This window comes from Rhinoderma darwinii, chromosome 2 (assembly GCF_050947455.1).
Source record: "Rhinoderma darwinii isolate aRhiDar2 chromosome 2, aRhiDar2.hap1, whole genome shotgun sequence".
Classification (NCBI taxonomy): domain Eukaryota; kingdom Metazoa; phylum Chordata; class Amphibia; order Anura; family Rhinodermatidae; genus Rhinoderma; species Rhinoderma darwinii.
The window spans coordinates 263,441,943-263,586,121 of record NC_134688.1 but is presented as its reverse complement, the minus strand read 5'-3'; the positions used below and the strand labels follow the sequence as shown (position 1 = coordinate 263,586,121).

Sequence of the window (144,179 nt, the reverse complement as noted above, 5' to 3'; positions counted from 1 at the left end):
CCTGCAATACCGGCTGAGGGTACTCAGGGAAAACCATGACTCCGCTCTATCTGGTCATCCTGGCATCTTGGGCACCAAACACCTCATTACCAGAAACTATTGGTGGCCTGGGTTGCCTAAAGACGTTAGGGCTTACGTCGCCGCTTGTGAGGTTTGCGCTAGGTCCAAAACCCCTAGGTCCCGACCTGCGGGCCTACTACGTTCCTTGCCCATTCCCCAGAGACCTTGGACCCATATCTCCATGGATTTTATCACCGATTTGCCTCCATCTCAGGGCAAGTCGGTGGTGTGGGTGGTAGTCGACCGCTTCAGCAAGATGTGCCACTTTGTGCCCCTTAAGAAGCTACCTAACGCCAAGACGTTAGCTTCTTTGTTTGTGAAACACATCCTGCGTCTCCATGGGGCCCCAGTCAATATCGTTTCTGACAGAGGGGTACAATTTGTTTCCTTATTTTGGAGAGCTTTTTGTAAAAAGTTGGAGATTGATCTGTCCTTCTCCTCCGCCTTCCATCCCGAAACTAATGGCCAAACGGAAAAGACCAACCAATCCCTGGAACAATATTTAAGATGTTTCATCTCTGACTGTCAATTCGATTGGGTCTCATTCCTTCCCCTTGCTGAATTTTCCTTGAATAACCGGGTCAGTAACTCGTCAGGGGTCTCCCCGTTTTTCTGTAATTTCGGGTTTAACCCAAGATTCTCCTCCGTCTCCCCTGGTTGTTCCAATAATCCTGAGGTAGAGGATGTTCATCGGGAACTGTGCACTGTCTGGGCCCAGGTTCAGAAGAACCTAGAGGCGTCCCAGAGCGCACAAAAGATTCAGGCGGATAGTAGACGTTCTGCTAACCCCCGGTTTGTCGTCGGGGATTTGGTCTGGTTGTCGTCCAGGAACTTGCGCCTTAAGGTCCCGTCCAGGAAGTTTGCTCCCCGATTTATTGGACCTTATAAGATCATTGAAGTCCTCAACCCTGTATCCTTCCGTCTGGAGCTCCCCCCATCATTTCGCATACATGACGTCTTCCATGCCTCCCTCCTTAAACGCTGCTCCCCGTCCTGGTCCCCCTCGAGGATACCTCCTGTTCCCGTTCTCACCCCTGAGGGGGTGGAATTCGAGGTGGCCAAGATTATGGACAGTAGGATGGTCCAGGGCTCCCTCCAGTACCTGGTCCATTGGAGAGGATACGGGCCGGAGGAGAGGACTTGGGTACCTGACCGTGATGTTCACGCTGGGGTATTGATCAGGAGGTTCCACCTTCTCTTCCCCACTAAACCGGGTCCCCTTAGTAAGGGTCCGGTGGCCCCTCATAAAAGGGGGAGTACTGTTAGGGATCTGCCAGGTACTTCATCTAGGTATACTCCTGGGATTAATCAATCCACACCTGAGGCCAGACCTGTTCGACTGACACCATCTCCCACCAACCAGGGTGGCAGGCTCAGGAGTGGGAGAGCCTATCGCGGCCTGGTCTGTCGGAGTTAGCTCCGCCCCCTGTCCTTTATTACCTGCCCTGTTCTCTCCCTCAGTGCTTGTAATTCTTTTGGATTCCTCGCCCACTGCTGCTTGCTCCAGCCTGCTTCTGCCGTGCTTCTGCCTTGCTGCAGTTCTGCTTGACCTGCCTTGCTTTGCCCCTGGCTTGCTTCTGTCTCCTTGCCCGCTTGGGTGTACTCACTTCGTCCTGGTCCTGACTGTCCGTTCGCCGCTCCGTTTCCTCGTGGCGTTCCGTGGCTACTGCCCCTTCCCTTGCATGTTCCCTGTTTGTTTTCCTGTGCACTTAGACAGCGTAGGGACCGCCGCCCAGTTGTACCTCGTCGCCTAGGGCGGGTCGTTGCAAGTAGGCAGGGACAGGGCGGTGGGTAGATTAGGGCTCACTTTCCCTTCACCTCCTTCCGGCCATTACACAAATACTATTAAGCCATAAATAGCCAACTGCATAGAAAATTACAAATTTTATTGGACAATACAAAATACATGGTAAAATACAAACTACAAATCGAATCACTGCATATCTCCAAAAAAATATAGGAGAAAAAATGGAACCACAGTAGTTATATATGTATACACAGGAATGGGAAAGTTCCCAAAGAAGATTGTGACTATTTGCTCTAAAATAGATACATTATAAAAGTACGGCAAGAACTAACAGTGTATAACTATTCATGTCCAAAAGTGTGTTATATCCCCAGTGTAATGTGTCTTTGTAGAAAATAGTGGAGGATTTGGACAGTTTCTGCTTGAATATCTTTGCAGGATGTCAGAATAGCCTCCCAGAGCTTCTGTTTTGATGTGAACTGCCTCCCACCCTCATAGATATTTTGCATGAGGATGCTCCAAAGGTTCTCAATAGGGTTGAGGTCAGGGGAACATGGGGGCCACATCATGAGTTTCTCTCCTTTTATGCCCATAGCAGCTAATGACACAGAGGTATTCTTTGCAGCATGAGATGGTGCATTGTCATGCATGAAGGTAATTTTGCTACGGAAGGCACGGTTCTTCTTTTTGTACAACAGAAGAAAGTGGTCAGTCATAAACTCTACGTACTTTGCAGAGGTCATTTTCACACCGTCAGGGACCCTAAAGGGTCCTACCAGCTCTCTCCCCATGATTCCAGCCCAAAACATGACGCGTTTCGACGTTGGACTAACGTCTTCTGTTCTTTTTGAAGACGTTGGTCCAACATCGAAACGCGTTGCCTGATTATTAATAAACCTATTTATCTCAATACTACCTTTTATTCCTCTCTGACAACCCAGCAGCGCTTTACTATAGGTCCTTAATATATATGTATATGTCACCTCATCCATATATCTATATATAAGGTGGAAGAAAAAAGGCAGCTCTTCGTGACTGTATAGGTTGGTGCTATGCGAACCGGACCTTAATCCAAAGCGGTCCTATAGACATGTGAAGAAATGATCGCAGCACTCCAATAGGTTGATGTCAAACAAAAATGTGGTTTATTGTTCCAAAGGATAAGCTACTTTTCTCTGTAACTCAAAAATGGGTATGTATGAGGCAAGAACGTATAAAGTAACCATATGAATATTCGAAATATAATTTATTTAAATTTGATACACTACACAAAAGTTAAAAACATTTAACATTTGCATAAAACATGCCATATACGAATCACTGGGAGGGGGGGGGGACCACCATGATAAGTGGCAAACAAATTGAAACCCCCACTCACTCACCTAAACCCCTAGAACAGACATTCAATGCATGAAGTATTTAGAGAAAAAATTTAAATGTTGCATCAAATAAGCATCAGATCAGCATGTCCTGTTCTTGAACCATAAGGGGAGAAGGGGATTGAAAGCCCCACGCTTATCGCCACAAAGTGGCTTCCTCAGGGGTGCGTTTGCATATGAACGTATAGTGCTATTATATAGAGCAGTAAATACATGATAATCATGAGTGCAATAGCATGCACCCTAGGGCGCACTTACCTCACTTCCTACTCCGAATGGACAGGTGTGATGAGTGAATGGCCACCCGCTCGTACGCAGTGCGCATGCGCCGAAGCCGACACCATGTGCACCTGATGGCGGCCCCGGCGCATGCGCAGTGCGCCGGCAGGATGGCGAACGCCGTGGAAAACCACAGGCGTATTGTCATTAATTCTGCGCACGCGTCGGGACCGCAACCATGACAACATCATGCGGTAATCCGCGCGTGCGCAGAACCAGTTCAGTAGGAGGGAAGGAGAGGCAAAAGAACCATGGAGGAAGGGAGGTATGGAACTTGGTTTTTGTTTCAGCTGAGCAGGTAAATCACTATAGGAACATTTTCTATTGTGACAGTGGATTAGAATAGTCAATACATTAGTTTACCTATATTTACAATACATAGAAATGTCACTTGGACATATTCCTAAGTGTATTATTTATAGATAAATACTATGGGACTGTCTCGTAAAAGAGACAATGGAACATCGTTCTGACTACAATGTGTATGCCTATATCCAGGCATTTATACCTGCAGTATGTCAAATTTTGGTTTGATGTTAAAAAGGGAAATATCATAAGATGACTATAACAGACTATATACATATGGATGAGTAAAGGTGATCATCCAATTATTATGCTTTATATATTCCTTTTTCTTTATCCAAGAGTTCTCACATTATGTTCAGGACCTCAAATCAATCAGAGTATGTTAATATAGCCTAGGAGGAAGAACACTCTTAATTATTGATCTCAATACCAAGATTTCCAAATTTCAAAATTGTTCGCTATGCGTATTGTAGAACGATACCAGATATGTGATGTGCTATGTGAGAATTACAAAATAATAAGTGAATCATAAAAATATGAAAAAATAGTGCACTAGGAAAAAGAAAAGAAAATGTATGAAAAAATTGTTATAATAAGAGACCTAGATGAATCATATTGAGCATGTAGGTCATGGGTGAAAAAATACAAAAATATAAACGAACAATTATGTGATCAGTGCAGACTTGTGAAAAAATGTTTAGAATAAGGGTAAAATGATAACTAAATTGGATGTGCATAGTCAATGTTATTTTATGTTTTATAAAATCCGGTATATAACAATTCTTCGGTCATGCCCCCAGGAGAAATACATTTAACGTTATAAATCCACCTAGCTTCATGTTGCAGAAGTCTGGGAACTGTATTGCCCCCTCTAATATTTGTCTGTATATGTTCCAACCCAATCATTTTAAGACTAGAGGTCTTACCTTTATGTGCCTGCAAAAAATGTGAGGCCACCGAAGTCAAGATCTTGTTTTGTTTTGCATCTCTGTTTGCCAATCTGATGGTTGATAAGTGGTTTTGTATTCTTTTACGCAATTCTTGGCTTGTTTGACCTATGTAAACCTTGGAACAAGAGCAAGCAGTTGCATAAATAACATTCTTGGTTCGACAGTTAATGTACGACTTGAGTGGATATTGCTTTTTGTCAATTGGATCTGTGAATGTGTCACTAGAATTAACAAATAGGCATATATTGCAATCTCCACATGCGTATGAGCCTATAAGCTTAGCTCCTCTACCTAGGTGTGTCGTTGGTCTTGAAAAGGGACTTCGTGTTACTCGATCCCTCAGATTACGGGCTCTTCTCACTGTTAAGAGGGGTCTCTCGGTGATATGTGGAATGAGCTTAGGTTCACATAACAAAATATTCACATTTTTGTTCAATATCTTGGTGATGTCCTTCCATTGACTATTATAAGCCGTAATGATCCTTAGTTTATCTTTGGCCCGATGTTTGGGTATAAATGTCTGGGTTCTATCACTCTTTGCTGCTTTTAGGAATGCCTTAGAGATGACTTTTTGTGGGTATTCTCTCGATTTAAATCTCTCACTTAGATCTTTCGCATAGAGCTTGAAATCCTGTTCCTCACTACAGTTTCTCCTAATTCTTAGGAATTGTCCTGTTGGGATACCATATTTTAGGTGTGGTGGATGAAAGCTTTGGTAGTGTAGTAAATTGTTGGTGGATGTCTCTTTGCGATACAGTGTGGTCCGTACTTGTGGTCCACTTATTATAATTTTTAAGTCAAGGAACTCAACCATCTCTTTTGAGATTTTTGCAGTTAGATGTATGTTCCACGGATTCTTATTGAGTTCTTCAATATATATCCTACATTCTTCTTCTGTTCCTCTCCAAAATATGAGAATGTCCTCTATATATCTTTGCCATTTGATGACATGCTGTTGAAACTTTGTAGATGGATAAACGTGTCTCTCCTCCCACCAACCTAAAAAAAGGTTTGCGTAGAAGGGAGCACAACGTGTCCCCATGGCTGTGCCGGAAACCTGGCGATAATTTTTTTTGTCAAACACAAAATAATTGTGTCCAAGGACAAATTCGAGTAAGTCCAACAAGAAGGAATCATGCTGTCTATAAGATGCCGTCTGCTGGTTTAGGTGATACATGAATGCTCGTAACCCCCAATGGGGTTTAATGTTTGTATATAGGGATTCCACATCCAAGGATACAACTAAGGTACCTTTAGGAACTTCCAAACTATTCAATTGTTCTATTAGGTGCATAGAATCCCTAGTGTAGGATTTAAGTTGTAATACCATGGGCTGTAGAAAATAATCTATGTATGTGCAAGCCTTTTCACAAAGACTGCCTATGCCAGCTACAATAGGCCTGCCTGGAGGGTTTGTCAGAGATTTATGCACCTTAGGTACTAAATAAAAGGTAGGTATAATAGGTTTCTCTGTTTTCAGATCCTTACATTCGTTGTTGTTGACAATTCCATAACGCAATGCTGCATCAATAAGTAGATCCAATTTTTTTGTGAAGATGTCAGTAGGGTCAGATGGTAAGACCTGGTAGAAAGATGTGTTAGTCAGTTGTTTTATTGCTTCTTGAGTATATTGTTAGATGCCCCATAGTACAATATTACCTCCTTTGTCTGCTTCTTTGATAATGAATGTGTCATTTTCACTCAAGGAAGAGAGAGCTAGTGTCTCAGATTTTGTGAGGTTGTCCTGTTGATATTTAAATATCTCAAATTCTGGAATGTCTCTGGACACTAGTTCAAAGAAAATTTGTATGGGTGGACATAACTTAAATGACGGGGTCTTCTGTGAAGGAATTTTGTGGGGAAATTTTTTCTTACCCGATATCTCACCACTCTCATTCTCTCAATAGATCCAAAAGATCTCGGAATGCTTGTCGATCCTCCTCTGGTAAGTTGTCAATCATGGAGGGTTGGTGATATAGTGTCTAGAACATGAGTTGTCTACAAAATAAATAAACGTCTTTAGTGAGTTCAAATTTGTCTAACCTTCTTGTGGGCGAGAAAGTGAGTCCTTTTTTCCAAGACTGACCTTTCCAGTGACGTTAGTGCATATGAGGTAAGGTTGATAATTTGTAGTTGTTGTGTTGCGGTATTGTTCAGGTGTGATGTTGTTTTGAGAAATTCTGTTTTCTGCGTTTGGGAGACCATTCCCTGTGTCTCGGTCCTCTTTTTTTCACGTTTACCTCGCCTGGTCCTCTCTCGGTATCGCTTGTGTCCGTGGATAAAAAAATCAATGGAAGACTGTTCAGCAGTAAATGATGCAACATTTTGTTTTGTATTGGAATTCATATATCCTTGTCTTCTATTGCCTGCATGTTTCCATTTGTATGCTTTCTGCTTTTCAAAATCTGTTCTATCTCTATGAAACGTTTGTTTTTTACCTTGGATTATTTCCTTTTCTATAATATCCCTAAGTTGATATTTGAAATGGTTTAACCATGTTGATCTGGTCAAATCCTGTTAATTTGCCTTCTAAATTCGAGCGGGTGGCCATTCAGTCATCACACCTGTCCATTCGGAGTAGGAAGTGAGGTGAGTGCGCCCTAGGGTGCATGCTATTGCACTCATGATTATCATGTATTTACTGCTCTATATAATAGCACTATACGTTCTTATTCAAACGCACCCCTGAGGAAGCCACTTTGTGGCGATACGCGTGGGGCTTTCAATCCCCTTCTCCCCTTATGGTTCAAGAACAGGACATGCTGATCTGATGCTTATTTGATGCAACATTTAAATTTTTTCTCTAAATACTTCATGCATAGAATGTCTGTTCTAGGGGTTTAGGTGAGTGAGTGGGGGTTTCAATTTGTTTGCCACTTATCATGGTGCCCCCCCCCTCCCAGTGATTCGTATATGGCATGTTTTATGCTAATTTTAAATGTTTTTAACTTTTGTGTAGTGTATCAAATTTAAATAAATATATTTCGAATATTCATATGGTTACTTTATGATAGATACGTTCTTGCCTCATACATACCCATTTTTGTGTTTTTGAGTTACAGTGGTTCATAGGGTATGTGGCAGAATATATGCAGTGCCTGCCAGTGACATACATAATCTACGTTTCAGTCCTCTCTCAGCTTGAAAATCGTCCTGTGAGAGGACTGAAACGTAGCTTATCCTTTGAAACATGGAACAATAAACCAATTTTTTTGTTTGACATCAACCTATTGGAGTGCTGCGATCCTTTCTTCACACTAATATATATATATATATATATATATATATATATATACATACACACACACACACACACACACACACACACACACACACACACAGGGTATGTGCACACGCTAGCTACCTTTTACGTCTGAAAAGACAGACTGTTTTCAGGAGAAAACAGCTGCATCGTTTCAAACGTAAAAGCTCCTCCTCGCATTATGCGACGCTCGTAAATCTTGAGCTGCTCTTCATTGACTTCAATGAAGAACGGCTCAAATTACGTTGCAAAGAAGTGTCCTGCACTTCTTTGCCGTGGCAGTCATTTTACGCGTCGTCGTTTGACAGCTGTCAAACGACGACGCGTAAATGACAGGTTGTCTGCACAGTACGTCGGCAAACCCATTCAAATGAATGGGCAGATGTTTCCCGGCGTATTGTAGCCCTATTTTCAGACGTAAAACGAAGCATAATACGCCTCGTTTACGTCTGAAAATAGGTCGTGTGAACCCAGCCACACACACACACACACACGCACACACACACACACAATTTTTTATCCTCTAACAATCCCATGCATTGGCGGTAACCGTTGCGGTTTCACTGGACTGGACCTGGCTGCAGCTGAAAATTCTTTCAACCAGTGTTGTGCCTGTAGTTTGCACAAGCCTTCAAGGTGAGCAATTGCTTTGCCCCATTGTTAACTGCACTCTCTACCAGCATTTACTGTGCACTATGTGGCGCCGTGCTTTTCCCTTTTTTTCTTCTTCAGTCGTATCTGTGGATGTAGGCTACCTCAAATCTTTCTGTAATCTCAGACAGACTTCATGATGTTGAGATCAGGGCTCTGTGGGTGCCATATCATCAATTCCAGGGCTCCCTTACGCTGACGATAGTTCTTAATGACATTGGCTGTATGCTTGGAGTCATTGTCCTGCTGCAGAATGAATTTGGCGCCAATCAGACGTCTCCCTGATGGTATTGCATGATGGATAAGTATCTTCCTGTATTTCTCAGCATTGCGGACACCATTAACCCTGACCTAATCCCCAACTCAATTTGCTGAAATGCAGCCCCAAACTTGCAAGGAACCTCCACCATGCTTCACTATTGAATGCAGACACTCATTATTGTACCACTCTCCATCCCTTGGGCGATTAATCTGCCTTCTTTTACAGCCAAATATTTAAAATTTTGACTCCTCAGTCCAGAGCACCTGCTGCCATTTTTTCTGCACCCCAGTTTCTATGTTTTCATGCGTAGCTGAGTCACTTGGCCTTGTTTCCATGTCAAAGTTATGGCTTTTTGCCCGCAATTCTTCCATGAAGATTACTTCTGGCCAGACTTCTCCAAACAGCAGATGGGTGTACCTGGGTCCCACTGGTTTCTCACAGTTCTGAGCTGATGGCACTGCTGGAATTCTTCCGGTTTCAAAGTTAAGTAAGCATGATGTGTCTTTGATCTGCTGCACGAAGGTTCCTTGGCCGACCACTGCATCTATAGTCCTCAACATTGCCCATTTCTATGTGCTTCTTCAAAAGAGCTTGGAAATCGCATTTTGAAACCCCAGTCTGCTTTGAAATCTTTGCCTTAGAGAGGCCTTGCTGATGCAGTATAACTACCTTATGTCTTGTTGCTGTGCTCGGTCCTTCCATGGTGGACCTGTAACATGAAACGGGTTTCTACAACTTTACCTTTGTAACAGAGTTTGGCTGTTCCTCACCCATTTTTAGGCCTCCTACACAGCGGTTTCTGTTACAGTTAAAGGACAGATGTCGCGAAAAAAAAAATTTTTAATATCAATTTGCTTTTAGTGTGTGTTAAATTAAAATAAATGTTATTTATTTGTGTGTTTGTGTTTTACTTTTTTATTTTTTCTAACTTTAACTTCAATTTTGGGGCTGCCATTTTTTTTTCATCTCTGTATGTGTCGATTAACGACACATACAGAGATGGAATACGGCACATACATCCCCATAGAGAATGCGAACGGGAGCCGTTCCATTCACTATGGTGTACGCCGTCCAAAAAGGAAGGTCTTCGGCCGAGCGACATCCGGCGCCACTTTCTTGTGGACCGGAAGCCTGCGTCCGGACAGTAAGATGACTACTTCCGGTCGCGGCTTCCGGACATGTGTTCAGAAGCAAGGACTAGGAGCGGACGTAGCGGCGGCGGCAGGAGCAGGTAAGTTATGTTTGTGTTTTACTGTGTGATTACCACTGTATGTAAGCCTACTACACTGTGCATTCGCTCAAAAAATGGTGGCACACAGTGTAGGAGGTTTGAACATTCAACCCCCTCCTCCTTTCTCCTGGCACTAGCCAGGATAAGGGAGGGGGGATTAATTGAGCACACTAGAGCGAGTGTGTCTTCTCCAATTTTGCAGCATAAAGCAATGAGGTTGCTTTACCACATGCCAATGCTGCAATTTTGGGAATTGCTCCCTCTAGTGACCAGCACAGGGAAATGTTATAAATTAGAATCTAATTTATAATATTTCCTGACTTGTGAAAAAATAAAAAAAATTAGAACAATGTCTAATCATGTATATACTAACTGTTTAAACGAAAAAAATAAAATTTAATTCTAGCGACACATTCCCTTTAATGACTGTGTTTCAACCTACATATGAAAATGATGATCATTATCACCTGTTTGGCAAAATTTGGTTAATTATACACTGGACTATAATCCTACAAAATCCATTACTTTGAGCCAGTGAACCTAGAATATTGCTGCTGTTTTGAAGGCAAAGAGTGGTCACCCCAAATATTGATTTGATTTAGATTTCTCTTCTGTTCATTCACTTTGTATTTTGTTAATTGATACAAAAAAACCCTTAACATTTCTATCTTTGAGAGCACTCTTACTTTGGAGCATTTTCCCACAACTGCTTAAAATTTTTGTACAGTACTGTATGTCATTACTAGACCTTGAGTTTACTAAAAACTACTTTAGATTCGGTATTGAGTATTACCTGAAGCTGCAGGAGATTTCGATGGGTTCCTCTGCAGCTCCAGGTTATGCCAATATCTTTATGGCTTCCTTTGAATCTATACATTTAAATAGTGATTAATTCAAGAACAATATCCAGGTGTGGCCATGATATGTGTACGATGTATTCCATTTATGGAATGGTAGTGAAGAAAAACTGGAGAAGTTTATCCATTACTTAACCCCTTAATGACCGGGCATGTTTGTACCTTAATGACCAAGCCATATTTGTCAAATCTGGTATGTCTGACTTTATCAGAGAATAACTCTGTGAAAGTTTTGAATATCCAAGTAATTCTGACATTGTTTTTTCGTCACATGTTGTACTTTATTTTAGTGGTAAAAGTAGACTGATACAATTTGCGGAAATTAATTAAAAAATAGAAGAAATTTTGTAAAAATTACCATTTCCCCTATTTTTAACTGCAATATGTCACATATGTACACACATGCTGTACAATTTTTTTAATTAAATATATATTTCTATCTCTTTACTCTATTTTGGCAGCACTTTTGAAAAAATAAAATACATTTTCAGCAATTTAGAGGACTTACAAATTGAATAATAATTTTATAAATTTTGAAGTACATTTTGTTTTCCTGCACCAAGCCCGGTTTTCAGAGGCTCATAGGTCTCAGAGTGATGGAAACCCCCACAAATGACCCCATTTAGAAAACTAGACCCCTTAAGGTATTTACCTAGGGGTATAGTAAGTATTTTGACCCCACAGTTTTCAGCAAAATGTAATACATAGCAGGTGAAAAAAAAAAAATGTTCACTTTTATGAAAAAAAGTGATCAGTTTGAATACCAATTTCTTTGTAAAGCGACCATGAGAATGAAGAAACACACCACAAAATCTATCACCCTCTTTCTCCTGTTTTCAAAAATACCCACATTGTGGCCCTAATGCGCTGCCTGGACACACGGCAGGACCCAAAAGGAAGGGAACACCCGGAGGATTTCAGGACTCATATTTTGCTTGAAAATGTTTTAGGCCCCACTGTACATTTGGAAAAGCTTTGAGCTGCCAGAACGATAGAAACTCCCCATAAACTACCCCATTTCGAAAACTAGACCCCTTAAGGTATTTATCTAGGGGTATAGTTAGCATTTTGACCACACAGGTTTTTCGCTAAATATATTGGAATTAGTCTGTAAAAATTAAAATTTACTTTTTTTCTGAAACAACATAGAAATTTTTATTATTTACAAGGAATAACGAAGAAAATGCACCCCAACATTTGTAAAGCAATGTCTCCCGATTACGACAATACCCCATATGTGGTAATAAACTGCTGTTTGGACCCACAGCAGGGCTCAGAAGGGAAGGGGCGCCATTTGGATTTATGATTTTGCTGGAATGGTTTTCGGTGCCATGTCGCATTTGCAATGCACTGGAGGGACCAAAACAGTGGAAACCCACCAAAAGTGACCCTATTTTGGAAAAACCTTCAAGGAATTTTTCTAAGGTTATAGTGAGCATTTACACCCCACTGGTCTTTTGCAGAGTTCATTAGAATTAGGGCGCGAAAATTAATATCAAAATTTTTTCCACTAAAATGTTGCATTTTCTCATTTTCACAAGGGATAAAGGAGGAAAAAAACAACTATTTTTTATAAAGCAATTTCTCCCGAGTACGGAAATACCCCACATGTGGTCAAAAGTTTTTTCCATTAGAAATGAATTAACCCTTTCAGGACTGATCCATTTTTTGCTTTCATATTTTAGATTTTCATTCCCCGCTTTCCAAGAGCCATAACTTTTTTATTTTTCCATCAATAGAGCGGTGTGAGGGCTTATTTCTTGCAGGAGGAGCTGTAGTTTTTATTGGTACCATTTTTTGGTACATAAAAAGTGATTCAAAAATTGTATTACATTTTTTTTTTAGAGCGAAGGTGACAAAAAAAAAAAACAGCGATTTTGGCGGGTTCAATTAGTACATTATTTTAAGGTGTGCACTGTGCAAATTAAATAATGGTATATTGTAATAGTTCAGACTTTTACGGACGTAGCGATACCAATTTTGTTCATTTTTTTACATTACTTTAGAAGAAAAATGCGAAAAGGTGTTTTGTTTTTTTAACTTTAAAAAAAAAAAATTCTCACTACTAATAACTATAATTCTTCTACACATTTTATTAATCAATCCCCTTAGGGGACTTGATCCAGCGATCATTGGATCACTGGTATAATATACTGCAATACTAATGTATTGCAGTATATTGTTATACTTACAGGCTTCTGTAACAGAGCGATCGCTTTACCTGTCCGTTCGTACCGAGGGGGCCTGCTGTAATACACAGCCGTCACCCGCAGCTTATGGAGCGGGCTCCATACATCAACCACCGCATCATGACGGACAATTAAGTCATAGTGCGCAAAGGGGTTAATGCGCAGCGGATGGTTCAAAGTGAAAGTTGCAATTTTCCACTGATACGCCATTTTAGTGCATAATATGTTGTGCCCAGTTTGTGCCACAGAAGACAAATACCTCATAAAACGTTAAGCGGGTTCTCTCGGGTATGGCGACGCCATATGTGTGGGCGCAAACTGCTGCTTGGGCACGCTGCAGACCTCAGAAGGGAGGGAGCGCCATTTTGCTTTTGGAGCGCAGATTTTGCTTGGTAGGTTTCTGTTTTGGGTTTCGCTGGTATTTCAGTTTATAATGTGGGGGGCATGTGCGGAGAACATCAGGGCATAATAAGAGGGTATGATAATGGGGTAAATAAATAATATTTCATAGATATGTGGCCGGTGTCGCACTGATAAATGGCGCCCGATCTTTTCCACTTTTGGACACTCTGCACATTTTGCATCGCCATATTCTGAAAGGCAGAACTTTTTTATTTTTTCACCACCGGAGCCGTGTGAGGGCTTATTTGTTGCGGGACAATCTGTAGTTTTCATTGGTACCATTTTGGGGTACATGCGATTTTTTTTGATCACTTTTTATTCAATTTTTTTGCAATCCTGAGCAAAAAACAGGAATTCTGACACCGTTTTTTAGGTTTTCTTTTTGCGGCGCTCACCGTACGCTATAAATGACATTTTTACTTTATTCTGCGAGTTGGTATGGTTACGGCGATACCATATGTATATAGGTTTGTTCCTTTTTTTTTAGCGTTTGCACAATAAAATGACTTATTTATAAAAAAAAAAATTTCTGTCACCATATTCTGAGAGACATAATTTTTTTATTTTTTTGTCAAAAAAGCTGTGTAAGGGCTTGTTTTTTGCGGGACGGATAGAAGTTTTTATTGGTACTATTTTTGGGTACATGTGACTTTTTGATCACTTTTTATTCTTTATTTAGGGAGCGGTGGTGACCAAAAAAATTGTGATTCTGTCGTAGTTTTTTATTGCTTTTTTCTGGGGTGTTCATCGTGCGGGAAAAATAACATTATAGTTTTATAGTTGGGGTCGTTACGAACGCGGTGATACCAAATATGTGTACTTTTTTAACGTGTTCATTTTTTTTCTATAATAAAAGTCTTATAATAGGGAAAAAAAAGCATTTTGTGTTTATAGAACTTATAACTTTTATTTTTACACTTTTTTTTAAAACATTTTTATTACTTTTTTTTACTTGTCCCACTAGGGAACACTTAGACTTGCAGCTTTGATCGCTGCTAGAGTACATTACACTACACACGTAGTGTAATAGAACCTATACATAGGGTATGTACGTACATCATTTAGACATAAACACGTCCTCCCCACATAACACGACTGTACTCCTAATAAATATTCAGACGAAGGCGGAAGCCGAAACGCGCGTCGGGGCAGGTCGTCATTTCCAGAGATACAGCATCATGGGTCAGTAGTTCACCTCTGTTCAGTTCACCCTTTGTTTGCACTTTGCACTTTATGATCAATAGAATAGTGGTTAAGGGGGGTCTCCAATTGCCCTGTGATCAACAACAGTACATCTTTTCATACTCTCAGAACCAGTTACATCTATGGTTCAAGTAGTCATGCTGCACTATGCACTCTATTTATGACACTTTGTACCAATGAATATATTGACATGTTATGGTTATATGAAACTGTATGGGTAACTATCTCATGTTTTTGGCGCTCTTTTTGTCTGTCATCTGTGGTGTTTCATTTTTAAACAGTTCATGTGTTTATATATTTTTGTCTATTAAAGTACATGTTTTATATTTTGACTTAAAGACTCCATGCATTTCTCTTTTTGGTACAACACGTAGTGTAATGTACTCTAACTGTCATTGTGACGTGACTGTCACACTGACAGGAAGCAGAGGAGGAACGGCCGGAGGCTGTTCCTCCGAGGCTTCCGTACATGGCAACCTGGAGGTCATTATCTGACCTCCGATTGCCGTGACAAGCATCGGTAGCCCCAACGATCACTTCGTGGGGCCTGCCGATGTGCTTCAAACCACTTAAATGCGGCGACGGCAATCCGTCGCCGCACTTAAGGGGTTAACTGGCGAAAGCAGCGGCGATGGTCCGCTGTCCGGCGAGACTGATGTCTCAGCTGTCTAGGACAGCTGTCAGCGCGCGTCTGTCACTCGGTGTTTACACAGAGTGACAGTTTGAAATGCGGACGAAAATGAACGTCATGGTGCGGGAACTAGCAGCCGACCATGACGTTCATTTTCGTCCTTGGTCGTGAAAGGGTTAAAGGGAACCTGTCACCAGCATTGCACCTATTGAACTTTACTTACCCCTCACTGGCCGCTGCTATCAAAAGTTCATTACCGTTATCCCCTCTCCTAAACTCCTCCTCCGAATTTAAATAATGGTCTGCAAACATTTTGCGCCTTTTATCGTAATAATCCGGTGTCCCGTTGTACGCCCATACCAGAATAGGATATCAATGCGTAAGCTCAGGATTTTGTGTGGCGAGGAGCTGTCAATCAAAAGTAAGGAGGCGGGGTAAACTCGGAAAGACTTGAGGAATGAAGATTTGACTCTTTTCAAACAAAGATTTTACTCTTTTCTGCTCATTAGCATACGGTGTGGGAACACTAAAAAACTGAATACTAAAGTTACAGGTCCGACTAAGAAGACAATTATAGGTTATATAGAAATGATTTTTCAGCCACTACCACCAGGTATTTCTGGTTTAATAGGTGAAATGCTGGTGACAGGTTCCCTTTAAAGGAATAGTGTCGCCCAAAAAAATTTTTTTATATCCGTTTGATGTTAGTGTTTTATAAAAAAACTTTTGTATTTATTTGTGTGTTTGTGTGTTACTTTTTTTTTCTTTTTACTTTTTCTTCCCTATGGGGGCTGCCATTTATTTTTCCATTTCTGTATGTGTAGATTAACGACACATACAGACATGGAATACGGCAGCTACAGTCCCATAGTGAATGCGAACGGGGCCCGTTCCATCCACTATGGAGTACGCCGTCTGTGTGGGAACGGCGCATGCGCCGCTCCCACACAGTCCAAGTTGAACTGAGCGCCGTCCGGCGCCATTTTCCTGTAGACCGGAAGTCGCGGCCGGACAGTAAGATTACTACTTCCAGTCGCGGCTTCCAGACTTGTGAACTTGGAGCAGCGGCAGCAGACGGAGCGGACGGACCGGAGGGAGCGGCGGCGGCAGGAGCAGGTAAGTGATTTCTATGTATGTTAGTGTTTCAGTGTGTGTTTACTACTGTATGTAAACCTTCTACACTGTGTGTTAGCTCAAAAAATGGCGACACACAGTGTAGGAGGTTTGACCGTTCAATCCCCTCGTTTCTCCCGGCACTAGCCAAGATAAAGGAGGGGGGGATTCTGAGAGCTCACTAGAGCGAGGGATTTTTTCCCAATTTTGCAGCATAAAGCAATGTGGTTGCTTTACCACATGCAATGCTGCAATTTTGGGAATTGCTCCATCTAGTGACCAGTGCTGGGAAATATTATAAATTAGAATCTAATATTTCCTGACTCGTGAAAAAAATAAAAAAAATTAGAACAATGTTTAATCACCTACACACTAATTGTTTAACTAAAAAAAAAGAATACATTTTTTGCTAACAACACATTCCCTTTAAAACAATGCCACTGAGTTCTCACTGGATTGTGATAAAAAAATAATGACCATATTTTTCAGACTATAAGACGCAGTTTTTAGCAAGAATAAATCTTGCTAAAAAGTCCCTGCGTCGTATAGTCGGCAGTCAAGGGACCCGGCAGCGCCGGGCCTCCTGACCGCTCCTTACTTAACCCCTTCCCGACCCGTGATGTGCCGGTATATCAGGGGATAATGTATGGAGCGGGCTCACACGCTGAGCCCGCTCCATACACTGCAGGTGTCAGATTTTGACACGCTGCTCTAACGGCCGGGAACAGCGATCACACTGCTCCTGGCCGTTTAAGTAGTTAAATGCCGCGGACAATAGCGACCGCGGCATTTATACTGGTATTTTCATGAAGGACATTTATGACATATTCACAGGATATCAAGAGAAAAAGGATTTTTGAAGCAGCACTAATCACGAGTATGGTACGGTGTACGGTGCACGCTGTCAAGCCAGGCAAACCCACTCCGGCATGATGTGAATTTCAAATAAGTAGTAGGACAACAGCACACGTCTTCAAATCATCAAAGTGGTTTTATTGTCAAGACAACCAGAAACGACAGGCCTGTCGTTTGTGGATGTCTTGACAATAAAACCACTTTGATGATTTGAAGACGTGTGCTGTTGTCCTACTACTTATTTGATATTCACAGTATATGTCATAAATGTCAGATAGATGCAGGTCCCAGCTCTGGGACCCGCATCTATCTCTAGAACGGGGTCCCGTTCTATCTTACCGGCTCCGCAGTCTTCCGGCCACTTCCTGGTTACATGGTCGAGCTGAGCTACGCTGCTTCTGTAACTGCCATTCCCTACTATGGGAGTTACGGATACAGCGTAGCTCAGCGAGTTACGCTGTTACCATAACTCATCCATGCATTGTACCAGCGATCTAATGATCGCTGGTTCAAGTCCACTAGGGAAACTAATAAAATGTGTTAAAAAAATGTTTTTAAAAGTAAAAAAATAAATCACAAATCACAATGTAAAAATAAAAAAAATTGGTACCGCTGCGTCCGTAAAAGTCTGAAACTATTACAATATAGCATTATTTGACTCACACAGTGAACGACGTGAAAAAAAATAAAATTTAAAACCCGAGAATCTTTGTCTTTTGGCCACCATAGCGCTAAAAAGAATGAAATAAAAAGTGATTAAAAAAAATCGTATGTACCAAAAAAATTGTGCTTATAAAAACTACAGCTCGTCCCGCAAAAAATAAGCCCTCACACCCCTCAAACGATGGAAAAACAAGTTATGACTCTTAGAATGTGGTGAAACTGAACAAAATTTTTTTTTAAACCAATAGTTTTTTCTTTGTAAAGTAAAATATGACATTTTTTCCTATTTTCCATTGTCTAAAACCTGGGTGCGTCTTATAGTCGGGTGCGTCTTGTAGTCCGAAAAATACGGTACTTGGATGTTAAAATAAATAAAGCTATCCGCAACATTATATTCAAAACCAACCGATGGGAACAATCTTTTAAAGAGGCTCTCTCACCACATTATAAGTGGCCTATCTCCTACATAAGGAGATGGGCGCTATAATGTAGGTGACAGCAGTGCTTTTTATTTAAAAAAACGATCTATCTTCACCACTTTATTAGGGAATTTTGCTTTATGCTAATGAGTTTCTCAATGGACAACTGGGCGTGTTTTACTATTGACCAAGTGGGCGTTGTACAGAGGAGTGTATGACACTGACCAATCAGCGTCATACACTCCTCTCCATTCATTTAGTCAGCGCATAGGGATCCTTTTAGATTAGTATAGTAACACATTAACGATACTGAAGTGTATAGACAGTGAATAGACATTCCACGGGATGTCTATTCACAATCCCTGCACTTCGTTAATGTTTCTGTGGTAGTTACAGCAGAGATTACACTGTAAATGACAGGTGTGAGGGTTTAGCATCAGGAGAGGTTGGTACAGCGGTTTCTTTGTAGCCAGAGACAGGGACACCGTGCATTAAAGTTCATAACAGGGCTTTGCCTGTGTTTTATTCTTGTCAAAGAAACAGCCTCTTGTACAACAAGGCAAAATACAAAATAAATCCTGCTCGTCTGAGCACTAACTAAACAAGATATTATCAAACTATACCAAGTGCCTTCCTACCAGGCACTGGACACAAAGTAACACAGGTCTTTACTCACATAGAATGCAGGCTACTCCAGACTTAGTAGTCTCCAGTCTGAGTCAGGGGTGAGACTGACACACACTGTGTCTGCACCTTTTTATATACAGGCTGCAGGTGCAGCTAATTGAGCAGCAGCCTTGTCCTACAAACAGAGATGGACTAGGGATTGGGGAACCCGCCCTGCTCTTCCCCAATCCAACTCCAGGCCCTTTTTCCGGCTTTTCCTTAAGCCGAGATTGGAAAGCTAGAGCTTTCTATTGCAAAAACTACTCATTCCCTGGAGCCTAGGATACATATAACAGGATTCTAGGGGAAATGTACCTTCCCTCAATGACTTTATCTGTCACTGTCTCACATACCTTCTTCCTCTGTTCGAGCCCGTGGGATCGGACACATTTAGCTACAAGGCAGTGTGTCCTAGGCAAAGCGTCAGCATTGCCCTGCAGTTTTCCTGCTCTGTGTTCCACAGTATATTTGAAGTTCTGCAAAGTAAAAAAACCACCGTGTAACTCTTGCATTTCTCTCTTTAGCTTGACACATCCACGTAAGAGGAGAGTGGTCTGTAACCAACTTAAACCGACGACCCAATAAATAATATCTCAGGGACTCAAGTGCCCACTTAATTGCCAAGCACTCCCGTTCAACTATGCTATAGTTTTTCTCAGCCGGGGTAATCTTTCTGCTCAAATAGGTCACAGGATGTTCCTCACCACCCACCTCCTGTGACAGAACTGCTCCGAGCCCCACATCAGAAGCATCAGTTTGGACAACAAACTCCTTTTGAAGTCAGGAGTGACTAAGACTGGTTGGTTACACAGGGCCAGTTTCAACTCTTGAAAGGCGCTTTCAGCCTTCGTGTCCCACTTGACCACGACAGACTTACTTCCCTTGGTAAGATCTGTCAGGGGTGCTGCTGTGCTGGCAAAGTTTGGAATGAACCTGCGGTAATAACCTACAATTCCTAGAAAAGCTCTGACCTGCTTTTTGGTTGAGGGCTGGGGCCAGTTTTGGATACCCTCAACTTTGTTGACCTGTGGCTTTATCACCCCTCTCCCAATTATGTACCCCAGATACCGTGCTTCCTCCAAGCCTAAGGAACATTTCTTTGGGTTTGCTGTTAACCCCGCGGCTCTGAGGGAGTTTAGTACTGCTTGTACTTTTGGTAAGTGGCTTTCCCAGTCATCACTAAAGATTATAATGTCGTCCAGATATGCCGAAGCATACCGACGATGGGGTTTGAGGACTATGTCCATTAACCTTTGAAAGGTCGCTGGAGCCCCATGTAGCCCAAATGGTAAACAAGTATATTGAAACAGACCATCCGGGGTGATGAACGCAGTTTTCTCTTTGGCGCCCTCCGTGAGGGGTACTTGCCAATAGCCTTTGGTTAAATCAAAAATAATGGCCCAGTCTCTCTATTAACTCGTCAACTCTTGGCATTGGGTATGCGTCAAACTTTGACATCTCATTTAACTTGCGGAAGTCATTACAGAAACGTAATGACCCATCTGGTTTCGGAATCAATACAATGGGACTTGACCACTCACTTTTTGACTCTTCAATAATCCCAAGGTCTAGCATTTTCTTGACCTCCTCAGATATGGCTTGTCTACGAGCTTCAGGGACTCTGTAGGGTTTCAAGTGGACCCGAACCTGAGGCTCGGTCACAATGTTATGTTTTATTATACTAGTCTGTCCTGGCAGTTCTGAAAACACGTCTGTGTTTCTTTGCACAAACTCTTTTGTCTCCTGTTTCTGTGGCTTTGCGAGAGATTCTGACACATACACATCTGGGTTAAGACTATAGGGGGTACTTACTGCCACGAGGGTCTCTCTTTCTTTCCATGGCTTAATTAAGTTTACATGGAATGACTGCACTGTCTTCCTTTTACCTGGTTGGTAAACTTTATAATTTACATCCCCCACCTTTTCAATTATCTCATACGGCCCTTGCCATCTAGCAAGAAATTTGCTTTCTACGGTTGGCACTAAGACCAACACTCGATCACCAGAGTTTAAATTTCTAACTTTAGCAGTTCGGTTATACACCCTGCTCTGAGCATCCTGAGCTTGCTCCAAGTGTTCCTTATCTATCGGCATGACCGCAGCGATTCGGTCTTGCATCAACGTGACATGCTCAATTACACTCCTATAAGGTGTGGACTCTTGCTCCCAGGTTTCCTTGGCTATGTCCAGGAGACCACGGGGTTGTCTGCCGTATACAAGTTCAAAAGGAGAAAACCCTGTGGATGATTGAGGAACTTCACGTACAACGAACATCAAATAGGGCAGAGGACAGTCCCAATCCTTCCCATCCTTACTAACCACCTTCCTCAACATGCCTTTTAATGTCTTATTGAATCTTTCGACAAGACCATCAGTTTGAGGGTGATATATAGGAGGTACGCAGGTGTTTCATTTTCAGCAGTTTACATAATTCCTTGGTGATTTTGGACATAAAGGGAGTTCCCTGATCGGTAAGGATTTCCTTAGGTAAACCAGTACGGCAAAACATGTAAAACAACTCTCTTGCAATGGCTTTTGAAGAGGAATTTCGCAAAGGGACTGCCTCAGGGTAGCGTGTGGCATAGTCCAACACCACTAGGATATATTGATGTCCTCTAGAGGATTTGACTAAAGGGCCGACCAGATCCATGGCAATTCTTTCAAAAGGGATCCCAATGATAGGCAAAGGCACCAGCGGACTCCTAAAATGTTGCATAGGAGCCGTTATCTGACACTCCGGGCAGGACTCGCAATACCTCTGAACTTCCGTATATACCCCCGGCCAGAAGAATCGTTGTAAGATACGCTCTCTGGTCTTTTCGCAACCTAGATGTCCACCCAGCACGTGTTTATGAGCCAGGTCCAACACCGTTCTACGATACGGTTGGGGTATCACCAGCTGTTCAATAACCTCCCCACGTACGTTATCTGTCCGATACAGCAAATCCTGGTTAACCGCCATGTGTGGAAACACCTTATCAGCCCCTGGATGGTGAGGCACTCCATTTAATACCTTAGTATTTTCCCTGGCTTTTACCAATGTGGGATCGCTAAGTTGAGCAGTCCCAAAATTGTTACGTGATACATTTAACTCTGGTATATCAGAAATTTCCTCCTGCTCATCTATTTCACCAGCAAAAACAGCCAGAGGAAATTTATCAGGCTCAGTGGTCACCCCTACTGCTGGCACCTCAGCATCCTCGTTAAAGGGTTCTGGGCTAATCACAGCGCACACATTAATACCATCATTAACATTTACAGTGGAGGTTACATCTTTCTTCCTCCACAAGTCCCAGAACACTGGGAAGTCTCTCCACAGGATCACACTGTGCATCAGGGACTTGACCACACCCACTTCATGGCAAGCGGTTCCACAGGAAGTCTCTAGAGTGACCAAAGCGGTGGGGTATTCTTTAGTGTCCCCATGAATGCACAGGACCCCTAATCTATGTCCTCTGAATGTTCCAGGGTCTATCAGGCTGGCATGCACCAGGGTAACCGGACTCCCAGAATCCAGCAAGGCACTCACAGTACACCCTTCCACTTTTACGACACACATTTGTTGTTCAGTCTCATAAACCGTCTCAGCAGAACAAACAGGACGTGCAAACAAGGATATTCGCCTTGCTGCATCACACTCCATTGGCTCAGTAGTCAGGGGACAATTGGCAGCAATATGCCCAGGTCCATAACACCGCCAGCACTGTATGCGGCCCCGGTCCCCAACTTGAGACCCTGGTCTGGCCTTCAGTGTCTCTCTGGGATTTCTTCCCTCCGTCTGCTCCCCTTCTGAGCCACCTCCCTTAAAGACATTTCTCACCCCTCTAGTAAATGGAACAGTCTTACCAGGTGCTCCGCACGATTTGCTGTTCCTGGGGTTAGAACATCCAGGCGGTACTTCTTGAAGTAGATCCTGAGTAGCTCTGTACCTTTCAATCAGGTTCACCAGCTGTTCCGCATCTGTAGGATCTCCTTGACCGACCCAACGCTGAACCTTCGGTGGTAAGGAGCGGATGTATTTGTCAAGCACCACTCTCTCCACGATCTGCGCAGGGGTTGATTCCTCTGGCTGTAGCCATTTCCTTGCAAGATGGACAAGATCATACATTTGTGATCGGGCAGGTAGGTGTTCCACAAAAGTCCAGTTGTGCACCCGTCGAGCACGCACATTCATATTAACACCCAGATGGGCAAGGGTCTCACCCTTCAGCTTGGAGTAATCCTTGGCATCCTGCTCATTGAGATCAAAGTACGCCTTTTGCGGCTCTCCGGTTAGGAAAGGTGCCACCACTGCTGCCCACTGATCTGAAGATAACTTCTCTCGTTCTGCCACTCGCTCAAACACCATGAGATAGGCCTCAACATTGTCGGTGGGTGTCATCTTCTGCAGAGATGTCTGTACCACTGCACGAGTGGTTTGGCGCAAACCATGAGGCCCCGCTGACCTCTCCACTGAGGCCTGAATTTTGTCTTGCAAATGGCGATTAATTTGCTGCTGTTCTTTTAAGGCCAGTCTGTGGGCTTCACCCAGCAGAATATTGGTTTCAGCCTGTGCAGGCATGGCTTCCTCATGCACCATTCGCTGAGTCGCGCTGGCTTCTTGCAAAGCTGTGCTTATCTTCCCCTGGTTGATATTAGCCTGAATCAGCTGTTTAAGTATTTCGTCCATTTTAACAGTCTCTTTTTCTAGCCCTGTTGCCGTCTTCACCCAAGACATACACTTCCAAGCACTCTTGGGGAGAAAAACAATTGTGTTGTTGCCCCTAGCAACGATTTTCCGCTTGGAGCAGCAAAAGTCCTTTTAAATAGGTGTGTGTCTCTTTAAGACCTGCCCGCATCGGCCACCATATGTGAGGGTTTAGCATCAGGAGAGGTTGGTACAGCGGTTTCTTTGTAGCCAGAGACAGGGACACCGTGCATTAAAGGACACAAAGTAACACAGGTCTTTACTCACATAGAATACAGGCTACTCCAGACTTGGTAGTCTCCAGTCTGAGTCAGGGGTGAGACTGACACACACTGTGTCTGCACCTTTTTATATACAGGCTGCAGGTGCAGCTAATTGAGCAGCAGCCTTGTCCTACAAACAGAGATGGACTAGGGATTGGGGAACCCGCCCTGCTCTTCCCCAATCCAACTCCAGGCCCTTTTTCCGGCTTTTCCTTAAGCCGAGATTGGAAAGCTAGAGCTTTCTATTGCAAAAACTACTCATTCCCTGGAGCCTAGGATACATATGACAGGATTCTAGGGGAAATGTACCTTCCCTCAATGACTTTATCTGTCACTGTCTCACACAGGTTACAACGAGATTACGCTCCTCTGCTGTAACTACCGCAGAAACATTAACGAAGTGCAGGGATTGTGAATAGACATCCCGTGGAATGTCTTCACTGTCTAAACAATTCAGTATCGTTAATGTGTTCATATAAGACAGCACATAGTGATCTAAAAGGATCCCTATGCACTGACAATGAATGGAGAGAAGTGTATGACGCTGATTGGCCAGCGTCATACACTCCTATGTACAACGCCCACTTGGTCAATAGTAAAACACGCCCAGTTGTCCATTGAGAAACTCATTAGCATAAAGCTAAAATCGCTAATAACATAGTAAAAATAGATCGTTTTTTTAAATAAAAAGCACTGCTGTCACCTACATTATAGCGCCAATCTCATTATGTAGGAGATAGGGCACTTATAATGTGGTGACAGAGCCTCTTTAAGACGTGACAGTGCACATGCATGTCAAACCTTCAGAGATTCCCAAAAGTTAGCTTATTCGTGTACAACGCATATGTAGCGATGACAACGATTATAACAAACATAAATAAATTAAAGAGAAATATTTGATGCAAATTTAAATGGAATAAGGGAATCTTGTATGATGTTGTCATGAAAGATATTAAGATACTAAAGTGTTATGTAATTAACAATGGAATTATATGTATCTCTAGTACAAATGATTCATCCGAATTGTATTTTATAACATGTATGTTAAAAAATTTGGTAAAAAAACAATAAACAAAGTTTGACAAAAAAAAAATTAATACGGAAGATCTTCGGAAACGAAATAAAAATTAACACCAAGACCAAAAATCCATCTTTATTTCCACCTACAATAGCCATTCCAAAATACAGATTTACAGATTACAATTGATAATACATAAAAAGAAACAGGAAACATTTATGAAGATTATGAACAAGTCATTGACATGGAAAGTTACAACCAAATTCGATTGAAAAATGTGAAGTTTCAATATTGAAAAGTAAGTTAAATAAAATTTAAAAGAGACACACTGGACTATCAGTACAATAAAGTATATACTTGGGCTGAGGATAAAAGACATTTTGGGAAAAAACACATCATCTACAAATCTAACACCAGCATAAAAAAACTCATCAAGTGATAACAAAAGAAAAAGTGAAATCTGGAAACAAGGAGTACAAATGACCCGACGTTCATCAAAGAAACCAAATGTTCCTTTTATAGAGAAATCTAAGCCACGAGGAATGCAAGAGGAAACAGATTCCTCCAACAAAAAGAAAAACAGAACAAAGACATATGAAACCAGAAAAACAAAATCAACAAACAGAAGGTAGAGTAAATTAACTATTTGTAACCTTATGGACTTCTTGGCACTTTGGGTGAAGTCAAGATTAACTATTTATATCTTACTGATGTTGATTGGTTCTTTTTTGATATAATTAGAAAAAGTGTTACGTGATTTTTTTCTACTGCATCATTGACTGGAGAATCTGAAGGTTTCTCATTTAGCAAGTTAAACCCAAACAGCCACAATTAATATAGGGTCAAATCATTTACCGTTGCTAATGTAATGTCAGTGGCAACAAGACTGAATGTCACGGCTGTGGGGTAAAGGGACCCACTCTCTGCCGTAGCGGAGAAGCAGCTGGCCAAACAATAGCTAATAACAGTCTCACGGATAAGAGTACCTGGGAGGATGTACAGGTGGGTGCTTGGGATAGCAGACACGTTGCACGGGTGATACTTGGCGTGGCAGATGGCACCAGACGTGGCAGATGATGCCAGACATGGCAGATGAGGCACACACTACTCCAACAATAGACTTAGGCGTGGTTCACACGACCTATTTTCAGGCGTAAACGAGGCGTATTATGCCTCGATTTACGCCTGAAAATACGGCTCCAATACGTCGGCAAACATCTGCCCATTCATTTGAATGGGTTTGCCGACGTACTGTGCCAACGACCTGTAATTTACGCATCGTCGTTTGACAGCTGTCAAACGACGACACGTAAAATGACTGCCTCGTCAAAGAAGTGCAGGACACTTCTTTGGACGTTTTTGGAGCCGTTTTCTGATAGACTCCAATGAAAACAGCTCCAAAAACGGAAGTAGAAAACGCGAGTTGCTCAAAAAACGTCTGAAAATCAGGGGCCGTTTTCCCTTGAAAACAGCTCCGTATTTTCAGACGTTTTTGGTCACTACGTGTGTGCACATACCCTTAGGCTCAGGAACGAAACACAGCAACAGGATACGGGGAGCAGGATACAACCAAGGGACTATTTGCATAGACGAACACAGGAAGACTCTCAATGCTCAGGCAAGGAGAGGAAGGGCAGAGCCCTTTTTAAAGTCCACGGTGTTACTGGGTTAAATGGGAAACTTTAGACAGGTGCGCGCACTGACCCTTTAATGCCGGGAGTGGGCGCGTGCACACCCTACAGGACACAGGAGAGCACTGCAGCCATGTGTGTTGACGTCTCTGAGGGAGGCAACAACATGAAGATACAGTCCAGCGGCTGCGGGTAAGTGGGACGTACCGGCAGTCACCGACCGTGGGCATAACAGTACCCCCCCCTTATGCCCTCTCTTCCTAGGTGCAGAGTGTAAGAGGAACTTTTGGAGCTGGGGCATTAATGTTCTCCTCAGACTCCCTGGACCTCTCCTCAGGACCAAACCCTTTCCAATCCACCAGATAGAATTTCTTTCCTGCTACCCTCTTGTAGTCCAGAATCTCTTTCACCTCAAAGGTGTGAGAAGAACCGCTGGGAGCAACTGCAGAACGAGGAGACTTACTGTAGCGGTTCAGAACCACGGGTTTCAGGAGGGATATATAAAATGAGCTGGGGATTCTGAGGGTAGGAGGCAGCCGAAGTTTATAGGACACAGGGTTTATTCGTTGCAAGACTTCAAATGGTCCGAGAAACCTGGGAGCAAATTTGTAAGAGGGAATCTTTAAGCAGATGTTTTTAGAAGATAACTAGACTTTGGTTCCAGGGGGAAACTGAGGTTCTTCTCTTCCTATCAGCATTCCTCTTCATGCGGTCGACCACCTGTAGGATAGATGACCTGGCCTGCTGCCATATTTGAAGAAGGTCCCCAAACACAGAGTTAGCTATGGGTACCTGAGATGTAGCAGGAACTGGAAGAGGGACCAGTGGATGTTGGCTGTAAATAATGAAGAATGAAGTAGAAGCAGTAGATTCACTTGTGTGGTAGTTGTAGGAGAACTTGGCCCAAGGAAGACGCTGCACCCAGTTGTCAAGCTGAACAGAAATAAAGTGACGAAGGTAATTCTCCAATATTTTGTTAATTCTCTAAACTTGGCCGTTAGACTGAGGATGATGGCAAAGAAAAAGTCTAATTTTACATCAAGGAGTTTACAGAGGGCTCTCCAGTATTTTGAAGTGAATTGAACCCCCCGATCAGACACGATATGGAGAGGCAAGCCATTCAGATGAAAGATATGTTATATGAAGAGGTTAGCCAGACGAGGAGCAGAGGGAAGATGGGTTAATGGGATGAAATGTGCCATCTTAGAAAAATGGTTCGTCACCACCCAGTGGTGCATCCAGCCGAAGGAGGAAGGTCCGTAACAAATTTCATTGCAACATATTGCCAGGGAGCATCAAGCACTGGTAGGGGCTGGAGCAGACCAGCAGGTGTGGAATGAGCAGCTTTATTAGCGGCACAGGAGGAAACAAAGTCCATAATATCTTTAGGCAGCGTGGGCCACCAGTATTGGTGTGCAATTAGGTCCCGAGTTTTACGGATGCCAGAGTGCCTGGCCAGATTGGAACCGTGTCCCCAGCGGATAATCTTTCTCCTATCTGCGAGACGAACGAAGGTCTTCCCAGGTGGAATGTCTCTAATTTGCAGAGGATTGATGGAAATAACACTATAATATATTGAGTCTGTTCAGAGTCCTCTGTCTCAAACGACCGGGACAGAGCATCGTTCCTCACATTCCTGTTAGGACGGAAGTGAAGCACAAACTGGAATCGGGCGAAGAACCGCGGCCACCTGGCTTGACTAGGATTTCATCGTTGAGTAGACTGGAGATAGGTAAGTGTCACGTAGCGGGTTAGTGGACCCACTAGGCCGCACCGCCGTAGCAGGGAGGCAGCTGGCCAACCAACAGGAACTCCAGAATACAAAGTCCCGCACAAGGGTACCTGGATAGTTCAGACAGTGGCCGCAGCTCTGGCACAGATGGAGATGGTTGCAGCAGGTATCGCCAAACGTGGTGGATGTCACATGTGCCGCAGGTTGCGCCAGACGTGGTGAATTCCTCTGGACGTGGCAGAAGACACAGGACGTGGCGGATGATACAGATGCCGCAGGTTGCGCCAGACGTGGCGAATTTCTCTGGACGTGGCAGATGACAGGACATGACACGACTCGGACACTAATAGGCACAGGAACAAGAACAGCACGGGATACAGGTAACAGGGCACGGGTAACAACTGGAACGGGAAACACTAAGGGACCATTTGCAAGACAGACTGGGAAAGCTAACAACGCTCAGGCAAGGATCAGAAGGGCTGGGGCCTTCTTATAGACCAGGAAATCATGGGCCGTTGATGATGATGATTTCCTGATGTGTCCTACGGGACACAGCAGAACGGAGCGGAAGTGAGCGCTGGCGTCTCCTAGGAAGGAGATGGGGACCAGCGCTCACGGATCCACGTTACAGTAAGATTCTTGTGGTCGATAAAGATAATAGGACGTACGGTGCCCTCCAGCAAATGTCTCCATTCCCGCAAGGCCAATTTGATGGCCAGTAACTGCTGGTCCACAATGGAGTAACTGCGCTCTGCGGGGGAAAAAAAGTCTCGAGTAGTAGCCACACACCATTTCCTTACTCTTGGCGTTTCTCTGGAACAGAAGTGCACCTGCACCAACAGAGGAAGCGTCAACCTCCAAAGAGAACTGTCGGGATATGTCCAGATGATGGAGAATTGAGGCTGAAGTCAAGGCACTCTTGAGGCTGTTAAATGCGGTCTCTGCCTCTGGAGTACACACTTTAGCATTCACACCCCTTTTAGTAAGGGCAGCGATAGGAACAGTCAATGACGAGAAGTTTGGGATAAACTGAAGGTAGAAGTTTGCGAATCCCAGAAATTGCTATATAGCTCGAAGGCCCTGAGGACGTGGCCACACTAAGACGGACTTCAGCTTCTCTGGATCCATTTTGAGGCCTCGATCGGAGACCATGTAGCCCTGGAAAGGCAGAGAATTTTTCTCAAATATGCATTTCTCCAGTTTAGCATACAAACGATTTTTCCTTTAGCCGGAACAGGACTTCTGATGCATTGTCAAATCTGGTGAGTAGATCAGAATGTCATCCAAATACACCACCACGCAGACATAGAGGAGTTCCCGGAAGAGGTCATTCACAAATTCCTGGAATACTGCTGGAGCATTACACAGACCAAAGGGCATCACAAGATACTCGTAGTGTCCATTTAGAGTGTTGAATGCAGCCTTCCACTTGTCACCCTAACGGATCCGGATCAGGTTATAAGCCCCACGTAAGTCCAGCTTAGAAAAAATCTGGTTAAGACCACGGTAATCGATACAGGGTCGAAGAGATCCGTCTTTTTTCTTTACGAAATAGAACCCGGCTCCGGCCAGAGAAATAGACTTCCGAATGAACCCCCTATCAACATTCTCCTTGACATAAGCCGACATGGCCTGCGTCTATGGCAGGGAGAGAGGATATACCCGTCTACGAGGAGGTGATGCATCTGCAATCAGTTCTATTTGGCAATCGTAGGATCGGTGAATTGGAAGAACCTCAGCTTCCTTTTTGCTGCAAGATGTCTGCGAAGCCAGCTTGATGTGAAGGTAGTCCAGAGGGTGACTGAGGCAGAGAAGGCTGGATAGGACGAACCTGTGGCAGGCAACGGTGGAGTTACTTAGAGCCCCATTGGATGACCTCAGTCGAAAACCGGAGAATGTAACTGAAGCGAAGGCAGGATCAGCAAAATAGGATTGACAGCTTTTGGCAGGACAAAGAAGACAATTTGTTCTGCATTGAGGATTCCAACTTGAAGTCTCAGTGGTTTAGTCCTGAGCAATATAGGTTCTGGCAGAGGTTGCCCATTCACCAAGGCAAGAGCCAGGGGTCTCTCTAGGAGAACCGTGGGCAATTGGAGAAGATCTACTAGATTCTGTTGAATGAAGTTTGCTGTGGATCCGTAATCCAGGTAGGCAGAGACATGATGCTTTTTTTCCACAAGAAACAGTAGTCACAGAATGGACAGTTTGGGAGAGGATTTGGCAGTCGGCGTTGTTCCACCTAGGGTTGTCTCTCCAACCAACCCTAGGTGCTGTAGTTTCCCGGCTTTTAGCTGCGGAAGATGACCGATCAGTTTCCTGAGAAAACAGTGCGCTAAGTCTGTAAAAACAATTGCAAGTTGGAGATTTCAGGGCCCTCACTTTCCCACATAGGATTAGCCCATGCCAGGGCCTTGCCAGTAAGGAGGGAGATGATGAAATCGATATTGGTCTCATCGGAGGGAAACAATCTTACGTGCAGCCTGAAGTGGATCTGGCATTGATTAATAAATCCTCTGCAGGTCTTCGCATCGCCATAGTAGCAAGGAGGTAGCAGCGAGGAGATTCTGGGATCAGAACTGACAGGAGGAACAGCAGGAGGAGGTACCGTGGCGATTGCAGCAGGAGCATTCAATCGATGTGCGATGGAGTTTACTGCCTGTAGGAGCTGATCCTGCCGTGACCGAAGGTCTCGCATGTCCGCTTGCATCTCTTGGAATGCCGTCGTGGTCTTAGGCTGAACAGCGTGGTCCATGGCCTGAGCGTACTGTCCCAGCTGTGGGGTATGTGGACCCACTAGACCACTCCACTGTAGCGGAGAAGCAGCTGGCCAAACAGTAGTCAAAAACAGTCTCTCGGACAAGAGTACATGGGAGGATGTACAGGCAGATACTCGGTGTAGCAGACACGTGGCACGGGTAATGCTTGGTGTGGCAGATGGCACCGGATGTGGCAGATGACACTGGACGTGGCAGATGAGGCACACACGACTCCAACAATAGGCTTAGGCTAAGGAATGAAATACAGGATACGGGAAGCAGGAAACGGGAACACTGGGAGCAGGATACAACTAAGGGACCATTTGCACAGGAAGACGAACAACGCTCAGGCAAGGAGAGGAAGGGCAGAGCCCTTTTTAAAGTCCATTATGTTACTGGGTTGATTGGTAAATTTTAGACAGGTGCGTGCTGGCCCTTTAAGGCCGGGAGTGAGCGCGAATGCACCCTACAGGACACAGAAGAGCACTGCAGCCGTGTGTGTCGACGTCTCTGAGGAGGGAGACGCCAACATGAAGATACAGTTCTGCGGTGTCGGCTGCCGGTAAGTGGAACGTGCCGGCAGTCAGCTACTGTGGGCATAACATTGAATACTGCCTTATTATATAAACCTACATAAAACCTCAACAAACCAAAGAAGAAAGGGTTCCCCACAATACAAGTAGACCGCATATAAGCAAAAAGCACAGGGAACATAGCACCCAAAGAAATATAAATAACTCCCAAGTATTTTAAAAAATAAAAAATTTTATTACATGATAAATATCAACAATACATGGTATCAAAAGATGAAAATATAGAAAAGACTGATAAAAAAAAGGTCATATACGGAGAACAATATCAGTTAGGTAAGATGGTAATATACCTCAGGGTTAACAGTTTCGCCTAAAACCGGCTTCGTCAGTGCCATGTAGTCTACAGCGCTGATTCCCATTGAAAGCAATAGGAGGCAAAAATCAAGGCGTTTTCACTGCTTATACCGACGCTGAATCAGCATGGAAAATATCGATCTCATCCCACTGCTCAACACAAAAGTCGCTCTCATAAATCACTGAACCATCTGCTGTCTCCTTCCATTCTCCTGCTACTAGCTGCAGGGGACATCTCTCCCAACCCTGGTCCTCCCTTTTCTTCTGCCAAGCTCAACCACTTACCTGCCACACATAGAAACCCTGCAAATCTCCTCAACATTTCTTGTATGTCTTCTGTCTCTTTTAACTGTGCGCTCTGGAATTCTCAGTCCATGGGCAACAAACTCACCTTTATTCATGACTTATTCCTTTCACACTCTCAACCTTCTGGCTCTTACAGAAACATGGCTACACCTGTCTGACACTGCTTCTTCTGATGCTCTATCTCATGGTGGTCTCCACTTCTCTCATACCCCCAGACCTGAGAACAGGCAGGGTGGAGGAGTAGGTATACTTCTTTCACCACACTGCACTTTCCAGGTCATTCCCCCCGTACCCTCACTCACATTCCCCTCCTTTTGAAGTCCACACCCTCAGACTCTTTCACCCTTTTTCCCTCAGAGTGGCAGTTGTCTACCGCCCCGCGGCTCACCACGCTAATTCCTGGATCATTTTCCTGCATGGCTTCCACAATTTCTATCCTCTGAAACACCCACTCTCATCATTGGTGACTTCAACATCCCCATTCATAAGCCAATCTCCCCATCTGCCTCCCAGTTTCTAGCTTTAACCTCCTCCCTAGGTTTGTCACAACTTACTAACTCTCGTACACATGAAAACGGGCATTCGCTTGACCTGGTCTTCTTCTGTCTCTGCTCAGTTTCTGAATTTATTAACTCTCCTCTCCCGCTCTCTGACCACAACCTTCTCTGCTTTACTATCAAATATTCTCTGCCTTCTCAGGTCATCCCTACGTATCAGACATACAGAAATCTACATGCCATTAACACTCATAGACAGTCTACTGTCTTCATTGTCCCCTATCTCTTCCCTCTCCTGTCCCAATCTTGCCGCCAAACATTACAATAACACTCAAAAATGCATTGGATGAAGCAGCCCTCCCTACACTCCAAACCACCCGACAAAGACGATGACAACCCTGGCACACGCCTCAATCCCGCTTTCTTCAGTGGTACTTGTGATGTGCCGAACGTCTGTGGAGAAAATTGCATTTGGTTGCAGATTTCCTCCATTACAAATTTATGCTTAAAACGTACAACTCTGCCCTTCACAGAGCCAAACAAGTCTATTTCACCTCTCATCTCCATACTATCTAATAATCCAAAACGCCACTTTGCACTTTAGGACTAAGGAGGGAGTGAAAAGTAGACACCGATCACAGATCTCAGTGCTGAAGAACTGGTCACTTATTTTAAAGTTAAAATTGACAACATCCAGGATGATATCTCGCAGTCCCCTAGTATCATCGATCCCATTCCCTCCCGCACTCCCTCTTCTTCACTTTCAGCATTTGACCAATAACAGAAGAAGTCACTAAGCTCCTCTCTTCTTCTCGTCCCACTACCTGTCCTGGTGATCCTATCCCCTCACACCTCCTCCAGTCCCTCTCCCCAGCTGTCACTAGTCACCTGACTAAAATGTTTAACCTCTCTCTTTCTTCTGGTATCTTTCCCTCCTCTTTTAAACATGCCATTATAAACCCCTTACTGAAAAAAAACAGCTCAACCCATCCAGCACTGCTAACTACCGACCAGTCTCTAATCTGCCCTTCATAAATAATTGTTCTATTCTCCTTATTCCATATTTCTTCAAAATCTCCTCCAAGTGTCTGTTACCCCAAAGTGGTGTGCAACTAATAGAGCCATGTTACAAGTCTTTTTAACCCAATCCCAACATCATTTACTAACTGTGGACTGATTTAAAGAGGCTCTGTCACCACATTATAAGTGCCCTATCTCCTACATAATGTGATCGACGCTCTAATGTAGATTACAGCAATGTTTTTTATTTAGAAAAACAATAAATTTTTGACCGATTTTAAATTTATGCTAATGACTTTCTTAATGACCAACTGACCAAGTGGGCGTTGTAAAGAGACGTGTATGACGCTGACCAATCAGCGTCATACACTTCTCTTCATTCATGTACTCAGCACATAGTTATCTTACGAGATCACGATGTGCTGTCACTTACTCACACATTAACTTTACTGAAGTGTCTTGAGAATGAATAGACATCGCTTCCAGCCAGGAAGCGATGTATATTCACAATCCCGACACTTCGGTAACGTTTGTGTGTGACTTACTCACACAGCACATCGAGATCACGCTGTGCAACCACATTGCTTTATGCTGCAAATTTGGTGTAAACACTCGCTCTAGTGTCCTCACACAATCCCCCCTCCCTTATCCTGGCTAGTGCCAGGAGAAAGGAGGGGATTGAATGTTCAAGCCTCCTACACTGTGTGCCGCCCTTTTTTGAGCGAATACACAGTGTAGTAGGCTTACATACAGTGGTTATAACACAAAACATACATAAACATTACTTACCTGCTCCTGCCGCCGCCTCTCCCTCCTTTCCGTCTGCTCCCTCCGCTTGCTTCTGAAGACATGCCCGGAAGCCGCAACCGGAAGTAGTCATCTTACTGTCCGGCCGCGGCTTCCGGATGTCGCTCGGCCGAAGACCTTCCATTTGGACTGTGTGGGACACACAGACGGCGTACAGCATAGTGAATGGAACGGCTCCCGTTCACATTCTCTATGGGGCTGTATGTGCCGTATTCCATGTCTGTATGTGTCATTAATCGACACATACAGAGGTGAAAAAAAAAATGGCAGCCCCATAGAGAAGAAAAAGTTTGAAAAAAAAAAAAGTAAAACACAAACACACAAATAAATAAACTTTTTTTTTTAATAAAACACTAAAAGCAAATGTATCTAAAAAAATTTTTTTCGCGACACCCTTCCTTTAAGATCGCCAAGGTATTCTACAGCATTGAACAGAGTTTCTATCACTCATATTAGCCCCAGTTCACATGAAGCCAAATTACATACTGTAAAACCAAATAAATCCTTACATCAATGTGAATGGCAATCTAGCTTCACACATCCCTTGGATACTGCTAAAACAAAGGGACAGAAGCGTTTTCAAGGGGAAACCAGATAAAGCATGCTGTAGACATTTGAACTCTATATGCAATTTCTATGCCCAAAATGTGACACTAAGTCTCAGACTTCTCCTATCTGTGAACTTTGCACAGGCATCCAGTGGAAAACTTTGCCATACGGCCCACTCCCTAAAGCAATACCCTAGACACGGAAGCTTAGGTCAGTGCTGTGTTGGTGGGGGAGGTGCCTGGGTTCCCCTGGCAGCAGCAGAAGTAGGAGGCAAGGGTAGAAGTGGCTTACGAGATCTGTGGGCTCTAGTCCTGGGTGCGCAACGGTGATGCTGCACGGTTTGGCTGTTCTTTGGATTAGTACGATCTGGCTCTTACTGTGCCTATTCCTTACCCCAGCGATTCACTGGAAAGCCCCCTGCTGCCCATAGATGTGATTTGTAAACAATGGACAGCTGCAGTTTCTGCATCCAAAGGATAGAAAATGGCGGTGGTCTTGTGATTTACCCACGTGACCGCTTCCCTGGGCTACCTCCACTTCTGCACAGGGACTGAACAGTTCCTGGACGCATCCAATGCATGAGCAGATACAGGAGATGTTGCTGCCTGTATCTGTGCATGTGCTGGACACTGCTCAACGCCTGTGCAGAAAGGGACGCAGCAAGGTAAAGTCGGGGAAGTGGTTACGTGGGTAAATCAAATGCACACCACCATTGCCTATCCGGTCCATTGTTTACAAGTCACATCCATGGGAGGCAGGGGCCTTCCAATGAAATGCTGGGATAAGGAATAGGCGCATTAACACTTAACCCGTTAGTGACCGGCCCATAGTCTTTTTACATCGGTCACTAACGGGCTTTATTCCGATGCCATTGACTTTCTACGTCGCGGCATTGGAATAAAGTAGCGCAGCCGGGGGGAGGTTTAGCTCCCTGCTCTCAGCTTCCGGAGGTAGCTGAGGGCTTGGAGCAGTGACTGGGGACCGCTGTTTGCGGTCCCCATACCGGCGATCGCCGGTATTCAACGAATACCTGCGACCGCCGTTACAATGAATGTGCCGATGTAAATGAGGTTTTTATCTCCTCTCACCATGTATGTTTGGTGAGAGGAGATAAAAAAACTACTTGTTAGGCCCCCTGCTGCCACCGATCGTGTCTTCCCCGTGCCCCCCCACCCCTAACTGCCTGGAAAAAAAGAAAAATGGCGCACGCATGCGCTGTCAGTGTAAGGCAGCTATTCTGCCTGTACATAGAAACTGATCAGGGACCCTGATAATTGGTCCCTGATCAGATGGTCACTGTGATATATCTATCACAGTGACCACAGTCCCATATTTACACAATACAGCACAGGATTTGTGCTCTTTCCCTCTCTCCTCTCACTGTAGTTGATCTTTGAGAGGAGAGAGAGAAATACTATACAAATCTTGTGCTGTATTAGGGTATGTTCACACGTACACGTCCGTAACGGCCGTAATGGTGTCAATGGAAAACGAATCCATTTACGTCTGAAGAAGTAATAGGCACTTCTTTGACGCGGGCGTCTTTTTTTACGCGCCGCCTTTTGACAGCGGCGTGTAAAAAAAATGACTGTTGGCACAGAACATCGTAAGACCCATTCAAATGAATGGGCAGATGTTTGCCGACGCTTTTGAGCCGCATTTTCGGACTTAATTCGGGGCTAAAACGCCCAAATTACGTCCGTAAATAGTGTGTGTGAACCCAGCCTTTTACTGTGAAATACACCACATATTTGCCAGTGTTCCTATATTACGCGTAATCACCCCAGATTACCCGTAATCACCCCAGATTACCCGTAATTACTTGTTATCTCCGTAATTCTTTTTTTTTCCGCTGAATTAGTTTTAGTTGGTTATTAACTGCGGTCTACCGTATTTTTTTTATTTTTTTCTGTTAGTGTTGTGTCTATATTATATATATATATAAAAAAATACAACATTTTTTTAAAATACAATAAAAAAAATGTTCTTGTTAGTTTAGGGTTACAAAATAATGAACCGCAGAATGTTCTCTGCAGAGCAGGCATACGCCATGCTATGCTCTAGCAGTTCCGGCAGCGATACGGACACTGCGTCAGAAGCAGAACTTGGCTCAGAAAGCAACAAGTTCTGCTTCTGCCACTGGACCCCCCAGCCCTATGGTGGTGGACGCAGCTGTCACCGGTGAAGCGTCAGGAGCAGGGCCTAGTACTGCAGTCCCTCCCGCAATGTGGGATCCTGCAGTTTCTTTCTCCCCCCAAATTCCGCCATTTACAGCGACTCCAGGCATCAACTCTGATGTCACAAATTTTACCCCCTATAATTTTTTTAATTTGTTTATAGGCGATCAGGTCCTGGAACTAATTGTCCAGCAGACGAATTTATACGCAAGGCAATTTGTCACGAAAAATCCCAGGTCTTACTATGCCAGAGGATGGATCCCCACAACCGTCTGTGAGATACATTTTTTGGGGGGAATTACACTAAATATGGGGATAGTAAAAAAACCTTCTATCTGCTCCTACTGGGCTACCAGCGCTATCCATAGCACCCCTGTATTTGCTGCTGTCATGACCCGAACGCGCTATGAGACTCTAATGCGCTTCATGCACTTCTCGGACAACTCCCAAATCCCCCCAAGAAGTGACCCAGGCCATGATCGCCTCAACAAGTTAAGACCCCTCATCTCCCTCCTATCTGAGTCATTTCTAAATTTGTACACCCCAGGCCAAAAAATAGCGGTAGACGAGTCCCTTATGTCCTTCAAGGGCCGTCTATCGTTTCACCAATACATCCCCTCCAAAAGAGCCAGATACGGAGTGAAACTCTATAAGGTGTGCGAGAGCACAACGGGCTACACCTGTTCCTTTTTTATATATGAGGGCAGGGACCGCCACCTTAATCCCCCAGGATGCCCAGAGGATATTGGCATTAGTGGGAAAATTGTCTGGGAACTCATGGTGCCATTCCTACAGAAAGGGTACCATGTGTACACCGACAACTATTACACCAGTGTCCCACTGTATAAGTCCCTCCATGCTGCTAATACAGGGGCCTGTGGGACGGTACGCAAAAATAGTCGGCTTCCCTCAACAACTGGTGTCCAGGAGAATAGAAAGGTGTGCGACACTCTCCTTTGCAAGCAACCAGTTGCTCGTTGTCAAATGGAGTGACAAAAAGGACGTGTACATGCTGACCACCGTGTAGGGGCACTACCTCTGATAAGAGGAAACCGGTCTGCGTGGTGGACTACAATAAGTTCATGGGGGAGCCGATCTATCTGACCAGGTCCTACAACCGTACCTGGTCAAGCGCAAAACTAGGGCCTGGTATAAAAAGGTAGCGATCTACCTCATCCAAATGGCCACTTACAACAGCTATGTGCTCTACAAGACCCAGGGAACGCTCAGTTTCCTCCAATATCAGGAGAAAATTATAGAGCACCTCCTGTTTGACTCCCCCGCACCTGGAGAATCCTTTGAGTCAGAGGAAGTCAAAAGGCTCACTGAGCGCCACTTCCTTCACCCCGTCCCTGCCACTCCTCTATTTTATCTGGAAACGTAATAAGAATTTGAAGAAAACATGATATACCCATAGTGTCTGAAATAATACCCATTATTTCCTTTTTAAAATGGGGTCATGTCTGCGTGTTTGTTTTTTTTTGTTAAGGCAGCTCAATGCCTCTAAATGCATGATATGGGCCCTAGAATTTATTCAATTGTGCCCTGAAAGCCAAAGGGTGCTCCCTCTCTTTTTGGCCCAGCCACACGTCTAATAAGCATGGGAGTATTTTTGAAAACAGGAGAAACCGGGTGATAGATTTTGGGGTGTGTTTCTTCATTTTCATGTTCGCTTTACAAAGAAATCGGTCTTCAAACTGACACTTTTATGAAAAAAGTGAAATTTAATTTTTTTTCACCTGCTATGTATTCAATTTAGCAAAAAACTGTGGGGTCAAAATACTTACAACACCCCTTAATAAATACCTTAAAGGGTCTAGTTTTCGAAATGGGGTCGTTTATGGGGAGTTTCTATCGTTCTGGTAGTTCAAAACCTCTCCAAATATACAGTGGGGCCTAAAACATTTTCAAGCAAAATATGAGTCCTGAAAGCCTCCAGGTGGTCCCTTCCTTTCGGGCCCTGCTGTGTGTCCAGGCAACGCATTAGGGTCACAATGAGGGCATTTTTGAAAACAGTAGAAACAGGGTGATAGATTTTGGGGTTTGTTTCTTCATTCTTTTGGTCGCTTTACAAAGATATCGGTCTTCAATGTGATACTTTTATGAAAAAAGTGAGATTTTTTTACGCCTGCTTTGCATGAATTCTTACAAAAAAACTGTGCAGTCAAAATACTTACTATACCCCTTAATAAATACCTTAAGTGGTGTAGTTTGCAAAATGGGGTCACTTGTGGGGGTTTTCACCATTCTGACACCTATGAGCCTCTGAAAACCTGGCTTGGAGCAGGAAAACCAAATGTACTTCAAAATTTATAAAATTATTACTAAATTTGTAAGTCTTCTAAATTGCTCAAACAAAAAATTTTTTTTTCAAAAGTGCTGAGTAAAGAGATGGAAAATGTCTTCAATTTTTCTATTTTTTAATTAATTTCCGCAAATAGTATCGGTCTACTTTTACCACTAAAATAAAGTACAACATGTGACGAAAAAACAATGTCAGAATTACTTGGATATTCAAAACTTTCGCAGAGTTGTTCTCTGATAAAGTCAGACATACCAGATTTAACAAATCTGGCTTGGTCATTAAGGTCCAAACAGGCCCGGTCATTAAGGGGTTAATGTGACACATCAGAACACTTTTATACATGTTAGTTTTACTATAAAGTGGCCGACCCTTTTAATGACCTGCTTACGTCAGCGTCATTGTTCTGTTGATGGGTTCCGTCAGACCTTTCCGTCAGAGGAACCCATCAACGGAAAGGCAAACGGAAACCATAGCTTCCATTTTCATTACCATGGCAATGCTTCCATTGCAAATGGTTTTAGTGTGTCTCCGTTCCGTAAGGTTTCCTTTTTTTTGGGGCGGAATCAATAGCGCAGTCTAAATCAATTGTGTTGAAATCAATGGTAATGCAAACGGAAGCTATGGTTTCAGTTTGCCTTTCCGTTGATGGGTTCCTCCGACGGAACCCATCATCCTTTAAATTGTTTTTTCCCAAGAATAAACACTTAAAGGGAACCGGTCACCAGCATTTCAACTTTAGTGATCCCTCACTGGCCGCTGCTATAAAAAGTTAATTGCCGTTATCCCCTCTCCTAAACTCCTCCTCCGAATGTAAATAACGGTCTGCAAGCATTTCGCACATTTTAGCGTTATAATTAGGTGTCCCTTTGTGTGCACACCCCAGAAGAGGACATCAATGCACAAGCGCGGGATTTTGTGTGCTGAGGGATGGCGAAGAGCTGTCAATTAAAAGTAAGGAGGCCGGGTAAACTCGGAAAGACTTGAGGAATGAAGATATGACTCTTTTATGCTTATTAGCATACGGTGCGGGAACACTAAAAAACGGAATACTAAAGCTACAGACCTGACTAAGAAGACAATTGTAGGTTATATAGAAATTATTTTTCACCTACTACCACCAGGTAGTGCTGGTTTAATAGGTGAAATGCTGGTGACAGGTTCCCTTTAATGTCTAATCATGACCTGTTGGGTTCTGAACTATCAGAATACCCCTTTAAGATACATACAGTTTGGTAGAAGAGTGGTCCCATGTCACCAATTGTGCATTACAGTGTGATCTGCAGCAGTCAAAGTAAAGAATATATATATATTTTTCTTATGATGGGTGTGCCAAAAGAAATCTTTGCACATTACGCCATCCAACCTAAGTACAGCCCTGCCTGCACATATAGGAGAATATACTGACCACACACACATGACTAAGTGGGACACTAAGGTACAGTTAAGTGTACAACACTTTCCGGGGATACATTAAGCCGCTTGGGCTGAGTTTCGGAGTGGTGCAAGGCTGTGGGATAGAGTCAGAGCACTAGTGTGCAGGGCTCCATAGGTCTGTGTGCAGAAGACCATCCCCAATAGAGGTACAAGTCGGGAAAAGCCACCAAAGTATATGTCCAATGGAGGCCATAACAATTGCATCAGTCACCCATCATGTTAATTAACAAAACGTATACTAAGTGTTTGTTTTTTTTACAAGATTTTGTTGTATTAAATGTATTTTCTAACAAAGCAAGCAAATATTTTGCTTAAATCATAAAATATACCAAAAGGTAGACAACTTCGGATAAACATAGAAATACAATGGTACAGTCTATAGTACTATATATAGATTATAACGAACATCAAGTAAAAGGAGAATGAAAAAAAACACGAAGGGATTGGAAAGAAGGGTAGAAGGGGCATGGAAGACTGGCAATTGACAATTGTGGATGGGCATATGCTACCCACGGGCCCCAAATCTTGAGAAAGTATGGTCATGTACTCACCTCATCGCATTCCAGCAACATCTCTCCCTGCCAGCTGCTGCAAGGAGTCTTGCACCAACCTTGCATGCACAGAGCACATACACATCAGAATTTAGTGCACCCTTAATGACCAAGAATTATTTTTTTTTTTCTTCTCCGCTGTAATGGCCACGTCTCTCACCTCCCATCTTCTGGCGACCGCAGACCTCTGAGCCGGCGTCTCCCTCCCCAGAGACGCCAGTACACACGGCCGTACTGCCCTGCAGCCTTTATTAGGGCCAGCACGCACACCGGTAAAAAGTTCCCTCACTAATCCACAGATCACCCTGGACTATAAAAAGTGCTCTTCCCTTCCACCCTTTGCTTGGGCGTTGTAGTTGTATTTCCATATTATTCTAAGCAAATGGTCCCTTATTTGTATCCTGCTCCCTGTCACGGACACATGGTATGTGGACCCACTAGGCCGCTCCACCGTAGCGGGGAGGCAGCTGACCAGGTCACAGTCTATGCGAAAGTCAATGGCAGACAGTAATGCTTGGATACCTGAAATAGTCCGGGCAGTGGCTGTGGCTTCAGCACGGATGGAGGCAGGTGACGCCAGACGTGGCGGGCAGTATCCGATGAAGGGGAAGACACTTGGCGTGGCAGATGACACTTGACGTGGCAGAAGACACTCCAACGCTAGTAGGCACAGGAACTAGAACAATACGGAATACAGGAACGGTAACAGGGCACGGGTAACAGCTGGAACGGGAGACACTAAGGGACCATTGCGAGACAGACTCGGAAAGGCAAGGATTAGAAGACCAGGGGCCTTCTTATAGACCAGGAAATCGTGGCAGTTGATAGTAATGACGATTTCCTACGGGACCCAGCCGAACGGAGCGGAAGTGAGCGCTGGCATCTCCTAGGAGGGGGACAGAGACCAGCGCTCACAGATCCATGGCTGCGGGCGTCGGGAGGTGAGTAAATGGACGCTACACTCCCAGCGTCCCCGTATCCTGCTTCCTGTATCCTGCTGCTGTTTGTTCCTGAGTCGAAGTCTATTTTTGGAGTCGTGTGTGTCTCATCTGCCACGTCCAGTGTCATCTGCCATGCCAAGCATCATCTGTGCCAAGTGTCTGCTACCCCCACGTGTCTGCTACTCAGAGTATCTGTCAGGTCATGTTCCCAGATACTCTTACCCCAGAGACGGTTATTGATTGTCGTTTGGTCAGCTGCTACTCCGCTACAGCAGCCTAGTGGGTCCACATACCCCACAGCCGTGACAGTACGCTCAGGCCATGGAACCCGCTGGCCAACCCAAGTCGGCTGTACAAGTTATGCAAACCAACATGCGTGATCTCCGGGCACATCAGGATCAACTACTACAGTCGGTGAACGCCATCCTAAGTCGTTTGGATCATCCTCCTGCACCTCTTCTGGCTGTTCCTGGTGCTCCACCACCTGCTATCCCTCCTGTCTAGCTTGGTCCTGCAATTTCATTACCTCTACCTCCTCTCTAATGATGGGGATCCCAAGACCTGCAGAGACTTAATCAGTCAGTGTACCATCCATTTCAGGTTATGTGCTCAGCTCTTCCCCTCCAATGAAGCCAAAGTTGCGTTCCGGCAAAGCACTAGCATGCGCAAACCCCATCTTGGAACGAGAGGACCCGGAATTTTCTGATAGGTCGTTATTCCTAGAGACTTTTCGTATAGTGTTTGAGGAACCGGGTCGAACATCTCCTGCCTCACCTCAAACCACTCGACTGTAGAGGAATACGCCATATCCTTCCGTGTACTGGCGGCTCGCTATCTTCCTTCCATCCTGGATGCCCTTATCCTGTTGGTGACCAGGATCAACATGAGGATACAGGAATGAGCTCAGGAGGTTTGTCGGGAGAGACGGTCCTATAGACTGGCCTGGCACCCATGTTCCAGAGACCCTTGCTGCCTTCTCCAGTTGTTCCACCTGAAGAGCCAATGCAGGTGGACAGACTCAAGTTGTCCGAACAGGAGAAATAGCGCACACGCTCTTCAGGTCTGTGTCTGTATTGTGGCCACAAAGGCCATTTTGTCCGTCAATGTCCACAAAAGCTGGGAAACTCCAGCACCTAGGGTTGGTTGGAGAGGCAACCCTAGGTAGAACAACGCCAAATCTTCTCCTATATTATCCATTCCAGTAACCATTGTCTCTGGTGAGAGATCACACACCGCCTCTGCCTATCTGGACTCCGGAGCGGCTGCAAGTTTTATTCAGCAGGACCTAGTACATAGTCTCCATCTGGCCACGGTTCCTCTGGAGAGAACCCTGGCAGACGCCTCTGCGAATGGACTACCGCTGCCGACACAAGTCGGAATCCTCCACTCGGAACAGATTGCCTTCTTTGTTTTGCCAAAAGCTATCAACCCTAGTCTGCTGGACCAGCCTTGATACATGCTCCAGTTCTCGACTGGCGTTCCGGCGAGGTCCTCCAATGGGGATCTAAGTGTCTTCCCCGCTGCCTGCCACAGGTTCGTCCTGTTCTGCCTCAGTCACTCTCTGATCTACCCACACGTTATGCCAGCTTTGCGGACGTCTTTATCAAGAAGGAGGCAGAGGTTCTTCATCCCTATCGTCCCTACAATTGTCCCGTTGCACTGCTTCCGGACGTCTCCCCCACGGCCGTGTCGGCTCACGTCAAGGACAACCTTGAGAGAGGGGATTCTTCTTCGTAATGTAGAAAGATGGTTCTCTTCGACGATGTATCAATTACAAGTACCCTTACCGCTAATCTCAGAGCACTTCAAACAGAATTAATGGGGCCAAGATTTTCACAAAGCTGGATCTACGCGGCGCGTATAACTTGATCCGTATCCACAAAGGTGACAAGTGGAAAACCGCATTCAACACACAAGATGGTCACTACGAATATCTCGTGATGCCCTTTGGACTGTGTAATGCTCCAGCTGTGTTCCAGGAATTCATAAACGACATCTTCGGGGACCTGCTGTATATCTGTATGGTGGTGTATCTGGACGACATCCTGATGTACTCACCAGATCTGACAACGCATCGTAAGCATTTTCGCCAAGTTCTGTTGCGGTTAAGGGGGAAATCGCCTATAAGCTGAATTAGAAAAGTGTGTGTTCGAGAGGAACTCTCTGGCCTTTCTGGGCTACATGATCTCCGATCGTGGACTCAAGATGGATCCAGAGAAGGTGAAGTCCGTCTTAGAGTGGCCATGTCCACAGGGCCGTCGGGCTATACAACGATTTCTGGGATTCAAATTTCTAACAGCAATTTATCCCGAACTTCTAGTCTCTGACTGCTCCAATCTCTGCTCTCACTATAACGGGAGTGAACGCCGAGGTTTGGCCACCGGAGGCAAAGTCAGCATTTACCAGCGTCAAGAGCGCCTTCACTTCACCCTCAGTTCTTCACCATCCTGACTCGTCTCGACAGTTCTATCTAGTGGTTGATGCGTCTTCCATTGGTGCTGGAGCACTGCTGTTTCAAAGAAACTCCAAATGTAAGACAGTAGCTTGTGGCTTCTACTCCAAACTATTCTCTCATGCAGAGTGCAACTACTCCATCGTGGACGGGGAGTTACTGGCCGTCAAGTTGTCCTTGGAGGAGTGGAGACACTTGCTGGAGGGCGCTATTCATCCTATCATCATTTATATGGATTACAAGAATCTCACGTACCTATAGTCTACACAACGACTAAATCCACGCCAAGCCAGATGGTCGCGGTTTTTCGCCAGATTCCAATTCCTGCTCCACTTCCGTCATGCAGATAAAAATGTGAAAGCTGATGCCCTGTCTCGGTCATTTGAAACGGATGTCTCTGAGGAAATTCCTCAATATATCATAGATCCTTCCAGAATTATTGCCGCTAACCCTCTGCAAATCAGAAACATTCCCCCCGGAAAGACTTTTGTTCGCCCTGCAGACAGGAAGATAATTCTCCTCTGGGGACACAATTCCAAACTGGCTTGGCACTCTGGGGTCCGTAAGACATGGGACTTGATATCTCGTCACTACTGGTGGCCCACGCTGCCTAGAGATGGTGTGGACTATGTTTCCGCCTGTACGAACTGTGCTTTAAACAAGTCTACCCATTCCAAACCTGCTGGTCTGCTCCTATCCCTGCCAGTTCCTGATGCCCCTTGGCAACATATCGCTATAAACTTTATTACAGACCTTCCTCCTACGGATGGATGTACTACTGTCTGGGTAGTGGTGGACCATTTCTCTAAAATGGCACATTTCGTTCCTTTGACTGGCCTTCCTTCTGCTCCTCCTCTGGCAAATCTGTTCATTCTGCACATCTTTCGCCTGCACCGGCTAACTCTTTATATTGCCTCGGACCGGGGTGTACAGTTCAGATACAAATTCTGGAGAGCCCTGTGCAATCTGCTAGATGTGAAGCTGGACATCTCTTCTGCCTATCACCCACAGTCTAATGGTCAAGTGGAAAGGACCAATCAAATATTAGAGAATTACCTTCGTCATTTTGTTTCTGCCCAACATGACAATTGGGTACAACTTCTGCCTTGGGCAGAATTCTTTTACAATAACCATACAAGTGAGTCTACCACCTCTTCTCCTTTCTACATTGAGTGCAGTCAGCATCCACAAGTTCCTCTTCCTGTGCCGCCATGACTCAAGCACCGGAAGCCAATTCTTCATTTGGGACTTTCCTTTACATCTGGCAGCAAACCAAGGCTGCGATCCTTCTGGCAGTTCATCGCATGCTTATAGAAAATGAAAGGTTCCTCCTCAATTTTCTCCCGGAGTCCAAGTCTGGCTATCCTCTAAAAACATTCGTCTCTCAAAATCGCTCCCAAATTTCTTAGCCCTTTCGAAGTCTTGCAACGAATATACCCTGTGTCCTATAAGCTTCGGTTGCCTCCTACTCTCAGGATTCCCAACTTGTTCCATGTGTCCCTCCTAAAGCCTCTGGTTCTGTACCGATACAGTAAATCTCCTAGTTCTGCAGTTGCTCCCAGTGGTTCTTCTGACGTCTTTGAGGTGAGGGAGATTCTGGACTACAAGAGAGTGGGAGGAAAGACTTTCTATCTGGTGGACTGGAAAGGGTTGGTCCGGAGGAGAGGTCTTGGGAGCCAGAAGGGAACCTAAATGCCCCTACCCTCATTAAAAAAATTCCTCTCAGCTCTGGACCAAAGAAGACAGGGCGTAAGGGAGGGGTTACCATAACGGCCACTGACTGTCGCCTCCTCCCGGCAGCCGCAGACCTCTATACTCATGTTGGCGTCCCCCTCCCCAGAGACGCTAGCACACACACGGCCGCACTGCCCTGCAGCCTCTCCTAGGGTGCACGCTCATCCTTAAAGGTCCAGCGTGGGCACTGGTAAAAAGTTCCCTAGCCACTCCCCAGATCACCCTGGACTATAAAAAGGGCTCTGACCTTCCACCCCTTGCCTGAGCGTTGTTGTATTCCCATGTTATTCTAAGCAAATGGTCCCTTAGTTGTATCCTGCTTCCCATATCCTTCCAAGAGTCATAACTTCTTCTTTTATTTTTATGTCGACCTAGCCATAGGACGGCTTGTTTTTTTTTTTTTTGCGAGAAGCGTTGTAATTTTTTAATTGCACCAGTATTTAGTACATATATTATATTGATTAACTTAATTTTGTTTTTCAGGAGGGAATTGAAGGAAAAAAACAAAAAACAGCAGCTATTTCAGCATTGCTTTTAGAGTTTCAAATTTACACCATTCACCATTAGGTGAAATGAGCATGTTAAATTCACTCAATGGGTCAGTACGATTACAGCAATACCAAATAAGTATAGGTTTTTCATGTTTTAGTACTTTTGCACAATTAGCACTTTCAGGACACCTTCCTTTTGTGTTCGACTTGTTTTGTATGAGTGGTCTAAAAATAGGTGAGAGTTTAGCATTTCTATTTAACAGCATTTCTCCAAATCCCCAGTAAGTGTAGGCCATTATTTGTTTCTGGGAATGATGGCTACACACCCCGTATGGGCACCATTACAGGGTTGAAACCGAGCATTCTCAGACTCTTAAATAACTAAACTGCCTAGCTATGCAGATGTATGAGTATGAGACCTGAGGATGTATTGCTTAATCCCTTCCCGTCACAGACATTTTCTGGATTTTCGTTTTCATTTTTTTCCACCCCACCTTCCAAAAGCCTTTTTTATTTTTCCACCGATAAAGCCATATGAGGGCTTGTTTTTTGCGGGACGAGTTGTAGTTATTCACGGCAACATCTTTTGTATTGGTAAACTGGAGAAAAAAAAACATTTTTGTAGGGTGGAATAGGAAAAAAACAAAAACAGTGATTCCTTAATATTTTGAGGACTTTCGCTTTCACGTATGGTAAAAATGGCATGTTAACTTTATCCTACTGTCAATAAGATTACGGTGATACCAAATTTGTATCGCTTTTTTTTTTAAATGTTTTACTACTTTTACAAGGAAGAACTGAATTGTTAAAAATAAAATTTGTGTTTTGTCGCCACATACTAAGAGCCATAACTGCTTTATTTTTCCATCGATTGAGCAGTATGAGGGCTTATTTTTTGCGGAGCTAGTGGTAGTTCCTATTGGGCTACATGAAACTTTTTATTTAATTTTTTGTGGGCCATAAAAGTGACCACAAAAAACACCAGCATTTTATTTATTTTTTACGACATTCACCATGCGGGTTAAGTAATGGTATACTGTAATAGTTCGGACTTCTACGGACATGGCGATACCAATTTTTTTTACATTATTTTATAGGAAAATTTTGATTTTTTTGTTGGACTTATATATTTTTATTTTTACACTACTAAAAACTTTATCTTACAATTTAGTCCCCCTAGGGGACTTGAACCAGGAATCGTTAGAACGCTGGTACAATACACTGCAATATTAATGTATCATTTTTACAGGCTAATGTTAAGCCAGAGGCAGGGCTTAATAGGGGATGAAGAAAGGCAGTCTTGTGGACCTTCATTAGGCCCCTGGACTGGCATGAAAACCATCTACACCCCCAATCACATCGTGGGGGTGCCCCCTCTAACACCTCAGATGCTGCAATAGTTGACTGCTCGCAGCATTTAAGGGGTTAACTTGGCCATTAGTCCCAGGTATCAGCTGTAATACACAGATGACACCCACTGCGTACGGAGGGGGTTCAGCGGATGAGCGAGCACGCACGCACGACGTGTCATAGTGCACGAACAGGCTAAACTTTTAAACAAAAATTGTTTTTGTATAGCCACATTCCACAAGCCATATCTTTTTTTTTTTTCTTTCGTTGATGTAGCCATATGTGGGCTTGTCTTTTGCGGGACGATATGTGGTTTTCATTCGTACTATTTTGGAGTACATGGTACTTATTAATTAAACCCACCTCCAAAAAAAATAAAAATTGAACGTTACCTTTATTGCTAGAGTCGTTACAAGCATGGGCAATATCAGGTGTGTTTTATTTGGTTTTGTTTGTTTTTAACACTTCTAGTAAATAAAACCACTTTTTTTAATTGGAAACAAGGTTATTTTAATTTTTACTGTAATTTTTTTTTCTCTTTATATAAATCGTTTTAAATTATTATTTTTTTTAGTCCCACTAGCGGACTTCACAATGCAATCTTCTGATGACAGATAGAATGCTTTAGTATACCAAAGCGTTATTGCCAGTCAATTAGGCCACGCCTCTCACATGGTCCAATAGGCATATAGCCAGGGCAGGCCTGGGGGCCTCCGGTGGCCGGCAAACGCGGGCTGCCTATGAGTGACAGAGGGAGCCCCCTCCTGTCAAACCACTGAAAATGCCGCAGTCGTTGTTGACGGGGTTAAACGGTCAGGGGTTGGAGGTTTCTCCAATCCTGGTAGTTGCAGCGGGTGCTCGGCTGTCATTCAGTCTGGCTCCCGCGGTGATCTTGTGGGCACAGCTTCTGTGCCCGCTGAATTACAATCACGTACATGCATGGCCGAATGCATAAATGATTGCATTTCCATGCTATGCATGAACGTGATTATGCGCCAAGGCGTTTAAACTCCAATGCCTCAGTGCCACTTATTAAAAGGGACCACTTCTTGGGGAACACTGACAGTGTGGAAATTGTAAAAAATGCTTAATTCAGTGGTAAAAGCTCTGGCCCTTTAACCCCTTCCCGTCGTAAACAACTTTCAGATTTCAATTTTCATTTTTTTCCTCCCCACCTTCCAAAAGCCGTAACTTTTTTATTTTTCCGTCGATACTCCTATGAGGGCTTGATTTTGCGGGACGAGCTGTAGTTTTTCATAGCACCGTTTATTGGGCCGTATAATGTATTAGGAAATGGGGAAAAAATTATTTGTGGGGTAGGAAATGAAAAAAAAAAAACAGCGATTCCTCCATGGTTTTTTGCGCTTCGTTTGTACGGAATTCACTGTGCAATTAAAGCAACATGTTAACTTTATTCTGCGGGTCAATACGATTACGGCGATACCAAATATACATTCAAATGAATGGGCAGATGTTTGCCGACGTATTGGAGCCGTATTTTCAGACGTAAAACTAGGCATATTACGCCTCGTTTACGTCTGAAAATAGGTCGTGTGAACCCAGCCTTAGTGGTATGAGGGCTTATTTTTTGCGGGATAAGCTGTCATTTTTAATACCATTTTGGGGTTCATGCTACGTTTTGATCACTTTTTATTCCATTTTTTGTGGGAGATGGTGACTAAAAAAAATTGCGATTCTGGCGTTTACTAATGTATTTTTTTCACGGCGCACACCGTGCGGGTTAAATAATGATATATTGTAATAGTTCGGACTTTTACAGATGCGGCGATACCAATTATGTTTGTGTGTATATATATATATATATATATATATATATATATATATATATATATATATATACACACACACACACACACACACACATACATACTATGCTCTAGGGGGAAAATGGGAAAAGGTATTTTTTTTTTAAACTTTCAACAAAAAACAACTTTTTTTTTTTTTTATTAGTCCCCCTAGGGACTAATAGGGATCGTTGGATCGCTTGCATGACATACTGCAATACCAATGTATTGCAGTATAGTCTGACAGGCTTCTATTAAGCCCTGCAGAGGCAGGGCTTAGTAGGAGCACAACGATAGCAACCAACCGCAACGTCGCGATTGCATTGCAGGGGACGCGATGAGCTGCTAGAGGGTGTTGACCACCCCTCTTTCTAACAATTTAAATGCTGTGGTAGCTAGTGACGGGTTAAACTAGCGGGATAGAGCACGATCCAGCTAGTCACTCTAAAGTGTCAGCTGTAACATAGCTGACACCCACATCGTATGGAGGCGGTTCACTTCGTGAGCCCGTTCCATACTTCCCCTCCCCGGCTATGACGTATGGATACGTCAAATGTCGGGAAGGGGTTAAAAGAGATGGCTTTAGCTGAAGTCTGCTCTCCACATGCAACAGTGAGCAGTCCAAATCGAATTACATTTTGACTGCTCCAAGTCTTCCTGCTCCTTAGCTGGGAGTGCCCATTGTGAGGGGGAAGGCGGTTGTGTGCAGAAAGTCCATTGAAAAACCTTGTTAAAATCTTTCTTGATGCTGACGTTATTTAAGCCACAATGTAGGATTCTCCTGTGTATTATTGAGTCAGTGGAGGCTATAGGGTAACCTGAGGAGTCTCATTAGAAGCAGAAGGTAAATCTTGTCACAAGTTCTCTCCCACTTTCTCCTCAGTGTGTGGCTGCTACTGGCTCTGTGTGTATGTAGTAAGACTCTGATTAACCCCTTGCAAGCAGCTGTATCCTCTCCTCTAGCTGGAAATGCATAATACCCAGGGAAAGCCTACTACATGGCTGATAAAATAACTGTAAATAACTGTATGAAGTAACATTCAGGCTCCTGGCTGGAGAGGAGTTTTTTTTTTTTTTTTTACTGATTTGCAAGTTGCCCATTAGGATTCATTGGTGAGAGATTCGCTTTTGGACAAATTGGGAAAAGCCTCTTTTCCCCATTGTATTATACAGAGCAAGAAGTCTACATAACGGAAAAACAAGAGAGATTTGTTCACCCCCTAATCCTGACCAGATCTGAGCACAAAGTCCCACTTTACCATCCTGATACTGTATAGAATCAGCTCCTCCCCCACATTTTGGTACTTCCCACAGAAGTAGAAACCCTCGCAGTATAGTCAAAATGCACAGATAAAAGATCCATCTAAAATAGAAGACCATTGATCGATACCACTGCAAGCAAAAGGAAGTACAAGGCAACTCTATTAGGTCAGGATCACACACACAGTTTGATGCAGTTTTTGGCTCAGTTTTTTTATTTAGCCAAACCAGCAGTGAACACAAAAGAAAGGAGATGCATCAATCTTTTCTTTAGAACCTTTGCTTCCTTTTAATCCACTTCTGGCTTTGGCTCAAAAACTGCATCAAACCAGTGTGTGCGACTCTGGCCTTAAAGGGAATGTGTCGCTAGAATTTTTTTTTTTTAGTTAAACAATTATTATTTAAGTGATTACACGTTGTTTTAATTTTTTCACAAGTCAGGAAATATTATAAAATAGATTCTAATTTATAACTTTTTCATGTGCTGGCCACTAGAGAGAGCTGTTCCCAAAATTGCAGCATGGTCAATGTGGTAAAGCAACCTCATTGCTTTATGCTGAAAATTTGGGGTAGACACACTCGCTCTAGTGTCCTCACACAATCCCCCCCCCCCCTCCCTTATTCTGGCTAGCGCCAGCAGAAAGAGGCGTTTGAATCTTCAACCCTCCTACACTGTGTGCCGCCATTTTGTGTGCCTGCACAGTGTAGGAGGATTAGATACAGTGCTCAGCAGACCGTATAACACGAACATAATACACACATCACATACACGAACATAAATTATCTGCTGCCGCCTCCGCTGGTCTACTCTCCTCTTCCTTGAACATATGGCCGGAAGCCATCATCTTACTGTCCGGCAGCGGCTTCCGGTCCACATGAAAATGGCGCCGGATTTCGCTCTGCAAACGAGTTTTGGTTTGTGTGGGAGAGGCGCATGCGCCGTTCCCACAAAGACAAAGATGGCGTACGCTTCAGAGAATGGAACGGCTCCCGTTCGCATTCTCTATGGGGTTGTATGTGCCGTATTCCATCTCTGCATGTGTCGTTAATCGACACACACAGAGATGGAAAAAAAATAAAAAAAATGGCAGCCCCCATAGAGAAGTAAAAGAACAAAGTAAAAAGTAGACCATGAGAACACAAATAAATACAAGTTAATATATTAACCCCTTAATGACCAGGCCATTTTGCACGTTAATGACCAAGGATTATTTCTTGTTTTTTCACGTTCGCATTCCAAGAGTCGTAACTTTTTTTTTATTCTGTCAACATAGCCGTATGAGGGCTTGTTTTTTGCGGGACGAGTTGTATTTTGTATTTGCACCATTTTTAGATGCTTATAATATATTGATTAACTTTTATTAACTTTATTTTAGGAGAGAATTGAAAATAAGCAGCTATTCCAGCATTGATTTTCACATTATAAATTTACACCGTTTACTATGCAGCGTAAATAACATGTTAACTTTATTCTATGGGTCGGCACGATTACGGGGATACCAAATATGTTTTATATGTTTAACTACGTTTGCACAATAAAAAGCCTTTTAGAAAAAATTACTTGTTTTTGCATCGCCGCATTCCAAGAGACGTAACGTTTTTATTTTTGCGTCGATGTGGCCATATGTGGGCTTGATTTTTGCGGGACAATGTGTAGTTTTCATTAGTACTATTTTGGGGTACATAGGACTTATAGATTACCTTTTATGGGGGGGAATGGGAGAAAACAGAGAATTTTGCCGTTGGTTTTTGCGTTTTCTTTGGACGCCGTTCATCCGGCGGTTTAATTAATGCGTTCATTTTATTGGTCAAGTTGTTACGATCGCTGGGATACCATATATGTGTATGTGTGATTTGTTTTGACAGTTTTACTAAATAAAACCACTTTTTGGGCCAAAAAAGTAGTTTTATTTGACTTTGACTGTAATTTTTTATTTTTTTTTCTTCACAAACTTTATTTAACTGATTGTCATTTTTTTTTTAAAGTCCCATCAGGACACTTCACCATGCGATCTCCTGATCGCATATATAATGCTTTGGTATACTTAGTATACCGAAGCATTATTGCCTGTCAGTGTAAAACTGACAGGCAACCTATTAGGTCATGCCTCCGACATCGCCTAAGATGCAGATGCTGAAGGCAGACCTGGGGGTCTTTGTTAGACCCCCGGCTGTCATGGAAACCCGACGGCGACCCGCAATTTGTTTGCGGGGGCGCCGATCGGGTGACAGAGGGAGCTCCCTCCCTCTGTCAAACACATTAAATGTCGCTGTCACTATTGACAGCGGCATTTAATGGGTTAAACTGCCGGAATCGGAGCGCGCTTCGATTCTGGCAGTTGGGGCAGGAGCCAGGCTGTGTATAACAGCCGTGCTCCTGCCGCTGATCGCGTGGGTACAGTCTCAGTACCCGCGCCATCACAGGACGGATATATCCGTCCTCCTGCGCGAACTAGCAGCTGCTGAGGACGGATATATCCGTCCTTCGGCGTTAAGGAGTTAAAAGCAATATAAAAAAATATTTTTTTTATAACACCTTCCCTTTAAGGTGGTTTTACCAAGACTGATATGCTATTTAGAATCTATACAGTGCATTTGGTGGTCTTAATGCTTACAGAGTGCCGTTGCAATGGTGTTTTTTTTTTTTTAAATGGGCGCCGAGGTTTTTGGTTTTTATAAAAGAAGCGATCAGCTCTTTAATCGGCTGATCTTTGCCCTGTTTACACAGCTCGTCCACCAGATCATTGGCCTGTGTAAAAGGGGCTTAAACCACCAGTAATCCTACAATTAATTTCATGTATTTTATTAGACCCTTGATGAGTCCTAAACCTTAAACGAAGTTGTGTATGAAAAGAAACAGGCCTATACATAAATTACATTTCCTACTTCTTTTAATAAATGTACATTCCCATACTGGAAAAATACAGTCCTGAAAATAAAAAAAAGGTTTCACATTTTAAAACTCAAATTAACAGGGAGAAAAAAAAATATTTATTAATGTCCGCAGTGCATCAAAGAAATAATCAAATCAATGTATGTTCTATTTAAACAGAATACAAAAATAAAACAAAATTCATATACTAAGCCTACACTCAGTGCAGAAAACAGACCTTTCTAAAGCATTTCATTTTAAGAAAGGGGGGGGGGGGGAATGAGTTTTGCAAAAAATATTTAAAGCCTTATGTTATAGTAAAAAAATATATTTTAAAAAGTTGGAATGCTCCATCAAAACAGGTGAAATTGTCATTTATTGAAACAGAACTCAAAAAAATATAAGAGGTCGTAGTGTACAATATATTACACAGTGCACATGTAAGTGCATATTCATTCAAGTATGAAATCTTGTAACGCCCCAAAACTCCCAGACAATCATGCACATTTATTGTCAAAGGAAGCCCCATTATATTGATGCCCTAGCACCAAGTACAATAAACTGCTGGGAAGATCAACCAAAGATTGTGAACACAGATAAATACATTCATGAAATGTTACAGCTAATTGCACAAAATGTCTATGGTACAACTCTTATTAACACACAATCCTTCTGTGTCACTCCGATGAGTTCCCTCAAAATTAACACTGGCAATATTTTATTGGGGAAGGTGAATTTCATGAAATCCCCACACACAGTTCATCATTTTTTTTATTGGAAAACAGATTTATTAGCGGTGTAGTAAAGTTCGAGCGCTCCAAAACAACAACAGGCCTCTGATAAAGCTGGTGGAGTTGTTTTAAAGCCAGGTCACCACAGTCCGACAACGCTTTGTCTAGCATTGTCCTTAAATTTTGTAAAGTGAGTTCCGATGCTGCACTCTTGCCCAGGGACAAACAGATTTGTTGGCCATTTCGTTCTTTACAGGATCGCTTTCGATTTTGCAAAGAATTCTGTAGCGTGCACTTTTGTGGGTAATTCCACTCTAACTCCTCAAATTCATCATCGGTGTCTTTACTCTCCTGTAAAAACTTTAAGAAAGACGACTCAAACCCCATTGGCTTAAAGTTCTTAAGTCCAATTGCTACCTGTATTTGTTCTTGCAGATTGTCTTTTGTAGAGGATAGGGCACTGGACCCTACAGGCTGCCGTAGAGAACTTGCTTTCTTTTCCATTTTGCATCCTGCTTGAAAATCGGCACAAGAGAAGTTTTCTTTTTCACTAGAATTTGCAAGTCTGTCTTCAGATTTACGGAAAGGTCTAATGTCCGACTCGTATTTCAAATTTGAGATTTCTACAGCCCCGTTCCTTCTTAGATCACCATTTGAGTCTCTCAAAGATTCATTCCTTCCATTCGCAGTGCGGTGAATATCACTGCGTAAAGTCAATCTAGGACCATCTTCGTCTTCTGAAAATGACCGCTCTTTCCCCTTAGGAAAATTTTTAACACAATATACCAACTCAAACATATGATCGCTTATGTATGCAACACTCAGCGTATGCGTTAGTTTGTAATGTCGTATAATACTACTTTCTAGCTTTACAACTGATGAGCAGCCATGAACCATACACGGGTACTGTGTAAATTCAATATTTTGAGCACACATTTGCAAGGCTTCTCCTCTGGACTTATATTCAACCACTTCCCCTTTTGTCAGCGGATCCAGATTATTACCCTTTCTTTTCCTTTTTTTGTAAATCAAACGAGTGCAACGTTTTGGTTCACCATAGTTTTCATCCAGTTCCTCCTCTTTTTTTTTCCGCTTCCTCCTGCTCTCATAGAGGTTGCACTTCCTGTGGCGGGCCAAAATATGTCGGGTGTAATTGGTATGATCTCGAAAAACGGCATTGCAACCTTCTACATCACAGTAGATCTCAGATTCCTCACTTTCACTTTCGTCACTTTCCTCATCCTCCGTCTCGGTTTTTAAGTGGTTTTCAGTGTCAAAGACATCAAATTCACGTTCATCACTGTCACCCTGTTCGTGAAAATCTTTGTAATGCTTGGCCAGGGCTCTGCCACAAATAAAACTTTTTCGACAGTCTTTATGTTTACAAGTGAATATCTTTCTACATTTGCCAAACTCTCGCTTTTGTTTCTTGTCTTTTTCCAAACATAAAGACTCCCTGTTATATTGATGTACAAGCTGATAATGGCGGACTAAGCCCCGCTGGCTGGTAAAAGAAGAATTGCATGATTTATGAATGCAGTGAAATGGTTTGTGATATTTATTTAAAATGTAGCACAACTTCCCTTGAGCGACAACTCGCCTGCTCCCGCTCCCTCTCCCTGCTCCTGATGTAAAGTCATCTTCTCTTGGTGCCCCCATTACATGACCAGTATCGGTCTCCGACAAAGAATCCCCACAGGTCTCAGAATTAATATCGTCCTGCAGTGAAGATGTTCTTTTCAGACTACTGTTAGAATCACTTAAATGGAATTTTCTCCAGGACATTGTACGTCTTTGACTAATAATACGGCTTTTAAGTTTGTTATCAAGCTTCCCAGAATTTGACCTTGATTTTTCTTTGCTTATGTGATGCTGCTTCTTATAATGAATTCGAAGTAGGGTTCGTCTCGTAAATTGTCTTTGGCAGATATGGCACTCGAAAGGAGAATATTTCTTTTGGAACATGCTCAATTTAAGCGCATTCTCCTTTGTATATTGATGTTTTTTACAATAATGTAATAAGAGAGCATCTTTTGTAACAAACGCAGATCTGCAACCCTTAAGCTCGCAAACAAACGGTTTGGCTGCTAAGCGAGATAAATACTGATTGAATCCCTTCTCTTGCTTCAGGTTGTTGACTTTTTTAGTCATAGCAAAACTGTTAGAACAGCTGGCTACGGACTCATGACCTTGAGGAGAAGCACTTGATATGGAGGAATTTGAGGTTTTTAAATTCAGTTGTTTTAAACTTGTGAGAAGTTCATACATAGTCTCCTCGGAAGCAGCAGAACTTTGACAGCTATCAGATACAGGAATTTCTTCCGGCTCACGTTTGATATCAGTCTCTGGGTCTGTAATATCATATAATGGTTCTGACACTTCTCTTGTTTGATCTGGCTCCTCTTTAGCACATGTAATGTATGGGCTTTCACTGCTAGTTAAAAGATTGAGAAGATTATTGGAGTCACTCGTGTACTTAACCATGGGCTTATCAAGTCTTTCACAATCAACTTGTTCATTGTTTTCATGTTTACAAGTGCAGTCTGAACTCAATCCATGATATACACATATGTCTGCATTGCTTGAATATCGAACGTTTTTGTCATCATACTCCTCAGACAAGGAGTCTGTTCCTGTGCCAGATGCTAAACTTCTATCTGAAGGCAATTGTCCATAATCATAATCTGCGCTAAATGGTCTTTCGTTCTCATTTCTTAGATCTTTAAATACATCAGTCCTATTATAAAAGCGATCACGAGAGCAAGTTACATGTGTTGCAATGTGTTCCTGGAGCTCAGATCTGCAATAATAAAATTTTTTGCATTGTGGAAAAGTGCAAGTATATGCAGCATCTCGAAAATGTTGCGCTTCATGATGGTAAAGCAGTCCTAAATCACTAAACACAAGGTGGCATCCTTCTAGCTCACATTTATACTGAAGGTCCGAGTGCTTTTGTTTGTGGTGAAGCAGTTGATTGATCGTTTTAAAAGTCTCATTGCAGTCTATAGACACACACATGAACGGTAGAGGTCCTAGGTGAACGGTCGTGTGTTGCTGTAAATGAAAATTTGAGATAAAATGCCTCCGACAAAAAGCACATTTCTCTCTCATATTTTTCAAGTCCAAGTAATGCTTTGCATTTTCATCATTGTTTTGGTGTTCCGCTTTTAGATGTATACTTAAATACTTAAACTGTTTGAAAACTCTGGAGCATGCGGTTCCAGGACATGGGTAGACATCTCGGTCTTGTAGTTTTTTATCTCTTATAGTCCTAAAAGAGACGTAACCGGTTGAATCGCTCTCATCTTCACATTCAACATCTTCACATTCAACATCTTCACATTCAACATCTTCCTTCTGGTCGTCGGATTCATTTTTCTTTCTAGGGCGATGTCTCATGGGCATCTTCATGTGCTCCATGACGTGAGGAACAAACACTTCCTTTTTTCTAAACCTTTTTACACACACAGGACATGTATAAACTCCATCTTTAATGTGCATTCTCGCATGGTGAAGAATCCTGGCCTCTATTACTTCTCTTTTACAGATAAGACATAAAAACTTATACTGTAGCCATCGTTTATACCTTTCCGAGGAGCCAATTGGCTTTTTCACTTTAACACTCTCCATTTCATTAGAAGCATTTTCTTGAGGGTCGTCTGTCTGTTCAGACAGTATATCATAGCCGGACAATGAAAAATTTAAAATATCTGGCTCATTCACTGAGGGGTCACCATAGCTGTCATCCTCAGAATCTGAAACTTCTTTCCCAAGAAGTTTAAGGCAATGTCTTTTTAATGTTTTCCAGGCCCAGAATTCAGGATCAAATGACCAATGGCTTTTCAGTGCAAGCAAGAGTTCACAGCGGAGGGAGTTTGAAATAACACTTGATTCTTCAACATGCTTTTGGTCAGGTTGAAGAAACAGTTCTTCTAATATATTTAAGCCTTCTGGTGTTGGTTCAAATAGGAATTCTGTGAGTTGACAGGCCCGTCTCACCTCCAAATCTTCTGGTAAAAGGCATGCTATTGTTTTGCAGACAGAAGACTTTGCTGCATTAGTTTCATTTGATGTAATCTGAAGTGTTCGTATGCATAACATGATTGAAATGGGAACACCATCATCTCCGGCCTAAAAGACAAAAGTTTTCGGATTACAAATATCACAACTCTTAACCTATACCACGTTCACTCATCTTTACCAGAAAGTGCTCCTGAATCAAAGCTTCAATGGGGTATTCCAATCTTCTACATGGTCCAGTTAATATGGTAGTAAAGGGGTTTTCCCACTAAGAACATCACCTATCCACAGGATAGGTGATAAATGTATGATCGCTGGGGGCCCTACCACAGGGACCCCCACGATCACCAAAAGGTTGGTCCCGACTCCCCCACTGCACGATTACAGTAGAAATATTTTGAATGGAGCGGCAGTCTAGCATGAGCCCTGCCGCTCCATTCATTGTCTATGGGGCTAACGAAAACACCAGAGTGCTGTACTCGGCTGTCTCAGTTGGACCCATAGACACTGAATGAAGCAGCATGGCGCACGTGCAACCACAGCTCCATTTAAAATCCTCCTCACTGCACGACCGTAGTCTGAAGAAGAGACTAGAGGAGGGGGGGGGGGGGGGCTCCGGATCATTGTTCTAGTAAACGTTGGGTGTTCCAGTTGTGTGGCCCCCAGCGATTATAGATTACCTATTTGGATAGGTGAAAAGTGTTCTTAGTGGGAACACTCCTTTAATGTGTAAGATGGGAATACCCTTCTAAACGGAATATATACTTATTAAAGTTACCAAAAAAAGCCCTCATGCCAGACAGGTCATCTATATATAGTGTCCCCACTCACTAAAGAGCATGATGTTAGAATTTAATCTGCAAACCTACTTTAACCCCTTCCTGTTTTGGCCACTTGACGTTCGTGACAGAACCTCATTTTTCAAATCGGACGGGTCACTTTATGTGGCAATAACTTTGGAATGCTTTTACCTATCCAAGCGATTCGGAGATTGTTTTCTTGTGACACATTGGACTTTATGTTACTGTTAAAATTTGCTCGGTACATTTAGTATTTAATTGTAAAAAACACCAAAATTTTGTGAAAAATTTCAAAAATTTGAATTTTTGGAAATTTAAATGCATCTGCTTGTAAGACAGGCAGTTATACCACACAAAATTGTTGCTAATTAACATCCCCCATATGTCTACTTTAAATTGGCATCGGTTTTTTTAACATCCTTTTTATTTTTCTAGGACACTACAAGGCTTAGAACTTTAGCAGCAATTTCTCACATATTCAAGAAAATTTCAAAACTGCTATTTTTTCAGGGTCCCGTTCAGCTGTGAAGTGGCTTTTAGGGCTTTATATATTAGGAACCCCCAATAAGTCACCCCTTGAGAGTTTCTTAACCCTTTAGACGTTTCACAGGAATTAAAGCAAAGTAGAGGTGAAATTTACATTTTCATTTTTTTGGGCAGAAATTCATTTTTAAGAAAAAATAAAAAATTGTAACAGAAAATTTTACCAGAGAAATGCAATTTAACATTTATTGCCCAGGTTCGGCAGTTTTAGGAAATATCCCACATGTGGCCCTAGTGTGCTTATGGGCTGAAGCACTGGCCTCAGAAGCAAAGGAGCACCTAGTGGATTTTGGGGCCCTTTTATTAGCATATATTTTAGGCAGCATGTCAGGTTTGAAGAGGTCTTGTGGTGCCAAAAAAGTGGAAACTCCCCACAAGTCGTCACATTTTGGAAACTGTACCCCTGGAGGATATTATGTAGGGATATAGTGACAATTTTGACCCCACGTATTTTTTGCAGAAACAATTGGAAGTAGGCTGTGAAAATTAAAATCTACATTCTTTCAAAGAAAATGTAGGTTTAGCTACTTTTCTCTCATTTCCACAAGGACTAAAGGAGAAAAAGCACCGTAACATTTGTAAAGAAATTTCTCCTGAGTAAAACAATACCCCACATGTAGTCATAAACGGCTGTTTGAAAAACGGCAGGGCTTAGAATGGAAAGAGCGCCATTTGTCTTTTGGAGATCACATTTAGCAGGAATGGTTTGCAGAGGCCATGTCGCATTTGCAAAGCCCCTGAGGGGACAAAACAATGTTTGGGGAAAACACCCAAAAAGTGACCCCATTTAGGAAACTACACCCCTTGAGGAATTCATCTAGGGGTGTAGTGAGCATTTTGACCCCACAGGTGGTTCATAGATTTTATTTGAAATGGGCAGTGAAAATAAAACACACTTTTTTTCCAATATGAAGTAGTTTTAGCTCAAAATGTTTCATTTTCTCCAAAACTAAAAAGGAGAAAAAGAACCCCAACATTTGTAAAGCAATTTCTCCGGAGTACGGCAATACTCCATATCTGGTAATAAACTACTTTTTGGGCACACAGCAGGGCTCAGAAGGGAAGGAGCGGTATTTGGCTTTTGGAGTGCAGATTTTGCTGGATTGGTTTTCTGGGCGCTATGTCACATTTGCAAAGCCCCTGTGAGACCAAAACAGTGGAAACCCCGCAGAAGTGACCCCATTTTGGAAACTACACCCATCAGGGTATTCACCTAGGGGTGTAGCGAGCATGTTTGCAGAAATTAGAGTGCCACTCGATGTTGCAGAGTGAAAATGGGATTTTTTTCCCATAGATATGCCAATATGTGGTGCCCAGCTTGTGCCACCATAACAAGACAGCTCTAATTATTATGCTGCATTTCCTGTATTTAGAATCACCCTACATGGGGCACTAATCTTTTGCCTGTACATTCGACCAGGCTCAGGAGTGAAAGTGTACCATGCGAAATTGAGGCCTAATTTGGCGACTTACAAAGTATTGGTTCAAAATTGCAGGGCTCTGATGTGAAATAAAAAACACCTGAGAAGTGACCCCATTTTAGAAACTACACCCCTCAAGGAATTTATTAGGGGTGTGAGTATTTTCACCCCAGAAGTCTTTTCCATTAATGATTGCGCTGCGGATGGTGCAAAGTAAACATTTCAATTTTTCCCCTGGTATGCCATTTCAGTGGCAAAAATGTTGTGCCCAGCTTATGCCGCTGGAGGCACACAACCCAAAAATTGTTAAAAGGTTTCTCCCGGGTATAGCAACGCCATATGTGTGGAAGTAAACTGCTGTTTGGGCACACTGTAGGGCTCAGAAGGGAGGTAGCGCCATTTGGCTTTTGAAGCGTAGATTTGGCTTGGTAGTAGTTTTGTTTGGAGTTTTACTGGTGTTTCCGTTTATAATATGGGGGTACATGTAAGCTGGGCAGAGTACATCAAGGGCATAGTCAGGGGGTATAATAATGGGGTAAAACAAAAAACAATAACATAATCCATAGATGAGTGCTACGCTGTGAATCAATACTTTCTGCACAGGCCAGTGTCGCACTGATAAATGTCCTTCCTTATCCCCCTTTTGGTCCACACTCCGCACCTTTGCAGTTTGGGGAATTTTGCTGGGAAAGTGTTGTCCTGGTATAATACGGGCACGCTTGCTTCCAGCGGATATGTTTGGGCCCTCCGCTTCCTGGTTCCCTAATTTTAGGGCCTCGATAAATCGCCTCTTTTAACAGAAGAAATGTTCCCCTCGGGCCTGCACAACTGCATATTTTTATTTCCTGACTTATTGGAGCCTTAACTAATTATTATTTTTTATAGACGTAGGGGTAAGAGGGCTTTTTTATTGCAGGATGAGCTGTAGTTATTATTGGTACCATTTTGGGGTACATGCAATTTTTTGATCACTTTTTATCCTATTTTTTTGGGAGGCCAGGTGACCAAAAACAGCAATTCTGGCAGTTTGTTTTTTTTAGATACAGCGTTCACCATGCGTTATAAATTACGTGTTCACTGTATTCTGCGGGTCAGTACGATTCCGGCGATACCCAATTTATAGCACTTTTATGTTTTACAACTTTTTGCACAATAAAATTACTTTTGTAAAAAGAATGTATTTTTCGGTCACCATGTTGTGAGAACCATAACTTTAATTTTTTCGTCGACGGAGTTGTATGAGGGCTTGTTTTTTGAGAGATGAGCTATAGTTTTTATAGGCACTATTTATGGATACATGCGAGTTTTGATCACATTTAAATTTTTGTAGGGCAATGTGACCAAAAAAACAGAAATCCTGGCAATGTTTTCTACGTTGTTCACCGTGTGTAATAAATATAATATTTTTGTAGTTTAGGCCGTTACGGTCGCGGCGATACCAAATATGATTTATTATTTTCAATAATAAAAGGACTTGATAAGGGAAAAAGGGCGATTGTGTTTTATTTTATTACTTGGAACTTTTATTATATTTTATACAACTTTTCTTTAGTCCCACTAGGGCACTTGAAGGTCCAACCGTCAGATTTTTGTTTTAATACATTGCACTACCTATGTGGTGCAATATATTAGATTTGTCAGTCATTCACTGACAGCAAGCCGATTAGGCTTCACCTCTGGGTTAAGAAACTGCACAGGTTGCTTATATACACTCATCCATTCAGGCTTCGCTGTATCTGCACCTCGTTCATAGTGATTGCTATCAGTGACTCCCAACTTAATGATCATGTGGAAAACCCTGAAGAATCTTTCCACACCCATGGAATACCTACTCCTACCTCAGAGATGCTTGATGTAGGGTAAAGCACCCTATAATTATATATCCTAGTTGAGATTTGCTGATTGCTGTGCCTGCATCTTTGCTAAAAAAAAAATCTGAGCAAGATGAAATAGGTTTTCTTTTTACTACAGTTGAGGGGACCCTGGCTGGGAAACACTGGTCTGTATGAAGAATACATTTATTGATAGAACTTAAATAGCCTTCTTTTGCAGCAAGATCAACTTTATGAATAATAGTTTGTTAGGAAAATGTATGTCCCCAGTGTCTTTGGTGTACATTACAATAGGTAGAAATAAGTGTGCCATTGTTATTTAAGTAACTTGAGTACATTACAGATCCAATGCCTCAAACGTAAGACAAAAGTCATTACAAATGACTAAGGGAAGTAGCGTAGCAACTGTTCTACTTCGTTAACTCATACAATTAGTTTTTTTTTTATAATGCAAAGTCACGGGCCCAGAGGTTAAAAAAAAAAAAAGGTTCCAGTAGCACGAACGCATGCACAGTGAAAGGGTGGTACGCTAGTGCACATATACTCCATACTGCATATGTGGATTGCCACTTACCTCTGTATGTACAACTTTAATAAGAAAGAATAAGTGCTGACACGTCTTGGCAATTGTACCAAACTGCCTACACCTTTCAAGAAAAGTATTCAGAGAGGGATCAATTCTTCGCTGCAGCTTACTCCAAAACAAAGTCAGCTCCCTAAGATATAGAAAAACAATATATTAGTATATTCCTATATTAGGCAAAAGAAATAATCACTTGCTATGGGGATATATTGCAAAGCATTCTGGAATTCTGGAGTTTTGTGGGCTTGGCATTAATTTGACAGATATCGCATGATGGCAACATTGGTAAAAATCCCATAAATTGACCTTTTTTCTTTTCTCGCACCCATTGTTTTTTTTAGTCTCCCCTCAAAAAATAAAAATAAAAATCTAGCAAATTACATTTTTTGTTGTCCAAACTGCAACAAAAAAAAAAAAAAAAAAAAAAGGAAGATCCTATTCAACCATTTATTAGTTACATTTGTGTGTGTGGAAAAACGAACATCGCCACTGCAGCTCCCTAGTTTTCCAAGACTTTTTAAAAGCAACTGTGCCTAGTTAACCCCTTCCTGCACAGAACATTTATTGTGCATGGTTGGAGAAGTCTCAGGAGCTGCTGCAACGGCAGGAAACAGAGTTAACTAATAACGGCTGTTTAACCCCTCAGATGCCATGAGTCCATGCTGACCCTGGCACGTAAGTGGTTTTATAGAGAGACTGGGCACCTTCAGTTTGGCACTGCCATGACGCAATCATGAGCTGTTGATGGGTAGACGTGGCAGATGGGGGCCTAACAGAGGCCCCGGGTCAGCCATGTATGAGAGCCTAACAGGCTGCCTGTCAGTGTAACACAAACAGACATAATACACTGTAATACAGAAGTATTGCAACTTGTTATCTAAGAAATCAAAGGATTGCATAAAGTCAAGAGCCCTATTAGGGCTTAAAAAAAAAAAAAATATGTTCCCCCATAAACAATGATTTATAACAGAATAAAAAGTATGCATCTACATAACTTGTACTGCCGCATGTATCCTGTGGATAGGTGACAAATATTTATTATGGGAAAATTACTTTAACCTGTTCCCGCACCACGACATACTATTGCGCATGTTGAGGGAGGTGATGTTTAGAGCGGGTTCACCCGCTGAGCCTGCTCCATACGCAGCGGGTATCAGCTGTGTTTTACAGCTGACACCCGGGACTAACGGTCAAGAACAGCAATCGCACTTTTGACATGTCTCAAGTTTTGAAAGTTTAGTTACCCTTTAATAAAGTTTTGATACAATAACCTGGTAAACAATCACTCACCAGGAGAAAGAGGTTACTTCATTTTGTAGCTGCTGGGTAAGATACGTTGTACAGAGAATGAATGCAGCATTAACTTGTCCTTCAGATTCCATATTACATATTGTATCCAAAATCTCCTTACCATCCATCTTTGAAATCTGCATATCACAAAGAGGAAAGAAAATTCAACAAGTATTAACTCCGTGTTAATAAACTGCTAGGGTAAACCCCCACAGAGCGGCATTTACCAAGCCACCGAGTGCCCGAAAGCTGTGCCAGCACGGTTGTCAAATTGCTTGTTAATGTCCGTGCAGAGTTGTGAGTAAAACTGATGGTTACTTGCAAAATAGCACGGTCATTAATGACTTGACCTTTCTGGCCGCACAATTTTGCAGGTAAACAGCAGTTTTACCTCCACGCAGCTATTAACCCCTATCCGCACCAGGACGTAACTGTACGTCGTTGCAGGAAGTTACTTCCCGCACGAGGACGTACAGTTACTGAGTTAATCCCGGTGCACACTGTCGGCGACAGTGTGCACCGGGAACCAGGAGGTCAGCTGTCGCCGACAGCTGACACTCCCCTCTTGCCGGCCAGCGGTCCTTTGCCGCTGATTTCGGCGCATTAACCCCTTAAATTCGGCGATCGGGTGCAATCGCCGAATTTTAGGGGTTTCTAACATATCGGCAGACCCCCGTCCGAAATCGCGGGGTCTGCCGATAGTTAGTATGGCAAACGGAAGCCAAACAATGGCTTCCGGGTCTGCCATGGACAGAAGCCCATCAGGACCAACCTTCGGCTGGTCCTGATAGGCTTCCTGTCAGAGTGACAGAAAGTCACTGTGCCGTTCCCGATGCACACTGTCGGCGACAGTGTGCATCGGGAACTTGGAGATCAGCTGTCCCCGACAGCTGACACTCTCCAGTGTTGCCGATCAGCGGCTCATCGCCGCTGATTTCGGCAATTAACCCGTTACATGCGGGGCTCGATTGCGATCTCCGCATGTAGCGGGTTTGTAGCGCATCAGCAGCCCCCATGCAATCGTGGGGGCTTCTGATGCTTGTGATGGCACCTGGGGGCCAGACAACGGCCCCCAGGTCTGCCATGTATGTCAGCCTATGAGGATTAGCCTCTGCTGATCCTCGTAGACCAACTGTCAGAGTGACTGTGACGTCACACTGACAGTTGGAATACATTACACTACCTAGGTAGTATAATGTATTCTAGCAGCGATCAGAGCTGCAGGTCAAAAAAAGAAAGTGTAAAAAGTAAAAAAAAAAGTTAATAAACAAAAATATAAAGTGTAAAAAGTAAAAAAAAGTTAAGAAAAATGTTTTATAAAAGTGTAAAAATAAAAGGTTTTGTTTTCCTATAATAAGTCATTTATTATAGGGAAAAAATGAAAACGTTAAAAAAAAGTACACATATTTGGTATCGCCGCGTTCGTAACGACCCAATCTATGAAACTATAATGTTAATTTTTCCGCACGGTGAACGCCGCAAACAAAATAAACTGAAAACGGTCAGCATCGCTATTTTTTGGTCACCACCCCTCCCAAGATAAAGAATAAAAAGTGATCAAAAAGTTGCATTTACCCCAAAATGGTACCAATGAAAACTACAACCCGTCCCGCAAAAAACAAGACCTCCCACAGCTTTTTTGACGAAAAAATAAAAAAGTTACGGCTCAGAATAGCGTGTCCCAGAAAATAAATTATTTTATAGAAACTTCATTTTATTGTGCAAACGCTGCAAAACTTAAAAAAAACTATACACATATGGTATCGGCGTAATCGTACCGACCGGCAGAATAAATTAAAACGTAATTTATTGCGCACGGTGAACGCTGTAATAAATAAAGAATTTAAAGCGCCAAAATCGCTGTTTTTTGGTCACCCTAGCTCTAAAAAAGATCCTGAGGGGCCAAAATGCTCACTATACCCCTAGAAAAATTCCTTGAGGGGTGTAGATTCCAAAATAGGGTGACTTTTGGGGGGTTTCCACTGTTTTGGTCCCTCCGGGGCGTTGCAAACCCGACATGGCACTGAAAACCAATCCAGCAAAATCTGCTTCAAAAAATCCAAAAGGCGCTCCCTCCCTTCTGAGCCCTGCTGTGGGTCCAAACATCAGTTTACGACCACATATGGGGTATTGGCGTAATCGGGAGAAATTGCTTTACAAATGTTGGGCGGCTTTTTCTCCTTTATTCCTTGTAAAAATGAAAAAATTCTATGTTTCCACAGAAAAATAGGTGATTTTCATCTTCACAGACTAATTCCACTAAAGTCTGCAAAAAAACTGTGGGGTCAAAATGCTAACTATACCCCTAGAAAAATGCCTTGAGGGGTGTAGTTTCCAAAATGGGGTCACTTTGGGGGGGTTTCGGCTGTTTAGGTACCACAAGACCTCCTCAAACCTGACATGGTGCCTAAAATATATTCCTAAAAAAAGGAGGCCCCGAAATCCACTAGGTGCTCCTTTGCTTCTGAGGCCTGTGTTTCAGTCCATTACCATACTAGGGCCACATGTTGGATATTTCTAAAATCTGCAGAATCTGGGCAATAAATATTGAGTTGCGTTTCTCTGGTAAAACCTTCTGTGTTACAGATTTTTTTTTATTACAAATGAATTTCGGCAAAAAAAATGAAATTTGTAAATTTCACCTCTACTTTGCCTTAATTCCTGTGAAACGCCTAAAGGGTTAAAATATTTTCTGAATGTGGTTTTGAATACCTTGAGGGGTACAGTTTTCAAAATGGGGTGATTTATGGGGACTTTCTAATATATAAGGCCCTCAAAGCAACTTCAGAACTGAACTGGTCCCTGAAAAAATAGCCTTTTGAAATTTTATTGAAAATATGAGAAATTGCTGCTAAAGTTCTAAGCCTCGTAACGTCCTCGAAAAATAAAAGTACGTGAAAAAAAATGATGCAAACATAAAGTAGACATATAGGAAATGGTAACTAGTAACTATTTTGTGTGGTATTACTATCTGTTTCACAAGCAAATACATTTAAGTTTAGAAAAATGCAAATTTTTGCAAATTTTTGCTAAAATTTGAAGTTTTTCACAAATAAATATTGAATTTATCGACCAAATTTTTTCACTAACATAAAGTACAATATGTCACGAGAAAACAATCTCAGAATCGCTTGGATAGGTAAAAGCATTCCGGAGTTATTACCACATAAAGTGACACATGTCAGATTTGAAAAAATAGGCTGTGTCCTGAAGGCCAAAACAGGCTGTGTCCTAAAGGGGTTAACAAGCCATTTGACAACTGCGGTAGTGCGCCAGTTTGGTTTTCATCCGCATCGTGGACAGGCAATGCCGCTCTGTGGTGTCTTACCAGTAAGCACCATTACATTGATTATACTAAAGCTTGATTGCAGCTTCCAAACTGAATCAGCATTTTTAGGGCACGTTCACACAGTGCATTAAAAAAAATCGGACTTGTTTTTCCACGGCACAAAATCCAAGACTTACCCTCGGATTTCTTCCACGTGTGTGCAGCAGAGCCGCAGGAGCATTAGCCCCATTGTCACTCAATGGGGGTATTCCTCGACTTTCCGGAAGCTTCCTACTTATTACCACGGCTGATTTTCACAGTGCGGTTACAAGTCTGTACGTATCATTTCCATAGCAGGTAAAATTGGTTGCATAAACCCCATTCACAGTCAAAGGATGCTATAGTTTGATTGGTGATACAATACACTGCAATACCTATGCGTTACATTGTATTGTGCTATTTACTGACTCCTATTAAGCCCCTCCCTCTTACAGGGCTTAAAAGGAGCACAAAGATAGGAGACCTGGGGCCTGTTATGAGACCTCCAGACTGCCATGACAACCAACGATCGTGTCAATGGGCTGACGGAAGGGACCACCCAGCTCTAACGACCTAGATGTCGTGGTCACTATCGAGCACAGCATCTAAGTGGTTAAACGGCCGGGATTGGAGCGATTGCCAATCCCGGACGTTGCAGTGAGGTGTTGGCTGCAACACAAAGCCAACACCCGACATGTATGAAGCGGGCTCAGCCCGTGAGCCTTCTCCATTTTCCCCCCTGGGCAGCTGTGATGTACATTCACGTCACAAGTCACCAAGGGGATTAAATGATTCCAGTTATTTAAGAGAACGTTTTATTCTAAACCTGTATTACGCATGTGAAAAAGTAATTGCCCCTCTTACCGAATAACTGGTTGTGCCACCCTTGGCAGTAACTGCAATCAAACCTTTGCGAGAACTTGCAATGAATCTTTGACATCACTGTGGAGGAATTTGTGCCCACTCTTTGGAGAACAGTTTTAATTTGGCTACATTGGAGGGATTGAGCATGAACTGCCCGTTTAAGGTCTTACCATAGCATCTCAATGGGAATCAAGTCAGGACTTTCACTCATCCACTCAAAAATGTTGTTTCTTTTGAGTCATTCAGATATGGACTTGCTTGTGTGATTCGGATCATTGTCCTGCTTGCATAACCCAAACGCGCTTGAGCTTTAGATCACGAACGGACGAGTAGACAGTCTTCAGAATTTTCTGAGAGAACAGAATTCACATCAGTTATGACAAGTCGTCCAGGTCCGGCAGAAGCAGCCCCAACCACAGCACCATCATGTTTGACTGTTGGTATGATGGGGTTATGGTGGAAAGCAGTGTTCGTTTTACACCAGACGTAACGAGACTCATGACTTCCAAAAAGTCCCACCTTTGACTCATCAGTCCACAGTATATTATACCAAAAGTCTTGGGGCCATTTAGCGGTCTTTTTGGTCAGTAGTGGTTTGCACCTTGCAACTCTCCCATAGATGCTATTTTTGCCCAGTGTCGTTCACACGCTTAACAAAAAACATCTGAAAATACAGAACAGGCGTTTTTGAAGCGGAAAATGAAGCTTCTTTTAATTTGGAGCTTCCTTTGAGGCTTCTTTTCAGGCGTTTTTCATAGTGTTCAATGGAAAATAAGCTCCAAAAAACACCTCAAGAAGTGACATGTACTTCTTTTTAGGGAGCATCTTTTTACGCTACGTTTTTTTAAAACAGTGGAGTAAAAAGATGCCCCGTATGAACTAAATGCTGTTTTTCTCATTGATTTCAATGGACAGATGTTTGTAGGCGTTCAGCTTCCGTTTTTCGAGGCGTAAACGCCCCGAAATACGCCTGAAAACACTGCGTGTGAACATACCCTTATTGTGGAATCGTGTACATTGACCTTAACTGAGGCAAGTATGGCGTGCAGTTCTTTACATGTTTGTCTGGTTTTTTTGTGACCTCCTGGATGAGTCGATGCACTCTTGAAATTTTGGCTTGTTGGCCACTCCCGAAGTTTCAGCACGGTTCCAAGTTTTCTCCATTTGTGGATAATGGCTCTGAGTGTGGTTCGCTAGAGTCCCAGTGCCTTAGCAATGACTGTGTAACCCTTTCCTGACAGTAGATTTCAATGACTTGTTTTTCATCTGTGGTTGAATCTCTTTAGTGCGTGGCATCATGTGCTGCTTTTTTCAGATCTTCTAGCCAGCTTTACATAGCCTTCAAATTGAATCTGTCTGGCAATTTATACCTGTGAAATAGTGAGTTTTGTTTGGTGCAACTTTCTAAATACTTTATTAAAAATAATTTTTACTTTTTGAGATACAGCTGCTTTGTATCCCGTATACAGAGCAGCTGTTTCTAGCACGGAAACCTGTACCCGTCAGGTACACGGGACTGACGGGTTCAGCGTCAGTGGGTCGGATTCCTGTGTCATCACATAACTTATAACAGTTCGATCATGTGTGTCAGAGACACGCAGGACCTGCTGACCGTGAACCAGTCCGTGCCAGTGACTTGACGGATACAGGTTTCAGCGCTAGATACAGCTACTCTATATACAGTATACAAAGTAGCTGTATATCAAAAAGTAAAAATATTTTAATAGAGTATTTAGAAAGTGGCACAAAACACTGATGAGACGTTTTTATTTAAAAAAACAAAACTATTTCAAAAGGTGTACATATCCTTTAAAGGAACAGTGTTACCACAAATTTTTTTTTTTTAATATGTTAAAGATGTTAGTGCTTTATTAAAAACGTTTGGATTAATTTGTGTGTTTGTGTGTTACTTTTTTTTATTTTTACACTTTTTCTTCCCTATGGGGGCTGCCATTTTTTTTTCCATTTCTGTATGTGTCGATTAACGACACATACAGACATGGAATACGGCAGCTACAGTCCCATAGGGACTGCGAACGGGGCCCGTTCCATCCACTAACATGTACGCCGCTGTGTGGGAACGGCGCATGCGCCGCTCCCACACAGTTCAATTTGAAATGCGCGCCGTCCGGCGCCATTTTCCTGTGGACCGGAAGTCGCGGCCGGACAGTAAGATTACTACTTCCGGTCGCGGCTTCCGGACTTGTGCACATGGAGCAGCGGCAGCAGACGGAGCAGATGGACCGGAGGGAGCGGCGGCGACTGGAGCAGGTAAGTGATTTCTATGTATGTTCGTGTTTGTGTGTGTTTACTACTGTATGTAAACCTTCTACACTGTGTGTTAGCTCAAAAAATGGCGACACACAGTGTAGGAGGTTAGACCGTTCAAACCCCTCGTTTCTCCCGGCACTAGCCAGGATAAAGGAGGGGGGGATGCTGAGAGCTCACTAGAACGAGGGCTTTTTACCCAATTTTGCAGCATAAAGCAATGTGGTTGCTTTACCACATGCAATGCTGCAATTTTGGGAATGGCTCCATCTAGTGACCAGCAATGGGAAATAATATAAATTAGAATCCAATTTATAATATTTCCTGACTCGTGAAAAAAATAAAATAAATTAGAACAATGTTTAATCACCTACACACTAATTGTTTAACTAAAAAAAAAAAACAAAACATGTTTTGCTGGCAACACATTCCCTTTAAGTGATGTTTAGATTTAACATGTCTGGCAGTAGTCATGCCTGGGTGTGGATAGTTAAATTGATCAAAATTTTAATTGAATTGGTAGGTTCGGTAACTAAAAGGCGAATTACTTTTTCACATAGGTCCAGGTAGAACTGAACAGCACTTTTCCTTCAATAATTGAAATAATTTAAAACCAGGATTTTGTGTTTATTTGGGTTATCTTTGTCGAATAGTAAAAGCAGTTTGATTTGAATCGTTCAAGGGTGACAAATACGCAAAATTTGAAAGATTGGGAAAGGGGCAAATAGGTTTTGACATCACTGTACGAGAGTTAAATATTCACACTTGCAGTTTAGTTGCTTAAACTTAATAATCATCGGGTCCTCGCTGTAAAGGAAATCAGGTCTCAATGCACCAACTTTCTGATGAGCTTGCGCTTATACGAAGTAGCCAATCTGAACACGGAGCTACTGTGCATTAAAAGAGCAGCAGCCTAAGCTGCCAGTAAGACAGGAGGTACACCTCACACCACCTCAAACTCTGCAGCTTACAAATAAATAGCTGTGCCCAAGTAGAGAAGAACTAAAAAGCAGCCAACACTGAAGATAACTAAGGTAAGCATCACTCATGGGGTATGGACTTAAACGATTTTTGCAAGTGCAAAAATCATTTATCAGGTAGTCTAATTTCAATGAAATAAGGATCTGTATAAAATTACAGGGCTCCCATAGTAAGCTTGTGAAAATACATTTCTTTATGAGCTTTTACACATACCTCTTTAAAAGCTTCTTCGTTTGGCAACATAGTACACAAGCACGTGATAAAGGACTGACGGAAAAAAAAATTGCTTGAAGTCTCTGCCATTTCAGAAGCAATTTTTGATAGGAGCATGGCTTGCTCTAGGCAGTTTGTCTTCATTAAATGTTTAATGCGCATCTGTAGAAAACAGGGGCCTTCTTGTGATATCCAACTAGACACTGGTATGGGGGAGAGAATATATCATGTAAGTTACCAGCACGACATTCCACGTAAGGTCATTATTTGGGTAAAAGCCTGCTCTTCATGTGACTACGCTCTTATCCCTCTGAACCTCTTGTACGGAAGAGAAAAATAGGGGGACATGGGATTTACAGCATCAAAATTAAAGGGGTTTATAATGCTTAATCAATGTATAAATAAAAGTTCAACAAATTTCTAATATTCTGTGTTAAAATTCTTACAATTTAAGATATTTGTTTGCTGTCTGTGAATGAGCGCACTTGCTAACATTCATAAAGGCAGCAAACCCATACCTGCCTAGTCCTGCCCTCTCAGCTGCCAAGTGGATACAATTGTATCCAGTCTAGGTCATTCTGAGCTAAATGCATGAATAGCTGTACAAATCTCTGATAGTTTGCTACAATGTATCAGTCTAGAGTCCAGGCTGTTTAGCTCAAAGAGCATTGATAGACTGGACAGATTAGGTAAATTATGTTATGACATGGGCAAACTACTTTTTAGAGAACTCCCCTGATAACCATTAGCAGGGAATGCTTAGGCTCCGATATATTCTTCAAAACGTACAGAACTTCCTGTAAAACGATTAGATGGTACAATCCTACTTCGCATTCTCACCTTCTTCAGGCTCTTCTGTCTGCCGAGTCAGGATTTTAATAAGAACTGGATTTTTCCATGCGCCCCCATGTGCAATGTTGTCAATTAACAACTGCAAATTGCTGTGTCCATATTCTAATAAAACTCTCTGGGTATCCTAAAAAAACAAAAACAAAAAAAAAAATACACGTTCGTTATACGTGGTTCGAAATTGCAAAAAATAAATGTTGGCCTTAAAGGATGCTGATGAATTTTTACACACATTAGCCATAAAACAAGATGTGAAGCTCTAGTATTACATGATCGTCTGACATGACAGAAGATGACAGCTCCATGGCTGGGACTCCCACCAATTGCCACAGTGAAGGAAACCCAGGACAAAGCCAAAGGACCACAGTGCTCAGCAGGAGATTTTACGGCCCGTTATATAATTTAGTCAAACGGGACTGAAGATGGTGCTGCGTACTGCACAGAAGAGGCATCTCATCCGGAAAGATTTCTAATACGATCACTAATATTTGTAAACTAACTGGGGCAGATTTATTATCGTATTTATACAACTTTCTGTTGCCAGTGAAATACATTGAAAAATATGGAATTCAAGTTGAACATTTAACTCACCGTGACAGACTTTTTAAATCGCAACCCAAAGTCACATGAAAGATCATCTTCAGTCATAGAAAGAATCACATCAAAACAACTCCTGTGAAAAAACGCAATATGATGAGGCAACACAAAGCTACAGATGCATTTTATACAGACACCCTATCATGGGGGATTAGTAATCCTGGGCAACCCTTTCAATGTAACATGTTTGACCATTATATTAAATAAATGCAACGCTTAAAAATGGGTCGTCTCGCCATGACAACCATTTTTCAAACAGAGCCGGCCCACCGATCGTCTGATCACTTTCAGGTCCAGCTTTTAAATCCCACAGAAAACGGCTGGCCTGAAATTGCAGCTGGGCAGAGATTTCCCATACAGTTGCTGCTACAGGGGAAATAGAGTTTTAGGATATGTTCACATGCTGCAGAATTTTCTGAACATAGTTTTCTTACATGTGAATGGGGTTCTTTCTGCAGCTTGTGCATGGATTTCTGCAGGCCCCATTCAGATGAAGGAGACAGTCGGCAGAAAGTTCTGCAACAAATCTGCTACGTGTTAATATACGGTTACATTCAAATTAATGTAATACATGGCCAGGCTGAATCCGTCCCAGTAGGAGCTGCTCTGTGTTAGCAGAGGAAGTGCCGAGCATATAGAAAGGGGTTAAACACAGTACCCAAAGAAACTAACCATGTGTCCAATACTTCACTTACAATACAAGTCTTTCAATAAGTAGCAAAACATCTTCACACTCCGTGGTCAGGTAAGGCCGTGCATTTGCAAAACTTCTCAGAGCAGTTCCATACACATCTGTATAAAGTATAAGATTTTCAGATGCCGTATGATCTTCAGCACACTGCAACAATACCTAAATGGTAAGGGGGAAAAAAAAAAAAAGGACAATGATGGGCAATCAGACAAAAATCATGTCAAAAAAAAAAAAAAAAAAAAAAAAAAAAAAAAAAAAAAAAAAAAAACACACACTATAGTCCCCTAGTGACAAGAAAAAAAACCCCAACAACTTAAAAAGCTGTTTTCCCATTAGGGACATTTATGATGCATCCACATTATATGTCATAAATGTCAAATAGGTGCGCCCTAAACCCTGTCCTACCGCTCTATGTTTCGGCTGAAGTGTGTGACTTCCGACTATAAAGAAGAAAACAGCATAGCTTGCTTTGCTATGCTGTTTCCGTAATACCATAGAACTGAATGGTAGTTACGGAAGCAGCGTAACTCGCATGCTACGCGGCTTCCGTAACTGCCATTCACTACTATGGGACTTACAGAAACAGCATAGCTCAGCAAGTTACGCTGTTTCCGTAGTTCATAGGTCGGAAATCACATGCTTCAGCCACAACACAGAGCAGTAGAACGGGGTTTGGGGGCCCCGTTCTAGATATAAGTGCGGGTCCCGGAGGGGGGACCCGCATCTATCTGACATATCCTGCGGATGTGTCAAATGTCCCTGATGGGAAAACCCATTTAAGATAAAATATAAATATAAAAGTTACAGAATTGAAATCACAGGAAATAAAAACATACTAGTGCGGAGCAATATAGCCTAAAAATACAATAGTTTTTTTTCCGAACTTGAATATTCGATTTTAAAATCTCGATTTTGCTAAACTAAAAAACAAAACAAACACAAGACAATTCTTTTACATGAGGGAATTGCTTGCATAGCAATTCATTAATATAAACTTATCAGAATTGCCCCTCAAGTTGTGTGTGTGGTCACTCACTTGTAAAAGGGATCATTCTGATGATCAGGATACTGTACATAGAACTTGCAAGTCCCTTTTGTAAAAGAATGGGACTATTTAAGGTATGGTGGGGGCCGATACGTTTTTGAACTTGCCGTCAGTAATCCCATTGCAAAAAATTAGAACTTAATGTCCTGCAGCCAAGTGTCCCCTTAACCCCTTAAGGACACGGACAATCTTTTTTTTTTTTTTTTTTCATTTTCGTTTTTCTTTCCCGCCTTCCAAAAGCCAGAACTATTTTTTTTCGTCGACAGAAATATGAGGGCTTGTTTCTTGCGGGACAAGATGTAGCTTTTTATGGCACCATTTATTGTACCATGTAATGTCGTGGGGTGAAATTGGCAAAAAACAGCAATTACACCATTCTTTAGTTGTTTTTTTTTTTAACGGCAACCATCAGGTGATAAAAACGAGATGTTCACCTTATTCTACAGGTTGATAGGGTGAGGCCCCATGCACACGGCTGTATTTTTTTCCCTCCCGTAAATACGGGTCCGTTGTCATCCGTATTCCACCCGTATTTATGGACCTATTAAAAAAGGGGGCTGGAAATGTCACATGATCACTCAGTCGCCATTTCCTCTGCTTCTCTTTATTCAAAAAATTAAATCCCCTGACGTCGCATAGCAACGCTCCCGTAATTATGGGTGCCCCATAGATTTCTATGGGCCTGCCCGTGCCGTAATTATGGCCTGAAATAGGACATGTACTATATTTTTCAACGGCCCGGGCACCTTCCCGTAAGCAAACTGGAAGATACCCTTGGCCAATAGAAGTCTACGGGCGTTTTTAATGTCGTGTGCATGGGGCCTTACAGTGATACCATAACAAATTGATACATTTTATGTCTTTCTTTAAATAAAATAAAAAAAAGTATTGTATTGCCATATTTTGAGACCCATAATATATGTATTTTCCCAGTCGATTGAGCAATGTCCGGGCTAATATTTTTTGGGGCGAGCTGTAGTTTTTATTGGTACAATTTGGGGTACTGGCGACTTTTTGATCACTTTTTATTCAATTTTTTTGAAGAGCTAAGGTGACCCAAAAACAGCAATTTGGGTGCTTTCAATTTATTTAATTTTTTTACGGCATTCACCGAGCGGGTTAAATAATGGTATATTTAACACGGTGATACCAGTTGTTAACTACTTTTTTTTCTTTAGGAGAAAAAAAAAAGAAAGTTTTTTTTTGAGCTTATACTTTTTTTTGGAACATAAAAAAAAAAATCGTTAAAGGGGTTGCCCACTTTCAGCAAATTTATCTTATTTTGTCAATAATTAAGTTATACAATTTTCCAATAAGCTTCCTGTATTCGTTTCTCAGAGCTCTGCTGGTTGTTTTTTTAGTAGGAATATTCATTGCTTCCTTTCAGTGGATAAAATCTGTCCATGGTCACGTGATGGACACAGGTGCACAGCTCGTTACAGTATCAGTGGCGTTTTCTACTGACGACAGCACCCGTGTGTCCATCACATGACAATGGACAGAATTTTATTTACTGGAAGTTAAAGATTAAATGTTCCTTCTCAATAACAAGCAGAGATCTTGAAAACCGTGAGGAATTAATACAGAAGAACGTTTAATTATACACAAAATAAGATTCATTTCATGAAACTGCACAACCTAGACTTCCTAGGGGACTTGAACCAGCAATCATTGGATCGCTTGCATGATACACTGCAATACTAATGTTTTGCCGTATTTCTCTATACTGACAATCTCCTTTGAAGCCTTGCCAGAGGCAGAGCTTCAAAGGAGTACAAAGATGGCAGACTTGGATGCATTCATTAGGAACCCAGGCTGCAATGATGTCCATCGGCTCCCCGAAAGCTCATCGCAGCGGCAACGATGACAAGTCGGAGGCGGCTGCCCCCTGATTCTAAAGCTTTAAATGCCGCGATCATGATTGACGGCGGCATTTAAGGGGTTAAACAGGCGGAATCAAAATTATCTTTGATTCCGCCCATTGCAGTGAGGTGACGGACGTACAATACAGCAAAGTATGGTGTGAGCTCAGCCAGTGAGCCCACTCCAGAGCTCCGCTTAACTGCTCTCATGTACATGGCATGTCGTTAAGGGGTTAAATAAAGGAGACCATACACCTCAGATTACCTTTTTCTTTTACAAAGGGGAATTGCATACATAGCAATTCCTAAATATACACATGCTGATGTAGGAATTCTTATTTTGACTGAAAACTTGCTGCAGCGTGATGACTTCTCACTTAGCCCTTATTCACACGACAGGGTTTCCCGGCCGGGTGACGGCCGTTCATAAATCGGCCGGCACCCGGCTGCATTAGGAACAATAGACCCCTAATGGGGCTATTCACATGACAGATTTTTTGACGGCCCGGGAAACCTGGCCGTCAAAAAATGGGACATGCCCTATTTTCGGCCGTTTACCCGGCCCCCATAGAAGTCTATGGGGCCGGGTAATACACGGCCATCACCAGAATGTGTCCCGAGTGATGGCCATGTATTCCGTCGCTCGCTCCCTCCTCACAGCACAGAGTGCATGTGAGGAGGAGTTGATGCCATTCGGACGAATCGCTGTACGCTGTACACTGTGTGGCAGGGCCGGGGTGTACAGCAGGTGGAAGGGAGCACTGTGCTGGCTCCCTTCCCCTGCTTGTTTTAAAAGCGCCCGGCGATGGCGCCGCTAGCAGCTGCTGCTACTACTACTACTACTACTACTGCAGCGACGCCACTATAGCAGAGCATGGTGGTATCTCCCTGCTCTGCTATGTGCTAGCCCCACTTTAGCTCCCTGAAGGAGCGGAATCCCGGTGTGTTCGGGGATTCCGCTCCTGGACAGAGGGCTTGATGGGGATTCTCCTTCAGGAGTTGCCCCTGATGTCACTGTCAAGATTTGCCGGCCCGGAACTGATGCAAAACTAATGCACACCGGTCGGGAAAAATGGCAGATTTTATCGGCCGACACTCGGGCGGGACCCTGTCGTGTGAATAAGGCCTTAGGCCACCGAAAACCAGTTAGTTTCTTGCTACTTTGTATTTGAAAAGTTAAGGCCCTATTACTCGGGCCAATGATCGGGCAAACGAGTGCTCATATGAACGCTTATTCATCGACTGATCTGCTCTTTTATGCAGCATTAAAAATCATCTTTGTCCGCAGCATATCTCCCTGTGTTATCAGGAAGATGTGTTGCCGACATAATGAAAGTGTATGGGGACGAACAATTGGAGTAATGAGCGATAGTCTCTAAACACGAGCAACCATTGCTCAGTGTGAAAGAAGCAAACGAGCGGCAATCAACGAGCAGTCTCATTAATCGCCGCTCAATTACACGACCCAAGTTGGGCCGTGTAAGAAGACCCTTTGGGTAACAACGATTATTTTTAATGCTGCATAAAAGAGCAGATCAGCTAATGAGCGCGTTGGCTTATTCATCTTCTGATCGTTGCCCTTATTACACAGGCAAATGATCATGAATGAGCGTTTATATAACGTGTGGAAGGGCCTTTAGTGTCCATTTAACTGTTAACGTGTTAAACAACTTATGCTAATCTAACAGTATACCTGATATATATAGATCAACTTTGTAATTTATATACAGCAATTTTTGCCAGCTCTTTGAAGAATTTATTTAATTCAGCGATATTGGAGGGTTTTTGAGAATGAACTTCGCAATTAAAGTCTTATCATAGCATCTCAATGGGATTCAAGTCAGGACTTTGACTCATCCACTCAAAAACCTTAGCCCCTTAACAACCCAGGCAATTTTTGGTTTTTTTCCTACCCGCCGTCAAAAGCGATAACTTACTTTGTTTGTCAACAGGCACATGAGCTTGTTTTTTAGCGGGACACGTGCAGTTTTTCATGCCACCATTTGCTGTACCATATAGTGTACTGGGAAAGTGCAAAAATAAATACATTTGTAGGGTAAAATTGTCAAAAACAAACAACTTTGATTCCACCATTGTTTGTTGGTTTTTGTTTTTATGCCATTCATTGTGCGGTAAAAGCAACATGTTCACGGGTTAATAAGATTACGGTGATACCAAATTAATATTGTTTTTTTTGTTTTCCCAGTTTTATAAAGAAAACCGGTTTAAAAAAAACACAACTGTTTTGTGTTGCCACATTCAGAGAGCCATAACGTAAAAAATTTCTATTGACTTAGTGGTGTGAGGGCTTATTTAATGTGGGGCAACCTGTAGTTTTTATTGGTACCATTTTGGGGTACAGGCATCATTTTATCACTGGGGAGCTAAGGTGACCAAAAAACAGCAATTCTGTTTTTTGTTTTTTTTAATTTCTACGGTGCTCACCGTGCGGGTTAAATAACGATATACTGTAATAGTTTGGACTTTTACGGACACAGCGATACCAGTTATGTGAACTTATTTTTTTTAACATAACTTTAGGGAAAAAAAAAATAAGTGGAGTTTTTAGAAGGTTTTTTTTTGTGTACATTTAACTTTTTTTTTTTTCTAAGTCCCCCTAGGGAACTTGAACCAGTGATCGTTGGATCGCTTGTACTATATACTGCAATACTAATGTATTGCAGTATATCACAATTTTGACAGTCTCCTATTAAGCCCTGGACCACAAAGATGGCAGACATGTGGGCCTTCATTAGGCCCCAGACTGCCATGGCAACTATCGGTACGGCGCAATAGTGTCACAGGAGAGCCATTGGGCTGTCTGAGGGGGCTGCCCCCTCTTTCTAACGCCTTAGATGCCGCAATCGCTATTGACCGCAGCATCTAAGGGGTTAAACGAGCAGCATCAGTGATCTTTGATTCCTCCCATTGCAGTGAGCCTGCTCCTGTACGTGACAGGTCGTTAAGGTTTTTCTATAATCATTATTGATCACCTGCCCACAGGACACATGATAAATATCTTATCAGTCCAGCAGCTGGGACCCACACCGATCATGAGAATGGGCTTACCTTGCCGCTCCTGGGAGATCCATAGGAATGGAGCAGTAGTGAGCATGCTTGGCCAATGCTCAATTCCTTTCTATAGGGCTGCCGAAGATCGCACTCGGCAGCCCCATAGAAATGAAAGGAGTAGTGTTCGAGCTTGCGCTGTACCGCTCTATTCCTATGGAGCTCCCAGGACAAGCAAAGTAAGTACGTTCTTCTTTTCAGTGGGGGGAGTCCCAGCAGCCAGACCCCCATCGATCAGACATTTATCATCTATCCTGTGGATAGTTGATAAAAGGGTTTGCCCATAATCATTATTTCAGTCAGAGTTGGACTTGCCTGTATGCTTCGATCATAGTCCTACTGCATACCCCAATTGCGCTTGAGCTATAAATCAAACAAACAGGAGGACAGTCTACCTTCAGGATTTTCTGACAGAAAACAGAAAATTAATGGTTCCATCAATTATGGCAAGTTGTCCAGGTCGTGAAGAAGAAAAACAGCCCCAGGGCATCACACAACCCCCAGCAAGTTTGACTGTTGGTATGACGTACTTATGGTGGAATGCAGTGTTAGCTTTACGCCAGATGTAATGAGACCCATGTCTACCAAAACGTTCGACCTTTGACTCATCAAGCGACAGAATATTATCCAAAAGCCTTGGTCAATTAGATGCTTTTTTTTTGGTAAATGCTAGACGAGCCTGTGTGTTTTTGGTAAGCAGTGGTTTGTGCCTTGCAATTCTCCCATGGATGCCATTTTTGCCCCATGTCTTTCGAATTGTGGAATCGTATACATTGTCCTCAACTGAGGCAAGTGAAGCCTGCAGTTCTGTAGATGTTCATCTGGGTTCTTTTGTGACCTCCTGGATGAGTAGTCTGTGCGCGTCTGGTAAAATTTTAGACAGTGGCTCTCACTGTGGTTCGCATGAGGCCGGATTTACACGAGCGTGTGCCTTTTGCGTGCGCAAAAAACATGGCGCTTTGCATGCGCAAAAGGTGCTTAACAGCTCCGTGCGTCAGCTGCGTATGATGCTTGGCTGCGTGATTTTCACGCAGCCGCCATCATTCTGACACTGTTTGTAAACAGGTGGTGCTTTTCTCTTTTCATTCATACTTTAGTCTGCTGTTGCGCGAATAACGCGCGTCACACGGAAGTGCTTCCGTGTGCTGCGCGTGATTTTCACTCACCCATTGACTTCAATGGGTGCGTGATGCGCGAACAACGCACAAATAACGGACATGTCGTGAGTTTTACGCAGCGGACACACGCTGCGTGAAACACAGTCTGCACGGCCCCATAGACTAACATAGGTCTGTACGAGGCACATTAAAATCACGCACGTTGCACGGACGTATTACACGTTCGTCTAAATAAGCCCTGGTCATAGAGCCTTAGCAATAGCTTTATAACCCTTTTCAATTACTTTGTTTCGCATCTGCATCTCTATAGAACGTGGGATCATGTGCTGAATATTTTAAACCTACTAGCCTGCTTCACATTGCTAGACAGGTTCTATTCAAGTTATGTTTAGATTCAACAAATTTGGCAGTAATCATGCTTGGGTGTGGCTCATTAAATTGAACCCAATTGTCAATTGAATTTGGTTGACTAGATGATTTAGTCGCTAATGTAGGGGGTGCAATAACTTTTTCAGATAGTTAGGAGAGAGGGATCAGCACAAAACCAAACATATGACATTTCCCCACACACGATGTGGACTGATTTATGCACCACAACTTCTAGACCGCGCAGAGAGAAGGAAACAAGTTACATAGCTGCAGCTGCCATCACCATAATGACCAGGGGATCATCCGCTTGCACACGAACTTATTTTTTCCCTCCCGTAAATACGGGTCCGGTGTCACACGTATTCGACCCGTTTTGCACCAGTATTTACGGACCCGTGCCCGTAAATACGGTTCCGGTGTCACCAGTATTCCACCCGCATTTACGGGCAAAATTGCACTGCACTAATCAGTGCAGGATAGAGAGAAGGGGCAGCCCTTTCCGAGGTAAAAGTAAAAGAAATTCATACTTACCCGGCCGTTGCCTTGGTGACGCGTCCCTCTCTTGACATCCAGCCCGACATCCCTGTATGATGCGGCAGTCCATGTGACCGCTGCAGCCTGTGATTGGCTGCAGCGGTCACATGGGCTGAAACGTCATCCAGGGATGTCGGGCCGGATGTCGAGAGGGACGCGTCACCAAGGCAACGGCCGGGAGGAAGAAGCAGGAAGTTCTCGGTAAGTATGAACGTCTTTTTTTTTACAGGTTGCTCTACATTGTGATCGGAATTCACTGTCCAGGGTGCTGAAAGAGTTACTGCCGATCAGTTAACTCTTTCAGCACCCTGGACAGTGACTATTTACGGACGTCGCCTAGCAACGCTGCCGTAATGACGGGTGCACACACGTAGCCACCCGTCATTACAGGAGCTCCATAGACTTCTATGGGCTGCCCGTGCCGTTATTACGGCCTGAAATCGGACATGTTCTATCTTTTTCAACGGCACGGGCACCTTCTCGTAAGCATACGGGGAGGTACCCGTGGCCAATAGAAGTCTATGGGCCCGTTATTTCGGGTCGTAATTACGACCCGTAATAACGGGAGTTTTTACGGTCGTGTGCATGGGGCCTTAGAGTCAGGCCACCCCAGCTTCTCCGCCCAGTGGTGCCCAATGACCGCTGCAACCAAGCAAAGCAAATGTGACGCTCTGTTGCTTGCAGTCAGTAGCGGCAGAGTCTCGGAACCTATATTGTCAATGGCATTATCCGCAGAGCTCAGACACTGCCACCATGCAGACTCTTACGCAGCTGTCAAGCTGGATGAATGTCGGAAAGTGCAGCCACGGGAGAAGCCGATGCTGCACAGGTCAGGTGTCCGGGGGATGTAAGTGTGAAGAGCCTGCTGGACTCTTGCTGTACTGCTGCTGTGGGACAATTCTGATCAAAATTGTGGTTCAATGAATGGGTGAAATTATCAAATTAACACAATTAAATCACCAGCCCTAAAAAGCATACACATTTGGTATTCCTGTAACGCAACAACCCATACTATAATTAATATATATTAGATTTATATGGACCTCAAAATGGTAGGAACACACTAGGCGGATATGCTGCGTAAAAGTACACATCTTATCCACCCTGGTAGCTGCAGGGAATTCAGTCCGAAAAAACTGCACCAAAAAGTGATACGGTTTTTCGGGCGCCATGTCCACTGCAGAAATCCTGCAGCAATTAAAAATAAAAGATACCCCAGCTGTAGTCGTGTCCACTTATCACTCTTCTAAACATAGTCCAGCCTCCTGGGGTGACACTACAGTCCATGTGACCACTGCAGCCTTTGATTGGATGCAGCAGTTACATGACATAAAACATTATCCCAGGAGGCCGGTCTGCGCTCAGAATAGAGGATCGCATCGCTAGGACTACGGCCGGGAGTAAAGTACAAATTTTTTTTTCTTCTTAATTTCAAATAAAATATAGCGCTTTTTTGTGGTGGAATTTCAGCATTTCCGCCACAAAAATCGCAACAGAGAGCTCTTTGTTATGGGTCTTACAAACCGCAATGGAAGAGCAGAGATTCCGCAACATAAATAGACATGCTGCAGCTTAAAGAAACGCACCGCAGGTTAATTTATAAACTTTTTTTTCGGCAGATGTTTTTCCGCTGTGTGTGTATGAGGTTTATTCAAATCTCACCCACGGCGCAACTACTGTATTACGCTGCGGATCTGCAGTGTTTACGCCTAGCGTGTTCACATCCTAAATGTCTGCAACTATAAAGGGGACAAAACAAATAAAAAATATATATATATTTATTTCTTTAAAAAAGTTGGAATGCAAGGCGGCAAAAAAAGAAATAAAAAATGAATGTCATCCAGATAGCCGAAAAGGACTTGATCCTTTAAGAGGCTGTCACCACATTATAAGTGGCCTATATTGTACATGATGTGATCGGCGCTGTAATGTAGGTGACAGCAGTGTTTTTTATTTAGAAAAATGATCATTTTTGACGGAGTTATGACCTATATTAGCTTTATGCTAATGAGTTTCTCAATGGATAACTGGGCGAGTTTCACTTTTTGACCAAGTGGGCGTTGTACAGAGGAGTGTATGACGCTGACCAATCAGTGTCACACACTTCTCTCCATTCATTTACACTGCATATAGCGATATAGTTATATCACTATGTGCAGCCACATAAAACACACACTAACATTACTGCAGTGTCCCGACAATGAATATACATCACTACCAGCCAGGACGCGATGTGTATTCAGAATCCTGACACTGCGCTAATATAATCCCGACACTACAGCACAGGAAGCGTAATCTCGTTTGAAATGACAGTTTACAGCCTAATCTCACGACATTACGCTTCCTGTGCTGTAGTGTCGGGATTGTATTAGCGAAGTGTCAGAATTCTGAATACACATGATGTCCTGGCTGGAGGTAATTTATATTCATGGTCATGACACTGCATTAACATTATAGTGTTTATGTGGCTGCACATAGCTATGTGCAGAGTAAAAGAATGGAGAGAAGTGTATGACGCTGATTGGTCACTGATTGGTCGGCGTCATACACTTCTCTCCACAACGCCCACTTGGTCAAAAAGTAAAACACGCCCAGTTGTCCATTAAGAAACTCATTAGCATAAAGCTAATTAGGTCATAACACACGTGTAATCTAGATTACAGCGCCGATCACATCATGTACAATATAGGCCACTTATAATGTGGTGACAGAACCTCTTTAACCCCTTGGGGCTTCCATTACACACTGACTTTTTAGGGCATGTCAAAATTGACATGTGTTTTTACAAGCGTCTTTTTGTCACATTTTTGAGATACGTTTTTCAAGCTTTTTTTTCCCCTATAAAGACTACTACAGGAAAACACCTGAAATAAACTCCAAACCAACCACTTTTTACGGGTCAAATTTTAGAACGTGATAATTTTATAGGTCAGATCGTTGTGTTTTTTTCCAGAATAAAATACTTGGTGGAGGTGAAAAAAAAAATAAAAAAAAATAATAAAATAAGGAGTTTGTCACTTACAGTGAAGGAAATAAGTATTTGATCCCTTGCTGATTTAGTAAGTTTGCTCACTGTCAAAGACATGAACAGTCTAGAATTTTTAGGCTAGGTAAATTTTACCAGTGAGAGATAGATTATATAAAAAAAACAAACAGAAAATCACATTGTCAAAATTATATATATTTATTTGCATTGTGCACAGAGAAATAAGTAGTTGATCCCTTTGGCAAACAAGACTTAATACTTGGTGGCAAAACCCTTGTTGGCAAGCACAGCAGTCAGACGTTTTTTGTAGTTGATTATGAGGTTTGCACACATGTTAGATGGAATTTTGGCCCACTCCTCTTTGCAGATCATCTGTAAATCATTAAGATTTCGAGGCTGTCGCTTGGCAACTCGGATCTTCAGCTCCCTCCATAAGTTTTCGATGGGATTAAGGTCTGGAGACTGGCTAGGCCACTCCATGACCTTAATGTGCTTTTTGAGCCACTCCTTTGTTGCCTTGGCTGTATGTTTTGGGTCATTGTCGTGCTGGAAGACCCAGCCACGAGCCATTTTTAATGTCCTGGTGGAGGGAAGGAGGTTGTCACTCAGGATTTGACGGTACATGGCTCCATCCATTCTCCCATTGATGCGGTGAAGTAGTCCTGTGCCCTTAGCAGAGAAACACCCTCAAAACATAATGTTTCCACCTCCATGCTTGACAGTGGGGACGGTGTTCTTTGGGTCATAGGCAGCATTTCTCTTCCTCCAAACACGGCGAGTTGAGTTAATGCCAAAGAGCTCAATTTTAGTCTAATCTGACCACAGCACCTTCTCCCAATCACTCTCAGAATCATCCAGATGTACATTTGCAAACTTCAGACGGGCCTGTACATGTGCCTTCTTGAGCAGGGGGACCTTGCAGGCACTGCAGGATTTTAATCCATTAGGGCGTAATGTGTTACCAATGGTTTTCTTGGTGAGTGTGGTCCCAGCTGCCTTGAGATCATTAACAAGTACCCCCCGTGTAGTTTTCGGCTGAGTTCTCACCTTCCTCAGGATCAAGGATACCCCACGAGGTGAGAATTTGCATGGAGCCCCAGATCGATGTCGATTGACAGTCATTTTGTATGTCTTCCATTTTCTTACTATTGCACCAACAGTTGTCTCCTTCTCACCCAGCGTCTTACCTATCTCTAGAACTTGGCCACTAAACTCTGTTCTACCTCCGTGTCAGCTGATTCCCGACCGGGAAGGTGAAAAACAGCATATCTCGCTGAGATACGCCGTTTTCGTAAGCCCCATATAACTGAATGGTAGTTACGGAAACAGTGTAGCTCGCATGCTACGCTGCTTCCGTAACTGCTATGCACAACTATGGGAGTTACGGAAACAGCGTAGCTCAGAGATACGCGATTTTCGTAACTCCCGACCATAAAGTCAGGAAGTGGCCGGGAGTCAGCGATCGCAGCCAAAGCTAGAACGGAGTTTAGGGGGCCCCGTTCTGGAGATCGAACCCCTTTAAGGCTTTAAGTACTTTTGTTAATCAGACAATTTGGATGGTTATATGCTTATGGCCTGCCATAATTATAATACTAAATGGAGTACATGTGAAGGTTTTCTTTATGCGAGGCGGTGTACACTTTTGAATGTATTTCTTTTTTTATTGAATCAGTTTGTTTTTAAGAACTTTTCTAAAATTACACTTTTTTTTTTACTGCTTTTACGTACCGTAGATGTGATCAAAGTTAGCTAGATTCTGTGTGTCAGAGACACACAGAACCTATACTCAGCTACGGCTGGGCAATTAATCGAAAAATAACCGAAATCTAAATTCAGCGCAATTAACTCACATCTTGTGCATTTCGATTTCTTAAATAATTTATTCCTGGTTTCGGCCTCATGCACACAAACCTAAAAATGGCCGTAATTACGGCCTGTGATCCCGTGGCCCATAGACTTCTATTGCCTACGGGTACCTTCCCGTTTGCTTACGGGAAGGAGCCCGTGCCGTTGAAAAATATGGAACATGTCCTATTTCAGGCCGTAATTACGGCACGGGCAGGCCCATAGAAGTCTATGGGGCTCCCGTAATTACGGGTGGCTACGTGTGTGCACCCGTAATTACGGGAGCGTTGCTAGGTAACGTCAGGGAATAGTCACTGTCCAGGGTGCTGAAAGAGTTAACTGATCAGCAGTAACTCTTTCAGCACCCAGGACAGCGACTACCGCTGGAGTGAATAGTATTAAAAGTTAACTTACCTTCTTCTTCCTCCAGTCCGGCCTCCCGGGATGACGTTTCATCCCATGTGTCAGCTGCAGCCAATCACAGGCCAATCACAGGCTGCAGCGGTCACATGGACTGCCGCATCATCCAGGGAGGTCGGACTGGATGTCAAAAGATGGACGCGTCACCAAGACAACGGCCAGGGTACGTATGAACTTCTTTTACTTAGAATTGCTGCGTTCTGCTCCGGAAACTCTGCCCAAAATGGCTGCCCCTTCTCTCTATCCACCACTGAGAGAGAGAAGGGGCTGCCGATTAGTGCAATGCAATTTTGCATAGAAAACGTGTCCGTAAATACTGGTGGAATACGGGTCGAATACGTGCGACAAAGTACCCGTATTTACAGGAGGAAAAAAAAATACGTTCGTGTGCATGAGGCCTTCCTCTGTATTTCGGTCCTCAGGACGCAAATACAGTGGAATCCAATTGGTAGAGCAGGGAGCCTTAAGGTCCCTGCCCTACCATTCACTATGTATCGCCGTACGCTCATGGCTCAGCACAGAGAGGTGCGAGGCAGTGATGTCAACGTGCCTGTCTGCACCGAGCCACACAGACCGGAGGAGCAGTGGAATCTCCTCTACCAGACGTTGAAACGGGGTTAAAGAGGCTCTGTCACCAGATTTTCAAACCCCTATCTCGTATTGCAGCAGATCGGCGCTGCAATGTAGATTACAGTAACGTTTTTTTTTTTCAAAAACGAGCATTTTTGGCCAAGTTATGACCATTTTTATATTTATGCAAATGAGCATTTCTTAAGTACAACTGGGCGTGTTTAAAGTTATGTCCAAGTGGGCGTGTATTGTGTGTACACATCTGGGTGTTTTTACTTGTTTTACTAGCTGGGCGTTGTGAATGGGAGTGTATGATGCTGACGAATCAGCATCATCCACTTCTCTTCGTTAACACCCAGCTTCTGGCAGTGCACAGACACACCTCGTGTTCGAGAGATCACGCTGTTACGTCACTTCCTGCCCCAGGTCCTGCATCGTGTCGGACGAGCGAGGACACATCGGCACCAGGCGACAGAGGCTACAGTTGATTCTGCAGCAGCATCGGCGTTTGCAGGTAAGTCGATGTAGCTTCTATCGCCTGGTGCCGATGTGTCCTCGCTAGTCCGACACGATGCAGGACCTGGGGCAGGAAGTGACGTCACAGCGTGATCTCTCGAGAACACGCTGTGTGTCTGTGCACTGTCAGAAGCTGGGTGGTAACGAAGAGAAGTGGATGATGCTGATTCGTCAGCATCACATACACTCCCATTCACAACGCCCAGCTAGTAAAACAAGTAAAAACACCCAGATGTACACACACAATACACGCCCACTTGGACATAACTTTAAACACGCCCAGTTGTACTTAAGAAATGCTCATTTGCATAAATATAAAAATGCTCATAATTACGCCAAAAATGCTCGTTTTTGAAAAAAAAACAAAAAACATTACTGTAATCTACATTGCAGCGCCGATCTGCTGCAATACAAGAGAGGGGTTTGAAAATCTGGTGACAGAGCCTCTTTAAGAGTATATATTTTATTAGGCACTATTGGGGCTGTGTGGAGGGCAGCTGTGGGGGCATTATACCGTGTGGAGGGCAGCTATACAGCTCTTGCACACAACCGAGATCAGGCCGTGAAAAACGGTTCGAGCCTCGGCTGGATTTCCCGGCCTGACTGCGGTACAGGTGAACGGAGTAGACATTTTATGACGCTAGGAGATCCTGCCTCCCCGCAGAACTGCTGTGCCATACTGTATCATTTTGTTCAGTATGGAACAGCAGCTTTGTTGGGAAGCAGGGTATATTATATACAGTAGTTTACAGCAGGCTCAGGGGATAAAAATTCAATGGCGTAGCATGCAAATAGGGGGTGCGATATGCAAAAAGGGGTGTGACCTAAATAGTTCATTAATTGAAATCGAGGTTACATGTTCAATCAATCATGATTTTTATTTAGGTCATAATCACCCAGCCCTACTCTCAGCTGAACTTACATTCAGCTTCTATGTATACAGGATACGTAGAAGCTGTATTGTAATAAGTATTGTAATAATTTAATGAAACATTGAAGAAAAAAAAAAAAAAGTGTACAATTGTTGAAAAAGCCAAATTAAAACCTGTCTGCGTTTTTACCGCGATTTGATGAGATTTTGTTCAGGAGTGTGCGGTAAAAACACAAACGCATCAAAAGGCAGTAAAAAAAAACACATGCGGGCACCTCAACCGCACTCGTTTTTCCATTGTTCTATTGAGTCAGGAACCCATGGACTTGTGGGTTTCCCACAACGTGTCCAACATTTTGTTTTGCTGGACAAAACAGCGCAGCATGCAGTGTTATTTTGTTCACCGTTTCTCACCGGATCTTACAAAAAGGCTTCTAATGGAGCCTCCAACGTGAATGTGAACCTAGCCTTAAAAAGGTAGCAGACAAACTAGGGGGAAAAAAAGGGATATATTGCAAAAATCCGTAGTAAAACATAGCTACACTATATGGACAAAATATGTTTACGCCCCTCCTAATTATGGAGTTCAGGTGTTTCAGCCACAACCATTGCAAACCGGTACATAAAATCAAGCACACAGCCATGTAACCTTCAAATACATTGGTAGTAGTAGTATTGGTCATTCTATAGAGCTCAGTGACTTTACATGGCACGGTCATTGAATGCAACAAGTCCCAGCACTGAAGTGCCTGGAGCATAGAAATAGTCTATCCTCTGCAGCATTGATCACTACAGAGTTCCAAACCGCTGCCTCTGGAAGTGGCATTAGCAGAAGAACTGTGCACCGGGAGCTTCATGAAATTGGTTTCCAGAGGTGAGCAACTGCACACAAGCCTAAGATCACCACGTGCGATACCAGGTGTCTGCTGGAGAGGTGGAAACGTGTTCTTTGGAGTGCTGAATCACGTCTCACTGTCGCATCTGTCAATCAGATTGTGAGGAGAACGCTACCTACAGGAATGCATAGCGCCTACTGTAAAATTTGGTGAGAAGGAATAATGTTCTGGGGCGGTTTATCAGTGTTTGGCCTAGGCTCCTTACTTTAGACAGTTGAATGCTTCCAACATGCCAAGTTTGTGGAAGGCCCTTTTCTGTTCCAGCAGGACTGTGCATCAGTACACAAAGCAAGGTCCATAAAGGCATGGTGTGAAGAGTTTGGTGTGGGGAAACTAGGGAAGCCCGCACAGAGCACTGATCTCAACCCCATCAAACACCTTTGGGATGGATTGGAACGCCAATTGCAAGCCAAACCTTCTCATCCAACATCAGTGTCTGACCTCAAAAATGATCTTTTGTTTGAGTTGGCAAAATTCTCAGGACACTCCAATATCTTAAGAATGGAGGCCGTTATAGCCACAAAACGCAGCCCTAACTCCAAATTTTAGAATGGGATATCCAACAAGCTCATAGGTGTGACCGACAGGTGTCCACATACTCTTGGTCATATACTGTAGGGTCACAATATACATGGTGCCACGGGCAAGATTGTATTCTCCCCTAAAACAATGAACCAATCTGAGCTCTCCCTCTGCAAAAAAACATCCCAAACCTCACTTAACCCCTTAGTGACCAGTCTATTTTAGGCCCTAAAATTGCTATAATCGCAAAGAGTTATAACTTTTTAATATTTTCGCCGACATAGCTGTATGAGGATTTTTTTTTTTTGCGGCATTAGTTGTACTTTTTAATGTCACCATTTTGGGGTACATATTTTTTGATTAACTTCTTTCATTAACTTTTTTTTGGGTGCACGATAATCTGCCTGTGTAAAAACCCCTTAACTCAAAAGTCAACATCTTTAATTCCCACACACAGAGTAACCAGAGACATAACACTTTAAGGGTATGTGCACACACACTAATTACGTCCGTAATATACGGACGTATTTCGGCCGTAAGTACCGGACCGAACACAGTGCAGGGAGCCGGGCTCCAAGCATCATAGTTATGTACGATGCTAGGAGTCCCTGCCTCGCTGCAGGACAACTGTCACGTACTGAAATCATGATTACAGTACGGGACAGTTGTCCGGCAGCGAGGCAGGGACTCCTAGCGTCGTACATAACTATGATGCTAGGAGCCCGGCTCCCTGCACGGAGTTCGGTCCGGAACTTGCGGCCGAAATACGTCCGTATATTACGGACGTAATTCGTGTGTGTGTGCACATACCCTAAAGAGGCTCTGTCACCACATTATAACTGCCCTATCTCCTACATAAGGATCAGCAGTGCTTTTTATTAAAAAAAAGCGATCTATTTTCACCACTTATTAGCTTTATGCTAATGAGTTTCTCAATGAACAACTGGGCGTGTTTTACTTTAGACCAAGTGGGCGTTGTACAGAGGAGTGTATGACGCTGACCAATGAGCATCATGCACGCCTCTCCATTCATTTAGGCAGCGCATAGGGATCCTTTTAGATCAGTATGTGCTGTCTTATACCGACACATTAACGATACTGAAGTGTTTAGATAGTGAATAGACATTCCACGGGATGTCTATTCACAATCTCTGCACTTCATTACTGTTTCTGTGGTAGTTAAAGCAGAGCAAGCGTAATCTCGCGAGATTACACTGTAAATGACAGGTTACAATGAGATCACGCTTCCTCTGCTGTAACTACCACAGAAACAGTAATGAAGTGCAGGGATTGAGAATAGACATCCCGTGGAATGTCTATTCACTGTCTAAACACTTCAGTATCGTTAATGTGTTAGTATAAGACAGCACATACTGATCTAAAAGGATCCCTATGCGCTGCCTAAATGAATGGAGAGGAGTGTATGATGCTCATTGGTCAGTGTCATACACTCCTCTGTACAACGCCCACTTGGTCTAAAGTAAAACACGCCCATTTGTCCATTGAAAAACTCATTAGTATAAAGCTAATAAAATAGATAGTTTTTTTAATAAAAAGCACTGCTGTCACCTACATTATAGCGCTGATCTCCTTATATAGGAGATAGGCCACTTATAATGTGGTGACAGAGCCTCTTTAACCCCTTCCCTCTTTAGCCACTTTTGACCTTCCTGACAGAGCCTAATTTTTCAAATCTGACATGTGTCACTTTATGTGGTAATAACTCCGGAATGCTTTCACCTATCCAAGCGATTCTGAGATTGTTTTCTCGTGACACCTTGGACTTTAAGTTACTGGCAAAATTTGCTCGATATGTTCAGTATTTAATTGTGAAAAACACCAAAATTTAGCAAAAAATTGCAAAAATTAGCATTTTTCTCAATTTAAATGTATCTGCTTGTAAGACAGGCAGTTATACCACACAAAAATGTTGCTAATTAACATCACCCATATGTCTACTTTAGATTGGCATCGTTTTTTGAACATCCTTTTATTTTTCTATGACCTCGCAAGGCTTAGAACTTTAGCAGCAATTTCTCACATTTTCAAGAAAATTTCAAAAGGCTATTTTTACAGGGGCCAGTTCAGTTGTGAAGTGGTTTTGAGGGCCTTATATATTAGAAACCCCAAAAAAGTCACCCCATTTTAAAAACTTCACCCCTCAAAGTATTCAAAACAGCATTTAGAAAATGTCTTAACCCTTTACACATTTCACAGGAATTAAAGCAAAGTAGAGGTGAAATTTACAAATTTCATATTTTTCTGCAGAAATACATTTTTAATACAATTTTTTTTATAAAACAGAAGGTTTTACCAGAGAAATGCAACTCAATATTTGTTGCCCAGTTTCTGCAGTTTTAGGAAATATCCCACATGTGGCCGTAGCGTGCTACTGGACTGAAGCACCGGCCTCAGAAGCAAAGGAGCACCTAGTGGATTTTGGGGCCTTATTTTTGTTAGAATATATTTTAGGCACCATGTCAGGTTTGAAGGGCTCTTGCGGTGCCAAAACAGTCAAAATCAACCAAAAGTGACCCCATCTGGGAAACTAGACACCTCAAGGAAATTATCTAGGGGTGTAGTGAGCATTTTGACCGCACAGGTTTATTACAGAAATTATTGGAAGTAGGCCGTGAAAATTAAAATCAATATTTCTTCAAAGAAAATGTAGGTTTAGCATTTTTTTTCTCATTTCCACAAGGACTAAAGGAGAAAAAGCACCGCAAAATTTGTAAAGCAATTTCTCCCGAGTAAAACAATACCTCACATGTGGTAATAAACGGTTGTTTGGAGACACGGCGTGGCTGAGAAGGGAAAGAGCGCTATTTGGCTTTTGGAGTTCACATTTAGCAGGAATGGTTTGCGGAGGCCATGTCACATTTACAAAGCCCCTGAGGTGACAAAACAGTGGAAACCCCAAACAAGTGACCCCATTTTGGAAACTATACCCCTTGAGTAAATTATCTAGGGGTATAGTGAGCATTTTGACCCCACAGGTTTTTTGCAGAAATTTTTGCAAGTAGGCTGTGAAAATGAAAATCTACATTTTTTCAAATAAAATGTAGGTTTAGCTAATTTTTTTTCATTTCCACAAGGACTAAAGGAGAAAAAGCACCATAAAATTTGTAAAGAAATTTCTCCCGAGTAAAACAATACCCCACATGTGGTAATAAACGGCTGTTTGGACACACGGCAAGGCTGAGAAGGGAAAGAGCGCTATTTGGCTTTTGGAGTTCACATTTAGCAGGAATGGTTTTCGGAGGCCATGTCACATTTACAAAGCCCCTGAGGGGATAAAACAGTGGAAACCCCCCACAAGTGACCCCATTTTGGAAACTACACCCATTGAGGAAATTATCTAGGGGTATAGTGAGCGATTTGACACCACAGTTTTTTTGCAGAAATTATTGGAAGTAGGCCCTGAAAATAATAATCTACCTTTTTTCAAAGAAAATGTAGGTTTAGCTAATTTTTTCTAATTTCCAGAAGGACTGAAGGAGAAAAAGCACCACAAAATTTGTAAAGCAATTTCTCCCGAGTAAAACAATACCCCACATGTGGTAATAAACGGCTGTTTAGACACACGGCAGGGCTTAGAAGGGAAAGAGCACTATTTGGCTATTTGAGATCACATTTAGCAGGAATGATTTGCGGAGGCCAGGTCACATTTGCAAAGCCCCTGAGGGGACAAAACAATGAAAACGCCCAAAAAGGGACTCCATTTAGGAAACTACACCTCTTGAGGAATGCATCTAGGGGTGTAGTGACCATTTTGACCCCACAGATGTTTCATAGAATTTATTAGAATTAGGCAGTGAAAATAAAAACAGTCCTTTTTCTTCAATAAGACGTAGCTTTAGCACAAATTTTTCTCATTTTCTCAACAAATAAAGGAAAAAAAGAACCCAACATTTGTAAAGCTATTTCTCCCGAGTACGGCAATATCCCATATGTGGTCATAAACTGCTGTTTGGGCAAACCGCAGGGCTCAGATGGGAAGGACCGCCATTTGGAGTGCAGATGTTGCTGGATTGGTTTCTGGGCACCTGTGGGCCCAAAACAGTGGAAACCCCCCAGAAGTGACCCCATTTTGGAAACTACACCCCTCAATGCATTTACCAAGGGGTGTAGTAAGCATTTTAACCCTGCAGGTGTTTTGTAGAAATTAGTGTGCGCTCAATGTTGCAGAGTGAAAATGGGATTTTTTTCCATAGATATGCCAATATGTGGTGCCCGGCTTGTGCCACCATAACAAGACAGCCCTCTAATTATTATGCGGTGTTTCCCGGTTTTAGAAACACCCTACATGGGGCACTAATCTTTTGTCTGGACATATGACAGGGCTCAGAAGTGAAGAGTACCATGCGGAGTGGAGGCCTAATTTGGCGATTTACAAAGTATTGGTTCACAACTGCAGACGCTCAGATGTGAAATAATAAAAAGAAACCCCTGATAAGTGACCCCCACTATGGAACTGCACCCCTCAAGGCATTTATTAAGGGGTGTAGTGAGCATTTTCAACCCACAGGTCTTTTCCATAAATGAATGCGCTGTGGATGGTGCAAATTAAAAATGTATATTTTTCCCTAGATATGCCATTCAGTGGCAAATATGTCATGCCCAGCTTATGACGCTGGAGAGACACACCCCAAAAATTGTTAAAAGGGTTCTCCCGGGTATGACGATGCCATATATGTTGAAGGAAACTGCTGTTTGGGGACGCTGCAGGGTTCAGGGCCGAGGGAGCACCATTTGGCTTTTGGAGAGCGGATTTTGCTTGGTACTATATTTGTTTGAGTATTGCTGGTGTTTTATAATGTGGGGGTACATGTAAGCGGGGCGGAGTATATAAGGGGCATAGTCAGGTGGTATAAAAAAATAAAAATAATCCATAGATGTGTGTTACGCTGTGAAGCAATCCTTTCTGCACAGGCCGGTGTCGCACTGATAAATGGTGTCATTTCTTATCCCCCTTTTGGTCCACACTCCGCACCTTTTGTAGTTTGGGGAATTTTGCTGGGAAAGTATTATCCTGGTATAATACGGGCACCGTCGCTTCCAGCGGATATGTTTGGGCTCTCCCCTTCCTGGTTCCCTAATTTTAGGTCCTTGATAAATCGCCTCTTGAAACAGAAGAAATGTTCCCCTCGGGCACAACTGCATATTTTTTTTATTTCCTGACTCATTGGAGCCATAACTAATTTTATTTTTCATAGACGTAGCGGTATGAGGGCTGGTTTGTTGCGGGACGAGCTGTAGTTATTATTGGTACCATTTTGGGGTACATGCGACTTTTTGATCACCTTTTATCCTATTTTTTGGGATGCCAGGTAAACAAAAACACGCAATTCTGGCACAGCTCTTTTTGTTTTTTTTATACAGCGTTCACCATGCATTATAAACTACATGTTAACTTTATTCTGCGGGTCAGTACGATTCCGGCGATACCAAATTTATAGCACTTTTTTATGTTTTACAACTTTTTGCACAATAAAATTACTTTTGTAAAAAGAATGTATTTTTTCTGTCGCCAAGTTGTGAGAACCATAACTTTTTAATTTTTTTGTCGACGGACGTGTATGAGGGCTTGTTTTTTGCGGGACGAGCTATAGTTTTTATAGGTACCATTTTTGGATACGTGCGACTTTTTGATCACTTTTTATTGTAATATTTGTAGGACAAAGTGACCAAAAAACAGAAACTCTGGTAACGTTTTTTACGGGTTTTTTTTACGCTGTTCACCGCGTGCAATAAATAATATAATATTTTGATACCTCCGGTTGTTACGGTCGTGGCGATACCAAATACATATGGTTTATTATTATTTTTCAGTAATAAAGGACTTGATAAGAGTAAAAGGGGGATTGTGTTTTATTTGATTACTTGAAACTTTTATTGTTTTCAAACTTTTATTTTTTTTCACTTTTTTTTACACTTTTTTTATACTTTTTTTACACTTTTTCTCAAGTCCCACTAGGGGACTTGAAGGTCCAACGGTCAGATTTTTTTTTTTCTAATACATTGCACTACCTTTGTAGTGCAATGTATTAGATCTGTCAGTCATTCACTGACAGCAAGCCGTTTAGGCTTCGCCTCCCGGCGGGGCCTAAATCGGCTTCCGTAATGGCAGAGCAGGAGACCATTGTGTCTCCTGTTGCCATAACAGCAGTCGCCAGTCCCGATTGCCTGTCAGGGCTGGCGATCTGCTAGTAACTGCTACGATGCAGCAATCGCTTTCGATTGCTGCATCGAAGGGGTTAATGGCAGGGATCGGAGCTAGCTCCGGTTCCTGCCGTTACAGGTGGATGTCAGCTGTACAGTACAGCTGACCTCCACCGCTGATGACGCCGGATCAGCTCTTGACCCGGCGCCATCTTGCCGGCAGCTACGGAAGCCGATCAGGCTCCGCCGCCGGGCGGATCTTGACCGGCTTCGGTGCTAGGCAGACCGGGAGGCCAGTATTAGGCCTCCGGTTGCCATTGCAGCCACCGGAACCCCGGCAATTTCATTGCTGGGGCTCCGATGAGCTGCAAACACCTTAAGTGCAGCGATCGCGTTTGAGCGCTGCACTTAAGGGGTTAATGGCGGGGATCGAAGATAATTTCGGTCCCCGCCGTTACAGTCGGATGTCAGCTGTAAGATACAGCTGAGATCCGACGATGATGGCACCGACTCAGCTTCTGAGCCGGTGCCAAACGTTTGACGTACATGTACGGCATTTTGCGGGAAGTCAATGCTTTCCATGACGTACATGTACGTCAAATGTCGGGAAGGGGTTAACTTGCTCATAACAAAAGGATTCTGGTTTTGGCTGACAGACTGCTGGGTCTACTGATTCCCATACACATTAGCCTATCTATTCAAAGCATAAATATTTTTATTCTACGACTTGATTTCACTGAAAGTCAACCGCCTAAAAGAGTCATATCTTCATTCCTCAAGTCTTTCCGGGTTTACCCCGCCTCCTTCCTTTTGATTGACAGCTCCTCGCCTTCCCCCAGCATGCAAAATCCCACCCTTGTGCATGGATATCCTCTTCTGGGGTGTACGCACAAAGGGACACCGGATCATTACGATAAAAGGCGCAAAATGTTTACAGACCGTTATTTACAGTCGGGGAAGTTTAGGAAAGGAGATAACGGCAATGAACTTTTTTTATAGCAGCGGCCAGTGAGGGATAAGTAAAGGTCAATAGGTGAAATGCTGGTGACAGGTTCCCATTAAGCTATGGATTTTCCGCAACAAACTCAATTTTGGAAAATCCACAGCTAATCTGCCCCGTGTGCACAAACTCTTAAAAGAACTGAACGGGAAGGAAGCTGTATCATCTTTGGAAAAAGGTAATGCAAAATTGTGTATTAAAAAAAAAAAAGATTTTAATTGTTACATAAAGGGAACCGGTCACAAGCATTTCACTCACCTATTAAACCAGCAATACCGGGTGGAAGTGGGTGAAAAATCATTTTTATGTAACCTATAATTATCTTCTAAGTAGGATTCGTACCTTTAGGGCTCGTCCACACGTAGGGGAAATTGCTGCAGAAAATTTCTGCAGCAATTCCGCAGAAACTAGCAGGATTTCCGCTGCAGAAAAACCGCACCATTTCCTGCGTTTTTTACTGCAGAAAATGGTGTGGATTTTGCGGCGTTTTTCTCAATGTTGGGAGATGGTGACATCTCTGAAAAACGCAGCAATTCAGTCCACATTCTGCAGCAAGAATTGACATGCGGTACGAAAAATATGCATCGGCGGTCAATTTCTGGTCGAAAATTTTACGCAGCGTGTGGATGAGATTTGTTAAATCTCACCCACTTTGTTGCTACTGTATTTTGCTGCGTATTTTCTGTCCGCAAGTCCAGGTGGAAAATACACAGCAATTCTGCTACGTGTGAACAAGCCCTTGGTATTCAGTTTTTCAGTGTTCCTGTGCCATTTGCTAACGAGAATAAGAGTCATATCTTCATTCCTCAAGCCTTTCCAAGTTGATCCTCGCTTCCCCCCAGCACACACAAAATCCTGCTCTTGCGCATCAATGTCCTGTTCTGGTGCATGCGCACATTGGGACACCATAGCAGCCCATGTGCAGTAACTAGGTTTATCCATGCAAATTCTGCGTGAAGTTACTGCCCCTAAATGTCTCCCTTCCTGTAATCGGCTGTACACCACCTGTTGTCAAGCAAAATCCATTTCTTATTACAGAGCAGAGACGGACTGAAGGAAGTGAGTTTCTTCACAATGTGCCCATAGAAGTCTATGGGGAGGATGGAGCAGGGAGAGCAAGACAGACACACTGCTCATACAAGTCAAGCTGTACTGCAGCTTCCAGGTGTTTTACGTCAAACCAGAGTAGGATTCACAGCTACACTGCCATATAATGTCCACCATATTGCTGAAAAATAAATTATAATAAATATATATCACACACACGTACAAATCAGCAGCACTCTATAGCAGATCCCACTACGGTAACGGGTGCACAGCATGTAGTCCCAAATCCATGGACTGTAGAGTATACCAAAATAAATCCTGCTGCACTCCTGCGTGATTTCTTTTGATATAGATAGATTCTCCTCGATTTGTGACGTACATAGGAAACTAGCTTAGAAAAAAAAACCAGCGCATCGTGACTTGCTTCGTATGGGGCTGCGTAGTTGCAGATGAATCAGAGTGCCCATGCTGACCCCTGCTGAAAGCACATACAACAGGCACGCGAGTATTAGAATTAGATGATGGAGCAATGGAAGAAGGTGGCCTGGTCTGATGAATAACGTTTTCTTTTACATTATGTGAATAGCACGGTGCATCCCTTATCTGTGGAAGAGGTGGCACCAGGGTGCACTATGGGAAGACGACAAACTGGCCTGGCAGAAGCGCTCTAATTCTCTGGGCAATGTTCCGCTGGGAAACCTTGGGTCCTGGCATTCACGTGGCGGTTACTCGGATGCGTACCACCTACCTAAACATGGTTACAGATCAAGTACACCCCTTCATGGTAAAGTTATTCCCTAATGGCAGTGGCCTCTTTCAGAAGGCTATTGCACCCTGACATTGCAAAAATTGTTCAGAAATAGTTTGAGGAACATGACAAAAATGTTAAAGCTGTTAACATTCCCCACATCTCAATACGATTAAGCATCTGTGGGATGTGCTGGAGAAACAAGTCCCATATGTAGAGGACCCACCTTAAACTTACAGGACTTAAAAGGATCTGCTGCGAACGTCTTGGCGCCAGACGCCACAGGACACCTCCAGAGGTCTTGGTGTCTATGCCTTGAGGGGTCAGAGATGTTTTTGGGGGCAAGAGGGAGAGCCATACAATATAAAGCCTTATTCAGACAAATATGTAAGTCGTCCGTCCAACGGCCTTATTTTTACTGGCCGTCAGACTGCTGTATGTATTTCTATGGGGCTATTCAAATGGCTGTTTTAACGGACCTGTGAAAAAATAGGACACGTCCTATTTTTGTCAGTTCTCTCAGAACCCTCAAGTCTATGAGGGAACTGTGAAAGATGGTCCTGCGCGGGTGCAAATCGGCCATTTTTCACACAGGTTCGTGTGAATAAGTCCTTAGGCAGGTGGTTTTAATGATATTTCTGATTGGTGTATACAAAATATATACATCTGACACATGTGAACCACTGGCAATTGATGGTTTGAAGAATTGTTACAAGTACCCGCTGTACATTTCTAGTCGTAAAATCAACTAACATATGTCACCATATTCAAATGCAAGTTTGACTGTAGGAGAACATGCATTGTAAGTTTGCAGATACTGATAAACATTTTTATGTATGAACAATCAGTTTATCAATTATAAGCGATAAGTTTTTAATCAACAATAAAACTGGGTCACAAATGTAAGATAAACCAACAATGATGTGATCTTAAAATAGGCATTGCACTTTCAACAAACTTTGCAAGTCAATAGTTTAAGCAAATATAAGAAACTTTGTAATATATCTTGGAGGAAAATGCCTCTACCCACTCGTCAGACGGCTCCTTTTCTCATCCCCTTCTCATAACTTTTCACTCACTCTGAATTTACTGCTTTTTCCCTCTTGAGAAACTAGACGGATTCTCAGCTCACTGAAGGATCAGGTTACAGCTGCCCATAGAAGTCTATGGAGAGGGAAGGGGGAAGTATTAAGACAGGCATGCTGCAGCATCTGGTAAGTGTTATATGTCACACCTGTGCTGGATGCTCAGCTACACTGCTGTATAATCTCCTCCATACGGTTAATGCTGCTTCTGATGGTGTGCTACAGAGAGATAGGGGAGCAGGATTCTCCTCTCTGTTTACAGTGTATGGCAGACATAACGGTTAGGCTCTACCAAGAGATGTTAGCACATCTGGAGCTCAGTCTTCATAGAGAAACGGTCAGTTTACTGAACCAGTTGCTGACAAAAAAAATAAAAATGCCCCTCCAAAACAGTTCAGTTATGAAGAGACGCAGTGATGGCACTCTATGTACAGCCGTGGGATACAAAAAAAATAAAAAATAGTACACAGTGGACTAGCGTCTCCTATGCAGACCCATGCCTCCCTTGTAGCAGACTACAAACAAACTTGTGTATAGTTCGATATTAAAGTCATGTTACCCGATCTCTGCTTCTTGGTAATCTAGAGACTCTGGAAGAGGAGCAGATGGAAGAGAATACCAGGTGCCTTGCTGTGTGGACACTTATGTAGCACCATAGCTGCATGGTAAGAAATTAGCCTAGAAGCTTAATTTTACTTAGGACATTGTTGTGTAAGTTGACTGCCAAAAAGATATTGCCTGGTGACCACACTGGCTATTTAGTGGCCTATTTAAAGAGGACCTGTCACCACTCCTGACAGGTCTGTTTAAGTAAATAATTGTATTCTTCATGAAACAATGAGCAGCTTTTCTTAAAAATTTACATCGTGCCATTACTCGGTTATTCCTTCTAGAAATTTAAAAATAAAATTGACAACTGGGTGTTACCAATTGGCGGTCTCTGCACAGACTGACACTGACCAACCAGTGCGGGGAATAGTTACACCCAGTTGTCCGTTTATTCAGACATTTCTAGGAGGAATAACAGAGGAACGGTGCAACATAGAGTTCTAAGAGGAGATGTTGTAGCGTTATTTCATGTTGAATACAAGTATTTACTAAAATAGACATGTCAGGAGTGGTGACAGGTCCTCTTTAAACAGGAGCCACACAACAACCCAGTTTACATTATTATGAGTTTTTAGGGCCTTGTTTTACAGGGTTTTTAAACAGATTTATTGCAGAAATTTCTGCGACCATTCCACAGATCTAAACAACCAGACCCGGCAGGGCGCTGCAAAAATAAGAATGCCACATACCCTATAAACCACAAAACCAACAAAGAAATGGGTATAAAGTACAGCAAAGTTTACCACTCAGATGGCACTGGTTACAGTCCAATATGAAATCGGTATGGACACTCTCACAGAAAATGCAGTAGACAATCCGCAATCCAGTGACGGTATGGATGTTAATTCTTAAATAAAATAAAAGCATCAAAATAGGTAAAATCTTAAAAATTCCTAATCGGCACGCCAAACACTCTCGCCCGACCCTGGGTTTTGTCCTTCCTCTGGATGCCCAAGAGGAAGCCGGAAGGGCAAAACCCAGGGTCGGGCGAGAGTGTTTGCTGTGTCGATTAGGAATGTAACATTTTACCTATTTTGATGCTTTTATTCCTTGTTACTTCTGTAGGTATGGATTAAATTTAGCGTGGAGCAAACGCTTTTCAGAGGGTGTTGCACTATGTCTCTTTTTTTCATCTATTAGAGATATAGGATCTTTTTCCTAACAGGAGTATTTTGAACTTCGAGAGACGATACGGAGCTCTGTGGGACTACAGGGATAAGAATTAACATCCATACCGTCACTGGATTGCGGACGGTCTACTGCATTTTCTGGGAGAGTGTCCATACCGATTTCATATTGGACTGTAACCAGTGCCGTCTGAGTGGTAAACTTTGCGGTACTTTATATTATCTAGGGTATTTTTTTGGATCATACCCGATTTAATTTTACCTGCTCTGGTCTGAGATATATACTGTGGGTATTAGAGCCTGGAGAAACTACTGCATTTGTAAAGAAATGGATATGGCAGCTAAATAATGAAAACATGAAAAGTAGCACAAAAAATCTTTTATTTCTACAGAAGTAGCACATGTACAAACGTTCCACAGATCTGATATATGGAAAAGATTTTCAGTTGCAGATTTATGGCAAAAGTTTCTATTAGAGGAATAGATTCTGGTATTATTCGGATCAGACTGGTAATGAAATAATAAATATTCTGATAACTGGATGGATATGGAGAAGTACATAAAAATTAAAGCAACTTTCCATAAGTCCCCTTAGGATAAGCCCACATAGCAGACCTTTTCCACTAAGGATATTGCAGCGGATTTTACCCTATACTCATTGCAAAATGTGAAACTTGGGAGTGAAAATCTGATTAATTTCAACAACAGAATGAGCATGCTCCAATTTTCACACCGATTTATTTTTGCTACGAGTGGAAGGGATTTTGAACACCCCACCCACATGTATTGCACTTTAAAACTGCCACAAATGTTCTGTGTGGAATCCGACGGACACCATGACGGAACCCATTAAAGTCAATCGGTTCTCTCAGGCACCAATGATGTCCTTTATCCAACGGATCCGGCGATTCCGGTATTTTCATTGTTCCGCTCCTCAGACTGAGCATAACAAAACACTGAATGCAGATGTAGACAGGGCCTTAACCGGTTCCTGACCGCCAGCTGTGTATATACGTCAGGCGGTCGGGGTCCTTAAAACCTGCGCCATAGACTATTTACGGCGTGGGTTTTAGCTTGCTGCCCGTGCAATGGGGCAGCTGAATGTCGGGTCTTCGTCAGTCAGTGACAGCCTGGGGACCCCGAGGAGAAGATAGAAGCAGCTTTCGCTGCTTCCATCTTCTCTAATATCTTCTACACAGAGCTCAATGAGTGCTGTGTATACAAATGAAGGCAGCGCCACTGCCTCTATTGGTCCCGGTGATCACATGATCGCCGGGTGCCGTTATTGGCAGACTGCTGCTGGGTCTTACTAGACCCAGTACAGCCCTATTAGTGACAAGTTACTATGAGAGGGCTGATTTCCCCTGTAACTGGGGCTGATGTGAGGCCCCAGTTACAGCGGAAAAACATGGTGTAAAAAAAGAGTGAAAAAATAATTAATTATTGATACACAAAGTACCCACCCAAAAAAAAAGTGTCCCCCCCCACCAATCAATGTAGTAACGCTAGCCATGACCCAATTACCCTAAAATAGACACGTAATATATCAACATTTACAATAATCAATGACGATCACAGATAATGATAGTTTTACCCTAAAATAGGCCTTATCAGGAAAAAAAAACAATTTGTAAAAAAAAAAAAGCTTTTTTACATTTTAGCTATTTTTAAACTAAGCCTAAAAATTCTATAATTGCAAAGAGGATGTGTAGAAAAATGATTTTAAAAAAACCCTGCGTTGTCTAGAGAAAAAAAAAAAAAAAAAAAAAGTCGTCGTAAGCCCAAAAAAAAAAAAAAAAAAAAGTTATAGCCATTTAACTAATGCGTGCTAAAAATGCCTAAACGGTGTCTGGTCCTGAAGGCTCAAAAAGGCCAGAATCTGAACTGGTTATGTTCCTCTTACACGGCCCATATTAAGCCGTGTAAACGAGCGCCGATCAACTCGGCAGTTCGTTGATTGGCGCTCGTCCACGCCTTTCACAAGGAGCTATGTATGGGGACAAGTGCTTGTTGCTCTGATTGTTTGTCCACATACATCAGGTCGGCAGCACTTCTCCATGTTTACACAGGGAGTGGTGCTGCAGACAACGATAATATTTTTCACATTTAAAACTACAATCAGCAGACGAACGAGCACGTTTACACAGGGCAATTATCGGCAACGAGAGTTCTACGAACGAGTGTTTGCCCGCTAACTGGCCCGTGTAAAAGGGCCTTTAATCAGTACTTCATAATCATTCTATCCTTGATGTAGTCTCCCTACACCGACTTCCTGGTAATCTTGACAATCTGGAGAGGCAAAGCTACAGTAGGAAGAGACCACAGCAGCCGGAAACAGTGTTTAGACTACCTCAGACACCCTGTATGCACTGGAGTGAAGACGTAGTCACGGAGCACAGGTCTACTCTGATGGAGTGGAGCTAGAAAAATAAATAAAGGAGTAGGTAAGCATCAGCTATACGTCCAGATTTTTTTTAGCACACAACTGGACATTTAAATTTGGACAGCTCATCTTTCATGACAAGTCTGTTTTAGTAGCATATTTTCTTAAGGCTGGGTTCACACAGAGTTTTTTTTTGCAGGAGGAAATTCTGCCTCAAAATGTCGATTTTTCTTTGCCTGCACGGCAATTTTCGCTTGCGGGCATTGAGCGCCGCGGGCATAAAACACCGCGAAATACGCTTTCTCTGCCTCCCATTGATGTCAATGGGTGCTCAGAGGCGTAAACGCCCGAAGATAAGGCATGTCCCTTCTTTCTCCTGCGAGCCGTTTTTACCACTCGCGGGAAAAAACGCCTCCGCCTCCCATTGAAATCAATGGGATGCATCTTCGGCCGTCCTTTGCGGCACGGTTCCCGCGCCAAAAAACTCAAATGTATCAAAATACTCCGTATGAACTCACCCTAACTCTGAATTGTGGCTTTCCTCTATTCCTTCTGGAAATATGATTTTTAAATGGAGTGGAAGTCTGTCAAAAGGCTATGTCCCTCCACAGTCTGACAGGGTCACAACTGACAAAATAGTGTCAGAGTGTGTTGGTAAGGGGAAATGATCGCGCCCAATTGTCAATTTATGCATACACTTCCAGGAGAAATAACAGAGGAACAACACATCATAGTTCTAAGAAAAGCTTCAGAATTATTTTCTAGCAAATAGAAGTATTTACTGAAATAGACCTGTTAGAGATCAGACAGGTCCTCTTTAACCCCTTCCCAACATTTTATCCAGTTACTTCATACCCGGGAAGGGGATGTATGGAGCTCCATACTCAGCGGGTCTCGATTGTATATTATAGCAGACACCTCACTGCAACAGCCGTTTAACCACTTAGAGGCCACGGTCAGTAGCAACCGCAGTATCTAAGCGGTTAGAAAAAAGGGACAGGCCCCTTCTGTTAGCCCATCACCCACCTCCCGCATATCGATCATCATTAAGATTTTTTGGCTGTGCGGATGACAATTTTTTGTTTTACTATAAATATATAAATGTCCCTGCTCTCAGCTACCAAAGGGGGCATCCTTGCTCGAATGGGTGAGATTGCTATTCGTATTGATCTCACCCGTTTAACCCCTCAGATGCGGCACTCAATAGCGAGCGCCGCATCTAAGTGATTTTGGAGAGAGGGCGCTCCCTCTCATCCCACTGACACCCGGCAATGAGATCACCGAGTGTGTGTCTCCAATGGCAGCCAGGGGCATAATAAAGGCCCCCAGGTCTGCGTGTAGTGAATGCCTGCTAGATCATGCCAGCGGCATGGCCTAGCAGATGCCTGTCCGTTTTAAACTGACAGGCAGTAATACACTGTAATACAAAAGTATTGCAGTGTATTATAAAAGAGATCGGAGGATCGCATATTAAAGTCCCCTAGTAAAAAAAAAAAGTTTTATAAAAAGTGAAAAAAATAAATGTAAAACCCACTTTTTCCCCTTAATAAAATGCTTTATTATGATTATTAAAAAAAACAAAAAAAACAAACTAAATAAAAGTAAAAATGTTACACATATTTCGTATCGCTGCATCCGTAACGACCCTGAATATAAAGCTATTACATTTAATCCGCATGGTGAAGGCCGTAAAAAAATAAAAACGAATAGAAAAATTGCTCTTTTCGATGCATCCTGCCTTAAAAATAAAAAAAAATTGATAAAAAAAAAAGTGATCTACTCCAAAATGGTACCAATAAAAACTACAAGTCGTCCCACAAAAAAAATAAATAAAAAAAAAAGGAGTTATGGCTCTTTAAATATGGAGAAACAAACAAACTTTGAAACAAAATGTGTTTTTACTGTGTAAAAGTAGTAAAACATACAAAATCTATACAAATTTGGTATCGTTGCAATCGTAACAACCCGCTGAATAAAGTTAGTGTTATTTATACCACACGGTAAACGGCATAGATTTAGGATGCAAAAAAAGTGTGGCAAAATGTCAGTTTTTTCTCTATTCCCCCCCCCCCAAAAAAAGTTAATCGATAAATTCTATGTACCCCAAAATGGTGCTATTAAAAAATACAACTTGTCCTGCAAAAAACAAGATCTTATACAGCTACGTCGACGCAAAAAAAAAGTTATAGCTCATGGAATGCAACGATGGAAAAAACGGCAAAAATAGCTTGTCATTAAGTTTTTAAAAAGGCTGGTCATTAAAGGGTTAAACATTTTTTTTTTACTATTTTTACACAGAAAAAAAACTAACAACCTATATAAAATTTGGTATTGCTGTAATCTTATTGACCTGTGAAAAAACTTTAACATGTCGTTTTTACTGTGTGGTGAAAATGAAACCCAAAAAACAAGTGGAGGAATCACAATTTTTTCCCCTATTCAACCCCACAAATATTTTTTTTTTCAGTTTCTTAGTACATTAAGGCCCCATGCACACGAACGTGTTTTTGTGGCTGAAATTCACCCGAAAATCTGCGAGTGAATTGCGGTCCCATTGATTTCTATGGGCCCACGCACACGACCGTGGTTTCCACGGTCTGCACATTGCCAGGGAGCCTGGATTGCAAAAAGTTAGGACATGTCTTATTACGACCGTATTTTGCGATCCAGGCTCATTGAAATGAATGCGCACAGCCCATGATTTGCAGGCGGCACACGATTTGCAGGTGGCGTACGAGTGACTCGGAGACCGTCCAAGCCACAAATCACAGCCAATACGGTCATGTGTATGAACCCTAAATGGTGCTGTAAAAAGCTACAACCCATCCTGGAAAAATTAAGCCCTCAAACAACTATATAGACTGAAAAATAAAAAAGTTAGGGCTTTTGGAATGCAATCAGGAAATAACGAAAGTGAAAAAAAAAATGGCTGCCACGCCAGAGGGTATAGAACTTCCAGAAAGTAAATAAAAATCCTATATAAAAACAATTATCGGAGTACTGTCATTTTAAGGGTATATTCACAGATTATGGTCAGGCTGATTTTGGAGGGTAAAAGAGATTTATGTTCCAAAATAAACTAGAAATAAGCCTGCAAACTGTTTCCCACCAGTTAACTTTGACGACTCGCATATCCTGTGAAAAAGCGGATCCTTGTTCATTCACGTCAATGGAAAAGCATTCACTCGCTATAGAGTACAGGATCCCATTTTGGGATCGAAAGAAGTGTCCAACTAATATAGGTAAAGTATATAGCTGAAAAAGCAGAGGGTTTTCTGGGAATTTAACTCATTTTAACAGTAATGCATGATAAAATCGGGTCTCCGTCCATCACGGCAAGACCTGCATTTGTGCTTATGTCCAGCGGTCACGTAGGCTCTATTCACATCTGCGCCAGACGCTCAGTTAGGGGCCTCCGTCGCAGATGCCGGAAGAAACCGCCACCGGGCGATGTTATTGTCCATGATGCAATGGCTCCAGCAGGTTTTTTTTTTCTTCTTCTGTTTCTATGACGAACAAAAGCTGTAAAAACTCAGATGTGAACAAAATCTAACCTAGTCTCAGGACTGCATCATCAGAGAGCGGTAGACAAGTCACATGACTGGACCTGAAATCACATTGCACAAGTCCCCCATATTGTTTACAAGCAACCACGTGGTACTAGGTACACTTTTAATATGTTTCTATTGGCAAGTCCTGCCATTATAAGAAAGATGCACACTTATTTGTTAACCTCTGAAGAGAGGCAGGTGACTTATAATAAGATGAAAATAAAAATATCCAGATGCCAAGGCTACGTGGTCCAACGGAGGAGCAATTTTGGTAGAGCGCACCAACAACGATGGCGACAAATTCTCTGACTGGCCTCATTTACAGCTACCAGCGTTCTGTGAACATTGTGATCATCACGGCCACCCGCCTGGGTCTTCTTTGGTGGAGCCCTAATATAAAACTGTAAGTGGACTATTGTTATTGACAGCCAATCCGATCACTTAATTTCTCCCTGCGCTGGGCATCTGACAATAGATCCAGTTTCCATCCATCTCCCTCGTGCATGTAGTTGGGCTGACAATGAATTACTATTCCCCCAGCTGCTCTGCTCTAGGATGGATTCACTCCAGCTGCTGGCAATTCTAATAATAAGAATATATGGAATGGTTATTTATGCAGTTTCCTGTTAAGGACTTCCACATACGATCTATGTCCAGCACCAGAACCTTCTATTTGTTCAATCCCGGCAGTTTCCATTATGCCAGCAGGTTAGGAAATGACCAATGGTTACATATGCCACCACAGTAAGTTATGGGCATGACAAGCAGGCCTATCTTTACAAGTTGGTAGTGGACCTGACAAACTGCAGCAGAATATGGAGGAAAGTCTCCCTGCCAACTAGGATCATTCATGCCACCCCTTCCCGCACTCCACCATAGTGTGGGCATCTTCCAGAGCAGGCACAATCATTGTGACAGCTGTGACACTGGGACGGAGCCCCCCGCAGGGACGCGATCACTCCAGGCTGTGTCCCCCCCACGTACACTGATGCAGCGCTGCACGCACGAGTAACCCAGTTTCCTCATTGCATGCTACACAGTACAGCAGCGCTATGGATTGTGGGTGCAGCTGGCCGCCATTCCGCCGAGTGCACCCCCTTCCCTCCCCGGTAACCCGCTCTGCTGTGACAGGGGATCACGGGCTAGGGGGTGAATGAATTGAGGAAAGGGACTGGACTGGCAGCAGCCCTCCCACAGAACCCGCCCCCATCACTCACTGTCAGCAACCAAAATAAAACGACACAGACCCACAATGACAACACCGAGTCGTTGCTGCTTTCCTTGTCCGCCCCACAGCTGAGCTTCCCCCGCTACAGTGCAACGAATCCCCCTGGTTCCCCATTCAGCTTCACTCACCTCACACAGACGTCTGCAGTAAACCTCTGAGGATGGCACCGACACATCCTCCTCTCTCAGCCTGTTCTCTAGCTCCTGCAGCGTCCCCACCAAGTGGCTAAGCTCCAACGGAAGAGAAGCTGGGGGTACCGTATCCCCGTTTGTAAGCCCCGCTCGGGACTCTCCCTTCCCGTCCGCCATCTTCTCTCGCCTTTGCCGCGCGTAGGCAACACTCGCACACTCACTCTCTCGTCACGTGATTCGGCGTCGGTAAGACGACGTCATCACCAGGGAGACCGGCGTAGGTAACGCCTATTCTATCTAGGTAATGTCCCTCCCCAAACTCAATAGCACCGCCTATTTATGGCGGCCATTTTGTTTGTTGACATGAGTATGAATACATGCCAGCGCTGGTTTGTTTTTCATAGGTCACATGATCTGTAATAGTGGGAAATCAGAAGCTGGAAACCCTGTATTCTATGGAGTGCCATATGACTCATGAGTCAGCATGGTATTACAAGGAGTTCTAGCTAAGCGGCATACCTTACTATTTTATTTATATCTCTTGCTCATATAGTGCCAACATATTCTGCAGGGCTGTACAGAAGTTGTCATCCTCTATACTGTTCCCAGTGGGGCACACAATCTCTATTCCCTATCTATATGTTTTTGGAGTGTAGCAGGAAACTCAGAGTGCCCCTAATAAACATCAGTGCCAGAAAAGTCCCCCACGTAGGCTTCGTTCACATCTGCGCCAGGGTCCGGTTCCAATGTTCCGCCTGAGCTTTCCGTCGGACCACGACCCTGACTGACGCAATCGGAAACCGAAGGTTTGTTTCCATCACCATTGGGTGCCAGTGGTTTCCGTTTGTCTCAGTTGTGCAAGGGTTCCGTCGTTTTGACAGGATAAATACTCTTGTCGACTACGCTATTGATTCCGTCAAAATGATGGAACCCTTGCACAACGGAGACAAGCGGAAACCATTTGCATCGGATCCGTCACCATTGAAATCAATGGTGTGGTAAACGGAAACCTATGGTTTCCGTTTGTGTCAGTCAGGGCTCTATTCTGACGGAAACCTCAGACGGAGGGTCAGAAGAGAGCTCGAATGGATATGTGAACCTCAAAATGGGGTGGAGTTCAGTGCATATTCATTTACACAGTTTCCATAGCAGAGTGCACTTTGAGGGGTTCTCTAGTATCTGGTTAGAGGCTGAAATTATTTTTGCTGCCACTAGAGGGTGCTCACTGCAGATTAATTTATTATGGAGAATGAACCCCTATGCAGTGAGCGCCCTCTAGTGACAGTTGCAGGCAGACAATAGTTTATCATTTTGCTTATGCGTGGAAGGTGAGGGCTACACCAGAACCTTTTATTCAAACTCAAAAATCGCTATGAAATCAGTGTCCATAGGAATGCTCTGAATGACTTGAAATCTTTTTTAAAAAAAAGTCATGTCTTTTTTCCTTCATAGGAGTAACATAAAAATCTCTTGAAAATCACTTGTTAGGGTATGTTCACATGGGCTATTTTCAACTGTTTTTCTGTCAGTAAACGTCCAGAAAAACGGCTGAAAAATCGGAAGCAGAATGCCTACTAACATCTGCCCATTGATTTCAATGGGAAATACAGTGTTCTGTTCTGACTGAAAAAGACGGAAAAAGACGCCCCGTAAAAAAAGAAGAGCGCATGTCACTTGAGCCGTTTTTGGAGCCGTTTTTCATGGACAATAGAAAAACAGCTCCAAAAATGGCTGTAAAAAAACGCCACGAAAAACGCGAGTTTGATTAAAAAACGGCTGAAAATCAGGAGCTGTTTTCCCTTGAAAACAGCTCCGTATTTTCAGCCATATTTTGTTAACTGTGTGAACATAGCCTTATGGTTTTGATTACTGTATAGAAAATAGTCTTACTAGAAAAAGTCTGTGTGCAGTCTGCTCTGAAGGCTTCCTTCACACAGAGTTCTATTATGGAATTTTAAAATGCATGAAAAAAACGCATTTTACAACACCAACTTTTCTAAAAATATATCAGCATTTTTATGGCGTTTCTTTTGGTGTCATTTTGTACGCCACACCCAGAGCATGCTGTGTTTTTAAAAAACCGCCACGGACCACAAAAACACACCAAAAAATGCCACAAACCGAAACACAGTGTATGTAGTGTGTGGACTATAGACTATAACATCTGTAGCATCTGGCCGCACCAAAAAAACGCTGTTAAAAGTACCATCAAAAACACTACAAAAACGCAGTATAGTGCACCTTCCTCAACTTTAACCTGAGAGAGAAAACTGGACCCTAAAAAAAACTGGGGAGGAGACCTCCAGCTCACCTTTCACACTCCAGTGTGGTGTGGATTGTGGATGGCGCTCGGATCCTCGTGTCGGCACACGGCAGGCTAGCGAAGAAGGAAGAAGGTAGGAGGTAGGATCCAGCGCTCGGTGTAGTTAAAACGGATTTTCTGTTCCAAGTTTATTGGAGATAGATTAAAAGGAAGTCCAGTTGCATGTAGTCCTGGGTGAGTGAGAAGTGGAGGTGTATGTCCTCGGAGCCTACGCGTTTCGGACGACTATCCGCGTCCTTAAACTACAGCCAAGTTTAAGGACGCGGATAGTCGTCCGAAACGCGTAGGCTCCGAGGACATACACCTCCACTTCTCACTCACCCAGGACTACATGCAACTGGACTTCCTTTTAATCTATCTCCAATAAACTTGGAACAGAAAATCCGTTTTAACTACACCGAGCGCTGGATCCTACCTCCTACCTTCTTCCTAAAAAAAACTGCCTGCCGCTTGAGCCCAGTCTGCATAGCAGGCATCTGTGTGGCACCAAGTTGGGCATCACTAATCTAGATCGTCGTGTACAAAGGGCTTGCCCAGTCTTACATAAATAAAAGTGAACCTTTTTACAGTAAAAACCTATGAAACGTTCTAATCTGTTTTGCGTTTCAATTCCTCAACATTTTCAAGTTCGCTGCCTGCTGTCAGTGAATGTAAACGTTCTGCTTTACGATCAGAGGCTCAACATCAGTTCTCAGTTAGTCCTACTCATATAGCTGCTGGTTTGTTACTGTGTAGGCAATCCTCTGTGAACAAAATATGTCAGTAGCATAATCTCCTGTTTTACGGTCAAAGCTGAGCTTTTACCTAGACTGATGCATTGTAACAAACTCATTAGAAGTTTGAGAAGGACTAGGTCAGGACTCTTTCTTTTTTAGCTTCTGAATGTAAAGAATGTTTCCATTCACTGACAGCAAGTAGACATCTTCAAATGGCAAAAAACTGAAACACAAAGTAAGTTTGATTACATAGTTTTTTTTATTGTATATGGCTTAACTCAGTGGCGCACCATGACGTAACTGTACTTTATGGTTTTCCTTGGCTAAAGGCACCATGACGTATAGTTAGATCAGGGTTATTGCACAAGCACATGTGTGATTAACACTTTTGTAACTGTGCCAGCAAGCTGCCCCCACAAACCATAGTGCCAGAAAAGTGCCCCCTGATAAACAGTACATTTTAGAGCAGAGGGCCCCAAATAAACAATACTGCCAGCATACTGCTGTCACTTTTATTTACTGTAAATATGTCCCAAACTCTGTGCCGTTTCATTTCATGTTATATCTTTAGAGGTTGGAGTCCGTGGGTACCATATAAATTTGACTGCTCTGTCATGAGATCTTTTCTATTTTGGGAGGCTCCTGGACCGTAGGTTGTCTAATCCTGCATTCATGTATTTCTCCCCCCTTCCCTTTCTTCTTGCTGACCTACTACCGGCAACTGTAAAGGCATCTGCAGGGTTGGGATATGAACGATTCACCCGGATCTTCGGTGAATCGGTTGTTGTTTTATCAACTAGTTTGGAACCACGGAGAAGCAGGATTCTGACCTGGCTTCCCTGGATTAAATTGTACCCGTATCCTTAGGACGCAGATACAATAAAATAGTCAGGTGCAAGGGAGCCCCCTGGCTCCTTTCCCTGCCATTAGATGCTTTGGGATGCAGGCTGCCTGATTACATAATCACACTGCCTGTCCGATCCCGCAGAGGCCAGACCTGCATCACTAGATGAAATGGTCAGTGTGGAAACTGGGACAGGTGAGTATCTGTTACTTGGGCAGGCGGCACAAATATTTTCAGGGGATTTACATTTTTACAATTATTTGCATAGAATGTGGTGGACATTTTTTTAGTGGCATAAATATTTTCAGGGGATACAGCATGTTGTGCACATTTTTCAGGGAGCATTTTGTTTGTGGCACAATCATTTTTTTAGGGGGCTGGGCATGTGGTGGACTTTTTTTAGGGGGCACAGTTTGTGGCATTATTTTCAGGGACACAGCATGTGCCACTATTTTAGGGGCACTGCGTGTGGTTCACGATTTTAAGGCACTAATAATTTGAGGGGGTACTGTGTGTGGCACGATTATTTTGAGGGGTAAAGTGTATGGCACTTATTTTAAGGGGCACAGTGTGTGGTGGTATTATTTTTAGGTGGCACAGTGTGTCTGCCTTAATGCAGAAAGTGATATTGTGCTGCAAAAGTGAGGTGCCAAAGATGTCTGGGCAGCAAACTCTGCAGAGGAGACAGGTAGCTGGAAGAAGTCTCCATAGAGGTCTGGAGTCTGGACGAATGCAGGGGAAAAAAAAAAAAGGAGGACGACTACAACCAGAGTAGACGTCACTGAATGTCATTATTTCTTGTGCTTATGACTTCTTGCTGTGTTCTGCAGCAAGAAGATGTGTGGTAGTATTTTTGTTCGTGAAACAACTCCCAACATGCCCTTATCATTGTTCAGTTCATTCTGAGAGCTGGCATTTTATATGGAACAAGCTTTTGTTTTTAGGAGATTTGGCAAAAAGCTGGGAGTCTCGACCTTCAGCATTTAGCGTCTACATTAACATATATAGTGAGTATGGTATATTGTAGTTCTTTTATCTGATTATAAGAGTAAGAATAATTTTAAAAGATTTGAATCCCACCCCTAGACATCTATGCTTACAGCAGGTCAGTATTGTTCACCTACAGCTTCTTATATGTCCCTGTTGAGACTACTGAAAAGTATTTTGGCACAGAATTTATCATGCATAACCATGTGAGTGTTAGGCGAGGGTAGGGGTTGTACAGGACTATAGGCTAAAGTTGAGAGGGAAAGACAGCATGCTTCACAGGGAAAGCCCACTGAGCTCTCAATTTGCAGGTTCACAAGATGGTATGTCAGAGACAGCACTTCTTAAAAATAAGAAAAGCAATACAGTAGTCAGCCACAAAGGTACATTTTTTTGAGGTACATAAAAATATATCTAAAAATCATTCTTGACCTAAGTGTACATATACACTACCCAAGTGCTTTTCATACTGGGGTCTCATGAGACCAACCATTGGTCAAAGTACATTCTAAAATAAAAAATTGATTTAGTTTATCTTTTATTATTCTTTTAGACCAAGTATAAACCACAAAAATAAAATAAAAAAGGAGCATAAAAAGGAGATAATTATGTTTCTATATCAGAGATTGCTGCAGCCAGGAAAAGGCCTTTGAGGCACGAACGATTACTATAGGACCACTCCTGTCAAAACTGCCTCCCCAATAACGGAGGTCATCTCTTTGAGAAGCATCACTCTAGCTCGAGTCCACAACCCGTGGCACCCCAGCGGTTGTGAAACTACGTCTTCTCTGATTGTTCCCTTTTCTTCTCCACCTGGTCCAAACCGCTATGATGATTTCTCATGGCCACTACTCATTTCTACAGAGAGTTTGCTTCCCAGACATCTTCAGTTTATTGCTTTTCCAGTACCCTCCACACCAATTTCCCACCCTCTACACAAACTTCCAATCCTACTGTTTCCCTTAACACTGTGCCTGCTGTTGCCTGGGGGGCCCCCATATCTATAGTTATCCCTGAAAAAAAATAGTGCCCCGAACAATAACAGTGCATCTGTTCCCCACACAGTATTTGTGCTCTCTTTGTGCCCCACACATTAATAGTGGGCCCCTTTGTGACCCACACAGTAATGGTGCTCCCTTTGTTGGGAATGATTACGGTGTCGAAACCACACAGTAAGAGTGCCCCCGCACAACAGTACCCCTTTGTGTTCCCCCACAGTATTAATGCCGTTAACCCAGTAAACGTGCCCCCACACTATCCCTACACAGTGATAGTGCCCCTACACTAACTATTTCTCCCACACAATATAAGTGCCCCTGAAAAATAAAATAAAAATACTTACATAACCCTGTTCCTATTATGAGTGGAGCCTCTTCCTTCTTGTGCTGTCAGCGGCACGTTGCAGACGGACGTGATGAGTCCCTGTATCATGCTGGCCTCAGTCAATTTCCCGGTGCTTTGTAGTTCTGAGGACTTGGGCTCGTGCCTTCCCCACCGCTTCCCTGAAACCCCATGTCTATAGTCAACACCACCTTTCTGTACTAGCATTGACAGATGGGCATTACCATTACAGTTTCCAATTAGCACTGACAGCATCACATTGTGTAGGGACACATCCTTTTGAGAAGAGGAATGGTAAGGGTATGTTCACACAGCTTAGGCCGAGAAATCGGAAGCAGAACGCCTCCGAACATCTGCCCATTGATTGAAATGGGAAAACGGCGTTCTGTTCCGACGGGCCACGTATAAAAAACTTAAGACGTTTTTGGAGCCGTTTTTCATTGACTATAGAAAAACAGCGCCAAAAATGGCCATTAAAAACGCAGCGAAATACGCGAGTTTGATTAAAAAACACCTGAAAATCAGGAGCGGTTTTCCCTCAGAAGTTTTTTGTTTTGTGTGCGCACATACCCTTACACTCAGTTGTCAAGAATTTTCTATAGCAGACGTGTCAGGAGAGGTGACAGCTACTCTATAAATCCAGTGATTCACAGGGGACATTTTCTATGATTAGAGTCGTTCCCTTCCCTTTTCTTCTCCATCTGGCCCAGACCGCCATTATGTCTTCTCCTGACCACTGCAGAGTTTACTGCCCAGAGATCTTTAGACCCTCGCTTCTGCAGCCACTGCCAGCCTCCATAGAAACACAAATAAATATAAACTCCAGAACAGATCCCTAAATAAATACAGACCACGAGAGCACTTAAACTAAAAGAGACCCAAGAACCCCTAAATAGACCCCCACAACACCCTAAAGACTACAGACCAGAACCCCCCAAAAATATACCCCCTTAATGCAGGCCCCTTAACACCATCCGAAAACCTCAGACTAGTCCTTACAAATATAATGGTGGTTTCTCTTGGCTCAAATACCCACAAAATCTCTCTCAGACCGGAGCAGGCAAAACTAAATTGGGTATGATCCAACAAATACCCTAAATAACATATATAAAGTACAGTGAAGTTTACCGCTCAGACGGCACTGGTAACAGTCCAATATCATTCAGTATGGACTCTCTCCCAGAAAAATGCAGTGGACAGTCCGCAATCCAAGGAGGGTGTGGATGGTAATTCTTATCCTTGTAGTTCCACCAAGCTCCTTATCGTCTCTCTCCACAGGAAAAGGATCTTATGTCTCTAATAGATGGAAAAAGACCATAGACCACCTTTAACACAAACCCCAGATCAGACTACCCCGTTATACAGACCTCAGACTAGACTACCCCTTTATATAGACCCCAGTCCAGATTAGCTCTTTATACAGACCCCAGTCCAGACTACCCTTTTATACAGACGCCAGTCCAGACTACCCCTTTATATAGATCCCAGACCAGATTACCCCTTTATACAGACCTTAGACCAGACTACCACTTTATACAGTCCCCACACCAGACTATCCCATTATACAGACAAGACTACCCCATTATACAGATCCTAGATCAGACTACCTTTTTATACAGACTCCAGACCAGACTACTCTTTTATACAGACTCTAGACCAAAGTACCCCTTAAAGGGGTTATCCCACCACAAGAACTTATCACCAATCCACAGGATAGGTGATAAGCGATTGATCGTGAGGGGGTCCCGCCAATGGGACCCCACCGATCAACAGAACAGGGATCCCAAGTCCCCTGAATGAATGAAGTGGCAGTCTCGCTTGCATGCCAACGCTCCATTCATTCGGGCATCCTCATGCTCTTGATCAGTGCGGTTCCCAGTGCTGGGACCCCCAGCGATCAAAAACGTATAACCTATCCTGTGGATAGGTGAGAAGTTCTTGCGGTGGGATAACTCCCTTTAACACAGTCATTCCCTCACTCCACGGCTGCCCGCAACCCATGTCACTTTGTCAGTTCCCATTCTTCATGGCAGGGCCACGTGCGCCTGACTTGCTCCCACCAGTATGGAAGGAGGAGTTAGGTGATGTCTCAATCCCACCAAAGGAGGGGAGGGAGGAGGAGTATGCAGTCCAACTCCTTTCATCCCACTGCCCGTCCACAAAATTAATGCGCAAACTTATTTAATAAAATTTACCGTTCATTACTATTGCCGGTACAAATTAAATTAATACTGGGCCTCTGGTTTACCTTCCAGGTGGCAACCTTAATAAATCCCCCTTTCATAAGCCCCTGTATGCTGAAATGGGGCAATATGCTGTGGTCACTGTAGTTCTATAAATTTGTCATATGACTGCTTGGACATTACAGCACATGGATGATCTTAAAGGGGCTGTATCAGTTCAGAAAGAAGGTGCCACTTTTTTTTTTTTTTTTTATACTCAGAACACTCTTATTCATGTTCATTCAAGTTAATGGGGCTGAGCCTATGGATAAGAGCGCTGCTGTGTCTGGAAAAGAGCGGCCCATTTTGTTCTGTTCACATACATCCCCATTTTAACTATGGTTGCATGTTTTGTAGAGTGCATACCAGGAGCAATGTTGTTACAGACAATTTTGTTAAATGACTGGGGTACTAATTGCTGCTTAACAGAATATTTTTTTTTCCGATTCCCGAAGTAACCTCTATGAAAAAAAGTTTTAGGGCAAGTTACCGTTTATGTTTTTTTTCTGTGTGACTCTTGGGAAAACGGAAAGGGGATTTTTTAAAGTAGCGTTTTCAAGTGTGTTAGTTCCCATGTCAGAGATCGCAGAATTCCACCTCCTCTTCCACCCTCAATTATACTCACTTTGTAAACTTTCTTTATAAACTTAGATGGGATCCGATATTCGCTGAATCTTGTGTGTCCGAGACACGTAGGACCCACTCTTAGCTGAGCCGTCAGTTCAGCTGAACTGACAGATTAGACTATGAACGATAAGCTGCATCGTAAAAATTAAAATTATTTTTTAATAAAATTGAATTTGAAAGTTGCTTATAACACAGAACACATTGATTAAATAAAAAATAAAAAATAAAGATTGCTTCTAAAAGGTGTACATAGCCATTTTATTTAATAGGTCCAGTTCCTATAGGGTTTATAGCTCTGTTTAATGAGCTCCACATCCACTGCTTACCTTTAAACAGCCATGCAGATAAATAAAAAGAAGTGCTCAGGGGAGCGCTGTGCCGCTTTGTTTCTTCGTTTCTGCTGACCTTTACTCAGAAAGCTGAGTGAGTGGTGTACGGGCTCAATAGAAAGTCTTTGAGTCCGTACACCGCTGGCATAGGCTTTCCGAGAAAAGCCAATAATAAATGAAGCGGAACAGCGCTCACCCGAGCGCTTCTGCCGCTTTGTTTTACCGATCGGTGGGGGTGTCAGCGCTTGGACCCCCACCGATAAAAACTTTTGACTTGTCATAGTGACATGTCAGAAGTATATGTCAAAAGTATTTTAACCCCTTCCCGCTTTGGCCACTTTTGACCTTCCTGACAGACTCATTTTTCAAATCTGACATGTTTCACTTTATGTGGTAACAACATTGGAATGCTTTTACCTATCCAAGCGATTCGGAGATTGTTTTCTCATGACACATTGGACTTTATGTTACTGGCAAAATTTTCTCGATACTTTCTGTGTTTAATTGTGAAAAACACTGAAATGTTGCGAAATTTTTTACAAATTAGCATTTTTCTAAATCTACATGTTGCTAATTAACATCCCCCATATGTTTACTTGACATTTTTTTGAACATCCTTTTATTTTTTTTAGGACGTTACAAGGCTTAGAACTTTAGCTCCAGGTTCTGCAATTTAAGGCCTAATAAACACGAACGTGTCCGTTTTGCACGCGTAAAAATGTAGCGTTTTGCGCACATTGCAGTTCCATTTGTCATCAGTGTTTGGTGCGTGTCTGCGTTATTTTCGCGCGTATGCCATCCTTATGTCACAGGGTTTTGACGTTTACAAAATGAAATGAAGGTGGTTTTCTTTTTCCCATCAGCTCTTGAGCAACTGTTGCGCGAATCACGCAGAGCACACGGATGTGCGTCCGTGTGCTGTCCGTGATTTTCACGCACCCATTGACTTCAATGGGTGCGTGATGCGCAAAAAACGCTCAAGTATAGGACATGCAGTGAGTTTCACGCAGCGGACACACGCTGCGTGAAAAACACGGAACGTCTGAATGGCCCCATTGACTTGCATAGGTCCGTGCGGCGTGAGTGATTTTCACGCACATATCACGGACGTGAAATACGCTCATGTAAATAAGGCCTTAGGAAATATCACACATATGGCCGTAGTGTGTTTATGGACTTAAAGAGGCTCTGTCACCAGATCATAAGTGCCCTATCTCCTACATAATGTGATCGGCGCTGTAATGTAGATAACAGTGGTTTATATTTTGAAAAACTATCATTTTTGAGCAAGTTATGAGCAATTTTAGATTTATGCTAATTAGTTTCTTAATGACCAACTGTGCGTGTTTTTACTTTTTACTAACTGGGCGTTGTACAGAGAAGTGTATGACGCTGACCAATCAGCGTCATACACTTCTCATTGTTCCAGCCCAGCATGATCCACAGCACAGTGTGATTGTGCAGTGAAAGAAGCTGGGCTGTTACAATGGGCTGGAACAATGAGAAGTGTATGAAGCTGATTGGTCAGTGTCATACACTCCTCTGTGGAACGCTGTGAAAGTGATTAGAATATGTTTAAAAGATAAAATTTTGCATGGACTCCATCTTGTATGGTAGGCGTCCATTTTGGATCATTGGAATTCATCTTTTGGCCTGAAGGAGCCATCTTGAGATTAATAAGTAAAAAGTAAATGTCAGCAGATGTCCTGAAGCAATTCTATGTTGTGTTCTTGAATTGAATGTTTTATTACTCTTGTAAGGAGCAGATCAAATAGCCTTGGCCGAATGGACAATGACATTGTTTACCAGAGGGAGGGGATTCAGCCCTGGAAGAAGCGCTCTGTTTAAATGATTGAGGCTGGGTTCACACGACCTATTTTCAGGCGTAAACGAGGCGTATTATGCCTCGTTTTACGCCTTAAAATAGAGCTACAATACGTCGGTAAACATCTGCCCATTCATTTGAATGGGTTTGCCGATGTATTGTGCAGACGACCTGTAATTTACGCGTCGTCGTTTGACAGCTGTCAAACGACGACGCGTAAATTGACTGCCTCGGCAAAGAAGTGCAGGGCACTTCTTTGCAACGTAATTTGAGCCGTTCTTCATTGAACTCAATGAAGAACAGCTCAAGATTTACGAGCGTCACAGACGCCTCGCATAATACGAGGAGGAGCATTTACGTGTGAAACGAGGCAGCTGTAAACAGTCTGTCTTTTCACACGTAAATGCCTCTCATCGTGTGAACATACCCTTAAACTTATCTGTAGTCTCCATTCTCTAGAGAGATAAGAAGTAGACACATTAACTTGTGTATCTGAAATGTGTCTTCCCCATGGGACAAGGATCAGGCCACCTGGGGCTTGGAGGGTGAAGAATTATTATAATGCATTGAAATATTCTCATTGGCTGAATCAGAGTCATTATCATATTGTAGATGATTGGCTGAAACCAAAGCCTACACCTTTCCTGTCATTATATTTATATACTTGTTTGGATCAATAAAGAGCAGAGAAGGTTTTTGAGCATACAAGCATGGTCTCTTGTGTCGTCTTTTCTCTCAGATATATATATCTATTACCTATGATTTGGAAACTGGATAAATCACTGGAGGGCGGGTATCGGTTGACATACCCATTACAAATTTCAGTCTAATATATTTTGGCCCATGATTGCGTTAACAAACGCCTAGTTGGTCATTAAGAAACTAATTAGCATAAATCTAAAATTGCTCATAACTTGCTCAAAAATGATCGTTTTTCTAAATAAAAACCACTAAGCGCCGATCAGATTACATAGGAGATAGGGCACTTATAATGTGGTGACAGAGCCTCTGGAAGCACAGGCTTCAGAGGCAAAGGAGCTCTTTGGGGCCTCCTTTTTATTAGAATATATTTTAGGCACCATGACATGTTTGAACGGCTCTTGCGGTGTCAAAACAGTGGGAATCTCCCAAAAGTGACGCCATTTGGAAAACTACACCCTCAAGGACATTATCTAGGGGTATAGTGAGCATTTTAACCCTCACAGGTTTTTTGCAGAAATTATTGGAAGTAGGCCGTGAAAATCAAAATTTTTCAAAGAAAATGTAGGTTTAGCTAATTTTTTCTCATTTCCACAAGAACTAAAAGAAGAAAAAGCACTGCAGCGTTTGTAAAGCAATTTCTTCAGAGTAAATCAATACCAAACATGTGGTCATAAACGGCTGTTTGAACACATAGCAGGGCTTAGATGGGAAAGAGCGCCATTTGGAGCTCAAATTTAACAGGAATGGTTTGGGGAAGCCATGTCACATGTGCAAAGAACCTGAGGGACCAAAACAGAGGAAACCTCCCAAAAGTGACCCCATTTTTGAAACTACACCCCTTGAGGAAATTATCTAGGGTGTATAGTGAGCATTTTGACCCCACAGGTGTTTTGCAGAAATTATTGGACGTAGGCAGTGAAAATGAAAATCAACATTTTTTTCAAAGAAAACGTAGGTTTAGCTATTTTTTTATCATTTCCACAAGGACTAAAGGGAAAAAAGCACCACAACATTTGTAAAGCAATTTCTCCAGAGTAAAAAAATACCCCATATGTGGTCATAAATGGCTGTTTGGACACAACAGGGCTCAGAGCCCAATTAGACTGACTTTTGGAGCTAGGATTTAGCTCAGGGGTCTCAAACTCGGCTGGGTAAGTGGGCCGCATATAGAAAAAATGGGAAGTTGACGGGCCGCATTACTTTCAAATTTGATACAACACAAAATTATTGTTAATAAATTACTTATTTGAACTACTATAACACTATAACACTATATTACTATAATAATAATACTACATTACTATAAAATCAATACTACATTACGATAATAATAGCGCTAGGTTTAAAATGAGATATTTCTCCACGTGCTTATTTCAACAATCCAGTTTTCCAGTTTAAGTGTCGCTAAATGCAGTCCGGCGGCTCAGTTGGCAGCGTTAGGCAGACACACATGTCAAGATTGGGCAGCCCCTTTTTAGATAGTGCCACAATGCCCCCTGTGGATGCTGCCACAGTGCCCTCTGTGGATGCTGCCGCAGTGCCCTCTGTGGATGCTGCCTGTGGAGTGCACTCTGCCTGGGAAATTTGATACAACACAAAATTATTGCTAATAAATTACTTATTTGAACTACTATAACACTATAACACTATATTACTATAATAATAATACTACATTACTATAAAATCAATACTACATTACTATAATAATACCGGTAGGTTTAAAATGAGATATTTCTCCACGTGCTTATTTCAACAATCCAGTTTTCCAGTTTAAGTGTCGCTAAATGCAGTCCGGCGGCTCAGTTGGCAGCGTTAGGCAGACACACATGTCAAGATTGGGCAGCCCCTTTTTAGATAGTGCCACAATTCCCCCTGTGGATGCTGCCACAGTGCCCTCTGTGGATGCTGCCGCAGTGCCCTCTGTGGATGCTGCCTGTGGAGTGCACTCTGCCTGGGATTCCAGCTCTGCTCCTGACATCACTGTCCATATATGGACAGAGATGTCAGGGGCAACCCCAGAGCTGGAGTCCCGGGCAGAGCGCTAGTAGGCTCTTCCTGGGACTCCAGCTGTGGTCCTGACATCACTGGGACTCCCGCTCTGGGGAAGACCCTGACACACTGTCCATATATGGACAGTGATGCCAGGGAATTCCACAGAGTCCTGGAGCAGAGCCAATACTAGCGCTCTGCACGGGACTCCGGCTCTGGGGAAGCCCCAGACATCGCCGTTCATATGTGGACAGCGATGTCAGGGAATTCCAGAGTCTAGCGGCTCTGTGTCCCGCGGGCCGCAGATGACAGCACCCGGGGCCGCATGCGGCCCGCGTGATTGAGACCCCTGATTTAGCTGGATGTGTGTGTGGACACAATGTTGCTTTGGTATAATAAAGGGGTAAATGAAGGATGAAATTACAAATTTATGACTGGTACGCTTTGAAGCAATCCTTGATATACAGGCCTGGTTTTTCAGGGCAGGTTTCACAGTGATAAATAGTGTATTTTCTAATTCCCCTTTTGGAACACACTCTGCACCTTATTTGTCTCCTTCCCTTCTTTGCAATTTGGGGCACTTCATTAGGGAAAAGTTGCTCTGGTACAATACGTAGACCATCGATACCAGCTGGTGTGTTTGGGCCCTCCCCTGCCTGGTTCCCAAATAGAAGTGCCTTGATAACCACCTCTTGAAAGTTAAGGAATGTCCCTGTCCGGCCTACACATTGGGATAGCACGTAAGCATTATACATTGCCATCTGTACAATGTGCACGGCCAGCTTTTTGTACAATGCCTTTGTTTTCCGCAGGGATCTATAATCTATATTTAGTACTTGATCAGAGAGATCAACCCCGCCCATGTACTTATTGTAGCCGAGGATGCAATTTGGCTTGTGGGTCACTGTGGTGGTACCTCGTTCAGGGACAGTGGTGCTGCCGCTGCGATCATTTGTGGTCAATAGAAGGACATCCCTCTTGTCCTTATATTTGATGAACAACATGTTCTCGCTGCATAGTTCCCTGCTCTCACCACTTCTGAGGCTTTGTCTAAGCAGTGTTTTAGAGAGGCCTCTTTTTTTTTTTTTTCGCACAGTACCGGGTGCTGCAGTACTTCTGGCAGAAAGGCACCTAAATAATGTGATGCTGGTATAGAAGTTATCCACGTAAAGGTGATAATCCTTGTCCAGCAATGGGTGTATTAAATCCCACACTATTTTCCCACTAACTCCCAGGACGGGGTGGCATTCTTGGGGCTCAATAATAGAGTCCTTCTCTTCGTAAACCCGAAACCTGTGTGCATACCCACATGTACTCACACAGTTTGTACAATTTAATTCCATACCTTGCCCTCTTATTGGGCAGGTATTGGCGGAATTTAAGCCTCCTCTTAAAATGAACAAGGGACTCGTCTATGGAAATATATTTAAATCGAGGGTGCACACTTGTGAAAATATGGTGCTGAAATGTTTAATGACTGACCTGATTTTAAATAGACGGTCAAATGAGGGGTCGTCCTGGGGCGGGCACTGTGCATTATCATTATAGTACAAGAATTTTAAAATCACTTCAAAGCGTGTCCGGGTCATGGTCATGTGGTAAATTGGGGTGTTGTACAAAATATCCGCACTCCAGTATTGCCTAACCTCTGGCTTACGCACTAGTCCCATATGCAGCACAAGGCCCCAAAAGGTCATAATCTCCGCTGCATATACAAGGGTCCATCTAACAAATGATGAAGTGGGGTTTTTGGTTACAAATTGTTGGGCGTAGTGATTTGTCTGGGCTACCATTAAATTAACAAACACCTCAGAGAAAAAGACCTTGAAAAAAAATCTATTTCTGTGAGGCCTGCAGTCTCAAACCCAATTCTTGAGCTGCCTATAAAACCCGGAATTTGAGGCTCAATTTTCGTGGGGTGGAGCCCACACGGGATCAATCATTGGGGTTGCCTTAACTTCTCTCCTAGGTCGCCTTTGGGGGGTTCCTCATCACTGGATGAGGAGGAAGAGGAGGAAACAAAAAGGAGTGTCAGAGGCAATGATGGCGTATGTCTCCTCGACTGAATACATCCTTCTGGACGATTGAGACATTTTGATTGATTATAGTTGGGTGTGTGGTGTTTTAACACATGTAATCAACTTTTATTTTTATACAGGGGGTGTGTGTGCTTAGTGTTTTTACACGTGTATAGTGAACAGAAATTAGAAGATAAGAAAAATTAAAAAATAAAAAATAAAGAATAGGCGGATATAAAAAGTAAGAGTAAATTAGAATAAATTTTTAAACGAAAACAGTAAATCTACGTAAGGGCCTGTTCACATCACCGTTCGCTTTCCGTTCCGTCGGAGGTTTCCGTCGGGTGAACCCCGCAACAGAAAGTGAAAGTGAAAGCACAGCTTCCGTTTCAGTCATCATTGACTCCGTCGGAAAACAGGAAACCTGCCGGGATGGTGACGAACGGAAACCATTAGCGAGGTTTCCGTCACCATTGAGATCAATGGTGACTGAAAAAGAAGCGGTGGTTTCACTTTCACTTTCCGTTGCGGGGTTCACCTGACGGAAACCTCAGACGGAACCCCGGAACGGAAAGCGAATGGTGATGTGAACAGGCCCTTATGTCAAATTTACTATACGAATGTCAGTTAAACAAAACTGAACATCCCTCAGTAACGGAGACCATCTATTAAAAAAAAATAAAAAATAAAAAAAGAAGACTGTAAACTAACAGTCAGGGGCGTAACTAGGAAAGACTGGGCCCCATAGCAAACTTTTGACTGGGGGCCTCCCCTCCCCTGGGTGTCACACAACCCCCCCCCCCTTGTAAATAGTGCCTTTTTTACAGGCCCCCCCCCTGTAGATAGCGCCATACAGCCCCCACTGTAGATTGCGACATACAGCCCCCACTGTAGATAGCGTCATACAGCCCCCTCTGTAGATAGCGCCATACAGCACCCCCCTGTAGGGAACGCCATACAGCCCCCCCTGTAGGGAACGCCATACAGCCCCCCCCCCTGTAGGGAACGCCATGCAGCCCCAACCACCAAAAAAAATGCGACCTACAGTGTGTCCTACAAAAGACACGTATCCCCTATCCCCATGTGTGATCGCTGGCAGCGATAGGGAGAACGGGGGACCGAAAGTCCACCAAGTTCTCCATGACTAACCTCTGACTTCCGGCGTCTGTGCAGCTCAATAAAAATGAAATGAACGCTGGTCACGCATGCGCACAAGCGCGACCGGCGTTCCATTCATTTCTACGGAGCTGCCGACACAGACCCCGGAAGTCCGAGGTTTGTGATGGAGAACTTCAGGGGACTTTCAGTCCCCCGTTCTCCCTATCAATGCCAGCGATCACACATGTATCCCCTATCCTGTGGATAGGGGATACATGTCTTTTTTTTAATGGCAGAGCGGGGAGATACCTCCCTGCTCTGCCGTAGTGTTCAGTGGTGTCGCGCTGTAGCAACCATAGCAGCAGCTAGCGGAGCCTCCGGCTATGGTGGGGGCCCGTGCCGGTGGGGGCCCGTGCCGCTACGGCTGCTAAGGCGGTAGTTACGCCACTGCTAAAATTAAGCACAGATGCCGAAAAAAAAAAATACCATAAAAGAACTGCGGGAAAAAAAAGCCATAGATGCGTATTAGTGTGGCCAAAGGGCGCACACAGGGAGACGGTGCAAATGACAAAAAAAAATAATCCTGTGCAAAAAATTGAGCGGATTCGGACAGGTAGGGGGTTGGTGTGGGAAAGGGGGGGGGTGGATTGGGACAGGGACAGTCCCATGGCCAGGGAAAGGGACAAAAAAATCTGACTGATCAGCAGTCTTTTTTTTTTTTTTGTGGTGATCAGACAGCAGTAGCAAAAAAGCAGTTTCTTATTTTAGTGCGATGAGCACTACAAACCATGCAGCAAAGCTACAGCAGACAGCCTCTCAACCACTGCATGCTGCCTCAAACCGGAATGGCGGAGTGCAGAGCAGTGCCATCTTAGACAGCACCAATCACCACCATCTAACTGTGCCCTGTGACTCCAGGGCACAGTTTTAACAAAAATTCCTGCGATTGGCCGATCAGAATTGACCATCCAATAGCAGTGATCGCCGATGCGGGGGGCCAAAACGGCACCCTGGGCGAGTAGTAGAGATGGCCTGCTGTCAGGGACAGCAGCCATCTTTACTTTGTCTCAATTAGTCTCAATTAGCACCGGTGACCACTTCCCGCTGCGCAATACCTATACGGTGCTTTGCAGGAAGCACCTCCCGACAGCGCGCATATATACGACGTATGTCGGGAAGGGGTTAAAAGCTTAGTTAACCTTTAAGATTGGCGTTTCAAACGCCAGTCTTAGACTAATTTACATTGGTGGAAAATGCACCAAATATATTAAGGAAGTGGAAAGTGTCAAGAAAAGGTTGCAAATTTTAACGCAATTACGGCATGCGCAAAATTTGCAACTTTTTTATGCCAGAAAACTGGCGTAAATCTGTTGATATATTCCCCAACGGTTTTCTTCTCAGAGATGAATTTCTGGGCACTAGGAAACCTCCTGCTAAATTTGCCATGTAAATTAAATTTTACAATGCTTATGGCTGTGTGGTATTTTATCACAAGACACACAGCAGCAGGGGAGAAAGCCATTTACAGCTTGACAACTCTCAAAACAGCCCCAAGGGGAAAAAAAAACAATACAGATTTTCACAGGGCTGGCCGTAGGGGTGTGCAGTCTGTGCAACATCTCATTACTAAAGTGGGTGCCACAGGCATTGATGACACTTTGTACCTAAATCTATGGTATGGCAGCTCCATCTGATGCCCTTATTTATTTGTTGGGTAGTTTTATTTAGGCAACTTTTTGGCAGCATTATTTTGACATTTTACAGTAATAGTATTTGTACACTATGAGCTAACCACAAAAAATGGTTATAAACCATACCTAATAGAAATCCCCAAATATGCAATCCATATATAGCACAGAGAGCAATAATTCAAAATCTTTGGACCAAAATTAGAAAAGAAGGTAGTAAAAAGAAAAAAGCGCAAGTGTGAACGGAGACCAATAGTGTCTGGAAAAAAAATCTCCAGAACCGGTTCTTATAGCTAATCTCTTATATGGGTCTGATTATGGCTTATGTATAGAACACCTATTACCTAGATATCTCATCATGACATGTCATTGTGTTTAGAGGGGGATAAATTAATGGAAGTAATGTTATAAAAGTCTGTGTTGGTATCCTGGCCAGGAGACATTTTTTTAAATTATGTACATCTAGTTTGAAACAAATGTGTTTTCTCAAACCCTTTTCTTTTCCTATAAAAAAATCTTTGTATTATGGATAAAAGAGGAAAGAGATATATTTATATATGAAAAATCTTTAAAATATATTTTTATATGGAATTTAATAAAAATGTATACAAAATTATTCTTATCCCAAAGAGAGCCTGGTATGTTTTGGAAAATATTTTTTGTTTTTTTCTTTTTGAATTTGTACACTATGACTGCACAGGGCACCATCCAACCAAATGTGGGCCCTGGATACTCTGATACATTTACTAATACCGATTGTACATAGTGTAGTACTCCGCAACTTTATTGGACAGAAAGCCCATTCACATTTTTCTAAATGTTGTAGGTGTTGGAAGAACTGTTGTAGGTGTTGGAAGAAGTATCGGGGGCTTAATATGATGTTCATCTTGAATCCTATTCTTTTCAATCCAATTACACCAGATTACTGGTGATAGAATTGTTTTTTTTATTGTTATAGTAACGGTCAGGGGCGTAACTAGGAAAGACTGGGCCCCATAGCAAACTCTTGACTGGGGCCCCCCAGGTGCCACAAGCAGCCCCGCTTATAGATAGTGTCCCCTGTAGCATGTGCCATACAGCTCCCCTGTAGACAGTGCTATACAGCCCCGCCTATAGACCGTGTCACACCCCGCTTGCAGATAGCGCCATACAGCCCCCCCTGTAGATAGCGCTATACAGCTCCCACTGTATATAGTGCCACACAGCCTCCCTCCCTTGTATTTAGTGCCATACAGCCCTCCTTATTAGATAGTGCCACACACAGACCCCTGTAGATTGCGCCACAGCCCTCCCCTTGTAAATAGTGCCATACAGCCCCCCTTAGTAGTGCCACACAGCTCCCCATTGTGTATAGTGCCACACAGCTCCCCCTTGTGTATAGTGCCACACAGCTCCCCCTTGTGTATAGTGCCACACAGCTCCCCCTTGTGTATAGTGCCACACAGCTCCCCCTTGTGTATAGTGCCACACAGCTCTCCCTTGTGTATAGTGCCACACAGCTCCCCCTTGTGTATAGTGCCACACAGCTCCCCCTTGTGTATAGTGCCACACAGCTCCCCCTTGTGTATAGTGCCACACTGCCACCCCTTGTTTAAATCACCACAAAGCAATGGCGCATCCGAGAAAGTTGTATCAGCCAGGGGGATGTCAATCAAACATGGAAAGGTGAGTTTGGAGGCAGGACTATGTGACTTCAGGAAAGAGTCACCGCCCAGTGACTCTTTAATGAGTAAACAGCATATAGTGTGCGCCGTTTTAAAAGTGGATTTTAAAGATATTGCTGCTTCTGAAAAAAACATACATTTGGAAATATTGTCAGGTCATGTATTACCGCATCGTGGCGGGTCAAGGAGTTAAAACTACCAGACAGGTTCCCATGAAATATACAGTGAATTGTGAACAATTCCATCTGCCCTGCAATTTTGTTATTATAAATATATCCTATATAATTACAGCTCCAGAACCAAGCTCAGTACATATATACAGCCCCAGAACCAAGCTCAGTACATATATACAGCACCAGAACTAAACTCAGTACACATATACATCCCCAGAACAAACTCAGTACATAAAAACAGCACCAGAACCAAGCTCATACATGTATACAGCACCAAAACCAAGGTCATACATGTATACTGTAATGATGGGGTAGGGAGACAGACAGGTGAGCCCTAATCTACCCGCCACTCAGTCCCTGCCTACTTGCAACGGCCCGTCCTAGGCGACGGCGTACAACTGGGCGACGGTCCCTACGCTCAATAAGTGCACGACAGACAAACAGACAAGGGTACACAGAAGCTAAGGGAAATGGGGCAGTTGCCCACGGCAGCACAGTGAGCAACAAGAGTAGTGAACGAGCCGAGTCAAACCAGGAGTTCTCGAGGTACAAATCACAGAGCAGGAGCGTAGTCAGTAAAGCCAGGGTCAAAAATGAAGCAAGGTCAATAATCATAGCAGGAGCAGCAGAGCCAGGAAACAGAAAAGAATAACAGGCAAAGGAGGAGCAGGAAATGCAGGTATAAATAGACAGAGGGCGGGAGCTAGCTCCGTCTGGCCAGGCTGTGATAGGCTCTCCCACTCCTCAGCCTCCCAGCCTGACTGGTAGAAGATCGTGTCACTCTCTCAGACTTAGGAGCAGGTGCAGACGGATTACCCACAGGCGTCGACACAGAAGCTGTGTCTGGCAGATCCTTTACATATACAGCACCAGAACAAAGGTCATACATGTATACAGCACCAGAACAAAGCTCATACATGTATACAGCACCAGAACATATACAGTGGCCCACATCCCCACATATAGACCCCCCTGTATACAGTGGCCCACATCCCCACATATAGACCCCCCTGTATATAGTGGCCCACATCCACACATATATACCCCCCTGTAGATAATGCCACTCACAGTTTTATTAGAAAAAAAACCAAACTTCACATACTCACATGATCCCGTTCCCGCGCCGTCCGGTGGCAATGCAGACCTGCTCTCTTCTGGGGGCAGTGTGTGGCTACATCTACCGGGGGCAGTGTGTGGCTACATCTACCGGGGGCAGTGTGTGGCTACATCTACCGGGGGCAGTGTGTGGCTACATCTACCGGGGGCAGTGTGTGGCTACATCTACCGGGGGCAGTGTGTGGCTACATCTACCGGGGGCAGTGTGTGGCTACATCTACCGGGGCAGTGTGTGGCTACATCTACAAGGGGCAGAGTGTGGCTACATCTACAAGGGGCAGAGTGTGGCACTATCTACAAGGGGCAGAGTGTGACACTATCTACAAGGGGCAGAGTGTGGCACTATCTACAAGGGGCAGAGTGTGGCACTATCTACAAGGGGCAGAGTGTGGGACTATCTACGCTGGTTTTTAAGCTACCAGCAGTGGACAGCACATATCGGCTAGCCTTAGTGATAAAGCGAGACATCACCTGCCTGTAAACAACCAGATAACCAGAGACATACCGGCCACGCTACGTAAGACACACCCACCAAAGACGCCACACACTGTGTCCTTGGAAAAAAAAATTCAAATGTTGGCAACAATGCATTGGGTGGGCCCTGGCTAGTGCTTACTATCAGGGATGGGATTCAAATTTTTAACAACAGGTTCCCTGTTTTTCGGACGAAGACATGCGGGGGGATGGGTTCACGGTGTTTTGCGGTGTATCGGGTCATTGAAAATGATTCTAATAATAAAATAAAACAATTATGATATTCCAAATACCCCCTACATTAAAGTGGACTCTAAATCAAGAAATTCCCTGTCCAGAATGTTTTAGTGTGGATTGCCACACTATTTATATAGTTACATAACCATACAGACCTACCCACACATTATATTAATCTCATCCATTACGTATAGGCCTACATGCGCACATTCAATATCCTAAGCGTGCTCAGCATATTTAGTTAGGCTGTGTACAGGAGACGGGTGGAGGACAGTGCGGCGTACACAGTAAGCCACGACAACTCTCCCTGCTAAAGCACAGATACGGCACCAGGAGCAAGCTCAGTACATATATACAGCACCAGAACAAAGCTCAGTACAAATATACAGCTCCAGAACCAAGCTCATTACATACATATATGTTTTGAGCTTGGTTGTTCTGATATATATGCACTGAGCTTTGGTCTGGTGCTGTATATATGTACTGAGCTTTGTTATGGAGTTGTATATATGTTCTGAGCTTGGTTCTGGTGTTGTATATCTGTACTGAGCTTTGTTCTGGTGCTGTATATATGTACTAAGCTTTGTTGTGGTGCTGTATATATGTACTGAGCTTGGTTCTGGTGCTGTATTTATATGCAGAACTTAGTTCTGGAGTTGTATATATGTTCTGAGCTTGGTTCTAGTGTTGTATATCTGTACTGAGCTTGGTTCTGGTGCTGTATATATGTACTAAGCCTTGTTGTGGTGCTGTATATATGTACTGAGCTTTGTTCTGGTGCTGTATATATGTACTAAGCCTTGTTGTGGTGCTGTATATATGTACTGAGCTTGGTCCTGGTGCTGTATTTATATGCAGAGCTCAGTTCTGGAGTTGTATATATGTTTTGAGCTCCTCTTTGGTGCTGTATATATGTATTGAGCTTGGTTGTTATGATGAATATAACTCCAGAACCAAGCTCAGTGTATATGTAATATATATATATATATATATACACACACACACACACACACACATACACATATATACACACACCCACACATACAGCACCAGAACCAAGCTCAGTACATATATACAGCACCAGTACAAATACAGCTCAGTACAGAGATCATTTGAAAATTTAGTTTAACCCCTGCCATATAAGTTTGTACGGTATAAAACTACAGCTCCCAGTGTAGCCAGAACGATAGTAAGGATATGCTGGGAGTTGCTGTTTCACAAAAAAGAACGATACACACATTATCTCGCTGCAGATCATACAGTGACTACAGTACTGAGCAGTCACAGGGAGAATAAACATTTACATTTAGTGACTCACCGGTGACGACTTCTCAGATTGTAGTCGTTCTCTTTACTTTTCCATCTGGTCCAGAACTCTATGATGCCTCCTGGCCATGACCCATTTCTGCGGAAATGGGTAAATTTGCTGCTCAGATGTCTTCGGAAGCGCACTTTTTCAACATTTCTGCACCTAAAAACAAAGCGTAAATTCTAATGGTACCACACTCTATGCCCCCAAATATAATAGTATCATACACTGTGTCCCCGAATAGCGCTACACACTGTGCCTGTTAAGGATCTGCCAGGCACAGCTTCTGTGTCTACGCCCATAGGTAATCAGTCTGCACCTGCTTCTATGTCTGTGAGACTGACTCCATCTTCCACCACTCAGGATGGCAGTCTTAGGAGTGGGAGAGCCTATCACAGCCTGGCCAGACGGAGCTAGCTCCCGCCCTCTGTCTATTTATACCTGCCTTTCCTGTTCCTCCTTGCTTGTGATTTCTTCTCGTTTGGTTTCCTGGCCCTGCTGCAGCTTCTTGAACTATTTGACCCTGCTTCATATTGATCCTGGCTTACTGACTACTCTTCTGCTCTGCGTTTGGTACCTCGTACACTCCTGGTTTGACTCGGCTTGTTCACCACTCTCCTGCTCTGCGTTTGGCACCTCGTACACTCCTGGTTTGACTCGGCTCGTTCACCACTCTTGTTGCTCACGGTGTTGCCGTGGGCAACTGCCCCTTTTCCCTTTCTTCTGTGTACCCTTGTCTGTCTGTCGTGCACTTATTGAGCGTAGGGACCGTCACCCAGTTGTACACCGTCGCCTAGGGTGGGTCGTTGCAAGTAGGCAGGGACTGAGTGGCGGGTAGATTAGGGCTCACTTGTCTGTTTCCCTACCCCCATCATTACAGTGCCCCTGAATCTAATAGTAACATACACTGTGCCCCTGAATAAAATGGCGTCAAACACTATAAAGTAATGCACCACACACAGTGCCCTCTGTAGATAGTGCTCCCAGTAGAGCCCTCTGTAGGTAGAGGCGTTCCCCCCGCGGACAGGGCCACCTGAGGCGTTCCCCCCGCGGACAGGGCCCCCTGAGGCGTTCCCCCCGCGGACAGGGCCCCCTGAGGCGTTCCCCCCGCGGACAGGGCCCCCTGAGGCGTTCCCCCGCGGACAGGGCCCCTGTGGTGGGCCCTGTAGATAGGGCCCCATCTACAGCGAACACCACAGGGGGCCCTATCTGCAGGGACCGCCACAGGGGGCCCTATCTACAGGAAACGCGACAGGGGTCCCTATCTACAGGAAACGCGACAGGGGGCCCTATCTACAGGAAACGCCACAGGGGGCCCTATCTACAGGAAACGCCACAGGGGGCCCTATCTACAGGAAACGCCACAGGGGGCCCTATCTACAGGAAACGCCACAGGGGGCCCTATCTACAGGAAACGCCACAGGGGGCCCTATCTACAGGAAACGCCACAGGGGGCCCTATCTACAGGAAACGCCACAGGGGGCCCTATCTACAGGAAACGCCACAGGGGGCCCTATCTACAGGAAACGCCACAGGGGGCCCTATCTACAGGAAACGCCACAGGGGGCCCTATCTACAGGAAACGCCACAGGGGGCCTTATGGGGCGTCACCCTGTAGATAGGGCCCCCTGTGGCATTCCCTGTAGATAAGGGCCCCTATATAGGGGACATACTAAAAAGAATGACGAAAAAGAATGAAGAAAAAGAATGAACAATATTAGTAATGGGCGAAAATCTAAAAAAAGATATGTTTTTTATTTTTCGAAAACATGGATTGAACTTTTTTTTCCCCATAGAGAATAATTTGTTACATTGAAACCATGATTTTACTGTGATAATTCGACTCCATCTGGTAGACCTAGCCTTAGAATTCATGAAAAATAACTAGAAATTCCAGTATCTTAATTAAACTTTCCTGTCTTTTCTTAATTTTGTTCCCATACCATTTGAGCAACAATAAAACGTCTATGTATGCAGCAATAGTTCATGATATAGTAAATCCTTTTCACAATTTTTCAGTGGCTTTGCATAATCCATTAGACCACTTGCACACAGGATGAAATTCTGCAGCGTATTACAGTAGTAGCAAAGCGGATGAGATTTGATCAAATCGAAAAAAATAAATAAATAAATAAATAAAAATCTGCAGAAAAAGTACGGAAATTGACCCGCAGTGCTAATTTTCAATCTGTAGCTGGTCTATTTTGTGTAAACACTATGGAATTTGTCCCGTGTGCATGAGGCCTTAATACCATCCAACTTCAGCAATATCTTTAAAGTCTAACTTAACTGTAAGGTGATGTTTACACGTAGAAAATGGCTGAAAATTACGAAGCTGTTTTCAAGGGAAAACAGCCTCCGATTTCAAGGTGTTTTTGAAGCTGAAAATGAAGATTTTTTTAATTCTAGGGTATGCTCGCACAGAGTTTTTTTGCGGGCAGAAAAAAAACTGCCTCAAAATTCTTTCAATCTTTGCCGCAGATTTCGCTGTGTTTTTCTTGCCACGGCCATTGAGTGCTACAGGCAAAAAACGCTGTGAAAAACGCTTTCTCTGCCTCCCATTAATTTCATACAGACGGAACCGTGGGAAGAAAGAGCATGTCGCTTTTTCCACTCGTGGGAAAAAAACTCCTCCGCTTCCTATTGAAATCAATGGGAGTTGATTTTGGCAGTTTTTTGGCGCGGTTTCCACGTCAAAAACAGCACCAAAATAACAGTGTGAACTAGGCCTACGGTTCTTTTAAGGCGTTTCATAGGGTCAATGGAAAATCAGCTTAAAAAACGCCTCAAGAAGTCACATGCTACTTTTTGCGAGGCTTCTTTTTACGGGGTGCTTTTTAAATGCATATTTCACTGTTTTTTTAATGATATTTTATTTGTGCTCCCACAAAGTATTGAGCATTGCAATTCACTGAAGTGACTAATGAGTAAGACTTTATAATTTTTATTGAATAACTCGCTAAAAACAGGGGTACAATCACCACTGTGAAATGAGCCCACCGTGCTGGTTAAAAAATTATTAAATATACTGCAATTTCTGGCTTATTTGCGAACCCTCCTATGAATGAGTATGTTTAAATATATGGGATCAAACAGCGTTTAACCATTGGTGTTACCCAACGATAACACTGTTACCTACGCTAAAAACCCCTCTCTCATCTGATCCTACGCGTTTCTATATATAACATTTCATCAGGGGTCTGTTCTTTTGTCAAACTGACGACTGCGCCAGTAATATAGATTTGTAACAGATATTCTGTTACACACACGGAAGCGCGCTCGCATTGATATCAGCGGCACGCTTCCCTAAGGACTCGGAGTTTATATAATTAATACTCCTCCCCTAGGGGTGAGGCTAAGCCCCAATACTGACCAATCAAAATCGCCCACGTCTTCCGTGACGTATGATCATGTGACACCCGGCGCATCATTTGACGTACCCGGAAATTATCACCATCGCCTAGACGAACGCGCAGAGAGAGGCAGCAGAGTGCATCTCATTAGTGCTCCACTTTTTGCACCTAGAAGGATACCTAAAAGCTCCTTCTTAAATTGGGTGGTGGGGTGCTCTGTGAGGATTGTATAGCACTCAGGATTGAGTAGTATACCTTCACACATCTTTTTATAATCCTCCCTACTCATAACTACAATGTTCCCACCCTTATCGGATGCTTTTAACACTATATTTGGTCTCTTTTCCAAAGTAGTCAGAGCCTCATGTTCAGACCGGGACAGATTATTTTGCATTCCACTCATATCCTGATCCAATGCTTTTAACACACCTCCCACCAACTCAACAAATAGATCAACATTTGTAAAGTCTCCAACTGGCGGCAATTTCCTACTTTTAGTTTTTAAGCTAGTAAACGGACCTTGTCCTGGGGTTCTATTCGATTCCTCGAGTAACCCCTCTAGCACTACGAGGCCTTCCAGATCAGACTCTTCTAAACCCATTTCTAGACATTTCTTTTTATTGTGATGCTTAAAAAACGTTATCCATTTTAATTTGCGAGCAAATAGGTGTAAATCCTTCACCCAGGTAAATTAACCCCTTCCCGCTCCTGGACGTACTATTAGGTCATGGCAGCTGTATCGTTCGCGCTCCATGACCTAATAGTACGTCTCGGGAGTAACGGCCGTTTCGGCCGTCCTCCCGACACATACAGGAGCTGTGACAGCTGCTGTCTCGTACAGCAGCTGTCACAGCTCCTACAGCGGGGACCGATCGCTGTGTCCCTGCTGATTAACCCCTTAAAAGCCGCGTTCTATAGAGATCGCGGCTTTTTAGGGGTTAAGCTGCCATCGCCGGCCTGCTACACGATAGCGGCCGGCGATGGTGACTATGGCAACCGGACACCAAACAATGGCGTCCGGCTATGCCATAAACGGAAGCCTAGTGGGTCCTGACAACGTCAGGACCCACTATGTTTGCTGTCAGTGAGTAGCTGACAGTTCTAATACACTGCACTACGCATGTAGTGCAGTGTATTAGAATTGCGATCAGGGCCTCCTGCCCTCAAGTCCCCTAGTGGGACAAAGTAATAAAGTAAAAAAAAGATGTGTAAAAATAAGAAAATAAAAGTTTTAAAACTATTAAAAGTAAAAATCCCCCTTTTTACCTTATCAGTCATTTATTATTAATAAAAATATATAAACAAATAAACTATACATAATTGGTATCGCCGTGTCCGTAACGGCCTGAAATACAAAATTTTTCGTTATTTATCCCGCACGGTGAACGCCGTAAAAGAAAATAATAGACCCTACCACAATCACAATTGTTTGGTCACTTCACCTCCCAAAAAATGGAATAAAAAGAGATCAAAAAGTCGCATGTACCTAAAAATGGTACTGATCAAAACTACAGTTCGTTACGCAAAAAATAAGTCCTCGCATGGCTTTATTGATTGAAAAATAAAAAAGTTCTGGCGCTTAGAATAAGGTAACACAAAAAGTGAATGATTTTTTACAAAACGTATTTTATTGTGCAAACGCCATAAGACATAAAAACAAAAAACTATAAACATAGGGTATCGCCGTAATCGTATCGCCCCACAGAATAAAGTGAATATGTCATTTATAGCGCACGGTGAACGCTGTAAAAAAAAATAAAAATTAAAAAACAATAGTACAATTGCTGTTTTTTAGTCACCACGCCACCTAAAAATAGAATAAAAACAGATCCAAAAGCCGCATGCACCCCAAGAAAACTACAATGGATTCCTCAAGGGGTCTAGTTTCCAAATTGGGGTCACTTTTGGGGGGTTTCCAATGTTTTGGCACCACAAGACCTCTTCAAACCGGACATGGTGCCTAATAAAAAAAGGGGCCTCAAAATCCACTAGGTGCTCCTTTGCTTCGGAGGCCGGTGCTTCAGTCCATTACCGCACTAGGGCCACATGTTGATATTTCTCAAAACTGCAGAATCTGGGCAATACGTATTAAGTTGCGTTTCTCTGATAAATCCTTTTGTGTTATAAAAAAAATGGTATAAAGAGGATTTTCTGACAAAAAAAAAAATATGTCAATTTCACCTCTACTTTGCTCTAAATTTCTGTGAAACACCTAAAGGGTTCATAAACTTTCTAAATGCTGTTGTGAATACTTTGAGGGGTCTAGTTTCTAAAATGGCGTATTTGATAGGGGTTTCTAATATATGGGCCCCTCAAAGCAACTTCAGAACTGAACTGTAACCTAAAAAAAATTAATAAATTCGGCAATACTTAGCTTCTTACATTATACTGATAATGAGCCGTGCCCACCCCGAGATGACCCCAATTTTGACCGTTTGTATAAACGGAGACCCCTATTAGACCGTTTCAGTGCCTGGTTTTCCCAAGCATACACCCCCGAGAAGTGTATTTCTATTGATGAGTCCCTGGTACATTTTAAAGGGAGGGTTCAATTCCGCGAGTACCTGCCGGGTAAGAGGGCAAGGTATGGCGTGAAGATGTATAAGGTGTGCGAGAGTGCATCAGGGTATACCTACAGATTTAGGATATATGAAGGAAAGGCCACCCCCAAACCAGACTGCATCCTGGACTACAATAGGTACATGGGAGGGATGGACTTGTCAGATCAAGTCCTGAAGCCCTACAGCGCCATGCGGTGTGGTATAAGAAGCTGGCCGTGCACATCATACAGATGGCATTGTACAATGTGTACGTGCTACGTCGATGTACAGGCCAGAGGGGAACTTTCCTGGAATTTCAAGAGGTGATTATCAAGAACCTAATCTTTAGGGACCAAGAAGGGGGGGGCACCCAGTACTTCTGGAAGTGAGGCCACACGCATCGTACCAGGGCGGCAACACTTTCCAGGAGAAGTTCCCCAAACTGGCAAGAAGGGAAAAAGTCAAAAGAGGTGCAAAGTCTGCTAGAAGAGGGCGATAAGGGATGACACAATATATCAATGTGACACGTGTCCCGAATAACCAGAGCTCTGTATGAAAGAGTGTTTTAAAATTTATCATACATCCCTTGGTTTATAATTTACCCCAATTTTACTTACCCTGATGCACTCCGCACAGCTTATCCCCCCTCGTCTTTCCCTCTGGGCCCTGCTGTGTGCCCAGGCAGCTGATAACAGCCACATGTAGGGTATTGCCGTACCCAGGAGTACCCACATTACAGTTTATGGGGTGTAGGTCTCCGGTCAAAATGCTCACTACACCTCTAGATGAATGCCTTAAAGGTGTCGTTTTAAAACGGGGTCACTTCTTGCGGGTTTCAACTGTACTGGTACCTCAGGGGCTTCTGCATACATGACTTCGCACTAGAAAATCCCCAGTAGGCCAAATGGTGGTCCTTTCCTTCTGAGCCCTCCCATGGGCCCAAACGGCAGTTTATCACCACAAATGGGGTATTGCGGCACTCAGAACAAATTGCCCAACAGAATGGGGTATTTTGTTTCTTGTGAAAATAAGAAATTTTCAGCCAAAACTACATATTATTGGAAAAAAATAATTTTGTTTAAATTCCCAGCCCAATTCAAATTACCCATAAATGAATTCCTTGAGGGGTGTAGTTTCCAAAATGGGGTCACTTTGGTGGGTTTCCATGGCTTTGATACCTCTGGGGCTCTGCAAATGCGACATGGCACCCGAAAACCAATCCAGCAAAATCTGGACTCCAACAAACACATAGCGCTTCTTTCCTTCTGAGCCCTCCCATGGGCCCAAAACGGCAGTTTATCACCACAAATAGGGTATTGCCGCACTAAGGACAAATTGGGCAACAAAATGGGGTATTTTGTTCCCTGTGAAAATAAGAAATTTTGATCACAAATGAAATTTTATTGGAAAAAATGACATTTTTTTCATTTCACAGCCCAATTCAAATACGTGCTGTGAAAAAAATGTGCGGTCAAAATGGTAACAACAACCATAAATTAATTCCTTGAGGGGTGTAGTTTCCAAAATGGGGTCACTTGTAAAGGATCTGACAGGCACAGCTTCGGGGTTAACGCCCATAGATATGTATGGTGATATTATATTTAGGGGCGTAGTGTGTGGTATAATGAGAATTTTTTCTTTATTTATAGTGTAAAGGATTTGCCTGACAGAGCTTCTGTGTCAACGCCAGTGTGAAATCAGTCTGCACCTGCTTCTATGTCTGTGAGACTGACTCCATCGTCCACCACTCAGGGTGGCAGGCTTAGGAGTGGGAGAACCTATCACAGCCTGGCCAGACGGAGCTAGCTTCCGCCCTCTGTCTATTTATACCTGCCTTTCCTGTTCCTCCTTTGCTTGTGATTCTTCTCGTTTGGTTTCCTGGCCCTGCTGCAGCTTCTTGTACTATTGTCCTTGCTTCATATTGACCCCGGCTTGCTGACTACTCTCCTGCTCTGCGTTTGGTACCTCGTACACTCCTGGTTTGACTCGGCTTGTTTACTACTCTTCTGCTCTGCGTTTGGCACCTCGTACTCTCCTGGTTTGACTCGGCTTGTTCACTTCTCTTGTTGCTCACGGTGTTGCCATGGGCAACTGTCCCTTTCTCCCCCTAGCTCTGTGTACCCTTGTCTGTTCGTCTGTCGTGCACTTATGGAGCGTAGGGACCGTCACCCAGTTGTACCCCGTCGCCTAGGGTGGGTCGTTGCAAGTAGGCAGGGACTGAGTGGCGGGTAGATAAGGGCTCCCTTGTCTGTCTCCCCACCCCCGTCATTACATCACTATTGGGAGATTCCTACTGTTTTGGCACCTCAACACCTTTTCAAACCTGGCATGCTGCCTAAAATATATTCTAATAAAAAAAAGAGGCCTCAAAATGCACTAGGTGCTTCTTTGCTTCTAGGGCTTGTGTTTTATTCCACGAGTGCAGTAGAGCCACATGTGGGACATTTCTAAAAACTGCAGAATCTGGACAATACATATTTAGTAGTGTTTCTCTGGTAAAACCTTCTGTGTTACAGAAAAAAAATTTGAATAAAATTGAAATTCAGCAAGAAAAATGAAATTTGCAAATTTCACCTCCACTTTGCTTTCATTCCTGTGAAATGCCTGAAGGGTTAAAAAACTTTCTAAATGCTGTTTTGAATACTTTGAGGGGTCTAGTTTTTAAAATGGGGTGTTTTATCAGGGTTTCTAATACATAGGCCCCTCAAAGCCACTTCAGAACTCAAGAGTTACCTTAAAAAAAGGCTTTTTAAATTTTCTTAAAAATATGAGAAATTGCTGTTTATGTTCTAAGCCTTGTAACGTCCAAGAAAAATAAAAGAATGTACAAAAAACGATGCCAATCTAAAGTAGACATATGGTAAATGTGAACTAGTAACTATTTTGGGTGGTATAACCGTCTGTTTTACAAGCAGATGCATTTAAATTCTGAAAAATGCTATTTTTTCAACATTTTCTCTACATTTTGCAATTTTTCACCAATAAACACTGAATATATCGACCAAATTTTACCACGAACATGAAGCCCAATGTGTCACGAGAAAACAGTCTCAGAATCGCTTGGATAGGTTTAAGCATCCCGACGTTATTACCACATAAAGTGAAATATGTCAGATTTGAAAAAATGGGCTCTGAGCCTTAAGGCCCAAACTAGGCTGCATCCTTAAGGGGTTAAATCTTACTGTGGGGACGAATGAAAGCCCCTTATCTAAGAGCATGATCTCAGATGTCTTTAAACTATATTCTGATAGATTAATAATTTGTAGTTTG

At 43.1% G+C, this 144,179-nt stretch overlaps 1 protein-coding gene across 2 annotated transcripts; it reads right to left on the bottom strand.

Annotated features, from left to right (window-relative positions):
• Positions 1 to 54,746: 54,746 nt before the first annotated feature.
• On the bottom strand, positions 54,747 to 111,607 carry RLF (RLF zinc finger). 2 transcript variants are annotated; one of them, XM_075853233.1, is made up of 8 exons: positions 111,332 to 111,607; positions 75,645 to 75,799; positions 74,944 to 75,025; positions 74,344 to 74,479; positions 73,504 to 73,706; positions 65,871 to 66,007; positions 64,572 to 64,713; positions 54,747 to 59,512 (listed from the first exon to the last, which is right to left on the bottom strand). In XM_075853233.1, the coding sequence occupies exons 1-8, from the start codon at positions 111,509 to 111,511 to the stop codon at positions 55,388 to 55,390; spliced, it is 5,160 nt and encodes a 1,719-aa protein (XP_075709348.1). In that variant the 5' UTR covers positions 111,512 to 111,607; the 3' UTR covers positions 54,747 to 55,387. The 2 variants fall into 2 exon arrangements, with proteins under 2 accessions (XP_075709348.1, XP_075709349.1); XM_075853234.1 differs by lacking the exons at positions 73,504 to 73,706; positions 74,344 to 74,479; positions 74,944 to 75,025; positions 75,645 to 75,799; positions 111,332 to 111,607 and adding an exon at positions 70,212 to 70,515.
• Between the last annotated feature and the right edge of the window lie 32,572 nt (positions 111,608 to 144,179).

Excerpts from the sequence above, each read along its gene's own strand:
- RLF (XM_075853233.1), bottom strand. The coding sequence starts at position 111,511 with ATGGCGGACGGGAAGGGAGAGTCCCGAGCGGGGCTTACAAACGGGGAT. Across the intron at positions 74,480-74,943 it reads GATTTAAAAAGTCTGTCACG|GATACCCAGAGAGTTTTATT; the intron begins GTGAGTTAAATG and ends TTGTTTTTTTAG. Across the intron at positions 66,008-73,503 it reads ACGAAGAAGCTTTTAAAGAG|ATTTCAAAGATGGATGGTAA; the intron begins GTATGTGTAAAA and ends TGTGATATGCAG.